The 102,087-nt window shown below is 39.2% G+C and overlaps 2 protein-coding genes across 4 annotated transcripts in view; both read left to right on the top strand.

Moving 5' to 3' along the window:
• Nucleotides 1-649: 649 nt before the first annotated feature.
• On the top strand, nucleotides 650-65,153 carry cpne9 (copine family member IX). 3 transcript variants are annotated; one of them, XM_079803684.1, is made up of 20 exons: nucleotides 650-952; nucleotides 14,739-14,779; nucleotides 19,596-19,642; nucleotides 25,251-25,354; nucleotides 25,457-25,496; nucleotides 26,054-26,130; nucleotides 45,919-45,982; nucleotides 48,087-48,190; nucleotides 50,111-50,215; nucleotides 51,450-51,491; nucleotides 51,684-51,759; nucleotides 53,517-53,570; nucleotides 53,673-53,734; nucleotides 56,857-56,903; nucleotides 57,058-57,239; nucleotides 58,157-58,284; nucleotides 61,490-61,592; nucleotides 61,695-61,752; nucleotides 61,837-61,910; nucleotides 63,298-64,919. In XM_079803684.1, the coding sequence occupies exons 1-20, from the start codon at nucleotides 876-878 to the stop codon at nucleotides 63,478-63,480; spliced, it is 1,668 nt and encodes a 555-aa protein (XP_079659810.1). In that variant the 5' UTR covers nucleotides 650-875; the 3' UTR covers nucleotides 63,481-64,919. The 3 variants fall into 3 exon arrangements, with proteins under 3 accessions (XP_079659810.1, XP_079659809.1, XP_079659808.1); XM_079803683.1 differs by lacking the exons at nucleotides 650-952; nucleotides 14,739-14,779; nucleotides 19,596-19,642 and adding an exon at nucleotides 25,885-25,933 and having other exon boundaries at nucleotides 63,298-65,153; XM_079803682.1 differs by lacking the exons at nucleotides 650-952; nucleotides 14,739-14,779; nucleotides 19,596-19,642; nucleotides 25,251-25,354; nucleotides 25,457-25,496 and adding exons at nucleotides 25,561-25,617; nucleotides 25,885-25,933.
• Nucleotides 65,154-93,899: 28,746 nt separating this feature from the next.
• Nucleotides 93,900-102,087, top strand: part of klf15 (Kruppel like factor 15) — an 8,799-nt gene continuing 611 nt past the window's right edge. The window contains exons 1-3 of the mRNA XM_079803692.1: nucleotides 93,900-94,326; nucleotides 96,270-97,521; nucleotides 101,640-102,087. The exon at nucleotides 101,640-102,087 is cut by the window's right edge and continues 611 nt beyond it. Coding sequence (XP_079659818.1) covers nucleotides 96,347-97,521; nucleotides 101,640-101,808 — 1,344 coding nt within the window. The 5' untranslated portion in view covers nucleotides 93,900-94,326; nucleotides 96,270-96,346 and the 3' untranslated portion in view covers nucleotides 101,809-102,087. The remainder of the gene's footprint in view (nucleotides 94,327-96,269; nucleotides 97,522-101,639) is intronic.

Here is a 102,087-nt window from a genome sequence, read left to right on the forward strand (position 1 = left end):
TTCATACATTTAATTCAAACATTCGATGTCCAAAAAATGCTATTTATGTAGGCAGTTCACTAGATTTTGAGACTAAACCAACATGTTTTCTGATTTATCAGCAAAACAATAACTAATTATTAGAATATAAAATACAAAGATGCTGTTGTACAGAGAATGATCCACTGGCACATTAAAGAATATGTGTCCTACTTTTTTGTTAGTGTAGCAGCATTTTTGAACATCGTAAAGATGCTTTCGGAGGATTAAATCAAACATTAAATGGCCAAACAAGCTATTTTGTGTAAGCTCACTAGATTTTGAGATGGTGTTTTCGTATTTATCACTAGATTCATAACTCGTTATTATGTGGTGGGAAATACTTGAGTATTTTGCTATTTATACTGCGCAACATCGACGTTTACCACAGCTCAACCGGATTTTAAAAGCCGTGGGCGTTTGGGAAACTGGATGTTTGAAAATCGTTTCCCCACATCAATAGATTAAACGTCCCCAAAGGTTTCAGATCCATATCTGACACCACACCTCATACATATTGAATGGCTTCTGTAATATTAAAAATTGATGTTTTCAATTTAAGTTTTCAAAGCGGTGTCGGAGTGTCCGCGCTGAGGGAGGACGAGAGGAGGTCCAGTCAGTCTCTACCTACCTGCCGATCAAACGCGCGCATCGCTCGCGGTCGCGCGCTCTCTCCTCAGGTGCGCGAGGGGGTCAGACTCAAACGGACCGATGATGTTCGCTCTGTCCAAATTGTAAGGAAAGCCACATATCAGCGCCAGTTTGGTGGGTTATATTACACGTGTGACGCCAGAGACGAGTGAGACCCAGATTTTGGAGTCATTTGAAGACTTATCTCAAACTCCCGAGGAGCTGCAATGGCATCGATCGGGGAGTTTGATCCGTTAAACAGCAGCGTACCCGCCACCAAAATAGAAATCACCGTCTCGTGCAGGTAAGAGCGAACATGGCATTAAAATTGTTATTATTCATGTTCATAATTCACTGATTAAGTCTTACATGCATCGTGTCTTTTATTTTCTGTCTTCCTCCCGACATATTTTTGTTAATTGGGAAAAATATAATTAACTGAGTTATGTGGTTAAGCGTCTTAAAATATAATACAAATGCAGTCGTTTAACGAGTCAATAAAAAAATAACAATTGGAAAAATGTGGGGCAGTCTATGCATCTAAGCATTACTCTGGCTTGGGGCGAAGTGGAGTTGCGTGTAAATACCTTGGTATATGGTCAGAATCATGATATTTGGGACACCAACAACCATACCCGTACAAAACAGTACAGGGATACAGTCAGTGATGGTATTGTGGTACATGTCCAAAAACAAAGTAAAAAGGTACAAAAAAAAATATATATATAGTAGCCTATCCATATTTTTTGCATAAAAAATAAGTGGGATAAGTCTCCATAATATTCAGAATAGTGCTCAGTAATTTTTTCTATTGACTAAGCCATTAACTTATACATTTGGTCCATCTAAAATTTTTGCCTGCGTTGTTTTTGACCATTAGACTGGGTAAACCCAGCCTGATCAATTTGACCATGGTATTACCACAGTACTTTTTTTTTAAGGGTTTGGGTGGGAATCTCATATCTTCTATGATGTTGTCATACATGACTTGCAGTTTGTCTCAAAATCTAATGAGTTGCCTACCTAGACAGCATTTTTGGACATCATAGGTGCGTTCAACCATTTTCTTGGTCGAACGTGATGTCTGGAAGGAGTTCGTTATCATTATTATGTTGATATTTTAGTCTTATTTTATTTTTATGTCTATTTGTTTCACTTTTATGTCGAAAGTAGAAGACAAGTGCCACGTGAAGTTGAATAAAAAAGTAACTTAATCACAGTTTAATCTGTGCCTGGTTGACCTCTTCCCTCACTGTGTCCCTCTGGACCGTTTTCTCCTTGTTGGACAGACACCACTGGCAACAAACAACGGCACAGACTCTTTCCTGAATAATGAATGTGTTGACTGCTGATGCTGTCTGTGTGTTTGCATAAAGCCTTCACTTCAGACACTGCTTGCCCAGATATCCAAGGGAGGTCTCTTTATACATGAGACACATCTGCGGCCGCCAGGCTCTGCCCGCTGAGCCTTCAGCAGTAATTTGGCTGAGGTGGAAGACGGGGGCAAGAAAATGGAGCAAGTGGTACCTCATGGTACATATTTCATTGTAGCCTGCTGGGATATGAATGCAACAGATCAGGATTTATGAAAAATGAAATACAGCAACAAAATATGCGCCGCTTCTTGATATCAAATAGGTTTCTACTTCACTTTGAGGTAGCGCCTTGTGACATGACACCTCTGTGGTTAAAAAAAAAAAATTGTAGCGGGACAGGGTACAAATGGCTGAGTTTTTGGACTTAATACACTACGGCCCGGTTTCACAGACAGGGTTTAGATTAAGTCAGGATTAGGCTTTAGTTCAATTAGGGCACTCAAGTAACTTTTTATTAACATGCCTTAGAAAAAACATTACTGGTGAACATCTTAAAATATCTCAATGCCATTGTTTTGTCTTAATATATGTCAGTGGAAGTTGTTTTCAGTTAAAACAGCTCAAACATGCACTTTAGTCTGGGACTAGCTTAAGCCTTGTCTGTGAAACCGGGGGTATATGTCTGAAATAATATGGGTATCCTGTTCAGATTCTACTTAAAAGTGATAGTTCACCCATAAATGACAATTCTGTTAGAATTTACTCAGCTTCATGTTCTTCCAGATCTCCAGTATGTTCTTATTTTCTTCTGCAAAATGTGAACGATTTTTTCTTCTTCTGTCCAAGTATTGAAAGTCAGTATAGTGTTCAGTGTTGTTTTAGACCCCACCTTCATTTTTATAAGTGAAAGAGTTGAATTTCATACAGTAGGCTAAACAGCTGAAAATCATACAGGAAAATATTTGATTTTACAACCTAGGCTCACCTACATTTTTGCAAAACTTCAAAAACATACGGAAATTCATGTGAAAAAGAAGAGACACTTTAGAATTGAATGGTTTTACGTATAAGAACACAATAAAAATAATCTGGTTGTTAGGTACTACTGCAGATGAACAACAACAAATGACATATTACACTGTGTCTTTATTTATTTAACTAAAATGGAAAGCCCAAGGAAAATCCATGGGTGAAAAAGTAAGTACACCCTATGATTCAATTGTTTAAAAGGGCCAAATACACACTGACAAAGGAGATCAGCGTGGCTAAAGCCCGGGACACACCAAGCCGATGATCAGCCGCCGGGCCGTTTTTAAGTGTCGGACGACTTATTTTTTTTGGGTGTGTTCCGTGTGTTGGGTGTTGTCCAACTAGAGCTAATAGTGCGGAACAACCGTTTGTTTAACCCCCTAATCTGCTCGCATACACATGGTCTGCCCGATGTTTGATACTTAAGATTTTAAATCGGGATGATTACATCAGTTCTTTCACAACAGCCAATGAGAGATGTGAATGAGAGCACTTTTGAAATCGTGACCGCTAAAGCTGCTGTGCCGGTCCGTTGAACAGTTGAGATGGCGGAATGGCGTGTGGAAGTGTTGCAACAACACGACTGCTTGTATAACGTGTCTTCAAAAACATACGGATTGTACGGACAAAGAGAAGAGCTGTGGAGAAATCGTGTTGGTTTTGAACATACCGTGTGAGTGTAGAAAGCTGCTAGCAAATGTAAAGATGACCTGTTGAGATATCAATGATGATCTGCTACATACATGTTAGCATCCGCTTCCCCATGAGATCATGTGAGGTGCTCCTCCTGGCACGATAATATTAATAATATCTTGTAGTGTGTGATGCGCTTCAATTTTCAAAACTTCTAGTGTGTGCATGTTTGAGATTTGAGAGAAAACAATCTGTGAAGATTCTGTTTATGTGCGAGATGCAACCAGATTTCATAATCGGTTAGGATTTAAAAACTCCTGTAGTCTGAGGCCAGCTTTAGTCAGTGCACGAGAATAGTAGCAAAACAGCGAGTGTTCCTGGGGGAATATTTTAATATTAACATGAGCGGAGTGGAATCAAGAAAGTGATCAGCAGGATTGATATTCAAACCGGTAAGCACGCGCTGCTTTGTTTACGGTTTGTGTATCTGCAGCCTGCAGCGTCGGTTTCCCTTTTTGAATGACTGATATAGACGACGACGAGCCTGCATCAGTGTGGAAAGGTCTGAAAGACATTACTAACTGCAAGACACCACCACCCAGCACTGTGTCGAATCAACAACTGGCCGACTATTTGAATGAGTTTTATTGCAGGTTTGAAAAACCCTGTCTCACACCCCACACCCGTTCTGACCATCTCTCCATACACCCATCATAATTTTTAGCACCCCCACTCCTCTGCCTCCTACATTTCAGGTCTGTGAAGAAGATGCAGGGCTCGACATTAAGCCGGTTCACTGTAAATCTGTCATTCACTTGTCCGAGTAAAACATTAGTTTGTCCGGATTCTTTTTAAATAAAAAAAAAATATATATATAATCTATTCTGAAGCAATATGTTCATTCAGCTTTGACATATTTAAATATTCATATTTGTGGCCTTCGTTTGTGCGCCAGTAGTCAAGGGGATTGTCGCTTCTGGCAATGGGTAGTTCAGCTGGATACGTCTCTATTTGTTCTCAGACCCCTGACATGCTTAATCTTTGATAGGCAGACGCGTCGCGTTATAACAGCTCGACCGTGAGTGAAACCTAAGCACTTGCGCACGGACGGGAGGGGCGGGTGACATTCATTTTCGGTTTACGTTTTCGGCTTTTTTTAAAATTTCGGCCCGAAACCGATAATGCCATTTTCGACCGAACATTTTCGGCGGCCAAAATTTCGGTGCACCCCTAATATTTGTGATATTTTTACCTTTTATAAAGGGCATTTTTCAATAATCTTATTAAATATAGGCTATGCTTCAGCTTTTATTTTATATTTTTAAATTTGATCTATAAATTAAATTAGAATAAGACACTATAGGCTGTTACCAATCAAATTAAATTATTTACACTGAAAAATTACAACTGCATTAAATAATGCTATGAGATTATTTAAAATATTTTTGAAGATACAAATAAGAAATGTTGGAAATATGAAACTAAACCACCAGTAGGTGGCAGCAGGTGACCGTCTTAATGAGTGAGTCATTGAGTCGATTCGTTCAAACGGCTGATTCATTCAAGAATGAGGCAGGCCCTGTCCCAAATGGCACACTTCATGTGCACTTTCGGTCTTGTGGACTTACAATGGCCGCTGCGTGCGCGTGTCCGTTAAGTCCACGAGACCGTAGGGTGTCCCATTTGTCATTTTAGGTCTCAGAAGGGTGCTCGCGAGCGCCCCCTTTGAGGTCGATATGCGCCCTCGATGCGCACTTCTACCGAGCCCGCACTGGTGCGAGCTACGCAGCAGCATTGAATCTTTAAGTGCGGACTCAGAGGAAGACCGTGAGGGTTTAGGGTGCCATTTGGGACGGGGCCGCAGTCGTTTACGAATAGGTAATTGAATCTTTGATTCAACCGATTCATTCAAAACGCTGAATCATTCAGTAACACACTGTTGCTGTGAGATGCGTTACATTTCTGTTGTGATCTTTGTTGGAACTATTTTCGCTGCTGAAATAGAACAAAAACAGTCCATATTGCATCTAAAATGTAAGTGACTTAATGTAAATTAATTGTTTATGGAACTCATATGAAATCAGTGTCATTTTCAGTCGTGATGGTATTCAGGAAAACACTCTTGTTTGTGTGACGTTGCTTAACTGTATCATATGTTATAAATATAAAAACTACACAATTTTAACCGTGTATGTTAACTGAGTTTCTTTGTATGAGCGGCGCTCATTTGTTTTTCGATTTTCTCCTCGACAGGCTGTGTGAGCCTCAACAGCACAAACTTGTTAACGTCAGTTCGTTTTATATTATTATCCATTATCGATCTCCACTTACGCTAACTGAATGCAGAATCATTTTTGCACTTTGGTGATTCCTTAGTTATATTTTGTTTTGACATTTTAACCAGGATACTTGTCCGTCGGGCAGGTAAAATTATTTTTTACTTGCCCCTTCAAAAAATCCACTTGTCCCGGACAAGCGGACAAGCGTTAATGTCGAGCCCTGAGATGTGTGTCGGGTTTTTCCGGAAACAAAAGACAAGGAAAGCACCAGGCCCAGACAGTGTTTCACCAGTCTGAATCTCCCCATCCCAAAGAAACCCAAAATCACAGGACTGAATGACTACAGACCTGTTGCCTTAACATCTGTGGTCATGAAGTCATTTGAAAGACTGGTGCTGGCCTATCTAAAGGACATTACTGGACCCTTGCTGGACCTCCTGCAGTTTGCTTATCGAGCAAAGAGGTCTGTGGATGATGCAGTCATACTTATATCCTACAACATCTGGACAATCCAGGGACTTCTGTGAGGATCCTGTTTGTGGACTTCAGCTCGGCCTTCCACACCATCACCCCAAACCTCCCCCTGTCCAAATGAACCCAGCTCTCTGTGCCTCCATCTGTCAGTGGATCACCAACTTCCTGACAGACAGGCAGCAGCTACTGAGGCTGGGAAAATTCTCATCAGCACTGGTGCCACCTAGAGGAGTGTGCTCTCCCCACTGGTCTTCTCACTGTACACCAATGGCTGCACTGCAAAAGACCCCACTGTCAAGCTCCTGAAGTTTGCAGACAACACTACGCTCATTGGTCTCATCCAGGACGGTGACAAATCTGCTTACAGGAGGTTAAAGAGCTGGCTGTCTGGTGCAGTTATAACAACCTGGAGATGAACACGCTCAAAACAGTGGAGATGAATGTGAGAAACACCCCAGCATGGGAGTTCCACATAGACTCCATTGTCAAAAAGGCCCAGCAGAGACTGTACTTCCTTTGCCCAGCGGAAGATGTTCAACTTGCCACAGGAGCTGCTGATATAGTTCTACACTGCAGTCATTAAATCAGCTACAAAATCAGTCCTCAGAAAACTACAGCGGATAGTCCGAACTGCTGAGCTAATCACTGGTACACCAGTGATTCATCTGTACTGATCCAGAGTGAGTAGAAGGCCTGGCAAAATCATTCTGGACCCCTCACACCCAGGCCACTTCCTGTGTGTTTTCAGACATGGTCATTTTCAGGCGTCTGAGCACGGTTCGCGCAATTTTTGGCCCATATGTGAACACTCCCAACGATCTCAGGGTGCTTTCACATCTCTTGTTCGATTAATTTGGTCCGAACCAAGGGCAAACAATTACACAGTATAGCAGTTTTCAGCTTTTTTGGTTCCTTTTCACACCACACTGATTGCTTTGGTCCGAACCAGTTGAAACGAACCAAAATGCAGTCACATGACAACATCCACATCACTCATTGGCCATGGCGTATTTCCTAAACTGCTTTTCGATTGGTCAGAATTTACGTGCGGTAAAATTCCAACAGAAGAGGAAAAGCCAGCAAACAACACAACTTTGGAGAGATGACTGCGCGGGCTGGTTTTGTCACTGGCCATAATCTATTACATTGTTTGTATACACCACAATATGCAAACAATACATTTCTATAATGAAGCGCGGATGCGGCTTAAAGACAACGTTCTAATGCACTGCAAACGGCGAGCGCCCATCGCTCGTCACTTCAAGCGGAGGAATGCATTAATTTCGAAAGTTGGGACCAAAATATGGTAATCAGACCAAATTTCTATGAGGCTCCGCACCTCCTCACTACTTCCTCATCCCATATTGCACAGCGCAGCTGACTACGGCAGCTGGTTTAGTCCAAAAACGATCAGTACTTTTTGCAGTTGGGTCTGTTCGAGGTTGGATCATGCTCTCACCACAAACGAACCGCTCCAGAGTTAGTTTGAAAGCGCGCTTGTTTGGTCCGCTTTTGGTGCGCACCCGAGTGCGATTGCTGCTTTCACACCTGCCCAAACGAACCGCACCAAAGGGGAAAACTAACTCTAGTAAGAACTAAATGAGGCAGGTGTGAAAGCACCCTTAGACCCCTTTAAAGCGAACCGAACCGAGACCACTCGGGAGGTGGTCTGGGTACGGTTCGATCTCATTTTATGGTACGGTTCGCTAAAAACACGCAATCTGCAATCTGGGCTTACTTGATTTTTCTGTTCGCAAATTCCAATGTAGTTTGGTCATCAGATGCCTCCGTACAAATCGGCTGTTCATCATGGCTGCTTCTTCTGGCAAATCTCTACAAATTATTAATTCACAACTTACATTTGTTTATTGCAATTTCAACCGCTTCTGAACTAAGAGAGGGGCAGCTGCACGCCTTGCCAGTTTAAAATGGGGTCACGAGCGCACACACCTAAAACACATGCACAGAAGCCAGCTGTCACACCGTGTGTACTAAAATATAAACATGATTCAAGGAAAACAAATCAAAATGAATGTGTTTTACAAAGGTGGATGTGTGAGATATCTAGTGCAAGAATATGTAGTATTGCAAAAAAAAAATATTTGTGTAAAAAGATAAACAACTTAATTCAACAGCATTTGTAGCAATGTAGTAAAAAAATTATAATAATCTTTACAAACAAATATCTTACTGAGGAACAAACAATGTTAGTGAATGGGATCAAATGTTGAAGGCCATCAAACACTGAACTGGACTAGATCCAAAATGCAACAGTATGAACACAAAGGGGTCTGAGACATGAGATCTGAGTCCTCTTTCAGGTACAGGGACAGTGTGAACGTGAAGAGAACTGGCTTTCACTTGGTTCACCTCTTGGTCCACTTAAAGGAGTCTGAGTTTGGTTCTTTTAAAGAGGAGCCAAGTGTGAAAACACCACCTCTTTGAACTGTTGCCATCTCTCCAGAACGGCCAGGCCATTTCTTCCCTCAAGCAATCATCACATGAACTAATGTGAACATTATTTATACATTTATTTATTTAACTCACCATAGTTGTTTACATTTCCTTGCATTTGTACATAACATACATGTACACACATGTACAATCTATTGTCTAATTGTATATTGTTTTTTTATATATATATATTTTTGTATATTGCTATTTCCCATTTACTTATTCTATTTTTATTATTAACGGTCTTGTCTCTGTCATTCTGTTTGTGCTGTGGAAGCTTCTGTCACCAAAACAAATTCCTCGTATGTGTGAACATACCTGGCTGTAAAGCTCTTTCTTATTCTGATTGCTCGTAGAGCCACTTTTAGCAGCAATAAGTTGAAGAAATAATTTTCTGTATGACAGCATCACTCTCTCACATCGTTCTGGAGGAATTTTGTAACGCCCCTCTTTACAACGTTGCTTCAGTTGATCAAGGTTTGCGGGCATCTGTTTCTGCACAGCTCTCTTAAAGTCCCGCTTCAACATTTCAGTCGGGTTAAGGTCTGGACTTTGACTGGGCCAGTCCAACCCCTTGATTCTTTTCTCTTTTTTTTTTAGCCATTCTGTTGTAGATTAGCTGGTATTCTTGGGATCGTTGTCCTGCTGCATGACCCAATTTCAGCCAAGCTTTAGCTGTTGAACAGATGGCCTCACATTTGACTCTAGAATACTTTGGTATACAGAGAAGTTCATGGTCGACTCAATTACTGCAAGGTCAATGCCAGCCCAGGTCATTACCCCTCCATCAGCCTGATGGACAGTTGGTATGAGGTGTTTGTGCTGATATGCTGTGTTTAGTTTAGTTAAAAACTAAAACTGTGTTTAGTTTTTGCTGTGCATTGTGGCCAAACCTCTCGTCTCATCTGTCCAAAGAACATTGTTTTAGAAGTCTTGATGTTTGTTCGAATGCAATTTTGCAAACCTAAGCCATGCAGCCATGTTCTTTTTAGTGAGCTTTCTCCTTGGAACCCTTCCAAACATGCCATACTTGTCCCGTATTTTTCTAATTGTACTGCCATGAGTTCTAACATTTAACATGTTAACTGAGGCCTGTAGAGTCTGAGGTGTAGTTCTTGGGTGTTTTGTGATTTCTCTGAGCATTGCACGGTCTGACCTTGGGGTGAATTTGCTGAGACGTCCACCTGTCTTCTGTTTTCCACTTCCTTGCTGCAGAATAATGGACTTCAAATTGTTTGGAAATGGCCATATAACCCTAGCCTGGCTCCGCCCTTCTACGTAATTTCACTCAATTTTAATTTTCCTTCAGTACTCTGTCTGGGACTGCGGTATATTCTTAGGTTTTCTCCGACAAATTTTTACCAGTCCAGTCAGTGAACAGAGGGAGTGGCTGAGAACGATGACGAAGATGTCATGCGCTAGTTTGAGTTGCAGTTCAGTAATGGCGGCTGAGAAAGATGCGAGTGAAGCCATTCATTCCGTTGTGGCACCGCTGCTGAATATCCAGAAATTAAAGCCAGAGCAAGATCAATCTTTGCTGAGTTTTGTTGGTGGCCATGATGTTGTGGCCCTCCTCCCTACAGGGTTTGGGAAAAGTTTGATTTTCCAGCTCGCTCCGTTAGTGGTGAAGGAGTTGGCTGGAGCCCTATTCGGAAGGGGGGCCGGAAGGTATTGTCATCATTTACAGGGGCTAGTCAGTGATTTTATTGCCGTCCCTCTCCCACCACCCGCGTAAAAATCCCCGGCCGAATTACCTACTGTTTTAGACAAACACCAAGGTTGTGTGGTCATTTAATTGCTGTCCAAATCCACATCTCTGTTTTTAAGAATATTTCACTTCAAAATTCACTGTTTATATCCTTTTTGACCACTGCAGAGCACCATGCGGTTGCGTTTCGCTGTAATTTGGATGCATTTCTAGACTTGTATTTCTTTAAATGCTGGCAAGTATTTACAAGAGCAATATATTTCATCACCGCAAAATAAAAAAAGAAGAAAAGCACGTAAACATTTGAATTGGGCCGTTATTTATCTTTGCTGATGTCTTTCCTCCTTGGCATTGTGTGAACACACACCTGAAGGCTCCAGACCAGCAAACTCTGCTTTTATAGAGGTGATCCCACTTGCTTATGATCAGTTAATCAAGGGGATTTAATTAGCAGTGCCTGACTTCTACTTACCCTCTTAATTCCCATGGACGCAGTAAGGGGTGTCCTTAGTATGTCACACATGGCTCTTCTATTTTGGCCTAGTTTTTGTTAAATAAATAATGACTAGGTGTAATATGTCATGTGTTGTTGCTAAGGACCAGATGATTTTTATTATGCCCTGATACATAAAACCATAGAATTCAATAGGGTGTCCTTTCTATAAGGAATTGCCAGAGGCCATACGATACGATATTATCGCGATTTTATATAAATTGCGAAATGGTGAGTATTGCAACATATTAATATGGCCATTATGAATGGACGTGCATATTTTACTTTAGAATTAGCACCAATTCGAGGGTGCCAATTGCTTGCATGGTGGGTTCATTGTTATCTTAATGAAAAACACAATAACAAAACACAATGACAAACTCACTTAAATAGGTGCTTTTACATTCCGTGTTGAAACCGTCGCCTTGTCATTCAGCTCCTCACTCTTGTGATGAATGAAATCTGACTCCTGCTGCTGGTTTGTGCTGCAACTCTCGCTCGGCTCATGCTTTATTAAGCAGACACGTTTAGTTTTTAATTGTAGTGTCTGTTCCCTAACTGAACTAAACGATGGTGGGGCGGTGCCGCGGTGGGCAAGTGATGTAACCCGTGTTGCAGCTGAACACCGGCAACACCGACTATCAGAGAAAGCCTATTGTGTTGTAAAATGAACGAGTGCGCTGACAGTGTAGATATGGCATAATATAAACAGCTTCTTTGATTGTAATTGCGAGCGAAGTTCTGTTGCATTGCAGTGCACAGCTGGCTTGCACTTGTGTGTCAAATCAACACGTAACTAACACAAACATGGAACATGACCACGTTCAGAAATATGCGAGAATGCGCTTCCTGCACACACAGCTCACTGCGCATGTGTGTGTGAGCGAGAGCGATACGCTGTTTGTGATGTTACAGTCTGAAATAAATATTTCAAATTAGTATTTGGATGGCCATGGGTCTGTTGAAAGCGCTATATAAATGCAGTCCATTTACCATTTTCCATTACAATATGAGCTCAAATTCAGTTCCTGAAAATATCGATACTTGCCGTCCTTGTATCGATACAATATCCCCACACAAAATATCGCCATACTATGCTGTATCGATTTTTTTCCCCCCTACCTCTACTGTATACATCACTGCAGTTTTTAGATGGAATGAACACTAAAGGCAGTAAAAAAGAAAACCTGTTTATTATGATTACAGGGTGGATTATCAATTAAAAGACCTCATTTTAACCTCATAGTGCATCATTTATAAACTAATACATTTTAATGTTTACATTACATAACTAAATTCATATGTATAACTTTTCTGGCGTAGTAAACTTCAGCAAATGTGCTTTTGTTAAAACGATTAGGTTTAGTGTAGGAGGCACGTTATGTTCATAAATGATAGAACATTAACCTTTTAGCCTGGGTTGTAATTTTACACCATACAATGACTTTCAAATGAATTCTGTGCTTTTAGTTGCCCACCAAGTTCCTCAATGGTAAAGCTTACTCAGTGGACCTGAGGAAGAGGCGGCCCACTCATAAACATTTACCACGGACCCTGTGGATTTTAACATCAGTCATGTCCACATACTTTTGGCCATCTATAATTAGTGTTATGCATACTAACTGTGCTTCTACCTTGGAAATACCGTTGAAAGCAACCAGCAATTAGACTTTTGATGGCTTTGAGTTACCCATATGCAAAACTCCACAGGGAATCTTTAATCTTTTATGAAGTTGCATACGAGCATTCAAAACGAATACCACTCTGGAAGGCAACAAGTTTGTGAAAAAGTGTCTTTCTGTCACTGCATTATGCTGGCAAATTGTGGAAGCTGTTCACAAGGGAAGCCAATTCATCAAGGTTGTTTGTCACTGTCAACACAGATTGCAGCAGATGCCGTTGTGTCACTCAATAAGGGAGAGACTGGATGGAAACCAGAGGGAACGTGAAGCCTCTCAGACCTGGAGATCTTAGAGGATCTGTTGCGTCTGTCAGGGAAAGTTTGTAAATTCCTATCTTTGGGATTATATTTCGAGAAGCAAAGGAAAGGATTTTCTCTGTATATTTATTTGAACATATGAACCTGGCAGCATCAGAAAGGAAAAGGCTGTACTGTCAGTCTGTTTTCCTTTGAGTGAAGATTTCATGTCTTGTTAAAAACAAAGTGAGCAGGAGAAAGATATGTAGGTCTACTGGGCTCTTTTTGTACACGTCAATCTTTGAATTATGTATCAGCTGATCTTCATAACCTGATTTGGAGGTTGCTGACTTCCTTGGTGATTTTATTCCATTCAGTAATGTGATGATGTGTGTTGTTTAATATGCCCAACCATAATGAAGGTGATTGCATAAATGCAATAACAAAGTAGGAAGCTTGCAGTACGTTATTCTGATCAAGGTCATCACCTAAAACCCAATAACCGAAGCCACGTGGTATGTCAAGGGATCCCCCTCAGTAAGGTGCACGTGAAAGCGCTCCCTGTTGAGATGCCAGAGCTTCAGGACCCATTTATTCGGGTTTAAAACGTCACAGCTGGCGTCACACCAGATGTCAGGCAATACCTCCTGTTGCTCAGAGCCGCATCCTGCAGACTAGAGATGGAATCGATTCTCTGCTCGGTCGGATGGATTAATGTGCTCTCTGCTGTACTTCCCTAGCCTTTTCTTCTATTCCTCTATCTATTTATTCCACAAACACAATTCTCCTTTGAGAGAATATCTATGGGTTCCTGTTACTGGTCGTCCATCATGCCTGTCTTAAAACAGTCTGGTCTTTAAATTTAAATGCACGGTCAGAGACCAATAACAGACTGATGGATGGAAACGCAAAGCTTAAATAGATGTTGTTGCCATCGGAGCAGTTATGAAACATTACTTTAAAGCAACAGTTCTTGTTGAAATATCTTTGTTGACAGAGATAAGGTCAATGTGAAATGCTTTTCACAACCCATTTAATTTTTGCAATGCGAAAAATGTAGGATGAGACTTGATTTTATCAAGTGGGAATTGATAAGATTGTGAAAGCTGGCTGTCATGTACTAGAATGAAATCAAGTGGTTGACAAGTAAGAAATGCATGAATTTATCTGTAAAGGAAAGTCATTTTAGAGGACGAGCAAGTTATTACATTTTGGTAAAAGATTATGAAGACAAACGCATTTTTCTTTATAATAACAATGAATCATGCACAATAAGAACAGGAACATGCATTTAAAAAGTAAGGTTAAGAAATTGCTGATAGAACATCTCAGTATCAATCGTTTTGTGTGTTGATGATAGTGCATTTCCTCTAAAATGACTTAAAAGTGTGTTATTTAGGCTATTTATTGTATACGATCATTATCAAGCCAATTAAAAAATGTGGTCAGACATTCAATACATGTTTTTCACTAAATGAACACAAGGAAACTATATTCTTAAAAACATCATAAAGTAAATGGGGACATTTGATTTAGATTTTAATGTTGACTTATTTTGATGTCCATGACCTTCATTATTGATGTTTGGCAGGAGAAAACTCAAGCCTGCTCTGACCTGAGCATCAATGAGTCTCTTTGTTCATATAGGACAAACATAGAAGCTGCTTTTGTTTCTGTGCAACCATCTGTTCAATAAAATAGTGCAAAAAATGATCGTCTAGATAGGTTTTCTTGGCTTATATTTGCCGTTTTGTGCTTTAGCTTCTCTGTTTTTCTGTCTTTCCAGGAGTTTGCTGGATGTCGACACATTCTCAAGGTCAGCACCAGGTAAGTCTTGATCTCAAGCCCTGTTTACACCTGGTATTAAGATATGTTTTGGTTGAGTAGACGAGGGAGACACATCGCCATTTACCACAGTGTTTTTTTAACTCTTACTTTACGTAAAATAACGCATTTTCATCAACATTAAACCACATATAAATCAAAACTGCCTAATGTTACCGAAAATGAAGTGGTGAACCCATGAAGAGGAAACGACTGTGAAGCTTTAGGAGTGTTGATGGACTCGATCTACTCCCGTTATGTTTTGACCATCGCTCTGAATCTGATCTAGATGTCGTTTTTGACATTTTTGCTTAAAAGTTAGCTTTTTTTAATGAAACTTTCCCACATTAAAATGTTGAATAAAACAACGTTTGATATATTGCATGTTAAAATTTTCATACAACAAAATATTCTGGAAGCCATGAAAATTGTGAAAATGATAAAAAATGCTGGCAGTGGCTGGCAACTTTAAAAAAATGCTAGTGGGGAAAGAGTTAATCCATCTCTTTTGTCCACCTTCGACCACTTCTATCCTGCTTTCTTAGAGGAGAGAGTGTATAGGCGGGTAAATGTATGTTTTTTTCCCCCAGATATTTCGAAATAAACTCACGCAATTTACATATGAACGCGAAAGAAGACGATGGAAAAACATACAGAGAGAAGCAGCTTTCGTTTCTGCTCTGATAGCCGCAAGACCACACCGAACGCTGTGTGTGTGTTTTAGAAAACCAAACCAAACTTGAGCCAACAAGTTTAAATCCTGTCTGGCTAGCACATTAGGTCAGTAGGCGGAGAGTAGGTGGTCTTTTGTGGCAGTTTGAACGCATTCGACCACATGAGCGTTTACTCTACGAAAGCAATCCTATTGAATGCGCTGTCGACTACCTCTGGAAGTGGTTGAAAGTGGACTAGCTCAAAACATTTTAGAATCTGTTTACACCTGTATTTAGCGTCGTCCACTTGTGATCAGATTGATCAATACGCTTCTTAATACCAAAAGCAGCCCTTCAAATAATTTACTATCATACTACTACTAATACTACTACTATTTCTGCATTAGATATTATGCACAGTATGCAGTTTTTTCTGTATGCATGGAATACCTGGGATAACCTATTTCTTTTGCTTAAACGTTTATGCATACAACAAAGGGCGTTATAGGATACTGTGTTTCACAATGCAATACAGCATGACCTTCCATTTCCAGTGTGACGTACTGAGATTTCGGACGCACCGGTAGTGAGTACTACATTTGAATTTAAATTTACTTAGCAACCATTAAAAAAGTATTTTCTCTTTAAAATGAATATGGGTAGTATGAATCAAATTCGGATGTACTACTTCTGCCATGTTGTTACTGTCATGTGACCTACCAGCGTCAGTTGCGTCACTTTACTACTGCCATTCATAAATCCTCTCCCTTGGCCTCATGGAATAGTAAAATGTATCCAGAATCTCGGCAGAACTAGTAGGTCATCCTACTTTTTTCCGAATACTACATATTTCGGACATACTACTCTTTTGGCATACTGTTTTTTTTGTGCATATTATATAGTAGAGAAGTATTCAATTTCAGACAGAAATTGTATATCAGTGTACTGTGTATTTAAAATCCCTTCCTTGACTGATTATTAAATTAAAGTTTACACAAAATTGGATTTAATTCGAAGCATAATTGTTTTTATTTGAATCATTTTAATGTATTATTGTAATATCTCTTTTGCTGAAATGTGAGGAGGTCATATGACAACAATCCAGCATATTATGGTTTTATTATTGCGATATAATGTGCTCGTACTATTTTTAGAAAATAATAGACAGAGTTTATTTAATTTATTTAAAATTCTGCTTGCAAAAAGCTCTGATATAGCTAGCATTTACATATTCATTTAGACCTTCTTGATTGACTAATGAGCATATAATAATTCTGACTGAGTTGTATTGACTATTCTTAAGGGTAATAAAATGGTCGTCCTGCATGATAATATAAAGTGGCCGTATTTTATTGCATTATTCAGAGTTTTTCCTCAGAGGGTCAACCACTGAGCAGAAACACAAAGCATTTTCTCTTCCCAACTGATGTCAATAGCGTATATGAATACTATTCACATGAATTATTTTGCTGTTGCCTTGAAGACAAGTGTGAAGGTTTCGGATGAGTTATTCATGGATATTTGGTATGTGAAGCCATTTCTGAAACTGTTGTACCCCTAGGACATATCTTTTTTCCCCCACTGCTTTTTCCAGATGTATCAAAGGGACTACTTTGGAAGGAAATTTGAAAAATGAGAAAAAAAAACCCCTCTGATTTCAACTTTCCTTTTTAAACCTGCCTTAGTCAGAGAAGCCCAAATTATAACATTTATTAATCCTTCACCCTAATGCTCACAGCAATCAAACGCTTGACTGACATCTGAGTTGCCATAATTTGCACTGAGATTTATTCTAAATCAGTTCCTCGGTTGATCTGGCAAAGGTCATACCTGAATAGGTGTCTCTATTCTTCCTGAAATGCTTTTTGTGCTCTGATGATTGTTTCATGTAATTTATGTGAAATCGTTAAGCATTAGCCGCCCCAGTGTAGTTACTGCAGATTTTTCGAGGAGTTGAAAATAATGAATGTGGTCAGTCTAATCTTGTTCAGTGCAACAGAGAGATGCATTCATAATGCCTTGTTTCGAGGATCATTTGCATCATAAACAACAAGAAATGCAGTTTTGGGCTTATTTCAGACTGATTAAATTCCAGGGACATTTTCAGGAAAAAAATTAATTTGGGTGTAATGATAACTGACATAATTAACAGGCTACTTATTTACTTATTTGACCCAATTTAGTTATGCAAAATACATAAACATAAATGTTATGTTTTAGAATTAGACATATCTATGTTCAGAAGTTATATGAATGTGGTTATAATGTGTGTGTGTGTGTGTGTGTGTGTGTGTGTGTGTGTGTGTGTGTGTGTGTGTGTGTGTGTGTGTGTGTGTGTGTGTATGTACTGTGTGTATGTATATATATATTTTTATATATATACAGCTCTGGTATGTATATATATCCATCCAATCAAATTATTCGGACACAAGTATCAGTTTATCCAGAGGTGGACAGTAACTAAGTACATTTACTTGAGTACTGTACTTAAGTACACTTTTTGAGTATCTGTACTTTCCTCGAGTATTATTTTTTCTGGAAACTTATGACTTTTACTTCACTACATTTGAAAGACAATTATCGTACTTTTTACTCCACTACATTTTTATCAAGGCCCTCGAAGTAGAAAGTCGTAGCCGCTTTGAAAGTCAGTGGATGTTTTGTTTTCTTCTTTAAAACGGGATTAATTTTTTTTTGCAGACAGCCTATCTGTAATCACTCTTGTAGGATCACATGAAGTTCAATGATTTCCAAGTATTTTTTGAACACTAATCAATTTATGGCAAAATAGAAGGCAGCAGTTCCCAGACGCAGTGCGCGCAACCATAGTCGTACTTAAAAGTTAAAAAATTCAGAAGAGCAGACGTAGATAAGTCTGAAAAAGTGCGACGACACGAAAGTGCACACAGAAAGCTGCCTCTCAGACGCCAGACCACAAGTACTGAATTTTAGTCTATTGAATCTACTAAAATCTTATTATAGTCAATTAAAACTAGACTAAAACTAAAACAATTCAGATGCCTAAAATGTTGTAGTCAAAAGACTGACTTAAACTAAATCAAAATTTGCTGTGGTAAGTATGGTTGGTCAGATGATTTTTATAGATTTACCTGCCAAGTTGCCATAGCCTTGTGGATACAGTGCTAACGCATAGGTAACGTTCGACAATGATGTTAGTTAGCATGCAAAAACGACGTAGTTGGACTAATAATGTTAACTGAAGTCCTTTCAGAAATATGTTTTTACATAATCCTGTCAAATAAACACAATGTAGAAACCTTTCTTTTCTAGTATGATTTTGACTTTGATAAGAGCTTTGTAACTTTTAAACAAGTATTTAAATGAGTTCAAGGTATGCTAGCATGTCAGATGGAGCATAACTGCCTTAAACCACCATGATGGAACAGCGTGCATTCATACAACAATGCAACGATAATAAAATAATGTGTTTACTTTTACTTTTGATACTCAAGTACTTCTGTACTTTTACTTAAGTAAAAATCTATCTTTACAACTTTCACTTGTAATGGAGTAATTTAACCAATAGTACTTTTACTCAAGTAATGGAGTTGGGTACTTTGTCCACCTCTGAGTTTATCTGAGAATCAGGTCTGTCAGCTGATTATAGAGCAAGCGACAAGCCAAATGTTTTTTAGTTGAAATCAAATTAATTGATAAACAAATAAGTAAATCCTGAATTATTCAGTCACAAATATCACAGTTTCTCTGAGAATGAGGTCTGTCAGCAGATTATAGAGCAAGGGACAAGACACATTTTTGTTGAAATTTTAGTATTTGCCAAGAGCTTGCTGGACTGAACGGGTACCTCTTCAAAACCATTCTGACATCTACTCAAATCGACCACCCATAGAGCTGCAGTCCATTTGTTGGTCAGGGCATTTCCTGTTTGGACTCCTCTTGAATGATTCTGTGAAGTTATTGATGAATCAGATTTTCACACCTGCTGCTCCACTTCGGACTAATACTCCATACTGGTCACATCCCATGAAGTAGGCACTTCTCCAAGCCATTTTCTAATTAGATGGTAGGATGAAGCTCTCAGTGAAGCATCTCCATTGGCTTCATTTAAAGAAACAGACTGTGCACAGGTTGCAAGTGTTTTTTTATCTGTGATTGACCATTATTTTCCCATTTTCTCTTCACAGTGGTTGTGTTGTATGTTCAAGGAATTGGTACTAAAGAGTGGAGAGAGGTTAGTATGCTTTTATGTTACATATGAACAGAACATAGTGCTCAGCATGTTGTGTTTTAGCCTTTTGAAAAACTGTATTATCAATTAATGTGGTCCATTAGCCACAGCTATAAGAGCAACAATCAGGACACAAGTTATATTGATGTGATTGTTGTACTTTTGTATCCACATATGGTTATTTTTTTCCAATTCTGTTTATTATCAGTTTGATGGGTCTATCAGTCAATATTCTCCTCCATCCTCCTCTTATCTGCGCTTGTGTGGACGTTCTGTTTCTTCTTTTCTTTTATGATGTGCATTCTATTATTTGCCTTCCAGATAAATCTCATGAGACTCAAAGATTTCTATTTAAAATAACATTTTCTTTTTAACTTTCTATTAATCGAAACCTGAAAAAAACCTGTATCACGGTTTCCTCTTCCAAATTTTTTTTAAGTACATTTTTGCAGACATATAAAAGGGATTGCATAAATAACAAAATGAGACAATATGTCTGGTGAGAAAAACAAGAACCAAAAACAAACAAACAAAAAAAACACCCGCAACCCTCCCCAAAGGCCACCCTAAGGACACTAATAAAAAAAGGAAAAAAACAAAGACAATTTTTTTATACAAAAGAGTAAAGTATGCACATACAAGAATTTTAATCACAATAGAAAATAAAATAAAGTCTAATCTAATGGTCCAGGTGTCACAGTAAGGTTCTCAATAGTCGCCAGTATAGGGCTCCACATTTTGTAAAAGGATCTCAGTGATCCTTTAGAAGAATGTCAAATTTTTTCAAGGTGGATGCATTACAATACATCACGTATTCAATCCTCATGTGATGCGGGAGAGGTATGTTTCTATTTAAAGAGGATGGCACGCCTAGCCAACAAAGTGGTTAAGGCAATGACACAGTGGGCTGTAGATGTTGCAACCAAAGCGGGGGGACCAAACAGGACAGTCAATGTGTTAAGGGCAATGGTAATATTAAGGGCCAGCGAGAGTGTTCTAAAAATGTCAGACCAGTAGTCCATTAGCATCGGGCAGGACCAGAACATACGAAGATGATCAGCTGGAGATAGTTTGCATCTGTTGCAGGAATCCCTTCTGTTAGGTAATTGTTTAGCCAGTTTAGCATTAGGGAAGTGAGCTCTGTGAAGTACTTTACATTGTATCACGGCATGTCTAGCACAGATAGACGAAGAATGAATTCAACTAAAATGTTCTTCCACTGGTCCCCAGTTATGTTAATGTCCAAATCCTGCTCCCAGGTTCGCTTAAGAGAGTCAACTGGAGATGGGGATTGGGCACATTATTTTACCATAAATGTGGATATCAGCCGTCTTTTAACAGGGTCGAGGGTATTAAAATCAAGTACTGATTCGGGGGGTGATTTGGGAAATGGGGAAATAACTTTTGAATAAAGTGCCTCACTTGAGGAAAACAAAAAAGATGGCTTTTAGGGAGGTTGAAATTAGCTGATAAAGAAAAGAAAGAGCAGAAGATTTCTTTTTCATGCAAGTCATTCAGAGTAGAAAGACCCTTAGTTGCCCAAATATCGAAGACATAATCTGAAAGGGATGGGGGAAATAAAAGATTTTTTGAAATTGGCATATGACTAGAGGCTGAGTGTAAACCGAATGGTATCCTGAATTGAAGCCAAATCTTAATAGTTTTAATAACTATTGGATTGCTTGAAATTTTCTGTATACCTCAAAGGGAAACTGAGAACAAATACTAGAAAGTATGGAACGAGAGGAAGATATCTCTATGGGCGGGCTAGAAGCACAAAAGGCTTAAAAGCCAACCCAGTAAAGTAATTTATTAATATTACATGCCCAAAAGTAGCATCGAAAGTTTGGAAGTGCTAAACCCCCTTCAGATTTGGGAAGCTGGAGAACTGATTTTCTAATACGAGCTGGCTTGTCTAATCTAAATTAATAAAAAAAAGACGTATTAAAGCAGAATGGGACATGTTAAAAAAGATAAAAGAATTTTGGCAGGATAACCAATTTAATAAGATTTGCGTGACCTATTAAAGACAGGGAAAGGGAACTCCACCTTGCAAAATCTGATTTACATTTGTCCAAAAGGGGTTTAAAATTCTTAAAAAGCAAGTCTTTAAATTAATTGGTAAAAAATATGCCCAGATATTTGAACCCATCCAAGGCTAACTTAAAGGGGAATGAAGAGAGAGAAAGAGATTTAGCTATTTGATTAATGAAAAATAACTCACTTTTTTGAAAATGTAATTTATACCCTGATACACAGCCAAACTGGCCCAGATTAGATAGTATAGGGGGCAGAGAAGCTATAGGGTTGGAGATGTACAGTAACAAATCATCCGCATAGAGGGAAAGTTCATGACTATGAAGCCAGATGGCCAAAGGTTCAATAGTTACATTAAATAAAAGGGGCGAAAGTGGACACCCTTGACGTGTTCCCCGTTAATATTAAGCAGCACAACTGTTCTAGATAATAATCAGCACCAGCACCAAATCAGCATATTAGAATGGAGTAATGATGCTGAAAATTCAGCTTTGCATCACAGGAATAAATCACATTTTGAAATATTTCCCAATACTATTTCACAGTAATAAAAAAAATCACTATGCTGTTTTTACTGTATTTTTGATCAAATAAATGCATGCTTGGTCAACATAAGAAAAACATTAAAATGATCTAATTCTGGGAGAAACTTTCAAACCAATGTTGTTTAAACACTTAAGTCTGCTTAAAAAGTCAATTATAAACTGAACTCTTCAGGTCTACTGAAGTTCATTGCATTTTGACCACTTTGCATTTAACAAAGAAGAAAATTCACCTTGAAGGAAATAAAGTTAAAACTTTGAAAAACAGAAATTATTGACATAATAATGACAGAAATTATTACGCCATGCTAAATGCCTGGATAGTAGCACAGAAGTTGTTATAAAATAATTATGAAAAAATTACAGAACAATTCCAGGACTGTACAGTTTCTTTGCTTCTCAAGTGTATTAAAATCACCCTAAAATGGCCCTTTTTAAAGAATTGTAAATGCAACTACTAATTATATCTCACCACCTTACCAGGATTCAAAGAATCACCAGTCTCTGGGAAAGTCTTAGTTTGAAAGTAGGAAAAAAAACAGTAGTTTGCCTTTGGAAACTCAAGGAATGCAGCAAGCGCTCTGGACTTCTCTAGAGATATCTCGCTCTCCAGATGGCATCATGAAATATTCACTGTACTTTTATATAGCTAGCGTGTATCTGGACCAGCGGCTTTCTCCGCATGCATATCAACACTCAAGTGCCCACTCACATTACAAGTACCTCCAAAAGCAAGCATAGCAACTGCATTATAAACAGCCCGCACCCCTAAACAGATAATGCAGCGACCAGGAACATCTCCAGGAGCAGATAATGGAAAGCGTGGATACTAAGTTGATAGGTGGGATTATGTGTCTGGGGTGTTGAGAACATGATCTTGGGTCTGAATCTGAGTTCGGAATCAATAGTTCATTACTCTGTGCCGTCGGTGAGCTCCACCGAGGACTCCTGCCCAATGGGAATTACTGTGTGATTGCTTCAGGGATGTGTACGTTAGCAGGAAGCTCTACGAGCTCACACTGAGCTGCTATTCCTGCCCCACATTCATGCAGAGCTCAGGCTGCTGTTGAGTCTGCGGAGAGAAGGGAAGTCTGAGGGCTGATTCTGCTTCTGATCATGAAAATATAATCATAGCAACTGTTATTAAGCTTTGGCACATCAGTGATTCCTTCTGTGCAGATTTTACATACAGATGAGTGAATAATATTAGCTTAATTTATGCTTTTCTGTTCTATTCGTCTCCACCATCATGTTTCATTGGTGGATAGTGGTGTTTATAAATGGCAAAATATATATTCTTCTTTACTGTATAGTGTATAGTGTATACATGTTATGGAAAGATAACTTTTCAAAATAATATATATATATATATAATATATATATTAGGGCTGGGCGGTATATTGAGTTTGTACAATATATCGATATATATTTTTAAAAAACTATATGGATTGAGGCAATACCGTTTATCGATACAGTAGATTGATATACGAACGCATCTGAAAAATAGCGGAGTACGCAGAATGAGCTGCTTGCATTTGCGCCAAACAGACGGAGCGCAATAATTGTGACTAAAATATTCATATTTCTAAAATATTTGTTGTTGGACAATAAATGTGCCATATATGTGGAAGTATATTTTTTATAAAAGTGACCATTATAATTGGGTAATCAAATATAGGCTAATATGCTTTTGTTTTTATTTTCATTTTTAGATCAGTGAATTTAAAACAAAATTATTAATTTAGTTTTTCGATTGTAAACCCCTGTTTTGCACATAATATATTGCATAGCCTACATTACATTCACTGTATTTGTTTATAGCCTTCAATATCAGCATTGTTTTTAGGACATCATTGGGCAGGATGTGAAATAAAATTATTATTAAAATAAATACAGACTTTTTTATCCAAATAGAAACATTTAGAAAATACTGGGATATATACCTTGTTTCGCCATTTAACCAAAAAATACAGAGATATGATTTTTTGGCCATATCGCCCAGCCCTTATAAATAATAAAGTATAATAAAACAATAGTAAATCCATATCAACCATGTTAGCCGTTCGGTTTTTGTAATTATTATAAAAATAAGTACTTTTTTCATTTTACTTACATTTCCCTTTTTTTCTAACGATATAACAAAATTACACATTTCGGGGTTTTAAACTGTATTCATACATCCCAAATTTTGGCAACAGGGTTATAAATATTGCAATATTTAGTTATTTAAAGGGATAGTTCACCCAAAAATGAAAATTAGCCCATGATTTACTCACCCTCAAGTCATCCTAGGTGTATATGACGTTTTCTTTCAGACGAATAAAATCGGTAATATTAAAAAAGTCCAAAAGTTTTTGAAGTCCATAAAAAATGCATCTGTACGTCAAATAACGTGCTCCACACGGCTCTGTGGGGTTAATAAAGTAAAGTTCCAGCCGATCGACTTCCGTGGAAAAGTGTTGAAAGTGCCTTCTCGCAATTCAAGATGCGTACCCGTGGGAAGCCTTTTGAACGGCAGAGGCACTTTCAACAGGCGATAGGCCGAAACTTTACTTTATAAAGTTTTGAAAATATGGATATTTTTCTTACACAAACGCATCGATTCGCCGTGTGGAGCACGTTATTTGACGGACAGATGCATTTTTTATGCACTTCAAAAACAGAGCAACTATTTCTGCTATTATAATGCTTGGATTAGCCAGGACTTTTGTAATATAACGTCATGTACACCTAGGATGTCTTGAGGGTGAGTCAATCATGGGCTAATTTAAATAATTTGGTGAACTATCCCTTTAAATATTTAATATTTAGTGATCATCTGACAAGATTAAGTATGTTCTTTCACTAATATTTTTGGGTGGTAAAAAGGACTTCAAGGCCTGTTTTGTACCCAATTTGTAGAGAATGACCTTTATCTACCATGTTTGTACTTGGGAATAATTAGCAATATTACAGAAGTTTGATTCTAAGATGTTTCATTATCTTGTCATGAAAACATTTAATCTAATGATGCATCTTTTATTCTTGCTTAGTTTGGCCGAACAGAAGTGATTGAAAACACTCTCAACCCAGACTTCGTGAGGAAGTTTGTCTTGGATTACTTCTTTGAAGAAAAGCAGAACCTTCGGTTTGACGTGTAAGTGTATGACAGAATTTTTCCACCTTTAGTTTCCGAATGATAATATTGCTTAGACATGATCTTCCAGTTCACTTTCAATCTTTTGCTTATTTGACTCAGATACAATGTGGACTCAAGAAGCTCAAACATCTCAAAACATGTAAGCAAATTTTAATGTCTCACGTGTCATTTCCTGCATGCTAATGGATAAACAAGAACCACGATGCAATGCCTGTCTGTCGATTTGTCTTTCCTGCTACAATGGATATGGATAACAGAAGGTACAAGCTGTAAATGAGTGTAATTTATCCATTGCTTGTTTTCCGTCATGCCAAAAATAGTTACAAAAAGAATGCAATTTGTTTTTCAGTTCTCATTCTTTGAACAAAATGTGTCATGTTCAAAGCCCAGACCCTCTGTGTCCTTTAAAACTGCATGAAACAGTCTGTCGTAGTTCTCAAAGTCTCGTCTTGTTTTTTCTTCTTTTTTTTTTGCTCGCATTTATGTATGCATTTCCATGTCATTGATTCACCCCTTCCATTGCTTAGAGTTTCATCAGCCAGGCCTCACCTGTCTTTATACTCAGTGACATACAAGGTGAGTCCTCATACCATCTTTCTGAGATTTTCCAGACAGGACTGTCTCTGCTGATTTGTGTCTGTAGAAGCAGGGAACCCACAGAACTGTGATTTACCTTCATTGTTTTGTCTCTCACAGTCCTTCCTCGGCCAGACTTTCTGCACTCTAGGAGAGATTATTGGGTCCTCTGGGTCAAGACTCGAGCGGGTGCTTTCGTAAGTCTTTGATTATTTTTCACCCATGATACGATGTTGAATAAGAAACAGTGCCATGGAAACAGTTCTTTAAAAATTCTCCAAATCCTATGGGGTCTCTATTCAGGCCACAGATTTAACCACATGGAAGACATAAGTTCATCTAGCCCACATGGTCCAACTAAGCTCATTTATAAAGCAAGTGCTCTCACGACGATTATAAGAGAAAAAGCTTGATAAATTGGTCTTTTTCAAGCAGCTCGCGAATCAAAATCCTTTTACAGTCTCCAGCTCTTTGACGCCGCTTCGAAAATCAATGCTTTTAACCGCGGTCGAGGTGCTTGTTTGGGGTCTCTCAGTAGCAAACCTTCTATCAATCCAGAGCAGTTCTGCATACGAATAGATCCCAAAGCCTTGGTGGGGGGTTATAAAGGGAAACTAATTAAGCTTCGACTTGAGCAAGGATGGCACTGTGGATCTAGTGACTGTGGCATTTTAACGGTAAGATAGTGGCTTCCACTGGCCAGCATATCTGGGTCACATCAATGATCTATTTCAGTAGCACAAAATAGGATGTCTGGATGATGCCTTCAAAGGGATTTGCGATTGCATTTGGCCTTACGGAAGAACCACATTAATTTTCATTTTGTAATTTTACAAAATCATATGTGATTTCGTAAATTACATGCAATTTTCACAAAACCCTCAAATGCAGTTTCCATATGACAACATCAGAGTTATTTTAGCATTATTTATATATTGTAAAAGTATTTATTGATATTTTAAATATGCTTTTATTTTTTCAGTTTTTATATATATATATATATATATAGTCTGCCATAGTTAAAAATAGATAAATACATAAATAATTATACAAATAAATGTAAAAAAGCTCAAATAAATATATAAATAAATATACATAGAAAAGCAAAAAAACTAACATAAAAAAATATTTATACATTTATTTCCTTATTTATGTATATATTTTTTTCACATTTATTTATTTATTCTTTTATTTATTTCCACATTAATTAATTTCTACATTTATTTATTTCTACATTTCTTGATTTTTACATGTATTTCTAAATTTATAAATTTTTACATTTATGTATTTTTACATTTCTTTGTCCGTAGGGTAATGAGGAGGGCGTGGTTTACCTTAGACATAGCAATCGAGCTCAGAGTAGGCGAGGGCGAAGCATTGAGGCCATAGTGACACCTTGTGGTGTGGCCGAAATACCAGGGGCGCGGGAAGTGGGGGTGCTGAGGGTGCTGCAGCACCCCCTGGTTTCAAAGGATTGCAATGCACATTTTTGTTCATTTACATTTATTCATTTTTAGGATTTAATCATTTATTTATAATAAACATTTTAAGTGGCCCATTAAAAAGTATTATTTATATGTTGAATTATGTTTTTAAAACATAGCCTACATGAGGTCATATTGTGACCGTTGCGGTGTGTGCGTATTGAAAGAGCGGTAATATTTCCTCCAGTGGAGATCAAGCGCCTTTCTGGAGATTCCGTTGATTTCTGAAGCTCATTCCGCTCAGCACCGCGCGCTCAACCCAGAACTCCCTTTGTGACATTCTTGATCAAATATAGGCCTATCTGAAATAGGGCTGCCCCAGACTAAGGTTTTTTTTTGTCTTTTCTTTTTTTTTTTCTCTAGTAGTTGTTCATTTAAGCCGTTGTTCACGCAGCGCGCCGCCTCCATGTCATTGTCTGTTATAGGCTATTTGCTTATTATTTATTAAATCCGGGCAATTTGGTTGATCAAATATTTATTAAAATTAAGATACAATGTATACAAAACGAAATTCAATGTAAGGCTTTCAACAAAACAAAACTTATTGCAGTATTATTTAACTTATTGAAGACCCCCGTCTTCTGATAAAGGCTATTATGCATCTTATGTGTCCTGTTCACTTTTCAACGTAGCCTACATTTAATAAAAAAAATAACATTATAATATTTAAACTGAAACTAAATACGTGTTTTAATGGCTACAAGCAGTGTTGGGTGTAACTAGTAACTAAGTAATTAGTTACTGTAATTTTCCCTTGAAAAAGTAAAGAAAAGAGATTACTCTTATTTTTTCTGTAATTTAAAGTTAGGCTACTTCTGAAGTAATTGAACTAAATACTAAATACAATTATATATAATACAATAATGGAATTAACATCAACATTTAAAGTCTAACTTTAAAATGCATGTTTTTATGTATCCTTCTAACATTTGTAATACTTTGGTCAGAATAATTGATGTAGTTTTATATTATTTATTTTAATGAATTAAAAGAACCGTTTCAAGTCTATCCTTGAATCGCTTAACTAGTCGAGGTTAGATTTGGGAAGTAGCCTAATTAGTAATAAGTAATTAAATACATTTTGGAGAGAGTAAAAATGTATTTAATACATTTATTAAATGTATAATTTACATTTAATAAATGTATAATTTACATTTAATAAATGTATTAAATGTTATTGTTTTAGCTGTGTTTAACCACATGGGCTGCCAAAGACTTATTTATAGGAGTGTTAAGTGTTAGGCAGACTACCTGCATCTCATTAGCTATAATTACTCAAAAATACCCCCCCCCCCCCTCCCCATCAAAAATCACAGCACCCCCAACCTAAAACATCTTCCCGCGGCCCTGCGAAATACAATAAGTATAGCCTACTGACGCTGATACTGTCTGTGATGAATGACTTGGATAGGTATATGGCCAAAATCTTATATCACAGTTAATTCATAGGTCATAAGCTTGCCCCTGGATATCAGATTATGGGGGTAGGCTAAAGACTACCATCGCTTAATAGAAAATCAGTTTGTTTCTGTTGCTGTCAGTATTGGTTTTGGAAGTTTGGAAGTGCAATTTTCACAATCCCCCCCCCAATTTTTTTATAGTGTATTATAATAGTTTTCATTTTAGTTAACAACAACACTTGATGAAATATGAAGCAAAAACACGCAATGGATGCGTTCACATGTGAAATTCACATGCTTTTCCGAGAAATTCATATATACACTTTTGTAAGTCACTTTAAAAGAACAAAATATTAAAGATTTGGCTAGACTGTGTGACTAAACCCCTAGATGACATGAAAAGTAGTTTGTAAGTCCTTTCTAACAGCTGATTTTCTTCCGCAAAGAACACAGCGGTCGCTGTGCACGCGCTCTGTATCACAGCATGGTAGACAGCGAGCTTTTTGCAAATGTGTCTGATGGTGACGCAGCATGGGGCAAAAAAACCTAAATGGGCCATCTCCTTTTGGCCTTTGTGTCACGCTTTCTGGTGTGCTGTGCAAGCGGCAAGCAGCGGATTAGGAAAAAGGTTGGCGGCAATAGGCATATTTTAGTAGGTCAGCCCGTCTCTCTAAAGAGCTAGTGGGCAGATACTGTAACACACTGGGGTGGAAGTGTGGAGGAAGAGGTACTACTCTATTACCTGCTGGTTTCTATGGCAACCCACCAAGACTAGTGGCTTTTCAATTACATAGCACTGCATATGGGCAAATACATCTAATTCCCTCTGTTTTCACAAGATAAGGCCAGGGAGTCCTAAGGACAAGAGATGCCACAGGATGTTCAGAGATGGGGATTTGAGGTTCCGCGCCACATTTGGGGCCCTTCGGGCTTGATTTTTCTCCAGCCTCATTTCCACATGTGAGCGTGGTGGATTTGTGGAGAAAATGTGCGTGGATAGAAGAGAGCCGTATACTGTCAGGCTGAGCAAAATATTTATAGACAACCTGGTTTCGATCCAGGACTGTTTGAGATGAGAGAATGTAAAATGTTGTACAATAACAGGACTGGGTGTCAATATCGCAGCTCAGGGCTTTAGATTGTCTCAGAATGCAATCTGTTTGCTATGTATGAGTATTGAAAATATTTCAAATAAGCTCTAAAATATGTCTTGCCACGCAGGTAGGAAGAATTACTCCATCAGAAGGTGGGTAATTTGTCATTGGTCACTGCTGAAAAACAAATTACCTAATGTTACGCCCATGTGTTTTTATACACACTCGATCAATCTATTTCAAACATAATTCGCAATTTAACTCTCTACCCCTCGCCACACGTGCGCACACACAAACTGAGGTTCTAATTAGCTAAAAAGAAAGCATGACATTTTCTGTGAAAATACCCTTAATGTTGGAGACATTCATCATAGTAGCAGCGCTGTCACAGGTTTACACTGAGATGTATGAGGGTGAAGTGTGTCCAGATAAACTGCCAAACACACCACAGTCAGTGTATTGATGATGGGTATCACAGACATCAGTCGCTGAAATGGATTTTCACACTCCGTTGCATGGAAAACAATTATTATGTTTTCGGTACTCTACAGACACTTTGACACTTTGAAACATTTGTTCTGTAGTGAAAATGCATAAATGTAAATGTCTACGTTTTCAAAAATCAAAAGTTGTATCTGTTGACATTAGTTAAGTAAGGCATCAACTAAATGACCTTGTTGTAAAGTGCTACCAATAATTTTGAGTAGATAAAGTTAAAAATTACAATTCTGTCATGAATTATTCACCCTCATGTTTCTTGTATGACTTCATTTCTTTAGTGCAACACATATTCGATATTCTGAAGAACCCAAATATCATAAGAATATTCCATACAATTTGTGCACTACTGTATATTCAAAGCCACACAAAGTCGTCACTCCCCCAAAATATTCCTCTCTGCCGTAGCAAATCTCATTTTCATATTCAAACTTGGTGCACCAAGACCAATTTCCTCTTGTTTTTGATGGCTTAAAGATATGGTTCATCCAAATAAGATCATTCTATACTTTACTCAACTAAACCTATATACAGTATATACACCGATCAGGCATAACATTATGATCACCTTCCTAATATTGTGTTGGTCCCCCTTTTGCTGCCAAAACAGCCCTGACCCGTCGAGGCATGGACTCCACTAGACCACTGAAGGTGTGCTGTGCACCAAGATGTTAGCAGCAGATCCTTTAAGTCCTGTAAGTTGCAAGGTGGGGACTCCATGGATCGGACTTGTTTGTTCAGCACATCCCACAGATGCTCGATTGGATTGAGATCTGGCGAATTTGGAGGCCAAGTCAACACCTCAAATTCGTTGTTGTGCTCCTCAAACCATTCCTGAACCATTTTTGCTTTGTGGCAGGGAGCATTATCTTGGTGAAAGAGGCCACCAGGGAATACCGTTTCCATGGAAGGGTGCACATGGTCTCAACAATGCTTAGGTAGGTGGTAGCCTACGTGACAAAGTAACATCCACATGGATGGCAGGACCCAAGGTTTCCCATTAGAACATTGCCCAAAGCATCACACTGCCTCCGCCGGCTTGCCTTCTTCTCATAGTGCATCCTGGTGCCATGTGTTCCCCAGGTAAGCGACACACGCACTCGGCCATCGGCCATGATGTAAAAGAACATGGACCACACGGGCCAGCCTTTGCTCCCCACATGCATCAATATCGCCGGTTCACCACTGTTCCTTCCTTGGACCACTTTTGATAGATACTGACCACTGCAGACCGGGAACACCCCACAAGAGCTGCAGTTTTGGAGATGCTCTGACCCAGTCGGTTAGCCATCACAATGCGGCCCTTGTCAAACTGGCTCCAATCCTGACACTTGCCCATTTTTCCTGCTTCTATCAACTTTGAGGACAAAATGTTCACTTGCTGCCTAATATATCCCACCCACTAACAGGTGCCGTGATGAAGAGATAATCAGTGTTATTCACTTCACATGTCAGGGGTCATAATGCTATGCCTGATCAGTGTATATGTAGAAGACACAAAGTACAATGAAAGTCAGTGGAGTCCAAAATCTTTTCAGCAGAAGAAACAAATGCATACAAGTTTGGAACGACATGAGGGTGAGTAAGTAATGGCAGAATTTGAATTTCTGGTTGAAATACCCATATAAGTTCTAAAGTCTAAAATCACATGAATATCTTTGTATTCTGGTCATGCTATTTTAGTGGGTGAGGGTGAGCATATCTCAAGATCTTTTTATCTGTGGACACAGCTGTTGCATTTGACCTTCAAATGAGTCTCTGGCTTATTAGGAGGGCTCAGTCAGGGAACCATGGGCTTAGAACTTAAGCACAGTTCCTGACTCCTGCGCCAGATGTGTGTGCGCTGAATCCGTAAGCCAGAGACCTGTAAACACAGTGTGGCCTTTAAAATTCATTATGCATAATCAAGTTAACGGTCCTAACTGTCCTTATCTGGATCAGGCACTTTAGATACAGTATATATTTGCATTTCTCTATAATACTTCCTCTCTGACAGACATTTATCTGCTGCTTAATTGCTCTGATATGCACTTCTACAATCTGTGTTTTGAGTGCTGTTTGGAGCAGGGCATTTTTGACAGCTATTAACCTGCCCTGACCGAACACTATCTCTCCTACAGTGAGATCAGTTAATGCATGCTAACCATCATTGCCTAATTGGCCGGCTTAGTCATTCTCTACAGTCTGTTCCCACGGCTGAACCTGCAGCGTACTTCAGCAACATAACGTGCTGGTCTCTCAAACTGTATTTTTAGAAGCTTGAGTATTTTAAAATTCATGTAATTAACCGTTATGAGGCTCCATTATATTGATGATACCATTTTATGTACATGAACAACAAAGCTTAGCTGCATGATTTTGTCACATTTGCATGCCCGCTGAAGAGCTGTATGACAAATTAAAGCAATAAGCCACGGGAAGCTGTGCATTGTACTGGTTTTATCACACTTAAAGGGCCATGTTTATGCATGACACAAAGCGACACCAGCAACATGATAAAATACACTGATGTTCAGTAAATAATTAATGCTATATGCTCTATGAACAAGACAATACATTGAAGTATTATAAGTTGTGCTGTACTGTTTGTGCCATTAATGAGAGTTTAGACTGTGAAGCTTGTTTTGGAGAGGTGTCCTATTACTTTTATAAGTCACTTATTTTTGTTTGTTGAATGATAAAATAAAGAAAAATCAAATAGAGTTGCATCTATAGAGACCAGATTATCAAAGTCTTGCTCTGTTGACTTGGACCACATAGCAACACCCTAGCAACCATTTAGCAACAACCCAGCAAGCACTTTTTGCGTTTAAAAGATGTCTAATAGCCGTCCAAACACACCCCTGGCATCTAGGCTAAAACAAGGCTAAATTTGGGCTTTCAGTGAAAATTTACTAGATGTCTAACCATAACCAAAGAATAGACTAGTCATCTAGATAGAACATGAAAATGTCAAAGAAATGAAACCGAACACTTTGTAATCACTGTCAACTTTGCATAAATGATGGAATATCTTGCATCTTGCATGTTTTTTTGTTTGTTGTTGTTGCAAAAACGACATGTAACCTAATTCAAGGTCATTTTGGCTAGAAGTGGGTTACTCATAGCTGGACTATATTGGGTCTATAGTTAACCGAGATGGTGAAATGACGGCTATTGTTTGCTTGCAACTTAGAAACCATTTAAAACACTGGCAGCAAACTATTGTGGTGGCGAGTTTTAAATGGCTAAGCACAGTCAAATTTTATGTAGAAAATGTAAAAATCTAGTTAAATGCTTTTTCAGATATTAACTTTCATGTTGTGTGTAATATAGCTTTTGTTAATATAAAAGTTGCAAAGATCAAAGTTGACCATAAATGGAGTTATAGTCACCCAAAAGAGAGAACCAATTCTGAACTCCCTGAAACGAGTCTTCAGTAATTCCAGCCCAACTTCCTGCACGAAATTACGCAGATTTGTAACACATTTGCATAATTCCCGCCTATGGTCATTATTGGTCTACTTTGACCCTCCCTCAAACACTTGTAGTTGAGCCCTAGAAGAGTTTAGTTTGTGTTGTCGACATATTGAGAAGATGTGGTTTTCTGCGCTGCGAAAGGAAATCCAGTTTGCTTGCACTTCAAAAGAATGTGGAATCGGGTTTGAATTGATTGGGTAAAACTAAAACCATTGTTATTGTTCATATCACTGTGTTTACAAGTGCTGTGGAAACATCCGGAGCTGAAATTCAGAAATGGTTATGGGAGTTTGGTTTCCGACACGTGCTGTACAGACTGGGCCATCTGACCAATCAAATTAGACCAATCACAACAGACTGGGCCATCTGACCAATCAGAGCAGAGTAGGCTCTCATAATGGAGGATATTAGAGAGACAGAAACCTTGATCAAACCATTTTAGACACTGTTAGAAAAGAGGTGATGCAAATGTATATAATGAGAAAATCAGAGTTTTTGACCTTGGATGCAAAACCTATTGTAGGACACTTCCGAAACAAAATTAGAAACATTTAATATAATAATTCTACACATATGTATTATATTATTTACTATTATTATAACAAATGTAATCATTTATATCAATATTAATCATACTTATAATATATTAATAATAATTTTTGTTATATAATATACAGTGAGGAAAATAAGTATTTGAACACCCTGCTATTTTGCAAGTTCTCCCACTTGGAAATCATAGAGGGGTCTGAAATTGTCATCGTAGGTGCATATCCACTGTGAGAGACATAATCAAAAAAAAAATATCCAGAAATCACAATATATGATTTTTTAACTATTTATTTGTATGATACAGCTGCAAATAAGTATTTGAACACCTGTCTATCAGCTAGAATTCTGACCCTCAAAGACCTGTTAGTCTGCCTTTAAAATGTCCACCTCCACTCCATTTATTATCCTAAATTAGATGCACCTGTTTGAGGTCGTTAGCTGCATAAAGACACCTGTCCACCTCATACAATCAGTAAGAATCCAAGTACTAACATGGCCAAGACCAAAGAGCTGTCCAAAGACACTAGACAAAATTGTACACCTCCACAAGGCTGGAAAGGGCTACGGGGCAATTGCCAAGCAGCTTGGTGAAAAAAGGTCCACTGTTGGAGCAATCATTAGAAAATGGAAGAAGCTAAACAGGACTGTCAATCTCCCTCGGACTGGGGCTCCATGCAAGATCTCACCTCGTGGGGTCTCAATGATCCTAAGAAAGGAGAGAAATCAGCCCAGAACTACACGGGAGGAGCTGGTCAATGACCTGAAAAGAGCTGGGACCACCGTTTCCAAGGTTAATTCAATTAAATTCAATTCAATTCAATTCAAATTTATTTGTATAGCGCTTTTCACAATACACATTGTTTCAAAGCAGCTTTACAGAAAGTGCATTTCATAGATGTACAGTAAAAATGTTAGAAAGACAATGTTAAAGAATAATGTTCGAAAAAGTTAATCAATCGTGTATTAATTTAGGCCATAACAACGCTGGCGTTGAGTCGTCTCTTCACAGGCGTCGAGTCGTCTCATCACAGGTGTCGGGGCATCCGAAGTCTCCATGAGAGGCTGGATACAAACTGGAGCTGGTTACTGTTGGTAATACACTAAGACGTCATGGTTTGAAGTAATGCATGGCACGGAAGGTTCCCCTGCTTAAATCAGCACATGTCCAGGCCTGTCTTAAGTTTGCCAATGACCATTTGGATGATCCAGAGTAGTCATGGGAGAAAGTCATGTGGTCAGATGAGACCAAAATAGGTGACCAATCAAGGTTCTGGCGTGGCCTAGCCAGTCTCCAGACCTAAACCCAATAGAGAATCTTTGGAGGGAGCTCAAACTCCGTGTTTCTCAGCGACAGGCCAGAAACCTGACTGATCTAGAGAAGATCTGTGTGGAGGAGTGGGCCAAAATCCCTCCTGCAGTGTGTGCAAACCTGGTGAAAAACTACAGGAAACGTTTGACCTCTGTAATTGCAAACAAAGGCTACTGTACCAAATATTAACATTGATTTTCTCAGGTGTTCAAATACTTATTTGCAGCTGTATCATACGAATAAACAGTTAAAAAATCATACATTGTGATTTTTTTTTTTAGATTATGTCTCTCATAGTGGGCATGCACCTACGATGACAATTTCAGACCCCTCCATGATTTCTAAGTGGGAGAACTTGCAAAATAGCAGGGTTTTCAAATACTTATTTTCCTCACTGTATATATATATATATATATAAAATGTTTAGTTGCCAAACAATGTCACTTGGTATATTGATGTAAAATGTGAATACAGTCGATTATGTGGGTACGGTTTCACTTTTCTCAGCTATTACTAATTTGAATAACAAATTTGAACTGGAATGGTATTTTTGTGCTTTTGAAGGTGCATGCATGACATACATACAGCAGTGTTGGATGTCTGTGTCCTGTAAGAGGGACTCAGCGCCTCGGTTCTAATGGCGCCCGGATTTATCCTAGCTGCCGAGGACTCTGATTAAACATGCAGGGAAGATGTTTTTGGCACTGACACAGTAAAACGGGGGGGCCGAGGGGGTTTGAAGCTCTCCGATAAAATCTTGAGATGCTTTTGTTCTGTCTGTCAGATATGCTGTGTTAGAGAGGTGACAGCCCAGCTGGAAAAGAGTGTATTCTTCGCCTGTGACCATGAATAGTTTAATACCACAATGTGGTTTAACTGAAAGCGAGGTGTCTGAGTGCAATAACTCTTAATCCATAGGACATTTCTTCTTGAAATGTTAAATGTCATTCATTAAATGTTATTAATCTATTCCCTGATTCATTTTCCTCCTGTCAGTCATTTTTATTTAGTTTTTTATTATTATCTCTCATTCTTTTCCTTTCTGTTGACTCTCCACTCCAGTATTACTTACACTAGTGGCACTTCCTGTTCTTTTGTGTTCGGTAGCAGTGATGGAGCCCAGCAGCAGCAGAAGTTTGGATTGAAAACCTCCTCGGCTCACCTTTATAAGTTGTTTCCATAGCAGCGGGAAAGTGAATGCAGAGAGTTAGTGACACTGACAGCTGTCTTGAGTTATACATTTGTTGCTACTGAGTAATGAGAGAGTCTACGGTTATGATGAGCCACGTGTGACCTTGAGCATGAGTTGATGCCTGGAGCAAGACGTGAACTCTTCAGACAAGCTGAACCCTCTCCTACTTGGTCTTTGTTCTTGTACAGCAAAAAATCCACTAGTGGTGTCCTTGGACTCCCAAACTCCCCTAAGTAGCTTGTTTTTTCTGTCCAGTATTGTTTATTCCCTACTTTGGATGTTGCATTAGTGATCTTGGGTCATGCTATGAAGCTTTTCCATTTAGAATTTTTTTTTCTATTTGTTGTGATAATACTTTTCCAAAGGTGACTCGGTTGATCGTTATAGTGTTTACAAGTTTACAGTCCTCTGCCATTAAGTCTCTCACCAAAGCACAATTTATTTGATCAAAAATACAGAAAAAACCTTAATGTTGTGAAATATTCTTACAATTTAAATGAACTGTTTTCTAATGTAATATATTTTAAGATGTAATTTGTTCCTGTCTATAAGGTTGCATGATCCTTCAGAAATCATTCTAATATGATGATTTGCTGCTCAAAAACATTTCTGATTATCAATTTTGTGCTGCCTAATATTTTTGTAGAAACCATGATAGATTTTGTACAGGATTTATATATATATATATATATATATATATATATATATATATATATATATATATATATATATATATATATATATATATATATATATATATATATATATATATATATCCTGCCCAGCCAAAAAAAGTAGCTGTTTGGATTTAAATAGGCAATTTTTGCAGTGATTATTATATTTCTACCATGTTATATGTTTGCCAACAGTTCTTTTTAAACCCTAATTGATGGAGTGTGTAGATTTTCATTTCATAAACAACCATGTAGGAAGACCCATTATGGCCATATTCTAGGATAAAAAATGTCAAGATTCATCAGGCTCAGACTGTGAAAGAATGGTTGGGAGGGAGCATGAAGAATCATTTTCACACATGAATTGGCACCTCTGAGTCCAGACGTTTTTGGGATGTGCTGGAGGAGACTTTACAGAGTGCTGGACTCTTGCATTGTCAATACAAGGTCTTGACCAAAAATTTATGCACCTCTTGATGGAAATAAATGTTGTGATGTCCCACATGGTTGTTTAAGAAATGAAAAACTACACATCCATCCGTTAGGGACAGAATAACTGTTGCCCAACATATAATATGCTAGAAACATAATAATCACTGCAATAATGATCCAATAACTGACTCTTAAGCATTTGCCATTTGCTGATTTTTTTTGGTCAAGGCTATATATATATATATATATATATATATATATATATATATATATATATATATATATATATATATATATATATATATATATATATATATATATATATATATATATATATATATATATATATATATATATATATATATATATATATATATATATATATATATATATATATATATATATACTGTATATATTATTTTGATATAGGTGTCAAGATCTCAAAAACACACACAAAAAACAAACAAACAAGAAAGTTACTATACTTTTGTTTGTGTGTTTTAAAAATGTGTAATAGCACACATTGAAAGTTGGCATCAGATAATCTCATTATTTATACATTAGTTAGGGACACAAAAGGAACCCATTTTTTTTTTTTAGAGTGATACTCTTGGTGTTCTTTTCTCTTTTTTTCACATTGCACTGTGAAATGTTCAAGACAGTAATATACAGCAATGTATTTTTAAAAACTATTATATAATTGCATTCATTACAGCTCAGCCAACTGAAGATAACTTAATAAAACACTTCCCACTGCAAGAGTCATTTTCAGCCTCCATGCCACCTCTAGCCTTCTCCATGGCAGATCCGCCTCACTGAATCTTACCTGCATGTCTGGATCTGACATGTGTCTCAGGAGGGGGGAAATGAGAAGCGTGGTGGGACGCTTGCCTGTCTTAGATGTCCTTCAGTCTAAATTCCTATTTGGCATCACTGAGCTTTAACTGGATTTCTACCCTGCAGGTGGTCAGCAGGTGAATGTGTGTGTACCATTGTGCGTTTATGCATGAGTGTGTGTGTGAATAGATGGAGGGTCAAAGGCTGTACTAACGTATCAGGCTAACCTGCCACTCAGCTGTTGCGGTGGTATTTGTTCCCATGGGAATCCCATTTTAGCCAATCAAATGCAAAGATGACATAAGACCACAGAATGGGCTATTAAAATGATGAAAGAGACTCTGTGGCCGTGGAGACAGATATTTGGAGCTGGAATCAATCATCTCATTTTATAATTGTATGACAAATATCCTAGACTACCCATTTTTGTGTATCATGTCCACTTAGAGTCAGTATGAACTCAAAATGTACCCTATTGAATGATAATTTTGAACGATTCATCAGTGCATGTTATTCTAAAGAAAACAAAAATAATTAAAGCTGCAAGCAGCATTTATCGGGATTCAAGCAGTTAAGGCCTTTAAGCACACAAGCATCAAAAGACATTAAGTTTTATTTAGCAAGCATTTAACAACTGCCATCATAGATGAAAAAGTCAATTTACAGCCTATACAGGCAGTTTACCATAGGAAATATATGGTTTTAAAGCGTTTTTACGGTTATAGTTAGTCTTCTTATAGTCTTGCCTGATTTCCACCACTTTTATTAGTAGTACTCAAAGTGTGCCCATACTGTATGTGTGTCAGATTTGTTGTAAATATGTAATTTTAATAAGGAGTTTAGACAATTATATTCAGTGGCGTAACGAACGAGCCAACACCGGGCCCTTAAGTAGGATTATCAAGGCAGGCCCCTTGATGACGCAATTGATGACGCAATGTCCGCGAGTAGGCTACCATGAATAGGGCAGGATATGATCATACACAGCATATAAGAGATGAGATTACTAACAAAATCATGAGTAGCCTACGCTCACCAAAAACAAAACAAAAAAACAACAAAAAAACAATGGGGACAGCGCACTATAAAACATTGTTAGGCCTAGGTCCAAATACATAAAAAAGATGCTCTCTTACATTATAGTGGGATTTTCCGGGCTTTCCTATGTGCAACTGCAAAGTTGTCGATTAGATCAGGATTGTGCGCACAGGCAATAGGCTTGTTTGAGATGCGCCTTGCCTCGCCTGAAATGTATGCTAGAGTAGGTGGCTGCAGTGAGAGGAGGAGTGAAAAAAGCACAGGCAAGCCGGACAGTTCTCTCTACTCACAGTGGATCTGACACCTGCGAGATCAAAGATGGATATCGCGGGATTCACGCGATTCACGCTTGTGCACAGTTTTGCTAATAAACTGGATGTAATTCAAGTTATGTTGCTTTTATATGAAAATAAATCAAATGAACAAGACACCCAAAGTACTTGTTATTTAATTCCATTCCAAATACATGTTTATCAATATTTCTTTCTTTAATACAGACATGTGTTTTTATTTATTTTATTTTTTTATAAAAAATAAATTGCATAACCCAAAGAGATCGCACTGTCAGATAGTTTGGGGATATTCACAAACAACATATACACATAAAACATGATATTAGAGTTTATAGCGCCACCAAGTGTTCAATCCTCACAATTATTTTTATCGTGACCAAACACTCAGTCTATACACATGTGTACCAAGTTTGGTGAAGATATCTCATTTTGTTCCTGAGTTATATCCCTTTTAGTAAATAGGCTCCCCCCTTAACGATTATTTTTACGCTCCTTAACAACCGTGAATATAAATTTTGACGTTTTTTTGATAATTATTGATAAGCTGACTCCAGAGAACATTTTGACACTGGTTTGGATCCGATCCGGCAAAAAACCTAGGACTAGTTTGCAAAAGTAGTTTTTTGACAAAATGCAAAATGGCGGAAAATCTATCATGGCGTAAATAAAATCGGAGATAAACGTTTTGTTCTTCATGGACTCACCTTTCCAATGATATAAGACACTTGAGTCTACGACATAGGGTTTAGGAGTTATGAGCCATTTCGCGCTTTTGATTGCTGTAGCGCCACCTATTGGCCAATCGGGTTCATACTATGACAACATTAGCTTCGATTTTTGTACTACCATCTGATAAAGTTTCAAGTCTCTAGCATTTACGCTTTGGTCTGCACGATCACAGTTTAAATATGATTGAACAATATTAGTTTAGAGGATAAGGCAATGAGTGGTCTTCTGCTGCCATCTGGTGGCAATTTTAGGTAATACGCCATAATATATTTGAAATAAATTAATTTGACAAAATGTAATTGTAAATATTGTAATAGTGACTTTATAATGTCTAAATAGGAATTATAGAACATGATAAGTAAATAGTATGACAAAATGACCATTTAAGCCCAGCAGGTGGCAGCAGAGAACCACTCATTGGCTCATTTTCATTTTAAATGTCTGTTTTTCATTTAATGGGCACATTTTCCAAGTTAATGTCTTCAAACGTGCTTAACTCACATGCACATTTTGAGCAGTGGATGCACAGTGGATCTGACACCTGCGAGATCAAAGATGGATATCGCGGGATTCACGCGATTCACGCTCGTGCACAGTTTTGCTAATAAACTGGATGTAATTCAAGTTATGTTGCTTTTATATGAAAATAAATCAAATGAACAAGACACCCAAAGTACTTGTTATTTAATTCCATTCCAAATACATGTTTATCAATATTTCTTTCTTTAATACAGACATGTGTTTTTATTTATTTTATTTTTTTATAAAAAATAAATTGCATAACCCAAAGAGATCGCACTGTCAGATAGTTTGGGAATATTCACAAACAACATATACACATAAAACATGATATTAGAGTTTTAAAATCAAACATTTTAAAAGAGAACAATACATCACAGTTGTTTAAACCAATGAGCATTAAGCTGTGTCGTCAGCAAGTCGTTTCCCATCATGCTTTTGATCAGCGCAGTCGGTGGAGAGCAACTGCGTGCGACTGCAGAATCCGACACGTGCGCCTTGCGCTCGCGAGATATTTTTGACATACATCAGCATGACATCAGAGCAAGGCAGACCACACTCTGACACATTTGTAACCGGCATGCATCTCGTGCTGATCACCGGTGATCGGTTCTGCGAAGATTTTGCTCATCTCAAACAAGCCTATTCTCAATTGACCCTTTGCAGGGAGTTTTATTGACAGGCGATCTGACTAATCATAATCCGCCATTTTGTCCAACAAAGCAGTCAGGAAAGTTAGTAGATTAACATAGGAGGATTTAAATTTGAAAAACAAAGTGAACTGACGTCTTAGCACTTTAAAACAACATTCCTTTTATGTTCATTCATGTTTATTTTAATGATATAAATTAACTAGAAGGAAGAGATGATCGGTTCACAAGCAGCTTTAACTGAGCCTCGAGTCTACAGCGATCTATCAGACACATTAAAGAGTCACAAAATGGTATTTATTGTTTAAATGTCTCTAAAAAATTACTACATTTGAAAGGTGAGACTTTGTTTTATATCAAAAGTACTCGTCTGTCAGCGCGCAGTCTTTTCTCTGATCCGCAATGTATTTTTCACTGCGTGAGAACTTGGTGTGGTGTGAGAGTGGCATCGCTTGTCAGACATAGCAACAGTAACTAAAGTGGGCGGGTCTTTGCGAACGGTCATTGACAGTATGGACGGGGATTCGCCAGTCTCAATTCAAAACAAATTTCATCACAATCCATCATTGTTCGTTTCAAACATGTGAGAGCATCAAAATGATCCATGGGTGAAATTGATTGGATTTAATAATTTTTTTTGTCAGTTTCTATCATAATTTTAACATTTTGGCATTATTGTTTAGCTATTTACCTATGTTTTCAAATTTCCTTTGTCTTTTTGTTGTTGTCTCGATCAGACTAACGGCTTTGAAGATAACCACAATTTTTTAAAGCTCTAAATGACACTTACAAAATCCATAAAGCGAAACCTGGCATGTTTGGTATTGTTGGACTCGGCAAGGATTCTTAGGAGGCCACTCCTGTGAAAAAAACACGGGCTTGAAACTTCTAAGGCTCCTTCAAGGCAAAGCCAATGACGTATACTGAGTTTTTTGAGATACACCAATATTCTCATAGACTATCATGGCACCCTGGACAAAGACACCGCATGCCAATTTTCAGTAGACTAACGGTTGGGTGCGCTTATAGCTATTTTCATGATTTTTTTCACTGTTATAGCGCCACCAAGTGGCCAATTGTCACGATTTTTTTTCATGTCAACTCAGATTGAGCTTATGAACATGTGTCCCAAGTTTAGCAAAAATATCTCTTTCCGTTCACAAGTTATAACCATTGTATAGTGCCACCTAGTGGCCAATTGTTGCGATTTTTTTCAAATGATCTCAGATTGAGCTCACGAAGATGTATTCCAGGTTTAGCAAAAAAAATCTCTTTCCGTTCACAATTTATAACCATTTTAGTAAAAATGGCCCTAGTGCCATCAAAGATTTTGGTTCCCCTTATCGAACGTTAATTTAAATGTTGAATTTTTTGGATGATTATTGATTGTCAGACTCCAGAGAATATTCTTGCAGTGGTTTGGTTCCAATCGGGCCAAAAACCTAGGAGAATTCAGCAAAAATTGGTTTTTCAAAAAAATGCAATTTACTCGAAATTGGCGCCTGAAGAGCGAGCAAATCTGAGATAGCCATTTTGTCCGCCTTGAGCCAAGGATTCCAACGATATAAGACACTTGATCCTGGGACAAACAGTCTAACTGTGCGTTCACACCGCCGCCGGCGAGAGCGTCAAACTTCGCTCTGGCCGCTCTGCCATCGACGCTGTAGAAAGATTCGTGGACGCGCTGCCGCTCTGACGTAGATCGAATGCTTGGTCTTTTTTGAAACGGCATTTAAAGGGGCTGCAAAGCAAACACTCATGTTGATCTGCGTTTGTGCAGACTAACCACAGGTAGGGTATAACCGTATAATATAACCTCATGAAATCATTTAAATGTGAAAGTTTAAAAAAAGCAGATCGATGGAAAGAACTTAACAATTATAGTTACATGTTTGCTAACGAAATAAACCAATTAAAAGCCATTTGTGTGGTGGATAAATAATGTTGCACGTCTTCTTATCAAACCCGCCGCACCAGCAGTGATCAACCTCCTCTATTTTGCTTGGGAACTAATGTGGTCGGAACCGAAGTTTACAGCACTGCGTTCTCTAGAATCATCTCAAGCGGAGCACTTCTACATTCCCATTGGTTGCCGCCGGCTGCCGCCGAACCGCGTCATAGCTCATTACCATAAAGTTGACCTGACTTCAACTCTCCTTGACGCCCAAATCGTCCAAGACGCGCCGCGCCGCTCTCGCCGGAGCTCGCCGCCGGGCTCCCATTGAGAATGAATGACTTCCGGCCACTTTGACGCTCTCGCCGGCGGCGGTGTGAACGCACAGTAAGAGTTATGAGCAATTTTGAACTTTTGGTTGCTGTAGCGCCACCTATGGGCCATTCGGGGTCATACTCTGATAGGTTGTCCCCAAACTGAGGCCTACCATTTGGCCAGGTTTCATGTCTCTAGGCCTTACGGTTTGGCCTGCACGATGCGTTTTACGAATCCTTACAATTACAATAGGGTTTCAGCATTTCATGCTTGAACCCCTAATAAGAATGAAGGCTTTTTGCCAGTTATAGCGCCACCTATGGTCCGATCTCCATGAAACTCTGCATGCTTCCTCGCCATGTTCTGACACATATGCTCATCAATTTTGGTGAAGTTCTGAGTTTTCATTTGGGATGTATAGGCTTTTTAGTGTATTTTGCCACGCCCCTTTTCTAAATGACCCTGTTACAGCCACCCAAATGCCAAAGTTCAACTTTTTTTTGATAATTATTGATCGAGAGAGTCCAGAGAATTGTCCTAGACTGGTTCGGTTCCGATCGGGCGAAAAACCAGGGACTAGTTCGCAAAAGTAGGTTTTGGACAAAATTCGACATAGCAGAAAATGTTCCCTGCCTACATCCAAATCGGAGATAGCCATTTTGTCTGCCTTGAGCCAAGGATTCCAACGATATAAGACACTTGATCCTGTGACAAACGGTCTAAGAGTTATGAGCAATTTTGAACTTTTGGTTGCTGTAGCGCCACCTATGGGCCATTCGGGGTCATACTCTGATAGGTTGTCCCCAAACTGAGGCCTACCATCTGGCCAGGTTTCATGTCTCTAGGCCTTACGGTTTGGCCTGCACGATGCGTTTTACGAATCCTTACAATTACAATAGGGTTTCAGCATTTCATGCTTGAACCCCTAATTAAAGTATAATATAATAACTTGCTCTACCTCTGAAATGACTTTCCTCTCCAGTCAAAATCTCCAAACCCACTTATTTTTCAGTGCTTGATTTCACAAATCAGTCAATTTCATTAAATATCCTCTTTCACTCAGAAGTATGTCAGTCTATGCAAGTTAAATAGTTTGTGAACTTCATTAAGATCAAAAATCAATGTGCATATGATGTCTTTCTTTGTGTTTATAATGCTCCACCAACGCTTTTTTTTGCTGCTTGCTCTCTTTCCCTCAGAGAATCTCTCTCCCTTCCCTCAAACAGTCTTTTAGTCCTAACCCCTCAGCCTTTAATCTTTTTTTCTAGCTAACCCTCATCACCTTTTCCCCCTCATTCCCTACACTTTCCCTCTTTTCAGGTGAATCATGTTCTTTTCAGAGGTTCGATGTGGGCTATTCAGCGACTGAAGTGGCCCACTATTACCGCCAGTGCAATCGAATTGTTCCGGAGAAAGCTCTTAGCAGCAAAAAGCGCGCCAGCAATTCGGTGAAAAGCACACAAAAATGGAGTCGTCTTATTTGTCCTGATTTTGAGTGGGCTCGCAGTGTGCTTATAACTGTGCCTGTCTTCACGAGGGTTTTACTTGAACTCTTGTCTTTAAAACGTTAAACCCACATTTTATTGAAAGTTTAAAAGCATTTATCTATCTTTTCTCAGGGGCATTCCAGGGAAGAAATGCGGGAACATTATCTTCACAGCTGAGGAACTCAGCAATTGCAGGGTCAGTACAAAACTTGCACATGCACACACACACAGTCGGAGTCTACTGTCTTTCATCAAGCTGATTGCCTAAAGCATTGTATTTAAATATCAGAGGTGAAGTGTTTTGTTTCTTTTTTTTTTTGCTAATCTCTACTGAGAGACAGAAAAGCTAAATAACATGTAGATTTTCCAGGTTAATCCATTGTGGATGTCTCTGTAGTCAATCAAGAGGTGAATCTTGTGAAACCTATCGATCATGTGTCATTTCATTACGGGGCATATTTTCTCTCAAAATATAAAGAATTAAAAAAAGAATGAATACAAGTATTTTTTAAATGAATACTTGTGTTCTGAAAGAATGCATTAAAGGGGCTATATGCAACTTTTTCCCCAAAATAAACGTAAATAGCCTGTATATTTTACCATTTATGACTCAAACATCTCCTGATGAGCATACTGACACCTTGTCCGCTCACAGTGGGTGCACCTATAAGCCTGTATCCTATTTGTCCTATTTTATGGCGGGTCGTTTTTTTCCCGCGCTGTCTGCGGATGTGACGTCACCACCGCTGCGAGAGCGAGCAGAAAATAAGAGCAGTTCTGTTTTTTGGCCACAGGTGTCAGTCGCGAGTTTAAATTTCAGAAAAACGCATATAGCCCCTTTAAATTGATCTAAAGTGAGAGTAAATATAATGTTACAAAAGATTTCTATTTCAAATAATTGGTGTTCTTTTGAACTTTCTATTCATCAAAGCATCCAAAAAATATATATCACGGGTTCCACAAAAATATTAAGCAGCACAACTGTTTTCAACATTGATAATAATCAGAAATGTTTCTTGAGCAGCGAATCAGCATTTTAGAATGATTTCTGAAGGATCATCTGACACTAAAGACTGAAGAAATGATGCAGAAAATTCTGATTTGCCGTCATAGGAATAAATACAATTTTTACATAAAGTAGAAAACAGTCCAAACATTTTACTGACCCCAAACTTTTGAACGTTAGTGTATCTTTATTTATGGAGGGGGTTGAGGGGGTAAATGTGCTGAATGCCCCTGAAAATAATGTCACAATGTACAAAAAAAAATTAATAATAATAATAATAATAATAGAAAAAAAATATATATATATATATACATTTTTTATATATAATCGAATATATATATATATATATATATATATATATATATATATATATATATATATATATATATATATATATATATTTTTTTTTTTTTTTTCAGGGTGACCTGGATATCATTTTGTGAGATTCCCCCACATACATTTAATCCTACACCCTTTAAGACTTACGACGATCCATGCAAGACCGCAAAATCATGCCAACTGCAGCATTTTGGCTCACTATTTTGTCCCATCCATGTTGAAAAAAATCTCTTTCCACTCGTTCCAATCACAATTTGACTGTTTTAGTGCCTTGGGCCAGTCCATAAAACCCACTTAAATATAATTTCAGATGGCAATATTATGTATATATATTCAATTTCGTCCCTCTGTGTCCTTGTAAATAGTATGTAGCTACAGGGATTGTTTGGCAGAAAGCCATGACAGTTCAACTCAAATACAGCTTCTTCCTCCCCAAGAGGGATAGGCCGTTTTAAAAGGCAGATGAGCTGTCTGTCCGGTGTGTCACCTAGACCGTAGTTCCTCCAGTGCTCCCTAGACTCTCTCTCTCTCTCTATCAAGATCCAATTAAATCTGTTGCATGTGTGACTTCCCTCCTGGTCTTGAGGGTCTCCCTGGAGATCTGGTATTCTGAAGAGAACAGCACCAATAAATAGCTAAACACTGGAGACCGCCGCTCAACATTAATATGTATGAACCAATTGCTGTTCTCCTCTAACACGAGTGTGTCCTCTCTGTGGATGATTGCTTGTCCTAGTATTTTCCTTTGCTGTGTCCTGAACTCCTGCTCCAGAGAGATTTTAACTAAGGCCAGCGATTAAAATGCATTGTTGGATATAATAGTGCCTGTATTAAAGACTCACATTCAGGAGTGCATGTGTTTTGTTTGCTTGTTTGTGCACCTTGTTTGTTTTTGGTAGCTCTAGGAATATTTTATTCCCATCTATCCCAAAGTAATCAAAGTATTTTATATCAGGACATTGCAACCATGCAACTCTGTGCTAACAAGTTGGACAAAAAGGATTTCTTCGGGAAGTCTGACCCCTTCCTGGTGTTTTACCGCAGCAATGAAGACGGCACGTGAGTATGAGTGCTTAAAGGAGTTGTTCCTGTTACTATTGAACATCATCTTATCAATGTGCCCTTACCAGGTGTGATGCAACATGCACTTTTGTCAAAGTGTAACATTGCCAATTTCCAACCCACAATGTCGATAGTAAATGTAAATGAACATTGTTTACTCATTCTCTGTGTTACCTGGACATCGAAATTCACATGAATTTGTCAGCAAAATTTTTTAAAAGCTCCAGGATTTTCATGAAAAGTCAACACCATTATGACTAAAAGTTTGCTAAGGAGTATTTCCTACTAGAGCAAGGTGATATTTGACTATGGTCTACCACAACATGAAGTTTTGGGCCACAGGGAAGCCAACAGCCTTTTTTTGGTGGTAATTCAAGCGTGGTACCGTGATAGTTTGCCACCTGTGCAATAAGTCCATTCGTGAAATTTCCTCACTACTAAATATTCCATGGTCAACTGTTAGTGGTATTATAACAAAGTGGAAGCAATTGTGAACAACAGCAACTCAGCCACGAAGCAGTAGGCCATGTAAAATCACAGAGCGGGGTCAGTGCATGCTGAGGCTCACAGTGCGCAGAAGTCGCCAACTTCAATCGCTACAGACCTCCAAACTTTGTGTGGCCTTCAGATTAGCTCAAGAACCGTGCATAAAGAGCTTCATGGAATGGGTTTCCATGGCCGAGCAGCTCATCCAAGCCTTACATCACCAAGTGCAATGCAAAGTGTCAGATGCAGTGGTGTAAACCGCCGCTGGACTCTAGAGCAGTAGAGACATGTTCTCTGGAGTGACCAATCACGCTTCTCTGTGTGGACGCGTCTGTGGATTCAATGGACGCGTCTGGGTTTGGCGGTTGCCAGGAGAATGGTACTTGCCTGACTTCATTGTGCCACGTTTAAAGTTTGGTGGAGAGGGGATTATGGTGTGGGGTTGTTTTTCAGGGGTTGGCCTTGGCCCCTTAGTTCCAGTGGAAGGAACTCTTAAGGCTTCAGCATACCAATACATTTTGGACAATTTCATGTTCCCACCTTTGTGGGAACAGTTTGGGGATGGCCCCTTCCTGTTCCAACATGACTGTGCACCAGTGCACAAAGCAAGGTCCATAAAGACATGGATGAGTGAGTTTGGTGTGGAGGAACTTAACTGGCCTGCACAGAGTCCTGACCTCAACCCAATAGAACACCTTTGGGATGGGCCTTCTCGTCCAACTTCAGTGACTGACCTCACAAATGCGCTTCTAGAAGAATGGTCGAAAAATCCCACAAACACAGAAGAGTTGGAGCTGTTGTAGCTGCAAAGGGTGTTCCAACTCCATATTAAGCCCTACGGATTAAGAATGGGATGTCATTAAAGTTCATGTGCATGTAAAGGCAGGCGTCCCAAAACATTTGGCAATAAAGAGTATATCTGCTTTTCCAAAAAAGAAAAAAAAAAAAATGTACGTCATTGATAGCTAATCATTGGTTTAAAGCCCAAAATCTCAGCCAATTGGAACATATGTCGGGTTTAATATGCAGCTAAACAGTAATGCAGCAATAAAGTGATTTGATTTGATTTGATTTGATTTGAACAGAACTCAAACATGGTTGTATCTTTTTAGGAAACAAGGATTTCATGCCAGCTTAAGACATGCTGTTAGCTTAATGTTTCCAGACTGAACATAAAAACCCATAAAACATAAATTAAACCCTAAGTGTTGGCTCAATTGACTGATAACAGAGGGTTATGGATGGTTGTGTTGTGAAACCCAAGAGGCACTTCATGCCCACCATGAGCTGCTCTTGATGTTAACCACTTTTATTGATGCTCGCTGTAGTTGGTTGGTATTCATATTCAAACATATTCCTTCAAAGAAAACCATACAGGTGTCATAACACGCCTTTAAGTAAGATTTCCTTTTTGATTTGGCTCTTTTGTAGGTTCACTATCTGTCACAAAACAGAGGTGATAAAGAATACTTTGAACCCTGTGTGGCAGCCCTTCACCATCCCAGTGCGAGCTCTCTGTAATGGAGACTATGACAGGTGAGGCTCTTTAAAAATCTTTACTGCTGCAAGGCTACTTTAATCAAAATGACGGTCTTAATGCATGTTCCTGGTCTTTCTGTAACTACTAATTGATTCATGTTGTTCCAAAGAAAGTACTGGTTATTAAATCTTCTCTTGTTTCATTAAATACAGTCAAACCAAAATGTATTCAGACACCTTCAACATTTTGTCACATTATCACAGTTTATTTACTATTGTTCAGAAAATGGTAATAAAATATGACAAGAACAAATTAATCTTGATAATGTCAGATAACTGATAGAAAGGTCTGTAATGGATTACAATCAACCAATCAGCTGTTAAATTTAAGCACACATCTAGATAATACCAATTTAGGTCAACCAATTACCAAGCAGTGCTTCATTTTGTTCAGTCTGTGGTGTAAAAGGTCAAATGAGCAATTAAAGAAAAAAACATGTAAGCAAAACATAGTCAGGTCAAAGTGTCTGAATCATTTTGGTCCCAAATTTTTATACATTTTACTGGTAGTCCACTGGATGAAGTTTTTTTGTGTATAATATGTCACAGTTTACTTTATTTAGCTATTCTCACTTACATAAATGAACTATAGTGTTATGCACCCACTAGTAAAAAATGATATCTGGTGTCTGAATAATATTTGGTTTGACTGTATGTTAGCATTAATGGATAAAAATATTACGGCTATCAATTAACTAGTTTATTGTAATAAATCTAATAATGTTATTTTTCCATATTGGATAAATGCACTATCCATGTTAATCATATTTAAATTTGTGTTGGTGCATAATTTTGACAGCCCTAATACAGTAAATATACTACTGTATATGAGTAAAGATTTGAGTAAAAATCAGTATTGATCTTATGCATAGGGGTTATTGAGTGCATTCTGAGAGCCAGTTTGACTTTTTTGATAGGAGTCTATGATTTTTGAGAGGAATAGATTTTTTTTTGTTGCACCTTTAAAGCATCCCTCAGACTTGTGTACTGAGCTCTGAGGTGTTGAAACGAAACACTGCTGGTGCTGAGAGCTGTGGAAACGGGCAGCTGTGTCTGTGGCAGTGGGAATAATCCCAGCAGTCAGCGGCCGGTGCTGGTGTTATTTTGGACTGGCTCTGTGGACTCACCAGGCTGCCGTTATACTCTGACCTTTTGAGAAAATTCAGGCTGTCTGCACTTAATTTTAGATATTGACTTGCTGTGAGGTTTGATTTGTTTGTAATCTCTTCAGAACAGTGAAGGTTGATGTTTACGACTGGGACAGAGATGGAAGGTATGTCGTTCTTCGTGGCTTGTGTGTTCCCCTTGGGTAGTAAATATTCTGTTTATGAACACATAAATTATCCTGCATAACAAGAATAACTCGAGTCAAATTTTCATTAGCCAAAATAATTTCTCCTCAGCATGCTCATGCAATGTTCATTAAATATTCCTCAGGCAAGTAAACGCTTTCATTTTTCTTCAGTCATGACTTCATCGGCGAGTTTACAACCAGCTATAGAGAGCTGTCTCGTGGACAGAGCCAGTTCAATGTTTATGAGGTAAAAACACATAGTTTTGGACAAATTCATTTTGATTAATATGATTGATTGATTTCTGAGCTCTGGCAAAACACCCCACTTTAGCTCTTTTAGAGTTATTTTGACTTGTTTAAGAAACATAAATAGGGTAAAAAATGAGGCTTGCAACTCTTAAAAAGTGAAAAAGAATGTCAAAAGTATTAAATAATTGTTTTTTTTGTATTTAATTAGATTTATGTATAAATTATGCACTTACAGGGAAATGCTGAAAATGACAGCTAAGTATTGTTTTAATAACAAAAAAGAGTTAATTTTTACTACAGTGATTTGAATATAATTTCAATTGATAATCAATTGATTGTAGGAATCAATTGTTGTAGGATTTTCATTGTTATATACAACTAAGAAGGTGAAGACAGGCTAAGAGGAGGGATACATTTAACCCTCTGGGGTTCTTCATTTATGGGTCACACTCAGGACCTTCGGGTCAAAAATGACCTGGAGGGCGGGATTAAGATATAAAAGATTTGAGTAAAATCAATTAAATATATTTTTGTTCAATAATATTTTTTCTTTTCTTTTTTGGTGTTTTGAGATAATTTTATGATTTATAATTAATATTTATGCAATAATTATGACCCATTTTCTTCCCATTGAATATAATAAAAAATGTATATCTATATATAATTTTATAAATTTTTTATTAAAGTTGTATTTCATTTTAGAGTCAAGCCCAGGCCTCATGAAAGCAATTTTTTAAATGAGATCGGTGCCATCCGGTGGACACATTGAGCATTTTTATCACGCAATAGCACATTTTTATCACTATAGTGGATCTTGCGTTTTCTAATTTAAAAAAAAAAAAAATCGTAGCTTCATCGGAATGATCCGAAACTTGGTGACTTTATTGGTACTTGGTATATGAACACCCAAAGAAATTGGGGACAGGATTTGAAAAGTCTTAAGTGGTCTGAAAAAAAAAGTCACACTCAGGACCTTTGGGTCAAAAATGACCCCCATAGGAAATTAATGGGAAATTAGTTTTTTTGTGCATACAATCTACAAATCAGCCAGGATGCAGAAAAAAGGACTCAACCGTGAAAGGGTGAATCTCTAAAACATCAAGAGTGCAAAACAGACAAAAAAACTCACACATACACACACTTATACACACAAAAACACACGCACACACAAATTAACGCGTGACATTCCAAAAGCTAATTGTGTTTTTGTGTGTAGGTGTGTGAGTTTTTTTGTCTGTTTTGCACTCTTGATGTTTTAGAGATTCAACCCTTCACTGTTGAGTCCTTTTTTTCTGCATCCTGGCTGATTTGTAGATTGTATGCACAAAAAACTCTGTATTTTCATACTTTTTGCTAATTTCCCATTCATTTCCTATGGGGGTCATTTTTGACCCGAAGGTCCTGAGTGTGACTATTTTTTTTATGACCACTTAGACTTTTCAAATCCTGTACGATTTTTTACATTTTTTATTTAAAAAAAATTTGGGTCAGAAATGACCGAAGAGCCCCAGAGGGTTAATGTGTTGAAAACGAGCTACTTTTCATGTCAGGATAATTTTTTGTTAGATAATATTTTATCTAACATATCTAATGCCTCTTAAAAAGTAATGGGACAACAACGTGGGACGTATTCATAAAAGTGCCAAAAATGTTTCATGAATCATAAGAGGAAAAAAAAAAACAGGTGCGGACCCTTCAGTAATATGTCATATTCCTTTCAGCCATGCTTGATGGGCGTCTTTTTGTTTCTTTCAGGTTCTGAATCCTAAGAAAAAAGGAAGGAAAAAGAAATACGTCAACTCTGGCACGGTACGTGTGGATGAATTACCTGTCAAGCGCTCTTCTCTTCTGATTTATTTTCATAATGACTTCCATTATCTCTCCTCTCTCTCTCTCTTTCACTCTCTCTAGGTAACACTTTTGTCCTTCAAAGTGGAATCGGAGTACACATTTGTGGACTTCATTCGGGGCGGGTGAGTGCCCCTTAAACATTCCCTGGATAAATTTGGCAGATTTACTGGTTAGAGGGCAGCTGGATCAGGCATGTGTGTAAACCATAAGTGGAATTATAGTTAGTCAATCTGAATATCTTACCTTCGAGACAATACCAATAAACCAGAGTGGATCTTATTGTCATTGAGCTTTCAGGACAGTTCACTTACCATTAATTTTTTTTCAGGCATTACCAGCATGTGTGTTGAATACTGATACAAATATTAATGAAATGCTCTATAGGAATATCATTTTTTTTGTGCCCAGTAACCCACTAATAGTCAAATAGTTTGACGGATCATGTTAAAAAATAGGCCTGTCAATTTGACATGTTAATTTAATGTGATTATTTCAAATAAAATGCAATAAATGTACACAATGCCCCTTAAATTAATTCCATTACTGGAGCCATTCAAGCTTGAAGTAAAATCCTTATGTTTTATGAAGGAAATCTTCGTCACCAATCCATGCTTTCTGAGAGCAGATGATGAGCGAGGAGCCCATTTTTAATCAGTTGACAGCCCTAATAAAAATGTAAAAACATTTTTGCTGAAGAAAACATCACATGCTCATTTCCAAACAACTGAAATCAAGGCGATGATTCAGTATACCATATGCTTGCCTTCTAATTACAACTAAACCTTTAATTATGCGTTGACTTGATTAAAAAAAAAACAAAAAAACATGTTTGTGTACTAAAAAAAACAAGAATATTTAGTTATTGATTCGTTTAACATTTTGATAGCTCTCTCAGAAAGCTGCATCATAGAATTTTAAGTAGTTTGAGTTCTCTCAATGTTTCAATATATTCTACTAGTGCACTTTCATTAGCAATATAAATACGCATTTATAGATTTGTTTTTGTCTATTATGAATGTGTATATATATATACGGTAACATCCAAAAGCTAAAAGAGTCCACATTGAACATCTATTGAATTTAAACATGGAAATCAATGAAGTATTAATATTTGTACACATTTTAAAACAAATGAATGGAAATGTATAGGACATATTTGGATTATAATATATGGATTCTGGACTATTTCTAGGTTACTAATGAAATGTGTGACATTGAGCATGTGAACTCCTTTGTACTAAAGGTCAGACGTCTTGCTTCTTTTAAAGCATGGATAATATGGATCAGATTTTGTTCATTTCAGCACAAGTGCTGCTGTTATGAAAAGAAACGGGGGACAACCCAAATACCAATATGTTTTTTTTATTATATTTTGCTTGTATGCTTATATAACCTGTCCAGTTCTACCGTTCAGGGGTGCGTTTCCTGTACAACAACTTAACTCGCTGCTTAACTACCATAGTGTGATGCATCAACTAGCTAGTCATGACTGTTTCCCAAAACCGTATTGTCGCAAATTTGTCGTTCAACCACATTGGCTGATGATGTCACGCAAGTGGTGGAGTAATAACTTCTTTTAATGAATCTGTTTGAGAGTGAAAACATTTACGCTTTAAATCTCTTGACAAACTAAAAGACGTAAATTATTACATTTGTATCAGTGGTGTGCGGTGGTGTTTTAAAAATGAGGCGGCAAAGTCCTCACATTTTTTTATATACCAAATGTAAATTTATCTTCGAATGAAGGTATAGCGCATGGGTAAAGCAAGGATCCTAGAGCTGCTGGGAGACGTCCCTTTTCACTGCTCCGCCACCTTGAGATGTTCCGGGATTAAAGGAGCGAAACATGAGTGAAGGGTGGTCCCCGGCTGAGGAGCCTGCAGTCAGCTCCATGGCTCCGTGCAACAGGCAGAAATGCCCAGCAGTTGGACTCACCTGTGCATACATCTGCTCAAGATAAGGACTTAAAGTCCCCTGTAGTCAATAATTGTATCCCTTAAAATTTATTTTTGATCACATTTTTTCCTGTGAAAAAAATGGCCATGCCTTAAAATAGCTTGAATGTAACTTTACACCCTTGCTTTATTTAGTATAAGCAGAGCCATGAATATGCAAATTAGCTCCGCCTCCACTCACACCAGCTCAGAGACCCACTCGCTCAACTTTACTGTAGTAAATGCTGCACAATGGTATAGCTCTTTACAACATCTGACACATAACGGTAATTAATATGATCAGCTTTTTGCTTGATTCCTAATAACAGCTAATAATGTGTTGCTAATGTTACACAAACCATGTTCCCAAGACTGCCTTCTAAAAATCAGCATCCTTAGAAACGCTGTGAACATCATAGAACGTCAGAAAGGCATATAGTTCACCATAACATAATATACATCATACACATAATTCACCCGCTATATTGCTAAAAGTACCCGATTTGTCATTTCAACAGAAAAATATACCGGGATAACCTGGCTTCTCTTCAGTCCTCTGCTTCAGAGAATAGTAATGATGATATGCTAAAGCCCACCCACACGTTGACGTGATTGGATACAAAGTAGTTAGTGGCGTCAGAAACACTGGCGATTTTAAACCACGTTTCTCTTGGGTTCACTGGACTTTTAAAGAGAAAATACTCATCAATGCTGTTGACTTATGAATTTGCACATGGTTTGACTGAAAGCATATTAAAAACACCACATAGACATAAACAACATTAAAAACTAGATTTTTACCTTTAAGTCCACGTCATGCAAACAAGAAACAATGCTTCTAACCACTGGTCGAGAGCTGTTGTACCAACCACGCAACTTTGTGAATGTTCATTGGAACTATGGTTTCGGGAAACACTGACTCGTTGAACTATGCTGATAACGATTGGACTTGCAACCATAGTTGGTTAACAATGCTTTTAGCGCACCTCTGAGCGAGATTCGAACCGGCATTTCTGTGCATGGGAGGCAGGCACACTAACAAGGACGCTAAAGACCACAGTCTCTAGCATCAGTCCATGGGCGGCCATGGGAGTGAGGTTTACTGTAGTAATAATACTGTATTTGTAATGTGAGGGGAGGAAATGTCTTTACTGTCTCTTTTGATCAATTGAATCCATCCTTGCTGAATAAAAGTATTAATTTCCTATTGATCCCAAACCTTTGAACAGTACTGTATTATCAAGTACCCATATGATTTATATACTGCATTGGTTACAACTTTTGACTGTGACTCTTCAATGTTGAAACAGAACACAGCTGAACTTCACTGTAGCAATAGACTTCACCGCGTCTAATGGTAAGAACATCTTCATTGACTGAAATCCTACCGTGTTTGTGTGGCATGCAGTGGTCACGTGTCCGTTTTAAATTTAGAGCTTGGCACTCATGTAAGTGACATCGATGTCTTTGCACTCGTGTGTTAACTTGTATTGATTGATACCTGAATGCAGGAAACCCATCACAGCCGACATCTCTCCACTACATGAACCCGTATCAGCTGAATGCGTACGCCATGGCCCTTAAAGCCGTAGGGGAAATCATCCAGGATTATGACAGTGACAAACTCTTCCCTGCCTACGGTTTTGGAGCTAAACTCCCTCCTGATGGCAAGATCTCTCATGCTTTTCCCCTGGTGAGTAACGCCTCAAAAAGAGCTATCATTAAAAATGCACACACAATAACGCCACAGTAATGTCGGATGGTTAAAGGTTTGTTCACCCAATAATGAAAATTCAGTCATCATATACTTACTCTCATGTCATTCCAAACAGGTATGACTTTTTCTTCTTCAGTGGAACACACTAGAACATATTTTTTTGCAATACAATGGACATTTCTTTCTTTATTTGTAGTGAAACAGAATATTTAACAAAAATAAGACGAAAATATTGAGATTGATTTTATTCTGAATTAATAGAATTTTTGAAAAGAGGACATTGCTTACTACTATAGTTTTTATTTATTTATACCAAAAAATTGATACTACTATTATAATTATTATTATATTATAATTATTATTTAATTATTTCTATGAAATGAAATAACTTTTATTTATAAATTAGTTATTTATATATATATACAAAAAAATCTGCAAAAGTAGGGATGCACAGATATAAATTATAATATAGAATATTGGCTGATACTGCTACTACTTATTATTATTATTAATAAATTAATTTACATTAAATATGTTTTATTTATACATGATTTATATATACAAAAAAGCTACAAAAGTAGGGATGCACAGATATAGTTTATAGATTTTTATATATAGAATATTGGCTGATACTACCACTACTACTACTAATAAATGACACAAATCATGACAGAATTTTCATTTTCAGATGGATCTCTTTAAAACAACACAGGCATGATATTCATTATTAATACTTAACTATGCTGTCATGAATTTTCAGCATTGGACATATAGCATACAGCAACATAAAAAATGCTGCAGCCCAGTGTGAATAAGTCAGAAACGATTCCTCTTGTGTTATATATATATCTTGTGGAGGTCCTCTCCAATGCATGTGTATTCTGAACTCATAGAACTCCGACTGTGAGAATGCAAACTGCGTCGGCATCGAAGGCGTGCTGGAGGCGTACTATGACTGTCTTCGTAAAGTGCAGCTCTACGGCCCCACCAACTTTGCCCCTGTCATCAACCAGGTGGCACAGTAAGCTAAACAATCCTCCTGCAATTGACACCAGGTTGAGCTCTCTTTCTGCCTCTCTGCCCTGATCTTTTTTCTGTCTCCCCTGTGAGCTAAACTCTTTCCTGTCACTATCCACTTGTTATTCACCCGAAAGCCTGTCCTCTCGCTCCACACAAATGCACTTACGCGCACACACGCTCCAAAGACTCCTCCAGAATCCTGTGCTTGACTAACACTTCACTCAGTGTACCTGCTGCTCAGATGCAGTCGAGGTCTGACCACGCAGAAGCTTTTTAAAAGGGACATATCATGGAAAACAGAATCTTTCTTGCTTGCTTGAATTAAAGGACTTTGATGTACTATGTAGGCAGTGTTCACAACACAAAGCGCCCTCTCCCGTCACTTATTATTTGAAGTTTAAATGTAACCGGATGAAGGACAGTTTAAACTATTTCAGATATGGAGAGGTTAGACATTAACAACAGAGGTCATTTACATGCAGTGTCAAAAGTACAGTAGCAAAAAACAACCCATTTAATTCTGTGGAACTAAAATATGACAGTTTTTGGTGCAAGAAACCTTTAGAGAATTTTCATAGTGAAAGCCAATATTTAACAAAAATTAGACAGAGATAATTAGGACAGTACTTAATTTTATTAAAGATTAATTGGATTGTAAAAAGTGGACAATAGTAAAACACTTCTGGTCATATATATATATATTCACTCACCTAAAGGATTATTAGGAACACCATACTAATGCTGTGTTTGACCCCCTTTCGCCTTCAGAACTGCCTTAATTCTATGTGGCATTGATTCAACAAGGTGCTGAAAACATTCTTTAGAAATGTCGGCCCATATTGATAGGATAGCATCTTGCAGTTGATGGAGATTTGTGGGATGCACATCCAGGGCACGAAGCTCCCGTTCCACCACATCCCAAAGATGCTCTATTGGGTTGAGATCTGGTGACTGTGGGGGCCATTTTAGTACAGTGAACTCATTGTCATGTTCAAGAAACCAATTTGAAATGATTCGAGCTTTGTGACATGGTGCATTATCCTGCTGGAAGTAGCCATCAGAGGATGGGTACATGGTGGTCATAAAGGGATGGACATGGTCAGAAACAATGCTCAGGTAGGCCGTGGCATTTAAACGATGCCCAATTGGCACTAAGGGGCCTAAAGTGTGCCAGGAAAACATCCCCCACACCATTACACCACCACCAGCAGCCTGCACAGTGGTAACAAGGCATGATGGATCCATGTTCTCATTCTGTTTACGCCAAATTCTGACTCTACCATCTGAACGTCTCAACAGAAATCGAGACTCATCAGACCAGGCAACATTTTTCCAGTCTTCAACTGTCCAATTTTGGTGAGCTCGTGCAAATTGTAGCCTCTTTTTCCTATTTGTAGTGGAGATGAGTGGTAGCCGGTGGGGTCTTCTGCTGTTGTAGCCCATCCTCCTCAAGGTTGTGCGTGTTGTGGCTTCACAAATGCTTTGCTGCATACCTCGGTTGTAACGAGTGGTTATTTCAGTCAAAGTTGCTCTTCTATCAGTTTGAATCAGTCGGCCCATTCTCCTCTGACCTCTAGCATCAACAAGGCATTTTCGCCCACAGGACTGCCGCATACTGGATGTTTTTCCCTTTTCACACCATTCTTTGTAAACCCTAAAAATGGTTGTGCGTGAAAATCCCAGTAACTGAGCAGATTGTGAAATACTCAGACTGGCCCGTCTGGCACCAACAACCATGCCATGCTCAAAATTGCTTAAATCACCTTTCTTTCCCATTCTGACATTCAGTTTGGAGTTCAGGAGATTGTCTTGACCAGGACCACACCCCTAAATGCATTGAAGCAACTGCCATGTGATTGGTTGATTAGATAATTGCATTAATGAGAAATTGAACAGGTGTTCCTAATAATCCTTTAGGTGAGTTTATATATATATATATATATATATATATATATATATATATATATATATATATATATATATATATATATATATATATATATATATATATATATATATATTTGTGTGTGTGTGTGTGTGTAGGTGCGTGTGTGCGTGTCTGTATATATACATACACACATTTGTACATGTATAAATATATGTAAAGTATTTAGTATATATAAATACAGTACATACTACACACAGCCATTTATATATATATATATATATATATATATATATATATATATATATATATATATATATATATAATATATTTATTTTTTTCAATTATATATGTCTTCAAGACTTTAGACATTAACAGAACATGAATTTAATAATTAACAATATGAATATAGAAAAAACACTGGGCCTCATTCATGAAACAGAATTCATTTCAATTCGATCATTTATGTAAGAATGTTTTGCTCAGAAAGGCAAGACATAATGAGGGGGATTATGTCATCAAATCCTTATCAAATAAAGCAGAAAAACACGGATAATTAGTGCTCTTTAAACTTGCCACAGAAGAAGAATACTGAGTTTCTATTGAAAACTTAATCTCTGGTCTGCTTCATATATCAGCACAGCGTTCATCACGCAACATGACACAAAACCTAAACCTTACGCACACATGTGAAGAAGCTTCTAATTGCCCTTGTCAGTTTCAAGGCTTTTTCAGATCCAGCTAAATCTCTCAATCTAAAGAAAATCAAACTCCCAGAACTGCAGAGGTGCTTTAAGAGGCAGATATCGATCGCCCACTGCTGAAGTGGTCAACTTTTTAAGTTGGTATGAATCTCCTCTCTGGGCTCAGCACTTCTTACGTGCTGTGACTGAGACAATATCTGGAGGTGGTTATTAGGGTCAATGAACTGGAAGGAACAGACAGATTTAATAATAAAAGTTGAGAAAAGGGCTCAGATAAATGAGGAAGATTTTACTGGGTATTTCCAGTGATATGCCGGAACACAATCATAATCCCCAAATGATTAAGTATTAATAAGTATTATTAATAATGCAATACTAAAAAGTATTATAGTATTTGTGTGTGTATGTAACCTCATTTCTTGGAATCAGAATATCATAGAGACTTGTTTTGATTTGGTCCCGTTCGCAATCACCCATAATACCATAGCAACCGCATACCAGTGCACTTGTTTTATTGCAGCCAGACATATTAAATCTTTTTCCCTGGAGTCATTTTTAGTTTCTGAGAAGTCATTTTTTTGCTTGAATATAACTCTAACTGTACTGTAAATCTTCAGGTGCGCGTCAGAGGTGACAGATGGCTCTCAGTACTTTGTGTTGCTGATCATCACAGACGGTGTCATTTCCGACATGGTGCAGACTAGAGAAGCCGTGGTCACTGTGAGTCATTTTTGCTTGTTAGACCTTCATGATGTTCTGTAAATACAATAATCTTTTTAGCAGGGCACCGATCACACACTGCCGCCCCTTCCCTGTTTACAGGCGGCGTCCCTGCCCATGTCAATCATAATTGTGGGAGTCGGCCCTGCTGAATTTGATGGTGAGATTATGGCACTGCAAACAGAGATGATCTCAAAACAAGAATAAGATATGTGATGTAACTATTCTCTTGTTAATGTAACAGCCATGGAAGAGTTGGATGGAGATGAGGTCAGGGTGTCCTCCAGGGGACGTGTTGCTGAGAGAGACATTGTCCAGGTACATAATGTTACCTATTCAAGATTAGTATTATCATCTTTTATTATCTAAGTGAACAAATCTATTTGGCCCAGAGTAAATTTAACATGATATATTTTGTCCATTTGATTCATGAAGAAATAATAATAACAATCCATTATAATGTGTTGGTTGGTTAATGCATTTAACTAATATTAACTAGCATTATATTTGTTAAAGGCCCAATGTGTTGACATGATTTCCCTTGAAACAGGAAGACAGGGCAGGACATATCAAGCAGCTCCTCCCCTTTTTTAAAACAGCCAATAGCGTTTCATTTATATCACAGTTTGACTAGAGCCTTTCAGCTTGGTTCTCATCATAATCTCTTCCATATCGTTTTGAAATACAAATGGGTCCGATATGTTTTGTTGTCTGCGCTGACTCGCGCATGTGATCCGCTCTGTGCTCTCGTGTCTCTGGACCGGAGCGGACAGTGTGTGTGCTCTGCCGCAGTGCACGTGAAACTAATGTGAAACCAGACTTCATTCGCCTCAACTGGAAGCATTACACTGTCTGAATCGTTCCCTATCCCCTATATAGTGCACAATGTGCCATTCACCATGTAGAAAATAGTAAATGTGTGAACAAGTGAACGATTTCAGCCGCAGTTTCAGCGTCTATTTAAGGCTGGGATGCTTCAGATAGAGAGCAGAGAGAGCAATTTGATTGGACAGAAAATCGGATGAGACGCTGGTGATGTCATAAAAATCCATGATCCATTTTAGCGGAAGTTAGAGACTGTAAGATTTGAATGCTTATATCTCCTAAATGCGTATTTTGTCATTATTTTGGAACACACCAGCTTATTCATAACCTTAAGGCTAACATTTTCATACTAAAAGCTAAACAATTTAAATTTTGATTTAAGGGGGCCTTTAAAGTACTGTTGATTGTTAGTTCATGTTAGGTCATGTCCATTAAATAATATTAACAGATACAACTTTTGATTTTAATAATGTATTAGTAAATCGTGAGATTAACTTCAACTAAGATTAATAATAAGATGCTTTAGAATTGTTTGTAGAAGTAATGTAGTTAACTAATATTAACAAATGGAACCTTACTGTAAAGTGTTACCATAATAAAAATAAGTGGTTTTGATATGCGACACGTTCCACAAATATGGCACATACGACAAAATCCATATTTTTTGTTGTTGTGAAATTATTTATTTATTTGAATACTTTTAATAATTTTTTTATTTATAATTGTTAAATATTTATAATGAGTAAATATCATATATAATACGATAATATAATATTTTTTTATTATTATTTTATTTTTTACCATTTACTTTTTTAATTTTTTAGTAAAGTCAGAAAGACATTTTTTAAAAATGAAATTCATCTCTGTCTCTCTGATTTAGTTTGTGCCGTTCCGGGACTACATTGACCGATCCGGGAACCAGGTGCTCAGCATGGCCCGACTGGCCAAAGATGTCCTGGCGGAGATCCCTGACCAGCTGCTGTCGTTCATGAAGAGCAGAGGCATTGAACCCAGACCAGCCCTCTGCCCCTCTCCTACACCACAGATAAACGTCCACCTCTGATCCTAGAGCAGTATTTATCCTCTTCCCTCAAACACAGCTCTATGTTCACGTCTGAACCCCCCCGGGTCCGTCACTGGGGATGCACATTTTTACTTTCCACGTCGGTTAGCAGTAGCACATTATGTAGTTACAATAATAATCAACTGAAATCAGGAACACGTTAATGTAAGTGTGTGGTGTTTTACTTTATAATCAGCCAGTGATCATTCAAAGCAGTTTGTGCTTGCCTGGAATGGAAGGGGTGAATTTCCTGAAAAGAAATGTCTGGGTCATTTTTCACCCAAAAACAATCAAAAATGCATCAAATTTCACATAAAATACAATTCACATAAATTACATTAAATATAAATGTAGATTTATTGTATTAAGACTTTATTTTCTCATTCTAAAATCTCTTGTTACCCTATAAAATACTTTCCTTTATTTACTGAAATGATATAGTACATTGATAAATGCAGTTATAAGTAGATTAATGAGGATTTGAGGATTGTCACTATGCAGAAAAAATGCCTTAAAACAGGTTTCATTTACTGTATGTAAAATATCACATTTAGTTGTGTTGAAACATCATCTGGACATTTCTTAATGAAATTAACTCTGGAACACAAGTCTGTGCTCTCACACCCGAGGGACAGAGCGAGCGAGCGGTTGCACAGGCTGTGCTGTACGCTGTAATACCCAAACACGCATGCACAGGTCACCTTTAGCATCACACATCATCTTTCATGTAGTTTCTTGGGCCAATATATATATATATATATATTTTCTCACTGGCTGAATTAGTTGCGCCGGCACACTTTTGAGTCTGTAAATATTTTCTAATTTGTGCCCGATTTTGAAAGGACGTAATAAGTAGCTACGTGTGGCAGAAAAACAGATGCCTGTGCGGGAAAACCGGCACACTCGGAGCCTTCCGCACATTTCGAGTGGATGCAGCTAATTACCTGGAGAAACAGAGGTGCCAATCAGTGCAATTCAGCCAGAGAGAGGAAGATTGAGGGAAGAAATATCCAGAGTGTAATCAGCAGAGGTTAATGGGCACAGGAAGAATGCAGACGTACGGGGTGTCAAAGATAAATCAGGTGATCAGCAGAACGACAGGAAGAGAGAGGGATTTTACAGGTGAATCTCACGGAGAAACGCCTGGGTCATACTTGACCCCAAATCGACCATTAAGACGTCATGCATTGTGACATTATTTTTATGACAAAATTCCTCCCATCCACATTCTCATTACCGTAAAACCGTAATAAAAATATTGCCCAGAACCCAATTATTATAATTTTTTTAAGTCAGCATAAATTTAGTACAAGTGAATGCTAACATTACCTACACTTACTATTGCACTTTAAAATTGTAATTATGGATGCACTATTATATATAGCACTACCTTATTGGTTTACCTTTATTCTTTTTAATGCTCACCTGAAGTTATTATTAAAAAAAAATTTTAAACACTAAATTTTAATAACACTGCTATAAATCTCTAAATATACATTTTTCATACTGTTCTTTATAATTGTTTACAATGTTGTGATGCCTAAATTCACTTGTAGCATCTTCTATTTTGTCAAATTTTGAACTTTAATATCAGCCATTTATCGGTTATCAGCCATAACATGAAAATAATTATGTTTTAATAGTAAAAATAATAGTTATATCATGCCTAATTTAAAAAAAAAATCTCTTTACAGTATTGATAATTAAATATAGATGCTCCTAACTGTCATGCAAATATTGTCGCAATCATAAAATGCTATTTTTTTTCTTTTGAATTAGGGGTGACGCATGACCCGGATGTTTCTTGCCATTTTTCGTGAGGTTCAACCTTGCGTACACTGCCATGTTTTCAAAATCCATTCCAAAAATGATTGTAGACTCATTGAATGTTTGCCAAGATCGGAGCAATGCAGCGGAATCTTTCATTTTTCCATTCTTTCATTCTGCTGTACATAATGAATAGTGCAATAACATTAGACATGCATTTCACTACAATTTATGGATGTGTATTTTCTTCACAATCTTCGTTGCTGTGATCAAAATATTGCTCAGATACTTTTAATGTTGAATACCGTTTTCTCCATGTTTATATATATATATATATATACACAGTAATCTATCGGAAATGTTCTAACTGTTGCTAAACTGTAGATTTGAATGATATTTGTTTGATAGTAAAGACAGCTATAGTAAACACGGCTGCTTGTGCCAAAGTGCTACCATGTAAAACATTCCTGCCAAGATTGTATATCGGCAAAATGTTCGTTTTATATCTCCTTGTTGTGTTTTTAATAAAGCATGCATGTCTTGTGCTGACTTCTGAAGAGTTTATCATGCTTATTCACAGGATGGATGGATGGATGAATAGATAGGTGTGCATTTGTGAATATCAGTCCCCGTTCAGTGTATCTGCATGGAAATGAGGAACTAGGACATTCTTCAGAATTTCTCCTTTTGTGTTCCACACAAGAAATAACATCATCCAGGTTTGGAACGATATTAGGGTGAGTAAATGATGACAGAAATGTCTTTCTTTTATAATTTTTTTTGGTTAAATGTGCCCCCAACAATATTTACACCAACATAAACATTATAGGATGATAAGTTATCAAAAAGAACAACTTAATAGCTAATAAAGTCTGTTAGATTCATTGTCTATTGATGTTTTGTCTAATGCAGCTCTTTGGCTCTTGACTGGCATCTGGTGGTGAATATACGCTCAACTGTTTTTTTCCTTCGTGCTGCATGTGTGTAGGAAGGGATGTATGTGTCACAGTTTGCAGAGGTGAAAGGTGAGAAAACAAAAGCAGCTTTACTAAAGCATAACCAGCCTTAACAAACACCAAAGCACATTATGATATTTACATTTATTCATTGTATTGCATTCTCAGACAGCCATATAAGGCATAATTCTGACACATTATATGATAGTTTGAGAGTTGATTGTATTGCAAACCATGTGCCAGGACTCTCCAGTGGTGATCAGTGTGAAGTGTTGATTGTGTGACTCTCAAGGGTCTCTTGACATCCACTGGAGATCTCTCTAGAACTTTCCGGCTGTCCTCAATGTCAGCTTGTGGTTATGCACATTTCATTTGACTGCCAATGAGAGGCGAAATGAGGAAATGTAAGGGACAGTTCACTCTAATATGAACATTTTGTCATCATTTACTTACATTCATGTGGTTCCAATCCCATGGAACACAATATGTGTTTTGAAGAATCTGCAGTCACAGGATAGTTCTTTGTCGTGCAATAAACCAATCCGAGTCTCATCTCCCATTCCCTTTAAAAAACAGTTGCACCATGGTGGATTCCCTATTTACATGACGGAATTTACGAGCGGAAAGACTGAACGCTTCTCCAGAGAGGAATCCTTTTATTTTTTATATTTAAAAATGTTTGTGTGCTGCTGCGCGTCCCTGTGTGTGATAAGCAGAGTGTACGCACGTTGTGCATATTACTAACACGCCCTTTAAATAACACAAAAAATACTGAAAACGACTGCGCCATTGACCAACAAAAGCCTGGTCTAAAGTCAATAGCGCAGTCGTTTTCAGTTACCTCAATTTCAGACCAGCTCGACCATGGGCGAACAGATGGGCGCAAGTGCATTTGCTATTAAATCAACGTGGCGCTGGACATGAAAATGATAACTGCATCGGGCTGAAACTAGCAAAAAACGATTGCGTCGCGCCTGACGTCACATTGTGCCGAGTGTATGATAGGGCACATAAGCTTTATGGCATCTATGGTTTCATGAACATCCATGGAAGCTTTCCATTCCACAAAAGTTTCTTTAAAGTGGAAAAAGGTTCTTTAGATAATTAAGATATTTGTTCACACTAAGAAAAAAATGGTTCTTTTAAGAAGTGTTCACATGATAGAAGAACCACCCAGGGTTCCCAAAGGACCTATGGCATTGCGGTGAAATCCCTTTATTTTTAACTTTATACCACAGCTATTGAACTTATGTTTTCAACATCTCTGGAACGATCTGCCTGGCAACACGTTGGCCGTTCTCAGTTCATTTCATCTAACGTTTCCCCTGCAGACAGATACCGTGTGTGTGTTTTATGTAGGTACTATTCTGGCTCTCGTCTCTTTCCCACGGGACTTCTCAGAAGATTCAAGTCCTCCAGCGCTTCTCCCACATGGATCTCGATGAGTAAACATCACTGGAAGGCTAAGTTTACCCTCACACCTTCTCCAGCATCTATACAATATTCTCATCAGTCCTCCTCAGAGAAAGAGAGGCGGGCTTGCTCTACTTGGTAAGGGGACATTTTGTTCGATCACTGTCCTCTAGTGGTAACAGAAAACTTTAATGTGCAAGTTCGTATTAGCAGTGCATGTTTTTTTAGCCCCTTAACCCCTATATAGCTATACTTTGAAGATTTTCTCAGAATTTTGACCAAACCTCCTTTTGGGAATGTTTGGGAATATCCTCATTTGAAAAAAACACTTGTAAATTGTGTTTTTTGTTCTAAAATTGCAGTTTTTGGAGTATGTTTAGAGTTAGTTTGCAGTAATTATAATTAGCATTGTAGTAAATACACATTTATTTCAGTCTCTCAATGGAGAGAAGCCAAAAGAAAAACACACACAAAGAGGCTGCTGTATCTTTACAACTGTAACATTATCTCAACGCTCTTCCGTTTCCTTCAGATTAGATAATGTTTGGTCTTAAGTGGAGCTGTTAGGTAATTATCATAAGCAAAAAAGTCACGGCGAATTGATCGACCGCAGCAGAAGACGTTTAGCATGAAGAGGCAGATCCACATGCAGCGATGAAAATGTTTACAAGGAAAGGCTCTTTACTGCTTCTCATTAGAACGGAGAACTTGTGGTGCTGTCGAGGAATATCTTGCGCAACTCGGCTCCAAAACCACAAAAGAATCCATAGGGGTCTGGATCAGCATCCAGTGCTGCAACAGAAAGGCAATTAAAAGCCAATGCTTTAGGAAAGTTCAGCCGGCAAATCAATTACGCGGAATAACTCTATAATTACTGGATCTTTCTGTTGTTTTCTTCTGCGGCGCAATAAAAGTTTTCCAGATTTAATTAATACTATTTAAAGTTTTCTGATTCTCTGTCACAGTTTTTCACAGAAGGGATGGTCCACCCAAAAACGGTTATAATTTACTCCAAACCTGTATGCTTTTCTTTCTTCTGCAGAAAACTAAGCAAAATGTTTTCAATCACAGGGAACCAAACAACATTGCAGCCCATTGACTTCCATTGTAAGAACAATTGCCTTTCTTGAAATATGATCTTTTATGTTCCACAGAAGAAAGAATGTAATAGTTTTAGAGCAACATAAGGGTGAGTAAATGATGACAGATTTTGTGCATTTTTTTAAGGGGTGCTCCGATTGATCGGCCGATAATCGCTTTGGGCAGATTGATCAGTGGTCTCTATAAAGGAAGATCTCATGCTGACGATATGAGAGGTATGGCATGACATGCAGCGGCACCGTCTCAATCTCTGTCCAACGCGGGTAAAATAGCTAATTTTTTACTCGGACAAGTGGATGACAGATTTACTTGTCCGAAGGACAAGCACGTGAACATGCTTAATGTTGAGCCCTGATTAGTGTTCAGTAAAGGAGCCAAGTCATAAAATACATCTTCTGTTTTCACAATGTTATACTATATATATATATACACTCACCTAAAGGATTATTAGGAACACCTGTTCAATTTCTCATTAATGCAATTATCTAATCAACCAATCACATGGCAGTTGCTTCAATGCATTTAGGGGTGTGGTCCTGGTCAAGACAATCTCCTGAACTCCAAACTGAATGTCAGAATGGGAAAGAAAGGTGATTTAAGCAATTTTGAGCGTGGCATGGTTGTTGGTGCCAGACGGGCCGGTCTGAGTATTTCACAATCTGCTCAGTTAGTGGGATTTTCACGCACAACCATTTCTAGGGTTTACAAAGAATGGTGTGAAAAGGGAAAAACATCCAGTATGCGGCAGTCCTGTGGGCGAAAATGCCTTGTTGATGCTAGAGGTCAGAGGAGAATGGGCCGACTGATTCAAGCTGATAGAAGAGCAACTTTGATTGAAATAACCACTCAATACAACCGAGGTATGCAGCAAAGCATTTGTGAAGCCACAACACGCACAACCTTGAGGAGGATGGGCTACAACAGCAGAAGACCCCACCGGGTACCACTCATCTCCACTACAAATAGGCTAAAAAGAGGCTACAATTTGCACAAGCTCACCAAAATTGGACAGTTGAAGACTGGAAAAATGTTGCCTGGTCTGATGAGTCTCGATTTCTGTTGAGACATTCAGATGGTAGAGTCAGAATTTGGCGTAAACAGAATGAGAACATGGATCCATCATGCCTTGTTACCACTGTGCACGCTGGTGGTGGTGGTGTAATGGTGTGGGGGATGTTTTCTTGGCACACTTTAGGCCCCTTAGTGCCAATTGGACATCGTTTAAATGCCACGGCCTACCTGAGCATTGTTTATGACCATGTCCATCCCTTTATGACCACCATGTACCCATCCTCTGATGGCTACTTCCAGCAGGATAATGCACCATGTCACAAAGCTCGAATCATTTCAAATTGGTTTCTTGAACATGACAATGAGTTCACTGTACTAAAATGGCCCCCACAGTCACCAGATCTCAACCCAATAGAGCATCTTTGGGATGTGGGAGAACGGGAGCTTCGTGCCCTGGATGTGCATCCCACAAATCTCCATCAACTGCAAGATGCTATCCTATCAATATGGGCCAACATTTCTAAAGAATGCTTTCAGTACCTTGTTGAATCAATGCCACATAGAATTAAGGCAGTTCTGAAGGCGAAAGGGGGTCAAACACAGTATTAGTATGGTGTTCCTAATAATCCTTTAGGTGAGTGTATATATATATATATATATATATATATATATATATATATATATATATATATATATATATATATATAGAGAGAGAGAGAGAGACTAAATTCCTTAAGTCTTCTCCCTCCTTTTAATATTAAGCATATATCACCAATGTTCTTAGGTAATTAAGACATAATATCATGTAGTTCCATTGATTTAAAAAAATTTTTTACACAATAAATTGAAAAAGAATAAGACATTTCTTTCAAAATTAACAAAAACGTTTACCTGATGCTGTTAAATACTGATGGAGTTGACAAATACTGGTGGTGTTGGGGCCAAATATACCGTATATGTAAATAGAATCATAAAAACAACATTAGAAGATTTCCCCTGTGACAGGGGCGGACGAGAGCCGTGAGAGAATGGTGCGAGGCTCGTCACACTGGTCTCGTATTGGTATCAGAGCTCCGTGTGATTGACACTTTCTCTGAGCGAAGTTGTCACTGAGGCACCTAAAACATTTTTTTCTGGATTTTTGGGAGGAGATTGGAGTGTGGGCGGGGTTTTGATATCGGTACTCTACTTCCTGCTCTCTACTGCGCAGACTCAGGTCTCGAGGTCACTACTGCACAGACGCAGGTCCCAAATCAGCACAAGATATCAGCACCATATTCATACATTGACGGCTTCACTTTTCTACAATGGAAGACAGTGAAGGGGCGTCTTCTATATTTTTTTATAGTCTGTGGGTCAAATACACACAAATGCATGTACAAAATTGCCGTCTTGACGAGTACACACGTAAACAGTCAGTTTTGTCTTATTTCAACGTATACAGTTGAGAACAGACTGGATCTGTGCAGCTCTTAAAGTGACAGCAGCCTAATAATCCTGCTGCTGTCTCCGATTTTTTCTTTGTCTTTTGTTGTTTGATTAACGTGAATGACACTCACTGCTCTTGAATGACTAACTTTTGTAACCTTAATTGTAAGGATTCATCTGTATTTCATTTATTCAGAGAAGACCGTTCAATATTATTTTACATTTGATTCCTTATTAAATTTCTTTAGTATTTCTTACTTCAATACTACTGTTAAACCTAACTGAAAAAAACTTAAAGAACTTAAAAAAACGATTCTATTTTATTTATTTGTGCTACTGCTTTACTGACTGTTTACCTGACTTTGAAATCAGGCTTGTGCTGTGTGGAAGCTATTGTGCAACAATTGCTTCATTGTAAAAGCAAAATTGCACAAACATTTAGGTGAGATAATTATATATTTTTTATTATATTTATTTCTTAAAATCCTGATTGGAGCATCCCTATAAAAAATTCTACATGATAAAAAGAAGGCTTCAAATAGCTCTGTATCATTGATTGGTATCGGCAGATACTGCTTCTTTTGATCGGCGATCGGTTCCAAAAATCCTGATCAGAACACCCTTAATTTTTTTTGCATGGAGGATCTCTTTAACTTTAACCACAAACTACATAGATGTGTCAGCAAACCTTATGTCGGCAATACTGAACACACAAAATGATTGAGAGGCAGCACGTGAGCGTGCAACAGAAGTGACGTCCCAGGACACAGGGGTACCAGAGTTTACCCATAAATGCGAATTCTTGTTTAACAACCTCTCGTTACACAGGAGGCGCCTGTGCTTCTGAGAATTGTTGTCTCCTGTGCCTGGAGGAGGTGGTGTGGTGGCTGCAGAAGAAATATGGTGTCTTTTACCGATCCTGATCAAACTAGTTGTTTTCCATCTTAACCTGTTTCCCATTACCAGAACAACTGGAAAAAAACAGCTTGTTTCATCCTCTGAAAGGGTGTAGAGGATGTAAGCAGTGAAGAACAGGGATATTCATAACATTTGCAATGAGCTCACACTAAATACAGGCACTTAGCTTGTTATGTGTTTTGTGGCTTCATGGAGAAAAAAAAAAAGTTTGTGGATTTTCAGTTTCATTAGCATACGCAACATCTTCTGTCAGATTGATTACGCACGCTGCTAAGTTGCCTGTGGACTGATGGCTTTCAGGTGTTTATATATTCTTCATTTATTTATTTGCACTGGAAAACTAACAGTGGGACAGCATCATTCAGGCCCGTGACGCTTTGCCTGCTTTAACGAGGGAGCGGAAAGAAATAAGGCAAACATGTGTTGAAAATGGAACGATTTAAAGAGGCTCAAACAAAAACTGTTTTGTCAGAATATAGTAGGTCAGACGCGAGCTTAGCTCAGGGAAACTGGGCAAATATCAACAGAGGCTCTGAGGGAGACGGACGTGTGTACTCAGCTTCTGGTGAAGTGTGCTCTCTGTTAGTGGAAAACAATGATAGATTGGCTGCATGTTTCCACTTACCTCATCTCCAACTGCTTTTATATGAAGTCGTTTGAAGTCGTTTTTCAATGACAAGAGACTTGAGAATTGTCATTAGTAGTGTTAGTTTCCTGGCTATAGACCGTCTCAGGCCCTGTCCCAAATGGCACACTTCATGTGCACCTGCGGTCATGTGGACTAACAATGGCCGCCGTGTGCACGTGTCTGTTAAGTTCACAAGACCGTAGGGTGTCCAATTGGTCATTTTAGGCTTCAGAAGGGTGCTTGCGAGCATCCCCTTTGCAGCTGATATGCCGCCTCAATGCAAACACACAACACGTCTACTCGACAGTCAAAGTTGCATTACGTCAAAAAAGTGTGGGAGGAAGATCGCAAGGGCTTATGGTGCGTTCACACAAATTGTGCTATTCGCGTGTAGTTGGACGCTTGAGTTTACTCGCTTCATTCGCGCATGAAATTCGCTTCATTCACGTGTGACATTCACTACACAACAGACGTGAATTCGCGTCATCGGAGGGGCTTCTGCTAGCCGGCTCATCTCGTTGCGAAATGACTAACATGTATTGTTGTAAAATACGGCGAATAAGCTCAATGTGCCGGCTTTAACTAGCTTGTAGTCTCAATAGGGTGAATTCAGAGTGATTGGGACACTTTTTCCAAGTCATCTCAATGGCAAAAAGTATCCCAATCACCCTGAAATCACCCTATGTATAGCTCAAATTGAGTAAAGAGCATTTTTTACAACTTACCAGATTGTCTGACCTCCTTGCTCACTTTCTTCTAAGCAAGATCCTTTTTATTCCTGTTTCTATAAAGTACGTACAGTTCCGGTTATCCACATATGATTTTGTCCTCAATGTTGTCACTACTAGAGCAAGCTCCTGATTGGTTAACGTGGCGCGAATATCCGGCAAAGTTCCGATTTTTCAATCACGCGTGAAACGCTCAATTCGCGCCGTGTCATTCTTGTGAATCGCGCCGCAGAATGTCTATTCGCGTCTTTGCATTGACTTAACATGTAAATCACTCGCGCGAAACACTTTCATTCGCGTCTGGTGTGAACGCATTAGGGTTCCATTTGGGACCATAGACTGTAAAAAAAGATGGACGACACACCTTCACTCTCTTCCATTGCTAGTTAGTGAAGCCAGAGTCCTTATATGGCGCTGACATCTTGGAGCCCGAATCTGTGCAGTAGTGAGCGTGAAGTGTAGCCATATCAAGGTCCCGCCCACACGCCTAATCAATCACACGCCCCTGAACCTTTTGTGAAATAAACAATTATGGAAATGTAGAAATTAAAGTTAAAGCTCCAATCTCCTCCTGAAGTTCCCGAAAAAAAGTCTGTTGGTGCCTCAGTGATTAATCTCAGCTGTCAATCATAATGTCACACACCCGTTTTTATAGCATCAAATAACTAGGCTAACTAAAAATGACAAAAACCATCTTTGGAAAAAATGTATTTGAAGTGTAATTTGATTGTTTAGTTTGTCTATGTCCCATTTCAGTACATGGAGAGGCCCGATGTTTATGACCTTTACTGCATTCAGCCACCTGGGGGCGATTTAAACGTTTTGGCTTCACTTTTCAGGACTCGTGCGGCACGCTTGTTTGGTCACTTAGGTCACTTAGAATCCAGTATTCACTAAATTATTTTTGTCTTTTATGAATAAAGAATTCTGTCTCGTCTTCTGTCCAAACATAGCGCCATCTTTAAAGAATTATCAACTTTTACGTACGTGACTTGTAAATGCGAAAAAACGTTCCATTGCAGTATTGCGAAATTTTCATTTTTCGAATTGTCTGAAAACCTCATGTTTCTTAAGCAGCAAATCAGAATATTAGAATGAGTTCTGAAGGATCATGTGACACTGAAGACTGGAGTAATGATGCTGAAAATTCAGTTCGGCCATCAAAAACATATAAACTATACTAATATATATATTTGTAGGCTACATGATACATAATGCATTTGCAAGACATTGGCATAAAGATATTGATATTTATGTCAAATGCTCTCAGATGCTTTTACTTGAGGCAATTCAGAATCATACTCGCTTTATTAGTCAATACAAATATTTATGTGGTTATCAGTGCGCAAGTCAGTAAATATAGGCAGACTCAAATGTGGACAAACACAAACAGATATATTGTAAATGCAGTTTACGGGGGGGGAGGCAATTTAGTGCTACAGTGAGTAATAAGTGTACAGCCTACGGCCCAGGAGAATTGCACTGAAATTGAGAGTTGCACTAGTTACATATAATTTACATAATTGCACTTGATATGCTTTGTAAGTGTTCAGTCGAGGCGAGGCTGCTGAGGAGACAGATGGTCGCTGTCGTTTTTACTTTCTCAGCCATCTGATACTGTGGATTTGAATGTATCTAAAAGAACATACATTGATCGACTGCTGCATGCAGTGGAATTACGAGACAATTTTTTTAGCCTGTCAGCGGGTGCAATATCTACTATAATGCAATTAAATATGTTTTTTTTGTTTGTCAGAAACTAGCCACTTCTGAATGCAGAAACAGGCTTTTTGTCCACATAATGGTGGTGTTCTGACTGTTAAAGCCTTAAAATCAACCCTTCAAATTCACTGTCCGATTTCACCTACTGTATAGTAAGCACTAATTTGGATTGAAACTTACTTTGCAACTGCTATAAAAGTACATTCTGTATAGCATGAATGTGTGTAGTGTGAATGAAATTCAGATGTACAACATCTGCCATGTTGTACGTCACTGTCATGTGACCTACAGCGTCAGTTGCTTCACTGCCATTCAATAATCCTCTTCCATTGCCTCATGGGATAGTAAAGTGTCCATCATATGCACACTTCAGAATCTCATCAGAAGGATTAAGTCATCCAGGTACTTTTCACCGGCTGTTTTATGAATACTATGAATTCGGACATACTACTTGTATCACATACTGTTTTTCACCTACTATATACACTAAATTGCTAAAAGGTTTTGGACGTCTGCCTTTACATGCACATGAACTTTAATGACATCCCATTCTTAATCCGTAGGGTTTAATATGGAGTTGGCCCACCCTTAGGAGCTATAACAGCTCCAAATCTTCTGGGAAGGCTTTCCACAAGTTTTAGGAATGTGTTTATGGGAATTTTTGACCATTCTCCTAGAAGTACATTCGTGAGATGAGGCACTGATGTTAGACGAGAAGGCCTGCTCACAGTCTCCGCTCTAATTCATCCCAAAGGTGTTCTATCAGGTTGAGGTCAGGACTCTGTGCAGGCCAGTCAAGTTCCTCCACACAAAACTCGCTCATCCATGTCTTTATAGACCATTCTTTGTGCACTGGTGCACAGTCATGTTGGAACAGGAAGGGGCCATCCCCAAACTGTTCCCGCAAAGTTGGGAGCATGAAATTGTCCAAAATGTTCTTTTCGCAGAAACTAAGGGGCCAAGCCCAACTCCTGAAAAATAACCCCTGCACCATAATCCCCCCTCCACCAAACTTTACACTTGGCACAATGCAGTCAGGCAAGTACTGTTCTCCTGGCAACTGCCAAACCCAGGCTCATCCATCAGATTGCCAGACAGAGAAGCGTGATTCATTGCTCTAGAGTCCAGCGGCGGCGTGCTTTACACCACTGCATTTGACGCTTTGCATTGCACTTGATGTAAGGCTTGGATGAGCTGCTCGGCCATGGAAACCCATTCCATGAAGCTCTCTACGCACTGTTCTTGAGCTGATCTGAAGGCCACACAAAGTTTGGAGGTCTGTAGCGATTGACTCTGCAGAAAGTTGGTGACTTCTGCGCACTGTGAGCCTCAGCATGCGCTGACCCCGCTCTGTGATTTTACATGGCCTACCACTTCGTGGCTGAGTTGCTGTTGTTCCCAATTTCTTCCACTTCGTTATAATACCACTAACAGTTGATTGTAGAATATTTAGTAGTGAGGACATTTCACGAATGGACTTATTGCACAGGTGGCAACCTATCACGGTACCACGCTTGAATTCACTGAGCTCCTGAGAACGACCCATTCTTTCACAAATGTTTGTAGAAGCGTCTGCATGCCTAGGTGCTTGATTTTATACACCTTTGGCCATGGAAGTGATTGGAACACCTGAATTCAATGATTTGGAGGGGTATCCCAATACTTTTGGCAATATAGTGTAGTATGGAAGTAGGCATATTTGGACGCAGGAATTGTTTACTTCATTGCTCTCTGCTGGGATACGAGAAAGTATTTTAATAACTAAAAAATTACTCTCATCACCTTTAATCAGCTTCACAGGGTTTGAGCTCCACACCCAGCGTGAGCAACAACAAGGTGATATTGTTAAGAGTGGAACAACAGGGTGTCTGGATGAATATTAATGAATATTAAAACAATTATAACTCCTCTTGTGACATTAGCACGCTGGTTTAACAGCAGGTCTTTTCGTTGGTTCAGCCTCGCTGTGTGCTAGAGGCTTGAGACCTTCGCTCTCACAGTGGGTTTTCCCATCAGCCTGCTGTCTTCTCAGGCCCTACTGAAGTTCAGCGTTGTCGCTTTTAGTGACTGCAGCACGGGCCCTTATCATGTGTCATGGGGGCCTTATGCCTTGAGCTCCTGAGGGTTGGGTATCATTTGAATTTTAGCAATTCTCTGATTCTGTTTATCGATTCCGATTCTTACCGATTCCCAGTTTCGATTCCAGGATGGTAAAAAAAATTATAATTAAAGGTGCAGTGTGTAATATTTAGGACGTTCTATTGACAGAAATGCAATATAATATGCATAACTATATTTTCAGTGGTGTATAAAGACCTTACATAATGAACCGTTATGTTTTTATTACCTTAGAATGAGCATTTTCTATCTACATACATTGCAGGTCCACTTACAGTGAAGTTGCCATTTTGCGCCACCATGTTTCGACAGTAGCCCTAAATGGACAAACTGCTCTACAGAGTAGAGTACTCTCTACCGTCTCAGACGACAACATTTTTGTCCTGTGTCAACCACTGTAGATTTTCTATGTGCTTCGAAAGGGAAGGGTGAATGGTGGACGGTTGCAATTCGCAACCTCACCACTAGATGACACTAACATTTACACAGTGCACCTTTAAGTCAAACATTTAGATATATCAAAGAAATGTATTTTTGCAAAACATTCTGTTGCAGCTGAATACCAAAAAAACAGCAGGTTAAACGAGCATTTTACTAATAAACTAGACAAATTTAAAACATTATTAAAGACAAATAAACAGTCAGTAATATAATAAGAACAAATAAGTAAATTAGCCATAGCACAAATAAATACAACTGAAGAAATTTCAGAAATTGAAATCAAATGTAAAATAATATCTAAAATCTTTTTACATCTAAAATATAGATTAATCATTGTTAAAGTTACAAAATTATTCAGTCAAGATCAGTGAGTGATTGTCCTTGTCTTTTGTCCTTTGATTAACTTTAATGACAGACTGCAGCAGGTTTATTAGGCTGCCGTCACTTTAAGAGCTAATGCACGAATCCAATAAACTGTTACACATGCGTTTTTTTTTCTTTTCTCAACTGACTGTGTTTACGAGGATATTTTGACATGAATTTGTGTATTTCCCCATTCAAGCGCAAGAAGATGCGAAAGAGAACTCAGTTCTGTATTCGCATGACGAAATTGACTTCTCTTTCATGCCTCCTTTGGCTTGAATGGTTTCAAAATTCCTGACTGTAAGTATCTGATTCCAGAATTGGAACCGATTTTCGATTCCCAACCCTACTCCTGATAAAGACAATAGGAAGTGTGACATTCATAAAATAAATTAATTTCTTGTGTAAGAATTGATGCTTGTGTTAACAGAGCTAGATTGGAAAGTTGCATTATTTTGTTGGGAGATTTTCATTGAATATTGACTTCATTTCAGTTGTGTTGGTTCAAAAGAATTATAGAAGACATTTTTAGAGTTTGATTGTTGGTAGCAATATGCTTTTGTTTTCTAGAAAGGAGCAGTCTGGAAAATCTGCAAAATTTCAAAGCTTTTATCAGCTTTTTTCATCCCCAACCCCATGACCTTGGCGTTGCTACTGTTTGAGCCAAATCATGGTGTTTGAGCGATATCAGGGTGAGTAAATGATGACTAAATCATGTTTTGGTGAACTATTGCCTTAATGGGACCAAAAGCATTCTGTAATTTAAAAATTAATTTACTTGTTGAAAAAACGCCCGGTTTGCAGGTCTTCATACAGTGGCCCAGTGGTGCACAACACAACGCAATATAAAAAGCAAACATAAGTTCACAACACAACGAAAAAGCCACAACACAATGAAAAAGCCACAACACAACGAAAATGCTCCGGACCACTAGGGGGCTCATGGAGCGTGGGAAAATTGCCACTGTTCTATAGAGTCAGCAATCTTACAAAGATATCAATACCACAATGAGTTTTAACTGTATGTAAGCTAACTATTGTTTATCGACATGAAATATTAATTCAAAATCACCTACATGCATTATAACTGCATATTTATGCTCCAGAATGCTTTGACCCCGCATGACAGCTAAGGGAACGTCTGCCAATTCCATCAAGTGTTTGAAACGTATAATTTGTATTAATTAAAATTACTTTTAACATAGACCCTTTTCACATTTCCGGGTTTCTCAGAGTGCAAGTCATCATAGTTGGGTTAAATATTATAGCTGTGAATGAGAGAATACATTAAATATTTGTTTGTGTGCCCATTTGCTCTAATAGCAAAAGAAAAACTGCCACAATAGTGATTTCCCATCTTTTAAAAAGAGGGAAAAAATAGAGCGAGATTAATAACGGCAGTCAAAAGAGAGAATTATGTACATTTTTACCGTCACTCGCATAGATGCTGTATTAGAAACACCCTCACAGCAGCGGTAACTTGTTTTTTGTAATTTGATGCAAAAGTAATAAAATACAAAGTATTAGTGTTATATAAAAAAAAAAAATGAAAATACAAAATACTTTGCAGGATTTTACGTTGCAGGATGACCGTTAAAACGCGTCATCACAGTCTGTGAAAAGGGTCTATTTAAAAACAGACATGTTAGAATTCCACAGCTTGATTGCATTGGTAAAACTGACTCAGTAATGCACAACACAACATTGGAATTTAAACATTTACAAAAAAGAAAGTCATTTTTAATTCATACAAATTATACATTTCAACCACTTGGTGGAATTGGCAGACGTTCCCTTAGGCATCATGCGCCGTGGTAGCGAGTAAAAGCGTTCTCGAGTATAAATATGCAGCTAAAATGCACGTAGGTGATTTTGAATTGCTATTTCATGTCGATGTTTATATATTTGTAAGACTGGCGAATCTATAGAACAATGGCAAGGAAAACTAACTTTACCCCACTCCCAGAGCTCCCTAGTGGTCAGGAGCATTTCCGTTGTGTTGTGGCTGTATTTCATTGTGTTGTGAACTTATGTATGTTTTTCAAATTTCATTGTGCTGTGTACTACTGGGTCATCGTAGTTTCAAGCACCTTTTAGCTGATCTGACTGTGAGACCAGTATGCAAACAGCTAAATACAAGATAGGCCTTGCTAGGGGACCACCTTAACCCTCTGGTGCTCTTCGGTCATTTCTGACCGGAAAATTTTCTGTTTTGAAATGTTAAAAATCACAGCTTCATCGGAATGATATAACTTGGTGACTTTTCTTGCATTAGGTATGTAAACACACAAAAAACATTGGGGTCATGAGTCGAGCATGCTAATTGGTCGTAAAAAAAAAAGTAGCGTTCATTGTCTTCGGTCATAAATGACCGACCATAGGAAATGAATGGGAAAATTCTCTGAATATTTGTGTGTACAATCTACAAATCGGCGACAATGCTGAAAAGAAGTACACAGCAGTAAAGGGGTGACACTCTAAAACATCAAGAGTGTGATATTGACACATCCACTCACACACACACACACATGCACACTTATACACACACACACCTATGAAAAACTGAACCTATGAACCATATTGGAATTTTTAAAAATCACCGCTTCATCAGAATGACATGAAACTTGGTGACTTTTCTAGCATTAGGTATGTAAACACACAAAAAAATTGAGGGCATGATTCGAGCATGCTAAGTGGTCGTAAAAAAAATACTCCCACTTGTGGTCTTCGGTCAAAAATTACACTATAGGAAATGAATGGGAAATCTTCAAAAACACAAATTCACAGAAAAAAATCTATATTTCTAATAACAACAACAAAAGAAATCTAAAACTTTATAATAAATAGTCTTTGAGATTTTTTAAATATATATTCAAATCCATCCAAAAAAAAAATCATTAAATGTGTTCAAAACAGAACTAGGGAACTCTCAAGCCTCTCCATAGAGACCTCTAGTTCCCATTCAGTCGGTCACGTTCGACGTACGTCGGACGTACCGACGAATTGGGATCACTTCAGGGAGCCCCTATCAGCTTCGAGATATAGAGAACAGGCCAATGGGCCATTGGCGTGCGAGATTTGCATCTCGCGCTCCGCCCCGCGCCGCGGGTATAAACAGGAAGCGAGAGCGAATGCACGCTGTCATTCACTTCGGAGCCGAACGGCGTTGATGAAGCAAGACTGCTTTTCTAAAAGAGAGCCTATCTGCAAGAGAGATGCTCCAGAGAACGAGAAGGACGCTCTGTGTTGGCGGAAAGGCACAATCAGCGCGACCGCATGTTCACCGCTGCATCAGCATAACAAACTGCTGTTCTCACAGCAACTGTCGGTTTGGTGAGTGCGTTTGTGCGCCCACAACAGGGGAAGACCTGTGTGTTGCCGCGGTCTTCCCCTGGGTGCTTCAGCACTGTTTAAAGAGCGTTTCCTCACAAAAGAGCAACACGGGTGTGACACTGCGTCTTTTTCAAGACGTCATTCCACTCGTGCGTTTCTGGATGCGGTTGTTTCCTGTCCTGACGGCCACGATCCCTCTCGCATAAACATGTTGAGACTGTGTTCGTGGGTGATCCATGTTCTCTCAGGGGAACGGGATCACGTCGACGCGCTGGTCATCTCACCTTCCGCGTGAGGGTTTGAGTGTTCAGAGTGTGCCGTCTGGCTGCCGGGTGACAGCGCGGGTTGCACGGTCGAGACATTGATGCCTCAAACGGGGTTGAGTCCCTTCGCTTATACCCCGATCTAGTCTCTTTTCTGGTGCACCAGAGGGGGGACTATTTTGGCTGATAAGCCTGGGTGACCTGAGGATTACAGTGAGGCTTCCCCGCCACGTACATCTCTGTGGGCCCCTCACTCCTCTATCGCATCACAAGCATGTTGAGACTGTGTTCGTGGGTGGTCTATGCTCTCTCATGAGAGCATAGCCACGTCGGCGCGCTGTTCATCTTGCCTTTTTCATAAGGGCTTGAGTGTTCAGCGCGCCGTGTGCCGTCTCACGGCCACGCCCACTGTCTCACGTGTCTGCTGGTAGCTTACAGATGGGATTGCTGGTCCTTGAAAGGGGACCTAGCGTTTCATTTGGGGCTCTAGCAGAGGACAGATGTCAATCGCTGCATCGGAGAGAGGGCTGTTATGTGTTGAAAATGAAGATGATGCTGAGATTCCCACCGTAATAGTGGGCGCTCGTGCTGAATCAGATTCATACTTGACAGCCATGCTTTCCCGGATGGCTGAGGCATAGTGCAACGCGTAAATTGCCTTGCCTGCCCCTTGCCTTTTCTCGGATGTGCATTGGAAGGCTTTGGCATTGTGGAAATATTGGTGCCAAAATATGGAACACCAATAGGGCCATAATCTGTATAAAGTTTTCCTCTCTCTCACTACCCTCATCGGTGGGGTGGCAGTGCCACTGGCAGGCCACCTCCGCCCTGCTTCGTGCACGAGGGTAGTTCTGAGCCGAGGTTGAGCTGCGCACAGCGCTGGCCCTTGGCTAGACGATGTCCACCCTGGTCCAGAAACACCATTGCCCCGGATTGGTCTGGAACTGTTCTTCCCCGGAGGAGGGCCGGGTGGAAAACCATTAGTAATTCTGTTCCGCCACTGATGTTAAAAACAGCCAGTGGTACCCAAATAAAAAAAGAGCAGTTCCAATACCTCTGGGTCTCGGGAGTTCAGGAATGGCAGCGTGTGACGCTACAAAGCCTCGCCGCTTTCATTCCCCTCCCCACAAGAGGGCGAGAATGGCAGTGTGTGACGCTACAAAGCCTCGCCACTCTCATTCCCCTCTTCTCAGCGGTGCGTGGACAACAGTGCGCGACGCTATGCCTCGCCACTCTTGTTCCCCGCTGAGGAAGGAGGTGAGGCAGACCGTGCGCAACGCCACAAAGCCTTGCCACGCTCAGCCCCTCCTTCATTTGGGAGCGCGCTTGGCGGTGGTCGACGCTTCCATGCCTCGCCACCCTCAGACGCCTCTCCCTTCGCCAGCAGGGGGCGCCGGCTGTGGGAACGCACTCAAGCGGCCTCCCCACACTCGCACGCCCCCTCCGCGGACGCAGGTAAGTGTTGCACAGCACACTCAGATCCCACTTCGGGCCACTCCATGCCGTCCGAGTCGGATCCCTGCATTCCGCGTCGCTGCCCCGCTGCGGGTACTTCTGTGGTTAATCCCCTTGCTCGGTGTCTGGAAGCCTGGCTAGAGCTTCCCAGCCCGTCTCGGGGCCGTACCATCAGACTCGGCTATGCGATTCAGTTCGCCCGGCGTCCCCCTAAGTTTGGGGGTGTTCACTTCCCAGTAGCGAAAGAGAACGCCTCCGGGCGGAGATCGCAGTCCTACTAGCGAAGGACGTGATGGAGCCGGTCCCTCCAGCCGATATGAGGTCCGGGTTCTACAGCCCGTACTTCATTGTACCCAAGAAAGGCGGCGGGTTATGGCCGGTCTTGGACCTGCGATTCCTGAACCGGTCCCTTCACAGGCTGCCGTTCAGAATGCTAACGCAGAAGCGCATCTTCAGGTGCATCCGTCCCCAAGATTGGTTTGCAGCGATCGACCTGAAGGACGCGTACTTTCATTCTCGATTCCCCTCGACCGGCCCTTTCTGTGCTTCGCGTTCGAGGGACGGGCATGTCAGTACCGCGTCTTGCCCTTCGGCCTGTCCCTGTCGCCCGCGTCTTTACGAAGGTTGCGGAGGTGGCCATTGCCCCCATGAGAGAGCATGGTGTTCGCATTCTCAACTACCTCGACGACTGGCTGATCCTTGCCCAGTCGTGAGAGCAGTTGTGCGAACACAGGGAGAAGGTGCTCAGTCACCTCAGCCAGTTGGGACTTCGGGTCAACTGGGAGAAGAGCAAACTCTGTCCCACACAGAGGATCTCTTTTCTCGGTATGGAGATAGACTCGGTCGCCATGACAGCGCGCCTCACCGAGGAGCGCGTCCAGTCAGTGTTGAACTGCTTGAATTCGTTCAAAGGCAGGACAGCGGTACCACTGAAACATTTTCAGAGGCTCCTGGGGCATATGGCATCCGCAGCCGCAGTAACGCCGCTCGGATTGCTTCATATGAGACTGCTTCAACGCTGGCTACACGATCGAGTCCCGAGATGGGCGTGGCACAGCGGTTCCCTCCGTGTCCAAGTGACTCAGAGGTGCCGCCAAACCTTCGGCCCATGGTCGGACCCTTTGTTTCTACGGGCGGGAGTTCCCCTAGAACAAGTGTCCAGGCACTCCGTTGTCTCCACGGATGCCTCATCCACGGGTTGGGGTGCCACGTACAACGGGATTGCAGTTTCGGGTCTGTGGACGGGGCCTCAACTGCAATGGCATATCAATTGCCTCGAGTTGTTAGCAGTTCGTCTTGCACTCAGCCGCTTCAAAGTTCCGCTCAGAGGCAAGCACGTTCTGGTCCGTACGGACAACACTGCGACCGTTGCGTACGTCAAAAAACAGGGTGGTCTACGCTCCTGTCGCATGTCACAACTCGCCAGCCATCTCCCCTTATGAAGTCAGAAGCATCTGAGGTCGCTTCGTGCCATTCACATTCCGGGCCTGCTCCATCGTGCAGCCGACGAGCTGTCACGTCAGCCGGTGCTTCCGGGAGAATGGCGACTCCATCCCCAGGCGGTCCAGCTAATCTGGAGTCGTTTCGGGGCCGCACAGGTAGACCTGTTTGCCTCCCCAGAGACGACCCACTGTCAGTGGTTTTATTCCTTGACCGAGGGAACCCTCAGGTCGAATGCCCTGGCCCACAGCTGGCCCCGGGAAGAACGCAAGTATGCGTTTCCCCCAGTGAGCCTTCTTGCGCAGACACTGTGCAAAGTCAGGGAGGACGAGGAGCAAGTCCTGTTGGTCGTTCTATATTGGCCCAACCGGACTTGGTTCCCGGAACTAGTGCTCCTTGCGACAGCACCTCCCTGGCCCATTCCTCTGAGGAAGGACCTCCTGACTCAGAGACGGGGCACCCTATGGCACCCGTGTCCAGACCTCTGGAAACTCCATGTCTAGTCCCTGGACGGGACGCGGAGGTTCTAGGTGACCTACCGCAAGCGGTAGTTGACACCATCACTTCCGCTAGAGCCCCCTCTACGAGGCGCCTCTATGCGTTGAAGTGGAACCTGTTCGTCGATTGGTGCTCTTCTCGCCGAGAAGACCCCCGAAGATGTTCGATCGGATCTGTGCTTGCCTTTCTACAAGATGGGTTGGAGCGAAGGCTGTCTCCCTCCACCCTCAAAGTCTATGTTGCCGCTATCGCCGCTAATCATGAGACAGTAGATAGAAAATCTCTAGGTAAGCACGATCTGGTTGACAGGTTCCTTAGGGGGGCGAGGAGGTTAAATCTGCCTCGTCCTCCCTCCATACCCTCTTGGGACTTAACTCTGGTGCTAACTGCACTACAGAGAGAACCCTTTGAGCCTCTGCAGTCAGCTGAGTTGAAAATTCTGTCGTTAAAGACAATACTCCTGACTGCGTTGGCCTCCATCAAGAGGGTAGGGGACCTGCAGGCATTTTCGGTTGACGAATCGTGCCTGGAATTCGGGCCCGGTAACTCTCATGTGATCATGAGACCCCGGCCTGGATATGTGCCCAAGGTTCCCACTACTCCCTTCCGGGACCAAGTGGTGAGCCTGCAAGCGCTGCCTTCGGAGGAGGCAGACCCAGCCCTAGCTTTTCTCTGTCCCATCCGTGCTCTCCGGACTTACGTGGACAGAACGCAAAGCTTCAGGGCCTCAGAGCAGCTCTTCGTCTGTTACGGAGGACAGCGGAAGGGAAAGGCTGTCTCCAAGCAGAGGATGGCCCACTGGATAGTGGATGCCATCGTCTTGGCTTGGCTCCTCAGTGAAAAACAGCGTGCATTCGCTCTCGCTTCCTGTTTATACCCGCGGCGCGGGGCGGAGCGCGAGATGCAAATCTCGCACGCCAATAGCCCATTGGCCTGTTTTCTATATCTCGAAGCTGATAGGGGCTCCCTGAAGTGATCCCAATTCGTCGGTACGTCCGACGTACGTCTCCGTTCCCTCCTTCAGGGAACGTGGGTTACCATACGTAACCGAGACGTTATTACACCCATGGTTGCATGATTTCTCAAATAATTCCAAAAGAGGGCGCTAATCTGTCCTAGTCTCCATTTTAACCTGAAATACTGCAATAATACAAATAAAATAAATTACAAAAAAAAAACAATTTGTATAATTTTCAATGGCAAAAATAGACCATACTTATTGCATAAATATTAATAAATACCATCAAATCATCTCAAAATACAAAATTAAAAAGAAACAATATTATTGAAGAAAAATAAATTGCATTGGTTTTACTGGGGTGGAGGAAGCTTAATTTTTAGGTGTCCGGTCACTTATGACCGGGAAGACAACCAATGCAACCCCCAATGATTCTCATAGTATTTCATTGGAATGGATCTTTTTCTTATTTCTTCTAATAGTCTGTCTTTTAAATTCTTTTTGAATTCTTTTATGTGTTCTCTCATTCAGTATTCCAGGGATGTAGCTGGTTTTGTCCAGTTATCCTCTGGTGTTGTGACCTGCATGAAGTTCAGAAAGAGTTTAGTGTCATGAGACAAAAAGGCCTCCCACTCCACCTGTCACTGGGGGACGAAATTAACATGTCCAGGTTGCTGGTATTTATAGAAATGCGAGAGATATGTAAATACTTTATTTTGACCCAGTATTCGACTACACTTAAAGTTTTCTCCTTTCTTAATGATAGCCTGCTAGTGACATTTGCATAATAAGTACCTTTTGGGCTCAAATTATGCTCCCACCAGCACATTGTGCCTTTTTTTAAAAATGACACTCTATTATATATGGACTATTAACACCAGTGATAAAAATATGATCGATTTGATCAAATTAGAGATGCCTTTGTCAGTTGATAATGGTTATAGGAAACTTCAGCTGTTGGCTTGTTTTTTTTTTTGTTGCTGATATGGCTCTGACGTAATAGAGGTTTAATGAGATGACAGGTGTTTGACAGTTCAAGGATTACTAGGGGTTGACTGACCGGATTCAATGCTTTGCCTTGTTGTTTTAACCATTACAAAGAAGAAAAAAAAATCCATATAAATGTAGCTTTAATCATATCATTCATATAAACATAATTTATTCATTTTAAATACTTAATGGCCATAAAGATAAATACAATCAGCCAGTCCTATTGGATTCCCTATTTTTTCACAACAACAATAATAAATATTTATACATATTATTATTATTATTATTATTATTATGGTTGTTGTTTTCTGGTAAAAAAAAACAACAACACATTATTGTTGATGTTGTTATAAAGATATTATTATAAATAGCAATCATCATCAAATCATCATCATTATTATTATTTCATTATTGTTAATATTGTATTAATTGTAATATTACTGTATGAAATAATATATCTTATGTCGTATTGATTTAAATGTCTATAACTCCGGAACAAAATGAGATATTGTCACCAAACTCGACACATATGTATGGGGTCACTCTGAGGACAAAAATGGTGGGATTGTGCCTCTTGGTGGCACTATAATAGAAAAAAACATGAAATTCCCATTACTTCAATACAGTATGATAAAAAATACTAGGCCTTTGTTTTACTAACACTTTGGCGAAACTTGGTATGTTTCTTTGGCACCATGCCCTGATGGTACTCAAAAGGTTTTGATTCAGCGCCTCCTTGTGGTCAAATGTTATAATAAAATGCTAGTCACTTTTCATTAAATTAGCCTATTGTAACAAAACTGGTCATAATACATTCCTTGGGTCATGCCATATTTGGCCAAACTTCCTGTCCGCCATCTTGTTTTTTGTTAAAATCCTACTTTTTTTAGAACTCGTCCTAGAACGTTTGTCCGATTTTCACCAAAATCGAATCGTATCATCTTCAGACTGTGCAGACAAAAATATATGAATTTCGTGTTGATGGACAAAACCTTTTTGTATACCGCAGCAACGAATTTGGGGCATGATGCCAAAATGACTCTTGAGGCTGTTTCACTGCAATGCTTTGACATAATGACACCAAACTTTGCATGTGTCATTACCTTACTCTGACCACACCACATCAATTTCGTAACTGTGCCATCTATTGGTCAAAAGTGATAAACCATTAAATCATTATTATTGACTGTATTTATAATATTACAGCTATTTTATCTAAAATGGCTTATTGTTGCAGTTGGTCTGACACTCCTATCCATGTTGTCATGTCTTATCATCTTCTTTGTGCTTGGCCCCGGTAATGGTTGCTTGCAGCTATATTTATATTATTATTGTTGTTAATGTGTATAAATAGTTAGTAATATTATTATGATTATTACAAATAATATAATTCACTCTGTCTATAGTCATTGTTATGCTTCTTTGGAACAAAAACAGCTCTGACCCCCTGTGAATATGTTCTTTGAACCTTGATCGCAGAGGGAAAACATCAATTTTCATTCTGTGTAAGTTTGCTTGTTGACCACGCTGTGGGTAAAAACGACCTTGAGGACAATCAGAGTGTAAGTGTCCCTTGAACTCTGGGTGTGTTGTTTTTCTGGTATAAACAAACTAAGAAAAGTAAGGGCAAAGATGTATGTATCCTGGGGGACCGTAATGTGTCCTGCGGTGAACTGTGCTGAAAGCTGTGGCCTCTGTCCCCCTTTGTGTGTTGTGATACTAATGCACATTTATCAATACTTGTCATAACATTCTTCATTTCTCCTCGTTTTCCTGAATTGAGAATATATGCAAGGCCTGATGAACATAATTTTTTTAATTCTAAAAGTCACTTTGTGGAAAGAAATGACTTGATGTCTTAGGGTAAGGGGCCATTTACTCGACACCATTTTCAACTAAAAACAAATATTTTTAAGTTATGCGTTCTGGCCGTTTATTTACACGACAACAGCGTTTTGGGATCCTGAAAATCCTTTTTTGTTTATTTGAATTAATTTAGAAAAGAGATTAAATTAAATAAAGAAAAAGAAGTAAGAACATAAAAGTTCCAGTTATATTGTAGTTATGAAGTAAACTATTTGCAAATATATATATTTTTTAAATATGCACACATTCACTCTTATTTTCATCTGCCTAATATGTAAAAATGCTAAGCGTTTCTTGTCACATCAAATTCAGTAATGATTTATATAAATAATGTCATATTTTCAATTCAAAATGATGAAATTTCATAAAAAATGTCAAGTAGTTTGCATCATTTGATATTACTGTTGGTCGCTGAACATTTTTATCATAAAACAGTTGTCAAATATTAAATGTTTAGCTACTTGCATCTTACAACACACCTTTTCACCGCTATAACTAAAGTGTTGTGTTGGAATTCGCATTAACAGTAAGCCCCGCCTTCTTTGATTTGATTGGCCATCTCACTCATGACAGTAATGAGCGCTGTTAGACCGCTGAGGCAGACCAACCTAAAGATTTTACATTTAACTTTTGTCATCCTAGGAACAAACAGAGCGGTGTGTAATGGAGTGCAGCAGAGCAGCATCAAGAATATCAAATATGGGGGGGGCAATTTGGCCATTTCTAATTATTCGGGGGGTCTTGTCCCCCTCAATGCCTATGGTGGTTACGACCCTGCGTTGTAGGACATCTTTAGAATTAAAAAAATAAAAGAAATAGGATGTTTGTCAGACCTTGCAAATATTTTCAAATATTTATTTTTAGTTTACTTTGTCGTGTTGACACCCCCTTATACAGTATATCCTGTTTCACAATATGGAATTAAAGGGATAGTTCACCCAAAAATGAAAATTATCCCATAATTCACTCACCCTCAAGCCATCCTTGGTGTATATGACATTCTTCTTTCAGACGAATACACTCGGAGTTGTATCAAAAAATACCCTGGCTAATTCCAAGCTTTATAATGGCAGTGAATGGAAGCCCAAAATTTGAAGCCCAAAAAAGTGTATTCATCCATTATAAAAGTACTCCACACGGCTCCGTGGGGTTAATAAAGGCCTTCTGACGTGAATCGATGGGTTTGTGTAAGAAAAATATCTATATTTAAAACTTTATGAAGTAAAATATCTAGCCTCCGTCAGACTGCCTTTCGTATTCAACTTAAAGGGATAGTTCACCCAAAAATAAAAATTCTGTCATCATTTACTCACCTTCATGTTGTTCCAAACCTGTATGAGTTTCTTTGTTCTGTTGAACACAAAAGAATATATTTTGAAGAATGTTTGTAACCAAGCAGATTGACTACCATAGTAGGGAAAAAATACTATGGCAGTCAATGGTTGCTCTATCTGCTTGGTTACAAACATTCTTCAAAATATCTTGGGTGAACTATCCCTTTAAGTTGAATACAGAAGGCGTCTGCCAGAAGCTAGATATTTTACTTTATAACATGTTAAATATGTATATTTTTCTTACAAAAACCCATCGATTCGCTTCAGAAGGCCTTTATTAACCCTCCGGAGCCGTGTGGATTACTTTTATAATAGATGGATACACTTTTTTGGGCTGCCATTATAATGTTTGGAAGCCAGAACATGTTTTAATATAACTCCGATTGTATTCGTCTGAAAGAAGAATGTCACACCTAGGATGGCTTGAGTGAATCATGGGGTAATTTTCAACTATCCCTTTAAAATGAGATGTGAACACCATTTCATGTTGATTTTAAAACTATAGCTTCTTTGACTTGTAATGAACTCTCTTCGCTATTTCTCCTTTTTTGTTGTTTAAAATGCTTGTTTTTATATAAAAACTGAAAAGTGATACTATATTGGTTTAATCTCATATCACCTGGACACACACAGTCTGGCCAGCTATCATAGGAAGTGGGTGAAAGGCTGTACAGTAATCCTCTAAAGCAGATACAGAAACACTCTTAGCTGCTTAACATACGTAGTAAACGAGAGGAAGTTCAGCAGGGGACGGGCCATGTGGTGATTTCAGGCTGCATTAGCATTCAGAAAACATCTTACGTAACATGTGGTCTCGTCTTGTTTAGTGGCTTGTCCAGTGTTTGTCTCTGTAAATTTTCTTTGGGTGGCACTTTAGAACCCTTTTTCGCTGTGTATATAGTGTTTTATATATACTTGACTATACTTGTTCTTCTTGTTACATTATCAGGTAAGTTTAATGGTTCCAGACATCATCTGTTAACAGAAGAAGCCCATCTGGGTTCTTTGAAGCAGAAGCCCGTAGATGTTTTGTAACCATTGAACTTCGCAAGGTTCTCCTACAGCATCCAATGAGATTCTTCTATAGCATCAGACTGCAAAACCTTCGTGGAACCATTACTTTGAAGTGTATATGTTAGCATACGTCCTCTATGATGAGTCTAAAGCTGCCAGGGTTTACTTTATCTGAGTGGTTGCTTCAAAATTAAGTTATCAATAAATAAATAAATCAGCTAATGGCATTTTTGATGGCCTGTACGCTACCTCTGTTACTCTGACATATGCTAAATTAATACAAGGGTGCAGTATTAGCCTACCTGAGTAGTAGCATTTATATTTATAGTATTTACAAAATAAAATGTATACAGTTTTTCAGGCAATATGAGAAAAATCTGCAAAATTTCTTCCTAAACTAGTTTCGACCAAAGTTTTGCTTTCAAGCTCAAAACTATTTGGCAGTCATTTAGTCAATCATGCAAACACAGGTTGACTCTCTTCAGCTGACAGGTCCGTGTTTGCCTTCTGTCATTACTTAATCACCCATTGGCACCATAACTGTGCCCTCTTCACCGCAGTACAAGTGTGAAACTGCTCACTCTAGTTCTTGAAGACCTTTGGGTCTTGCTTGGTTTCTAGTACACCATATAAAAACAAAACACATTTACTGAAGAGGTGAGGTGAGTTAGCTGAGACCCCCCTCCCCTACTAAAAATACACTGTGTGACTTCATACAGCCACAAGTGGAAAACAACAACACCTCGTGTGTAAGCAGCTTCCAAGAGCAATCCTTGGCAACATATACATCTATCTATCTATCTATCTATCTATCTATCTATCTATCTATCTATCTATCTATCTATCTATCTATCTATCTATCTATCTATCTATCTATCTATCTATCTATCTATCTATCTATCTATCTATCTATCTATCTATCTCTCTCACACACACACTGACGGTTTTGCTATCTTTGTGGGGACGCTACATAGGCGTAATGGTTTTTATACAGAACTAACTGTTTTCTATCCCATTACACTAATATTACCCCTAAACCTACCAATCACAGAAAACTTTGTGTTTTTTATTTTATTTCAAAAACAAAAACAGTTACGTTTTTTTAAGCCATTTGGTTTACAAGGACACAGGAAGTGTCCTCATAAACCATGTTTACATTGTAATACCCATGTAATTATACACATTTGAGTCCTCATAAACAGCACCTGTATACACAAACACACACATTCATATTCATCAAATATTCACCAGATCAGGCATAACATTATGATGAATATTGATAGTACTGATGCTATTGCGTTTGTCCCCCTTTTGCTGCCAAAACAGCCCTGAGGCATGGACTCCACTAGACCCCTGAAGGTGTGCTGTGGTATCTGGCACCAAGATATTAGCAGCAGATCCTTTAAGTACTATAAGTTGCGAGGTGGGGCCTCCATGGATCGGACTTGTTTGTTCAGCACATCCCACAGATGCTCGACTGGATTGAGATCTGGGGAATTTGGAGGTCAAGTCAACACCTCAAACTTTTTGTTGTGCTTCTCCAACCATTCCTGAACCATTTTTGCTTTGTGGCAGGACGCATTATCCTGCTGAAAGAGGCCAACAGGGAATACCGTTTCCATGAAAGGGTGCACATGGTCTGCAACAATGCTTATGTAGGTGGTACGTGTCAAAGTAACATCCACATGTATGGCAGGACCCAAGGTTTCCCAGCAGAACATTGCCAAAGCATCACACTGCCTCCGCTGGCTTGCCTTCTTCCCACACTGCATCCTGGTGCCATGTGTTCCCCAGGTAAGCGACGCACACGCACCCGGCCATCCACATGATGTAAAAGAAAACATGATTCATCAGACCAGGCCACCTTCTTCCATTGCTCCGTGGTCCAGTTCTGATGCTCACTGAGGCACCCTGACTAGCCCCATACGCAACAAACTGCGATGCACTGTGTATTCTGACACCTTTCTATCAGAACCAGCATGAACTTCTTGAGCAATTTGAGCTACAGTAGCTCGTCTGTTTGATCGGACCACACGGGCCAGCCTTCGCTCCCCCGTGCGCGTACAATAATAATCTATCAAATATTCAGTGCTATAAATATGTAATTATGTAGTTTACTATTATTAATAAGTGCACACCACTTATTTACGGCAATATATAAATGTCATTGCTTTCTATCTGTTACATGAATGGCAAAATAACTTGTATTTCTAAGCAGACTGAAATTCTTATCTAGCAACATTGTTTTGACCTATTATCAGTACTTATTGTACTGATTGGAGTTGTTTGACTTAAATGTGAATGCCTTGCTTTTTCTCTCATGAGCTTTGGACACACACCCTGGAAAAGTTGCTGGTTAAAAAAAAAAAAGAAAGGCTGGTTCAAAGTCTTTCTTCCCTCCCATACATTTAAGTTAAACTGGTTAAAAGTTAAGCCAGGACACAGATTTTTTTTTTTTTTAGCTTGTTTATCAATGAAAAAGCATGAATCGGGTAGTCATTAACATTTTATCACATTCAAATGCACAATGTCTTTATGAGGTCAGTACTTAAATCCCGTATTAAATTGCCAGCAGTAATCTTATCAGATTAATCTCACAACACTCATGCCATTTGAGATTAGTTTATTGTATAATAGTGCAGGTGTTGTTATTAAAATGTGAAACAAAATGCTCACTTCAATAGTCACATGAATGACAACGTTTGCACTTTGAACTCATCTTCAGCAACTTTCTTTGCCAGGTGCACCTCTGCAAGAGTTAAAGCTCCTCCGGTCGGACAGTTGACAGAAGCAACTGTGTACTTCAGTAAAAGCTGTTCATTGACGACAAAAGGCAAGAGTCCTGCCTCCGACAACAACTCCACCAATCCCCGCGTGTGGAGCAGACGAGCCTTCAGCAGCCTTCCCCAAATCTACTCTTAAAGCCCACAAGACAAGATCGTGTGACAGCAGCGTAATACTACAGAGGAGAGCATGATCTGCCGTGAGACACTTCATGTCTCAAGGGCACATCTAACGGCTAATGAAGCTTTCTTCGGCAAAGAGAAACGGATCGTACTAGAACTTTAAACAGCGAGGATTAATGCGAGTGTTTTAGAGAGGTAAGTTCACTTGTTTTTATGCACTCGTTTGTGCGTCGAGCAGTCGCGTGGCATGCGCGGATATTGCGTGCAACTATTTGCTGCGTCGAAACGTGAGGCAGATATGCAGAAAAAAAAGCAAAGCAACCAGAATTACCTGCATTTATGAAGTTAACTATATAAATGGAGAGAGAATGATAGTTTTAAAGAGTAAACAGCTAGGGCTGGTAAACAAAATATATTAGTTTATGCACGTTGCATATTTCTAACTTTATTGTAGCCAACTGTGCACATTTAACCCGAAATTAATAGTTTTTTAGTAATACATAATTACAATAATGAAAGAACAATTATTCAGCGCTTTACATATGTAGTTTAGCCTACTATTTTGTAACATGAATGCCACACTAAAAAAAAATACACTATAATCAGTGACAAAGTTGCTACCTGGAGTACGTTCATAGCATATTTCGACCACTTTGACTTTTATTAGCCCACAAATTGTGTTACAAATGACTGACACGATTGTGAAAAGTTAAATATGGAAACCCGTGTGGGAAACACAGGCTATGTGATGTCTAACGTGAAGAGAGATTTACATTATCTATGGGTATTTGAAAAACAATGTCTCCTCCTGAGTTTGCAGTGGACACATGTGGGTGTTGACATTGCTTGTAGATGTCAGGGTTATTCTCGGGCATTCTGCACTGCAGCAGACAGGGGGCGCTAGAATCACCACCTCGATTAATCACCAATTAAAGTTTCCAGTACTGATTAATGAGCTACTTCAGCAGCTCGTGACAGATCTATAGACTTAGAACTTGGGTGTATGTTTTAAGGATGAGATGGACTTTAATGTTTGCTTATAGAAAGAATGGGACTATGAGTGTGCATTATCAATTACTTTTTTTGCTTAATGTTTCATTATTGTTTTACCATTCAGATTTGGTAAATACTTATTCCTTCTTATTATGACAGTGTAAAATCTCTGTTGGAGTGGTTATTGCATTGCTGTAGCTACAGATTTTCTTTCTTTTTTTTCATTTCAGTGCATGGGCCAAGGAATGCTATAATGAAATTACTAGCTTCAGTATTGAAGTTAGGCTTTGGTGGTCAAATTCCCAGAAATGAACAATGTTGCTTTCTTGAATGTCTTACATACATTTGATATGCTGATAGCAGCACTACAGTTGGTCTTTTATGCTAACAAGAAAGACACCTCAAGAGTGAAAACCGAACATATTTTTTATCAAGTAGAACACAGACAAAAAAAACAAACAAAAACATAGTTTGATTAAACGGTGAGTTGTCTAACACATAACAGGATCACTTTATGTGCTAGGTTTCCAATTATCATCTGCTTCAAATCAAGCACAATAATCTAAGACTCTTTGTGTGCACACAATGCTATTATGTCTAAATGGGGTTAGCTTATAGCAAGAGTTGTAGTGAGGGAGTAACATGTTCACAGCCTTATTTTAGCATTGACGTGTACAGCTATTACAGTAAATTGTTTCCAGTGTCTCACACATCCACAAGGCAGGGGTTGATGGTAGCTTAGCCTTTAGCTGCTGCTTGGCTGTTTTCTAAAATATTCATTGAGAGTCATTGAATCATAATTCAGCTTAGCATCGAGTATTTTTACATGCACTTTTAGAATATTTGAAGGATTAAATTCATTTTGCGCATCACTTTCGGTGTGTGTGTGTGTGTGTGTGTGTGTGTGAAATGCCTAGGCTAATTGTAGTGTGATTAACGTGTGTATGTAGTAAATGCTAATAGGTCTGTTAACGCAGACTACCAGCAAAACAGGACTGTTCTGAATTCTGTTGTGATTCAATTATTACAAATTATTGTTTTAGTCTGACTAAAATGTATTTTTTCAAAAGTGCATGTAAACATACTGACTGAGATCAAAAATCTGGTTGCTAATCCCAAATTTGTTTCTTGTTTTTTGTTTATAGACACAGAAAGACCGGAATCATTCATAGCAGGGATCTGTACAAGTGGCCGCCGTGCTACGGACAGGCAGTAGCCAGGAATGGTGGATCACTTGCTGCTTGATGCAGAGACTTTCTTTCCTTACACTTATTTACTGCCAGCCCACAACCCATCGGATATGGTGACAGACGAGGGGGTGTACCATATGCTTCCATCTCCATTCTCAGAGGATAACCTGAGTGACTCATCTAGCCCACGTTCCTGTTCCAGCCCTGAGTCTCAGGTGCTGGGCTCTAGTTGTGGGAGTAACTCAAGTGGAGAAAGCCAAGATGGCCTTCTTGACTTTCTTCACTCTCAGTCCCTAACTTTGAGCCAAAGCTTGACTTCTACAATGGTATCTCCCATGGTCCCTCCTGTCCTTCCCATGGGTCTGGCTTGGGAGTCACGTCGGGACCGCACCACCAAAGAGGAGTGCTTCGAGTTCCCTGTTTTCCCTGGAGATTTGGAGGACCATGCAGGGCTACTGTTTCAGCCCACTCTGGAGGAAATCGAAGAGTTCCTGGAGGAGAACATGGAAGTGGTGGCCTTGAAGGAGGAAGCCGGTGAGGGTCTAGTGACCTGTACGAGCATCCAAGGCGCTACATCAGAACCTTGGGCTCAAAGCTTAGACCAAACAGTGCCTGTTTCGAGTGACACGGTCAATGCCATTTCTGATCCAAAAAGTGTACAATCCACAACAGGGGCCTCCACAAATCATCAAAGCTCGCTGAAAAAGGAGGACTCTTCTGGGAAGGTTGTGGTGATGGAGAATCCTAGCATGCCTGTGATCCTACAGCTCCAGCCCATTCAAGTGAAACAGGAATTGAGCCCTAAAACAGCCCCTTCGCCACCAACACCACAACCTGCCTCGGACATCAAAATAACCCAGCTCCTCGTCAACATCCAGGGTCAAACCTTCGCCCTGGTACCTCAGGTGATCCCTCAAGCCAGCCTTAACAGCGCTTCCACCAAGTTTGTTCGTATTGCCCCGGTTCCCATTGCCGCCAAGCCCTTAGGTCTTGGGGAGAACGGAGCAGGCGACGGCCAGGACGCAGGGCTTCTAGTTGGGGGTCACAAATTCCAAAAGAGCTCAGTAGCTGATCTTATTAAAATGCACAAGTGTACTTTCCCTGGCTGTGCCAAGATGTACACCAAAAGCAGCCACCTGAAGGCCCACCTGAGGAGACACACAGGCGAGAAGCCTTTTGCCTGCACTTGGCCTGGCTGTGGCTGGAGGTGAGTGTTTAAGGACAGGTGTCCACAACTTGTTCATTGTCTTTAAAAAATGTTGTTTGTACAGATCAGGCAACATATTTTTGTTCTGTACAGTTACAAATGCGATTGCTGTACACATGTTTTTTCCCACTCAAACACTGAGGTTAGCTGTCAAGGTCTGTATGTGTACAAAGGGCTTTCACTCCAATAAGTTGTAGTTATTGCGAAAGCAGTGCGGTACATCATTATCTTTGTTGTCCACGAATGAACTTCAAACAGAGCCTACTTATGTCTCTACTAGCCAAATCTAAAGATATGCTAGCTTATTACTCATATTCCTTGCTTTTAAAGCATTTTGTAAGTTTTAAATATTAGGGGTGTCCAACACTGCTCTTTTGGAGGGCCAGCTCCAACCTACACCAACACACTTGCTTGGAAATTTCTAGTAATCCTGAGGACCTAGATTAGCTGGTTCAGGTGTGGTTAATTTTGATCTGAGCTTAACTCTGCAGGATAGTGGCCCTCCATGAGCAGGATTGGACACCCCTGAATTGCATGAACCGATTCACAAGAATGAATCAGACTTTCCAGTGTTACATATAAAGCAGGGGTTCCCAACCACATTCCTGGATCCCCCCAACACTGCACAATTTGCATGTCTTTTTTCGCTGACACACCCATTTTGAGTCTCTACTAATGAACTGATAACCTGAATCAGATGTGTTTGATTTAGGAGACATGCAAAACACGCAGTAAATGTTGCATTTAAAATACAGTGCGATATAACAGTGCAATTGGGTCATGCTACACCGAATATTTAGTATGTTACTGCAAGAAGTAAACTATTTTGAAAACAGCTGAACTATGATCACGTTATTGACACAAGTAGTTTAGTAAGTAGCGTTACTGCTTTACTCCCCCAATATTGCTCGATAATCACTTTGTACTGTAGCTGTAAACTTCATTCACAATTTGTCCTTAGATTTTGGGTCTTGTTTTGTGTTATCTCTGCTGTTTGCAGATTAGATAAAGTCTTTGAAGAGGCAGACTTTGCCCTGTTCGCTGCTTCATTTGTTTACTCTTAGTCTATGTCCAGCTCCAATCTTTCTGAACAGGCCTGGAGACTGTGTAAAGTGCACCAGCAGTTGTAGTGAGGTCAGGATTGACAGGATAGATACAGTTTCAAGTGACAGAGGCGAGTGGTTCTTATATATTTGCATGCTTGTGGGTGATGTTTACCCTGAAAGTGTAATCTTGCATTAGTTATCAAGCTTGAGTAACTACATTCTTCAAGCACTTGGTCATAGTAGTATCCCTGATTTAGCTATTACCGGGTCCCTCTTTCAGATGTCAGTTTCTGTAAATGATCCCACTGGTTTGTCTTGTTTCATGTCCGAATCTCCAAGATTACCTAAATATTAAATTACCTAAAACATTAAAACATAATGGCAGGTTAACGCTGAGAGAGAGGCCTCTAATCAAGTATGATAAGACCTTCTGTTCGAGAGGTCTGCTGTTATCAGTGACCTTGGTTAGCCTTGCTTCTGGATAGCAGTTGGCAGTGACTGTCCTTCAGCAGTCTGAGAGTCTGACTGAGGTCTCCGGGACACTGTCAGGAAATGGATGTAGGGAAGAAAGCAACAGAAGAATGCCCCATTGGCTGCCTCAAGCCTGGCTGCAGCAATGCTTTGCCAGCATTTTTAGCATTCCTCTGGTACTCCGCAAATAAAAGTGTCCAAATGACACAAACACACAAAACCATGCTCACACTTAGATCGGACATTTCTTAGACCTAAAAGCACACACAATAGCTTTAAACAGGGTACTTGACTGGAAAACACACCAGAAACGTCTTTGTACACACGTCATGTGCTTTGCTGTTTCTCATAGAGGGCCATACTATTGGAAACAAAACCAGGAAGTACACACTTAATTTCATACAACTTGCACACAAAGGTTAATAGAGGACAAAACCTGCATGAAAAGCTGCATTGGAATTTATACAGTTTGCAGTATCAACATATGCATGTAATACAGCGTAACTCATCTGGTTTTGAAATGGAAAACAGTCAAGTCAAGTCACCTTTATTTATATAGCGCTTTTTACAATGCCGATTGTTTCAAAGCAGCTGCACAGTGTTAACAGGAAAGTAATGCAACAGAGTTCAATTATCATATAGTGTCAATGTGGGCAGATCAGTAATATAGTTGAATATTTAGTGTCCTCAACTAAGCAAGCCAAAAGCGACAGAGGCGATGGTGGCAAGGAACCAAAACTCCACCAGGTGACAGAATGGAGAAAAAAACCTTGGGAGGAAGCCAGTTCTCCTCTGGCCAGCGAACAAACAGTGTATGGTTATGATTCAGGCAACATTACAGTCAGAAGTCATATTAGATCGGAATATTCAGAATACAGTTTTGGAATAAATTTGAGAGCATGGATATAATTGATGAAAATTAATAACTCTTCGTCCACAACGGGACGCATAGCATGTGGTGGAGAGCATGCTGGAACAGCTCTGTTTGTGAGCTCTGACGTCCAACAAGGAGGAGCACCTCATCCCATCCTACCCCACAGGGCAACAATTAGTCCACCACCATCCCATCCCAACATGCTTCAAAGACTTACTCGCATACCAAGCATGTGGTATTACAGAATGCAAGATACTTTGTCAGTCATAAAAAAAAAAAACCATCACAGTTTGCTTGGCTTCATAGTTAACCTATTCTGTGTGAGTAAGATGTCGCTATCTTCTCTTTTGAGTATGAAATGAGAATCATCTTGTTAAGTTTGGTTAGTCATGTTGTCGCTGCAGGGGTTTTATTCTTGGATAGCGGACAAAGCCAGCGCATTACTGTTAGCATAGCTGCAACTGTACTTTTCCTGTCTAAGCTTGTTGTAAAACTGGAAGAAAAACCAAGCAGGAGAGATAGACAGTTTTTTTTATAGCCTTGCAAATACTCTACACATGTTCCCAGTACATTAGAAACAGATACTACCTCGCCTATGGCTTCATGCGAAACCGTGGAATGGGGTTGAGCAAGAGTTTGTTCTCCTGGTTTTCTCATTTCAGAAAGTTGTACACACTATCTTCAGATGCTTTTTATTGCGCTAGATGTATATTGGTAGTATAAAGGTAGTGTAAAGTTGACAGTTATGTGTACACCGGGGATTTAATATAACTGATTTCCCAGGAGTCTCTATTACTTTGGTCTGTGCAGGGTATATGGTATAACCTGAGTAAGAGAGAACTGCAGATTGAGTTAAAGCAAATGCTTCCATATTTTCTCAAAAAGAAAAAAAAAAGCTGTGCGTTTCCCCCTCCTGGGTCTTGGTTCTTTTAGTTGCTTTCAGAAAACATTAACAGTCGTGAATGTGGTGCAAATCTACTTTTGGAATTTGAGCATGCCGAGTTAAATATAGTTGCTCATTAGATCTGCTCTGAGCTCAAACCGTTTGCTGCTCAGTTGTGAAGACACTGAGCAATTGTTTGACCGTTTTAATGGACACTATCAAACTATTCGACTCGAAGCCTGTGAAAGAGATTTCACCGTCACTGATTCAGTGCTTTTCATTTGGTCACTCAGTAACTCCAGCAATATTTTCACCTTTTGTCTGATTTCACAGCAACAACTGCTCTTGCAAAATCGCAAATATAAGGGAAGACACTGGAATATATGAATAATGACCAAGCAGGCTTTGATTTATGTTCTGTTTGGCTCACTGTTTTGGATTAACAAAATGTTTATCTAATGATTGACTGATTTAAGCAATGCATGACTTCTTTGCACAAACTTCTGATGCATTTCTTTATGTAAAAGGGATATTCGATTAGAAGGTTATGAAAAGAAAGAGGATAGTTGTTTCAGAGGTGGAACAAGTTGCTATACTGATTACGAAGAGCAAGAAAGTACAGAGTAAATAAGGACCATGTTGACTTCAAAACAACTGTAACCGAAGCATTTAGGACCTCTTTCTTTTTTTAGACACGGTCATAAATCAAAATCCCAACGAAAGCAAAAAGTTCTTGTCACAATGCTTATTGCTCCAAAGCAGCTTCACAGAAAAATGCAAAAAAATGAATCGGATCAGTGCACAACCATTGATATTTGGCTTTATCTCTGGATTCTTCTTGCAGATTCTCCCGGTCGGACGAGCTGTCACGGCATCGTCGGTCTCACTCTGGAGTTAAGCCCTACCAGTGCCCCGTCTGCGAGAAGAAATTTGCCCGCAGCGATCACCTGTCCAAACACATCAAAGTCCATCGCTTTCCACGAAGCAGCAGGACAGCGCGCACTGCACACTGACCCCACACAACCCCCCCGCCATGGAGAGAGATAGAGCTAGAATGGATGAACAAAAGAAAGAGAGCGAGAGAGAGAGAAAGAGAAGGACAGAATAATTTGTGGTACTGTGATAATTTATTACGTGAGGCTCGGATGAACTGAAGAAGAGTTTGTTCTGAAACTGTTACTTGACTTGTCGGCCTCACAGATGTTGTAAGCTTCGTAGATTGTATTTTTGTAATGTTCATGATTGTTTTCTATGTTCCGAGAACACATTTTTTTTTGCAACATGTAACGTTC

This window comes from Gobio gobio (genome assembly GCF_949357685.1).
Source record: "Gobio gobio genome assembly, chromosome: 21".
Lineage (NCBI taxonomy): Eukaryota > Metazoa > Chordata > Actinopteri > Cypriniformes > Gobionidae > Gobio > Gobio gobio.

Bases quoted from the DNA above. Each gene is read 5' to 3' on its own strand.
- cpne9 (XM_079803684.1), top strand. From the start codon at position 876: ATGGCATCGATCGGGGAGTTTGATCCGTTAAACAGCAGCGTACCCGCC. The intron at 45,983-48,086 runs GTCAGTACAAAA...ATTTTATATCAG, and splicing joins AGGAACTCAGCAATTGCAGG to GACATTGCAACCATGCAACT. The intron at 56,904-57,057 runs GTAAGAACATCT...ACCTGAATGCAG, and splicing joins AGACTTCACCGCGTCTAATG to GAAACCCATCACAGCCGACA.